Below are 144,179 nucleotides of genomic sequence, written 5' to 3'. Positions count from 1 at the left end.
GACCAAATAAAGGCTAACCTCGATAATCAGCCTAAATAATACAGACTACAGCAAAACGACTGACTTTGAAAAGGGAATGAATGTCCGGAAGGAGTAGTGCAACGAGCTTGAAATGCTTCTCCGGACCTCTAACTAAAAGAAACCGAGAACCAGCAGTGGAATCGACTCCCTTCGAACTGGATCGTATCGCAGCTCATGGTGTCGTAACTCTTCCGTATCCGATATTGAACCAAGCACATCAGGGGAGAGCGCGAACGCAGTCCCCCACTACCAGAAATTATGCAGTCGAGATTCCCACATTTGGGGAATTCGCAGGGGTCAGCACAGCCGGAGTGCAATGGCCGAGCCTCGCCCTGGGTGAACCGATTTCGATTTTTATGAACTTTATTTTCTTTTCACAAAAAAAATACAGGACATCACAAATTAGAAAGCTTTACATTAATATACATACTTAAAACAGTATATATGATCACATCTCATTACATTTTGACACGGTACCAGTTAAATAGCAACAATTTCTTTTTTTCTGGTTCAAATCACATTCTTTACTTAAACATGATAATGTTTTTCACAGTTTCTTGAGATATTGACCTATGCTCTCTATTTCCCACAGATTTTCTGCTTCGTAGCTTCGTAGCAATATCTGGGACAGACTTCCCCCCTGAGGGTAGCGGCCTGTACATTATTTACCTTCGGAGTCTTTCCTGCTTCCCACCCCATAGAAATTGAAACATCAATCTCCTCAGCGCCGCCGCAACACGGTGTTGGATTGGGAAGGTAGAAGCCAGAAAATTCAAGACAGGCAAGAGCTCGGCTTTGATGACCAGCACCTTCCCTGTCATGGTGAGGTCTCGGTCCTTCCATTGCATCAGTTTTTTGTTTAAGATTGGCAATTTGTTCTGCCAATTTACTGTTCCTATCTCTTCTCCAAAATACACCCCCAGGACCTTAATTCTCTTCTCTTGCAGCCTGAGATCATGTCCTTCTTTTGGCTCCCTCCAGTTCTGATAAAAAAAATCTCACTCTTAGATTTGTTAATTTTTGCAGAGGAAGCCAAAGAGAACTGATCACAGCACTGCAGTGCTCTGCTAATTGAGGCATTGTCAGAGAGGAGGAGGGTGACGTCATCCATGTATAGAGACGTCTTTACCTCTGTTTCTTTCACAGCGCCGTGCACCTTTTCATTGCTCTCGCTTTCAGAGCCTCCGCACGGCACACGAAAAAAAATCAATATCAGGACGCGCATTGAAGTGAAAGCAGGAAACATGCACTGTGCAGATCCCTCCACATTAAGAGGTGAGTGGGTCTGTTTGATGCACAAAGAATGCTTTGAAAAGCGTCAAAAGCAAGTCATTCCAAGTTGGTCGTTTGTGTTTTCCATTCACATGCGAAATGCTGAAATGATCTCTCGGCTCCTCGGTTTTCATTTCTGCTCCATAAAGGAATCACAGCACGCGTCGGCTTCCTGCATGGTGGGTCGGGATATGATGCCGGGGGTCGGAGAGAGCGATGTCTTCCTCGTTAGTATAGTGGTGATTATCCCCACCTGCCACGCGGGAGACCGGGGTACATCAGGACGTGCATTGAAGTGAAAGCAGGAAGCGCTGCGACATCCACTGTGCAGATCCCGCCACACTAAGAGGTGAGTGGGTCTGTTCAATCACAGCGCTAGGCGAATCCCCAAACAGTATGCATGGCGACAAAAGAAGCCGGTTTGTTTCTGCTTGGTTTTGAACCAGGGACCTGTCGCGTGTGAGGCAAACGTGATAACCACAACACTACGGAAACGGTGGGAAGCTGTGCCCAGTGGCCCAGTGTTGAGCTTCGCCAATGCGATTCAGCAGCTTCCAGTGCCTTTATTGGAGTGCGCTGATGGACCTTGCTCATTCTCCAGAGACCAGCACGCTTTTCATGGACAGAGCAGGAAAGGCGGTGCCACATTCTACAGCCCTCTCCACGCAATCGACAAAATCGGGCTACTGAAGTGGAGAAAATCTCCTCTCCAGAAAGTGCAAATATCATCTTGGAGAGTATAAATCCTCTTGCCGAAGGTCAGCACTGTCTACGAGAGTACCCCTCCCACCTCCTGCAGGTTTCTGAGCTGCAGCAATGATCAGTTCGTCTCACATGCGAGAAGTCTTCAGGTGGAAACAAGAGCCCCCTCTTCTCGCACATTTTGCACATGTTTGAGTGGTTTTAATGCGGCTCTTTCGTACATGGTGCTGATCTTTTGGAAAGCAGGATCAGGTGACTCCTGTCACACGAGAGAGCACAGCCTTTTCCACCCCCAGCGTGTGTTTTGGTAACTTGCCATGATCGTATAGTGGTCAGTACTTTGCGTTGTGGTCACAACAACCTCGGTTCGAATCTGGGTCACGGCAGAATAGGGGCGTCTGCCTGTACTACTTGCATGAATGAAGGCAAAAAAAAAAGCCAATCGATGTGAACGAACGGCACTTTACAGAGGAGTGCTGCCTGAGTGGATTGTTGATGAGGCCACTCTGACATCTTCTGTTTTCTTCAATGACTTACTCAGTGAAAATATTCAAGGCGATCTTATCACTGTACTCCACGTAGATGATCTAAATGAATTCACAGTAGAGTACAGGACACACCGTGAGGAGCTCACGCAGTCAGTACTCTTGAATACGACAAGAGGAAAGGCACACTGCACATCTGTGGAACAGATTTAGCTTAATTGGCTTAGCTGGCTAAAGCACCTGTCTAGTAAACAGGAGATCCTGGGTCCGATTCCCAGCGGTGCCTTTCTTCATGTCTTACTGTACAGAGTTTATCGTTATAGGCAAATCCCATGCCTTTTAATTTACGTGAATGCAAGTGTTCGTTTCCTTTCTGCAACAACTTGTTAAAGAAATCTATACAGCTTGCGAAAGATGAAAGACAAATGTTGAACCCATGCCCCCAAAGAACCTGGAGCCTTAAGCCAGCACCTTAGACTGCTCAGCCACACTACCCGCTGTGCCTTGTCTCTTTGCCTGGAGGAAGCCGGGTGGCTCTTGCTCTTTTCGTCCAACTTAGTGGCGTTATGACTGTGGAACCGACTGCACCTGCTTTTTCTGAGATGCTTCCCCTCTCATGGCGAGATCTCGACTTCTTTAACATAAAGTTTTTCTGTGGAGCAGGCTTCAGACCTCTGCGTACAGCACCCTTGATCTCATTTTTTTTACAGCAGCTGCATCCGGAAAATTGTGCTTTTTACTTTTTATTTGTACAACAAAAATACATACAATACAAACAAGAGCACATATAACGTATCAAGAAAATCGCCAGGGGTTCATGCTATAATACAATTACATTTTATGAAACACGATTGCACAAGGTAAATAAGAAAAGGTCCGCACACCCAGTGGGCAGTGATTCGTCGAATATACTATATATCACATCTTTGAAAAAATAAAACATTTCCCTGGGTCAGAGATTAAATAAAACTTCACTCGCACCAAACAAATTTATATTTCTAAATATCACAACATGATCGAATTTAAGTCATTTTAATAACAATGAATAGTCACCTATGCATTGCAATATAAACATTTATATTGATTTAAATCGCGTTTAAATCGCCTTTATTTAAAACCCATAAATAAAGCTGATAGTGTTTAGACTTTTAATTATTTAAAACTGTATTATAGCAGCACAATGCACAATGCAACGTAAATCGCTATCTTTGTCTTCTGCGTAATAATGTTCACCTCTCTGTCCAGCAAATTAACAATAGTAATAATAATGAACTTTATTGTATATGGCGCCTTTAAAGGTGGCTCCTCAAAGCGCTTTACAGGATAAAAACAATAACAACATTACTGTTAGGCTGGGCAAACTATTTTTTTTTAAAGAAATACAAAATGAGATATAATGATGTGTTCCGGCTTAGACATTAACGAAGAGCATAACAAAGGTCATAAAGGTCATAAACTATATTAATTTTGGAACATCAACATATTATGTAAACTGTATGTTGCTGTTATTGGTATTTTAAGGAAAAAAATACTGTAAAATCCTGGGTTCGGTACAATGATTCAGGCATTCATGTGAAGGACAACAGAGCTTTCACTGGCTCAAAAAGACAAAAAGAATAACGGACACAGCGCGAGCCTGCATTCTCTCCTCAGCCGTCCACACCACACTTTTCCCTGGGTCAGATTTTAAATAAAACTTCACTTGCACCAAACAAATTACCACACACTGAACACTGAACATGTTAACCCAAATATGTCTCACAATAATTTTATGGTACATTACTTTGCTAAAATGTATTTAAAAATAAAAACGATTACAAACGCCAGCAGAGAGAGAGACACACACACAGTTCTTCATTGTCAAAAAGTAATTGTTTTTTACTTTTTCAGCACCCAGACAAACGCAAACGCGTTATTAATGAAATGTTTTTATTCATTCTTAATCAAACTCACAAGTTGTCATCTGCTGTTGAAGCTCTGTGAGACTAGACTCACACATGGCTAGACTTGACTCGGCTCTGGCTTTCCCATCTATACCGATGCACTGCAAGTACAACCCTCCTCTCTGCGGGAGTGCTGGCTGTGACGAATTAAACCTGTTTCACAGGTATTTTCAAAGTAGAAGGGGGCGAGATTTCCAGCAAAAGACACCTCCCCCCCTTCAAAACCCAGTAAGTACAGTACTTACTAGTTAAGAAAGCTAGGCTCCTCAATGAAATCGCTTTAACATGCTAATGCATTGGTGTATTGGAGTAAGTAAAAAGACAAGGGACATTCTTCCTCCCCCTACATATTCAGAGTAGAATAGAATTTTCCTTTGACAAAACAAGGCTTGCCAGATAATGTGAATCGAAACCTGTTTTTCTAGCTTTTAAAGTCGTGCAATGTGTAAGCAGGAACACATCATTATTTCTTACATATGAAAAATACATAATATAGCTCCCAAACAAACACAAACGTGTTTTTAATAAAATGCTTTTGTTCACTCATAATCTGACAATTTCAGGAAGACTAAGGAAGGACTAAGGAAATTGTCATCTGTTGTTGAAGCTCTGTGAGCTCGGTGACTTTGAGACCACTTGTTATCCCAGGTTGTTTGAATCGCCACAATTCAGATAGAGAAAAAAGAGCTGACTGACAAGATTTAAGATGTGGCTGTCAATGTTGGATTAAAAAAAACACGTTGCCCGATGTTAGTTGCATTGATTGAAAAATAATTTTAGTTCGAGAGACTGGATAAGTAATTCAAGTGTTTTTTTTTTAACTTCCTGAAAAACAAGTAATAAAACTAAATTCAATTTAAAGGTCTTTATTAACATGACAGATGGGTGCAATCAGTGTTGGGTATTTACTTTGTAATCTGTATTGCTTGGTGATGCCACTTTTAAAGGTGATATATAAAATCAAGGCTTTAACTTGCTTTAACTCTGCAAGTCTGAGTTCTTGTGTCCGTCCTATCTGAGACCGAAAGTATTACAATATGTATCTTTATAGCAGGTGGTGTACAGCTTTTTAGTATAGATTACACTTTTCTAAAATGTATTTAAAAAATAAAAACGATTACAATCTAATCTTTCCACGTTTGATCCCAAGATCCCAAGAAAAATAAATCTAAACGGGGAGAAAGCTATGCTGAAAGTTTATTAAGATACTTAGAAGACTACACAGCCCAATTTATGTTGCATTTGTCTGATTGTGAGGCGAAACAGCCCTACACAGCCCTGTCGCAGTACACAAATATAATCATATCGTTATTAATTTCTTTAGATACGCAATTCCATATTATATTAGCAGAAAAGCTTAAAACTGCCACTATTTCACATGTTAGTTAAAGACTTCGATGCTTAAAATGTTTAGGGAGAAATCGAATTTTCTTTAAAGTACTGATTCCTGTACTTTAGCCTTCTGAAGTAGTTCCATAATATCTGGTATACGGAAAAGAAAGTGTTGAGAAAAAAAGCCTGGATTCTCATGTATCTGATACAAGTATCTTTTAATACAGTCTTTGATGTGCTCTTGAGGATCCTTGTGATATTTTGAGCCCTGGTTGAATGATAAGTGTTGCAGTTTAAATAATTTTCGTAGTTAGAAATTATGAAACGCTCTGTTAAAAGCAAGGGAGTTTTTATGTCCGTTGCAGTAAAAGAAAATGCCTGACAAAGTAGGGCTTGGACAGATTCCAAGTGCTTGTACAAATGTGCTTAAGAAATTATCCACGAAATGCTGTGGTGTTTGTCAAAGAAAAAACTAAAAGTATTTTCGTTTAAAATGACGGTTAGAAAGAATGTGGACCAGCGTAATACTTTGAGTTTACAGCTTGTCCAAAGTCATTCATTATTAATACTATTAGTAATATCTTCGGTAAAGGCTTTGATGCATAAATATTTCTGATAAAGGTAGGTTGTGTACTTTTGTCCAACTTTTGTCCAAGCTCAAATGCTGTACATGAGAGGTTCCAGCATGACCTCAAATGACGCGATACACTGCGTGATACTGCATGATACTGCGTTTTAATGTGACACGCCCACCGGGGTATACCACGAAATACCCCACCCATTTTGAATGGCTGCATCTGTGTATACGTCGCTGCGACGTATTATCAACATCTAATTGCAACCGTAAAATCGACAACATTAATAAAGGCATATATAACGTCGAAAACACATCTAACACAGTGCCTGAGGCTTTTTACTGTATATATCGTGGGTGCTGCAACTAGGAGTATACAGCCATCTGCACAGTGTACGAAGTAAATTATTTACGTAGTAATTAATTAATTTACTATATTTATTACTGTATTTTCTATATTTATTACTGTATTTTCTATATTTATTACTATATGTACTATATTTATTTTACACGTGTAAATAAATTAATGTTTGGCCATTGACAAAGTACAACTATTTTTTAATTACAAGTTAAGTAAATCCTTTTGCCCAAAACTGAAGGGGCGACACTCCTCCCTCCCCCCGTGACACCAGGCCTGTCCCCATCCTATTCCATAATGTCATTATATATAATACCTTACAACAGTGACCGTTTCCTTACTAACTGCATGCGTTAAAATTGCACATCAGCTCATAGTAGGGGGCACATAGCTGCGATGTATTATCAATGTTAAATTTCAACCATAATATCGACAACATTAATAAACGCATACGTTGTGGTATATTTTCCGGTTATATACCACAATGCATTGCTAGTATTCGTTGGTCACCATTTTGGACAGGTTTTTCAATCGTAGAAGAAATCCGCAAATATCTCAGCAATCCTCTTTTGACGAGTAAGTATAAATAATTATAATAATACTATCTGAATACATACAGATCTTACTTAATATTATTTTGATTAAAATAGTACGTTAATAAGCAAAAAATGGCACATAAAAATAGTGTGAAGGGGAAGATGACACAAAATCGTTTTGCCGTTTCTCTAATTATTCTTATTCTATGTTGTACTTTCAAACTTTGGGTACTCTTTAATTAGGACAGACTTTATTGCTCAACTGCTATGATGCAAGCCAAATTTTATACGTTTATTATAGCTTTGAGCTTAGTTAACCTTAATGGTTCATTTTTGAGATTATACTAAAGAAGATATTAATCATCATTTATTTGGGTAGTAATATTATATAATTTTCTCCTAGCTGCGGTGCTGAAGTCCCACCCTACCTTTAAAGAAATAAAGGAACACACAATGTGTTACTTGAAGAATGCATATGCAAGGCAGGGGGCCAGGAGATCTGGACACTGAAAATAATAGGTTTCTGGTTCTAACTGTTAGGACAATTAGACAGGGTTTGCAAATGGTGGACAAAAATCGTCTTAACTTTCATTGTAATATTTTTTTTCTTGGAAATATAGAAGTTGTACATTTTAAAATCTGTATTGTAATGTATAATAGGCCTCTACCCATATACGTATAATAGTCCTCTAAAATTATCCGTATAATAGACTTCTAACCATATACGTATAATAGACCTCTAAAGTTATCCGTATAATAGACCTCTAACCATATACGTATAATAGTCCTCTAAAGTTATCCTGAACTCCAATCATATATGTATAATAGTGCTCTAAATTTATCCGTATAATAGAACTCCAACCATTTATGTATAATGAACACCTTATCATAGACGTATAACAATAGACATATATTAGAATTTCATTCTAGACGAATTGCGGACCACATTTAGACGTCTAAGGTATGCGTTTAATAGACGTATATTATACATCTTTTGCCCACTGGGCCGTCGTCCATGTGACTGGATATAAAAATAACTGATTCATTTTTAACCGGTCTCTGGAAGCTTAGATGTGACTATTTTTCCTTCCTTATTTCTTCATTCCCATGAATTTACTCTGTATTAGAGGAAATGCGAAAGTGGGAAACTGCAGACATTCTTCGTGAGTGGTGGATTGTGGTCAGTGAGCATCTGCACATCTCTAAGTCAGTTCCACAAGCTGTTCTGTTGGGGATGTAGCTCAATGGTAGAGTGCATGCTTTGCATGTATGAGGTCCTGCGTTCAATCCCTGGCATCTCCAAGTGTTTCATATTACTGTGCTCACATTGCAATCTTCTGTTGTGTGAGAACTCTTTGTCTGTGTTTATAGACAGCTAGGTTTACACAATTAAATTTAGACACACTCGAAGTGCTACAGTGTTCTCTCCTGTTTTAAATGTAACTCCAAAACATTTCGTTCTGTTCTTCACACTTGTCATGGCTTTTGCAGAAAACACGATTTGAATTTCTTGAGAGATCATTCAGCGAGTGAGTCCTTCCTCTGGACTCCGCACTAAGCTGAAAGCTGCACAAACTCCTCATTGCATGTCCTATACTCTTACAAGCGCTCTCGTGTAGATGTGGAGCACAGTTATAAGGACACTTTGAACTTTTTCCGTTTGAAACGGAAAATGCAAATGATCATGAAAAGTATTGATCGTATAAAATATCCATGGTACAACTCGAGAAAGAACTGAAGGACTACACAACAACTTTTGATGATTACAAGTTACTTTAAGAAATACAACCATCCGCACATGGGCTTGGATCCTGAACGCTTAAGTTGAAAGAGCAAAAGCGAAGGATGACTTGTAAACTCTCTTCATTGTCTTAAAGTTTATAAAATAAAACAATATCTTACTTAATAATTTCTTACTGTTTATAGACGATTTATTGAATTTTTGCAAAATCTCATTTACAAACTTTTTTCTGTTAAATTGTTATTCGCATACTCGAATGTAGATAAACGTTATTGTCTTCCGGGTGTGTGCCCATTTCTCAAAAAAAATATTTGTTAGTCTGTTGGGAGGCTGCACAAGGTGTTTAGAGATAGAACATCTAAAAGACAGGCTTTCTAAGCTTAACATCAAGGCAGTTTTCTCAACAGAAATGCTCTTTGGCACTTTCAGCTTTACTTTGGGAACATTGCCGAGATCACTTCTGAGCCAATGCACGTGATAGTGTGCCGGCAAGTACATTTAATATTGGCTGTGTTAGCGAGCTGCTTTTCCCTTTGAAACTTTTACTTCTTCATGCTGAATCATTGGCAGGGGTAAAGCTAATTAAATCTTTTCGCATAGCGCTCCATCAGAAAATACTTTCTCCTTGGTCAAAACGGGCACAGAAAGTTTTATAAGGGCAGCCTGTTTTGCACCGTCTAAATAACCGACAGTATGCGAATAAGCTTTTTAATAACAGTATTTACAATATAACCCATGTTAAAAAAATGCTTTTAGCTTCTTTTAGTCTAAGAAACAGGGGTGTTTTAGCGGATTGTGGTCTTCAATTAGTAAACGCTGAAGTGTTTCCCCGCTTGTGAACAGATCTGGCTCCATTTAAACAGAATCCTGCTCAGCTCCTGCTTTCACTGCAACTTTTGAATTGAGCCCAAAGCGATAAGCAAGCTGAATTATCAAAGCTCATTAGGTACTAGAGATCATGGTATGTTATCAGGTAAATGCAGTCCCATGTATCCTCCGTAATTTCGAGTAAATACCAAAACACACCATCCGCGACCCACAGCGGGAATAAGCAGGACTTGGTTGTTCAGAGCGTGAGGCAACTATCGCCAAGAGGGGGGTTTGATCCTCGCTCTCGCTACTATTTGAAATGCCAAAGACGCGTAATAGAGATTTTTGCAGATGTTTTTTTATGCTCCACTATACATTACAATAATGAAAACAAATCAATTAGAAATATGCAATACAACGTCGGTTCCCGAAAATAAAATCTGTTTTACACAGACATCATTGCTTTTGAGATAATCCAGATTGTGAAGACAACTGCGCCCTAGCTCTGGAAAATATTACTCAAAGGTTGGAAAGTACAACACGTTTGTACGTTTGACGTTTACAACATGTAACATGGCACTTCTCCAGCAAAGCAACTCAGGTTAGTGAACTACTGGTGTATTCAATACACCTCCATTCATCCATCACTTGTCAGGATGGTTGAGTGTTCTAAAGCACCATTCAAAGTGCTTTACAGGTAATGGGGACTCCCCTCCACCACCACCAAAGCGCCATGATCAAAGACTTGTGTTTTTCTAGCTCTCACGGGTATTCTTGTCTCCAGATCGAGGTGTGGGTTCAAATCCCACTCCTACCAGTTGCTTGTCAGGATGGTTGAGTGTTCTAACGCACCCTGATTAAGGACTTCTGTTTTTCTAGCTCTCATGGGTATTCTTGTCTCTAGATCGAGGTTTTGGTTCAAATCCCACTCCTACCAGCTACTCTTTTTCCCTGTTACATTTTCCCATCTTGATGTGCTTGCTGACAATGACAGGAGGAGGAAAATGGAGAAACTGCTTAGCAGACACATGATGGGCAGGAAGATTCATGAACTATTAGATGTGATTAGCAGAAAGTCAACTATAAATAGACTTTGTGCATTAAGAACTGTTTGTGTTGCCTGTAATCTAGGTAAGATTTTCGGTAAGGTATGCATTCAAATGTGAAAGACTATAATAACATAAAACCAGGAGAAGACTTATTAAAACATACTGTTTTCCTTGCGGTTTCTAATGTATTTTATTATAGGGGGGCTTTGTGAAATCAACTTTTAGCCTCTTGGAATGCAGTCACTCTCCCCGGTCTAAATACCATTATGTAAAATTAGGAAGCAGCAGTATTTTGATAAAGTGCGGTCTTCCTTTATCACAGTAACACAACAGTAAACAGTAAACGCTCAGGTGTTTATAATTACTCGGGAGCAGATCACCCTCAATTTAGAAAAAACCTTTGCTCGTCCCTTGCTTTCACAGCGATATCTGAATCGAGCCCCATAGCGTTAAGAAAGCTAAATTACACAAAGCTCATATGACATTGGGAGTCACTGTACCCTATCACGTCCCGCTTGCACTGTCCTACTAAAAGATTAGAGGGATCACAAACAACCCATGAATCGACGATTTTGAACTAAAAGGTTGCAAGCTCTACCGACTGCGCCTCTTGTTCCTCTATTACAACAGTAAAACTACTAGCGTTGATTCAACATAAAGTAAGCTGACCCTCTCCCCCCGATGGCACGGTGGCCAAGTGGTAAGGCGTCAGTCTCGTAAACTGAAGATCGTGGGTCCGAACCCCGTCCGTGCCTCTTTCATTCACTGCCATGTTCCTTTATCTAAGTCTACAAGTAACATGGAAACGTCTCCTCTTGTTACTCTTTCTGTGGAAGTGCACAGTTTCCTGTTAAAGCCAAAACGTATTGCGGGAATCTAATATATTGTAACGCTTACGGCCGACAAGCACTGTGTTTAAGAGCCGGCGTACCAGAGCAGGTAACGTCACCGCCCTTCCCTGTGATAGCAGGACTACAGCTACTGGGCTGTGGAGAGATCTCTCTTTAGCTCACGGGGCTAGGTCACTGCAGAGAGACGCGGAAGTCCTGGGTTCGAGCCTCCAGTCGGGATGGGGCCGACCAGATACGGCAAGGGTGCCTGCCGGAGCCCCCGTTGCGTTACATTGGTGTCAGAAGCGGGGTGGGATAGCCCTTCGCCGGGGATGGCGATTTAAGCGGGGGAGAGTGTAACGCTTACGGCCGACAGGCACTGTGTAAGAGCCGGCGTACCAGAGCTGGTGATGTCACCGCCCTTCCCTGTGATAGCAGGACTACAGCTACTGGGCTGTAGAGAGATCTCTCTTTAGCTCACGGGTCTAGGTCGCTGCAGAGAGACGCGGAAGTCCCGGGTTCGAGCCCCGGACGGTGCAGGGGCCGACCAGATGCGGCAAGGGCACCTGCCTGAGCCCCCGTAGCGTTACAATATGAAATTTGTTAAGAACTTGATTGTCTATTCAAAGCGGGAAATATTTCTTATTTCTTCTGCAGAACCACCGGCATCGGAATATACTGATCCGCATAAGAAGCGCTTTCGGCTTCTGATGGTTTTTATTGAGCGCTGCTCTTAACTTTACATTTGCTCAGGCTAGTTTTCCCCATGAAAAAAATACATTTCCCAAATTACACGATTTCACTTTTTTTCCTATCAACAAGTAGAAATAAATAAAACATATAATGCAATATAAGAGCCACAGACAGGATGCCTGGTGGTCTAAGGCGTTGCATTGAGGTCGCAGTTTCCCCTGGAGACGTTTGTTCAAATCCTACTTCCGACAAAGAGCCTCTCTCATTAGAGTAGAAACGACAGAATCTCTAAGTAGAAAACATTTCCACAACATCTCGCATTTCACGTGTTTAATGTTATTTGTCTTAGTGGCTGTTTCGGTGAATGATGGCTCTCTTTTCTTGCAGGGTGACGGCAAACTTCTTCAGAGACGGAGTCTCCCACGCACAGCTTTTCTTTATCAGGACCGAAGGTAACAGAGACAGACTTCAAATTCAAATGAATTACTTCTTGAGCATTTATGACCGGTAAAAAGCTGAGAGCAGAAGAAAACGTCATTGGAAATGAAGAAATGTCTGCTGACAGTAATCAGAGCTCGCGCTCAACTGCGGACAACCCCTCCTTGTTAGTACAGTGTTGAGTACCCCTGCTTGTCGCGCGGAAGACCGGGGTAAGTTTCGGTGACAGGGTGCTGGTTTAATTTTTTAACAACCTGACTTCAGTTAAAAACTGTGTACTATTTACTAAGTTTCAGACTAGTTATTGCGGTAGAATATGGAGATCATATCTAGCTCTGAGCTCAACTGCAACAAGAAGTCGTGCTTAACAAAGTCAGAGCCCAGCTGAACGTGTGCTCAGTGTAGTGCCCAGGACTCAGGAGCATTGTTGTGGTTCTAATTAGCACGAACTGCAGGGGCTCTGAATCAGAGCATTTCAATTTATCTGTTCAGTAAATTAAAATGCAAGACACCTTAAAATGGGATTATTACTTTGTCTCTGTCCCGTTTGTATATAATCAAATGTTTAAAAGATACCAGTAAGGACACACAACTACTAATGGGATACTTATTGGAAATAATCCCAAAACAAGCACGTCTGGCAGCTGGTAAACCCCTGTAATAATATTTGCAGTGACAAAACACTTTGAAGATTTGCAATCTGTTTAAATATGGATTTACTAAATTTCAGTTCTCCGGCATAACTGTACTCTCACTGTTGCATACTAAAGGCTTTACATGCATTAGCTGTGATAATGCTTCTAATAAACACAGAATGAAACTTAGTTTTGTTCCTCATGGTGATCCTCTTGTAGATCCAAATGAAATGTTTAATATGATCCCCCAAGAAAAAAAGGAGTCCATTTCCGAATAATTGATACCCCATCAAACATTTTTTAATATCCCTGCAAGTTTATACAGAGAATCCTGGTTCACAGCTTAAATTCAAGTAAATAAAAAGGAAACGAGTTGGAAACGATGTCAATCTGGGATTTAAATCACCTGGAACATTTCACTACATTGGGCAGTATGGGCCAAAGAGCAATTACCAACATCCCTTTGATAGCTCAGTTGGTCGAGTGGAGGACTGTAGTGGGTAATAGCAGGGAATCCTTAGGTTGCTGGTTCAATTCCAGCTCAAAGGAAGGCGCCTTTTGTGTACTTTGTTGGTTCAACTCTGGCTTGAAGGAAGATGCTTCTTGTGTATTTTAATCAAAGAGTTAAAATAGTGAATCTGTTTCATTCAGACGTTGACCAAAAGCTCAATAAATGACGAAGCAGAGGCTCCTGTTCTGAATTCACCTCATGTCTGATTGGAAAATACCCCAGACAGCGTGTAAAGCTCTTGTTGTGGCTGTTGTTTTATTATTAGATTAAAATGACGTATTGTGCACTAAATGTTGCAGAAACACAATCTGATATTTTAATAACTTTTATTTTAATAATTTGATAATTTGAGCATCCTGACTGGTTGCATCACTGCCTGGTATGGGAAGTACTCCGCCCGGGATCGCAAGGTATTGCAGAGGGTGGTGAAGTCAGCGCAGCTTCTCACCAGCTGTGAGCTACCAAGCATCCAGGAGATCTACTCAGCTAGATGTCTGAAGAAGGCCAGGTCCATTCTCAAGGACCCCAGTCATCCCAGTCACAAACTGTTTTCCCTCCTACCGTCCGGTTAACTGTACCAAAGCATTTGTTCCAAGTCCAACAGTCTACGGAACAGCTTCTACCTCCAGGCAATAAGACTGCTAAATAGCCAACCTGTAGCTCCTATGCAAATCACCTGTAATGGCTACATGGACACACAATTCTCACTATATTCAGCATAACTGTATATATTGCACACACCATGGACACATAACAGCTCTACTCATATTGAGTTTTATTCCATTTCAAAAATGTAACCTCAATTTTGTGATTTTTGTGTTCTTGTGAATTTTTGTGATTTTTGTGATTCTTGTAATTTTTTTGAGCTCGCAGAAAAATACATTTCATTGACAGCAACTACTGCTGAACACCATATTGTTGTGCATTTGATAAATACACTTTGATTTGATTTGATTTGATTACCCTTTTGCCCCTCGACCTTACACCTCGCTTTCTGTTTTGGATTGTACGTCTATCTCCGTATCTCCTGGTTTACGAACTACCTTTCGCCTTTTGACCACGATATGCCTGACGTTTCGGATTATACGCCTATTTCAGATATCTACCTGCTCCATCGTCTGCATAGGATCCGCATACCTTTTTCATTGGAGCTTCCTTTAAAAATCTTGTGGCTTCTTCCAAATAACGCAACAGTTTTTCTGTGCCTATTTGCTGTTTTGATTTGTGGAAAAGGTTGTCAATCAGTGAATGTTTGACCACTAGAAATTTAGAGTGGGTCTATAAAGCTGCTCAATAAATTGGGGCGATCTGAAACCAAACCAAAAGGAGCGCATCTTCCCAGATGCACTTCCTCAGAGCGCACCTAATCGCCCTTTTGCGTAAACGGAAGGGTTTATCCCCAAAAATTAAATGGCAAGCAGAGTGCCGAAAAAGCCAAAAGACGGCTGCTCAGGTACTTGAAGAAATATATTCGGGCGATTCATGGGAAGACTAAGATGTGCATCTTCTTTTTCTGAAGACGCCTTTGATGAAGGACTGGACCCACTGCTGGATTGTGAGTATTTTTGTTTTGTTTATACAATCCAGACCATTGCTATTATTAGTTATAAACCTCAATAACACCATTAGATCGAACGTTATCTGTATATATGGGAATGAGAAATTCTTATTGGTTATATGTTGTGAATATGAGTGGTCTTTTTGAGTCTTATTAGAAACAAAGAAATATTAGATTTGCAAATATTGTTTTCTGCAAAGAAAGTCTTTGCATGTTTTTGTTTTACTGCAGATATTGAAAGGTAATCCTTCTGAGTCTCATGGACAATGCAGACAAAACAAACGTTTGGCTATTATAGTTGTAGGGAAAACCGGTTCAGGGACGCCAAATATGTAATCATAGTGGCTCTCTGAAGGCACCAGTTCTGTAGGGTTTGGGCATTTACTGAGACAATTATTAATTGTAGCAGTAAATCACAAAGTTGATTCTTTTGATGGCTTTAGAATCCAACCATGCGACATAACTCAAACAACGCGCACACACAGGTACTAATACACGAGGATACATTTATTAATACATAGAATATGCATGTAAACCTAACAGATCTTATCGAGAGGGTTATCAGAATACAAAAGGTATATATTCAATCAGTTACAAAGAGTTACACATCAAGAGGACATACGTTCAGTATATCATTCATTAAGACCGTTTCGTAAATGAACTTGGTTACAACGTCTACATTAGATACTCAAACAAGTACATAACTCTTAGGAATTAAATTGATATCAACTGGTTTGAATAACAATTGAATTCTCGAGCTGTAATGCATTGAAGTTGAATACTCATCCAATCTTTGGGGATTCAGATCTCCTGCGGGCACAAAGAAACAGTTGCAGGCTGTTGCTGTCCAATCCGCGCTCTCTGGCTCCGTGCCAGGCTGTGCTGTGCGGCTTGCGACGGTGCGCTGCTGATGCTCATTGTTGGCTTTAACTAGCAAAGTTTTTGCACAGGAGAAAAGATGACTGTGGGTCCCAGCAAGTCAGGAAGAGGACCGGTTCATTCCTGATGAAGAGCTAGTTCTGAATAGTGATTCAGCTTTCCACAGTTCCGACCTGTTCACGAGGCCTGCTGCTGGTTACTCTCTGGCAACCTCCACTCTAGACTCTTAGAACAAAGGAAAGTTCTGGCACTCGGACACACTGGCCGTTCCGTGGTTGTCCGGGCTGAGTCTCAGGATGGTCAGGAGGCGCGCTGCGAGAATGTCCTGCCCTTGGGAGCCTTCTGCTCCTGGGCCGTCCTGCCCTGGAATTCTCCTTTGAATTCCCTTTAGAACAGTCCACAGAATCCTCTCCAGAATCTTACTGAATCTTACTGACTCTCCCTGAATCTCTCAGGCTCTCTGTGTTGCCTGTTTTTACCTGGAGGAACTTCAGCTCATTGATTGGCTGAAAGTTCCATGGGCATCAGAGTCCCACGTGGGTTACTCGGCCCTACCAGTCCCTGATTGGTTGATCCAGCAAGGGCTGGAGAACTACTGTTCACCAAGTGGATGGACACACATGGGTGACCATGTGTAGTACCATCCACAAGGCATACAGTGGAGACAGTCCATCACAAGGTGAAAAAACTCGATGGGTCTTGGCAGGTTCAGGATGGTGTTGGGAATAGGAATGGCAAGGACTACAATCAGCACATGGGGGTGGATTTTTTGGATGCTCTTATAAAGGATTACAATTTGGCCCACAAAACTAGAACATGGTACAAAGAACTGTTCTTTCATTTCATTTATATTGTGGTGGTGAAAGACTCAATGTGAGGAGCAACAGGTAGTGGTTAAAGCCCAGGTTAAGGGGTGTTGGGGGTGAAAGCAGTGGATTGGGTCTGACTGAGCTCATTACTGACCTCACTGATGCAAACTCTATATGGGTTTGTGTACATGGGGTTGCCTTGGAGGCTACATGAGCTGAAGGAAAAGAACCCCTTTGTCATGTATCATGAAAACATCACCCACTGCATTTTAAAATAATTTGAACAAGAGCAATAGGGTACCGCTGGAGTTTATAGACTGACATAACTGCATGAGTAACTGGGAGAGGAGAGATGCAGTTCAGGAGGATTAGAGCTCTACAAGAACATATCCCCCACTCTCACAGCAGGGCCTGTTGTACCCAGTACAGTACTGCTGATCTAGAAGGCTGTTGATGAGGTTTTGAGCACCCAACTGAGAAACAGGTTCAGCCCTGGGAATAAGGGACAAAGAGGGAGATTCTTTATCCTGAAGTGGTAACTTGTTTTACAATAGCAGACAATATAAAGAAACACAAACCCCATCTTCTGGTTCTGCTGCTGCTCCACACAGGTTCCACTGGGAACAAGAGGGGCCAGGAGCTCATGAACAGTAATCAGGGTTGTTGCTACAGGGTGGAGCTGGAGAAAGTTAGATGCAAAGTGTTCAAATATAACGCATTCCACATGCACCCTTATTCCCACATGCTCGCATTCCACTCATTCTCACATATCCAGGTGCACACTCTTTCACAAATGCTCACGCCGTAAGTGATTAGCCTATCACTTTTCCCTGCCTTCACTATTTCAGTTCTCCTCTTCCCCCTGTTCCTCACTCACTGTGGTAGTCTCCCTGAGCTCCTGTAGTGCGCATACTTCTCCAACTCCTTTCTTTTTTGGATTATTACTGACATTTACCTGTTTCGTGGTTTTTCACTCTCGCCTCTTGTTTTTGGATTTGTTTGCCTTATTCTACTGCCCTCTACCGTGTTTTGGACTTATTGCTTGTTTATTTGATTAAGAATTTTTGCATTGCGTTTTTGGACTTTACTACTTTTTTTTACTCTTCCATTTCTGATACCAGACTTGTCAAGTACTGAAAGCTTGAACTTCAGAGGAGTGAAACACAGGGGAGAACCCACCTCTCAAGTCCCAAAGGCCTGCCACTATGTTTGCCCTGTGCAGAAGATAAAAAGCACAAGAAACAGAGAGCAGACCAGCTCCAGTGTGGTAAGCTCAGCACCTCAGTCTCAACTTCTAGTGGTCTCATGAATAAGATGCTGGCCTCGTACTGCTGTGTCTGACTGCCTGCTCATCTCTGAACCTGGCTATGTTGTACTCCTGTTTGAACAGGAGGTTACCTAGAGCTTTGAAACCTGTTCTCCCTCAGAAACTGTTCGCTGAGTGAGAGGAGAGGACAGACAGGCTAGATGGGCTAAACTTGCTTCTCTTACCTATCTGTTCAGCAGGTACCTGATACAGCAATCTGCTGTGAGCTGGATTAGCTATTGGATATTATAATGAGACTCACACTGGCACTGACAGAGCAGTCTGCGACTCTCCAGACTGGACTGGTATCTTTAGAACATGTGGTCATACTGGTCATAATGTATTGACGGATTAATCAGAGATATGTATGTGATATAATTCAGGACTACGATGTCACAGGAAGACAAAGGAGAGAATGGAAGTACTGCAGGTTCCAGAAATGTTTGTCAGCTGGAATGAGTACAGAGATTGAGTACCAGAAACCGGGCACTCATTCTCACTACCAAAGAACAGTCAGCTGGCTAACAGTGGACAGCAGGCGCTGACCTGGGAGTAATATCAGTGACCCTGCTTGCCTGAATGTTGTGTGAGGACAGACACTGCAGAGAGAGAGATTAATGAACAGGACTCTCTCCCACTCTTTCCTTTTCCAGGGCTCAAGGTGAAGGACAGCTGGGGGGGGGGGGTCTTACAAGAATGTGCGTGCAGCTGAGACATCTGTGTCAAGGGCATCCCATGAACAATCTGACCCCTGAGACAACACCAGGCAGAGAGAGGAGCAGCTCAAACACTGCAGTGTATCTGATACACCATGAACAGGGGACAGTCTATGGAAAGTCACACAGGGTCCTGGCTCCGGGGTTGTGCTGGGTTGATAAGGGGTGCTGTAGGTCTGAAAACCTATTCAGTACCAGTATGGAGCAGCATACTGCAGCAGTGATGTTAATGATTAGCTCCCAGTAAGAACAGGGATGACTCCAGCCAGTGATGGTAATGTGAGGGTAGTTCATACTGGGACTGGGAGTGTGTGTCTCTCTACTATCTGATCATAAAGTTGGGCAGGTAAGACAAAGAAGTCATTTGGAGGAAGAGGTATCATTCAGTGGGAGAAGACAAAATATCTCCCAAGTGGAGGCACAGAAGTTGCAGTGGGGAGAAAGCCATTATTAACCTCTCTCACTCAGTGCAGTGTTAATGTACTGTAGTGTCCAGTCAGTCAGTGTGTGTATTCACTGTCTCACTGTGTTTTCTCATGAGACTGAGTGAGTGGGTGGGTGGAGCCTTAGAGTGTTTGAATCGTGTGGCAGTGTTTGTTCACTGGTTTGTGTTTTCTTTGTCATTTTTTGGGGGGGAGAAAAAGAAGGGTTTGGTAAAAAATTGGTTTATTTTCATTCCATAGGCAGCTCTGGGGGCTCTGATCCTCCAGACTTCTCATTTGAGAAGCTTGCGTGGCGCCATGGTGTTAAAATTTCCCCTGTGGAGTTCTGTCCACTGGAGAGGTGCATATGTACAGTTGGGGAGGTCGTGGGCTGCAAGATCAAGTCCGCTTCCTGCATGAGTGGAGGGATAGTTGTTTTCCTACAGTCTACTGATCTGGCAAACACCCCGGTGGAGAAGGGGGTTGTCTTGAACGGTACCTTCTCCCTGGTGCTGCCCTCTCCAACGTGCCTCTGTTTATATGGAACGAGCTGCTGGAGAGGAAGCTGTCCCGGTACAGATAGGTGGTCTCTCTGATGAGGAGGGTCCCTCTGGGCTGCAGGGCACCACAGCTAAAGCAAATCATGTCTTTCTGAAGACAAGTGTACGTGATCTTGGTGGAAAAAAACCCTGGAAGTGATCAATGTGGCGCTTAAATTTTGAATTGACAACTGTGATTATGTGGTATTCGCTACTTCGGAATCGATGAAGTGCTTCTGGTGCGGGAGCGAGGGGAACATGGTGAAGAACTGCCTGGAGATGGAGGATGAAACGAGCAGGTACCCTCAGTCCCAGGGTGCACTGGAGGTCAGGCAGGCAGAGGGGAGCGGAGCAGCGCAGGGAGGCAGCGGGGAGACAGCCCACAGGCGGTTTGCAGGAGAAGAGATTGCTGGAGGTGTCCCACACAGGAGAATAGGTAGGAGAGATTGGACTGCCACAGCTTAAATTCAAGGTAAACAAGACTAAGGAAACGAGTTGGAAACTTGATGTCGAAGTGGGATTTAAATCACCCATTTCACATTTTACTTCATTGGGCAGTATGTGCCAGAGAGCAATACCGTGGCATCTCTTCGATAGCTCAGTTGGTGGAGCGGAGGACTGTAGTGGAATCAGCAGGGAATCCTTAGGTCGCTGGTTCGATTCCGGCTCGAAGGAAGGTGCTTTTTGTGTAATTTAATCAAAGAGTTAAAAAAAGCTAATCTGTTTCATTCAGACATTGATCAAAAGCTCAATAAACGACGAAGCAAAGGCTCCTGTTCCGAATTCAGCCCACGTCTGATTGTCTTGTTTTGGCCAAGATCTGATCTTTGAATTAAGGGACTACACTGTCTGCTTTGTAATTCAAAAATACATACAAATGTCAAGTTTTTTGTAGATATAAAGGTGTTCTCTGTTTTCAAAGGATAGTTACTTAATTGGTATAATGATTTGGTATTGATTTGGTATCGTTGTATTATAAAGTTTGTGCTTACTGTGTTTTTATCGTATTGTGAACTTATTTTTTAAACAAATGCTTACAAAGGCAAACACGGCACACATCTGTTTATAGCAGCGGTGAATTGTACATTTTTATTAAGTACAAGCTACTGTGCACTTCTGGGAGTATAACAGGTTTGATATAAAGTGGCAAAAATCTAAAAGGGGAAAATACCCCAGATTGCATGTAAAGCCCTCGTTGTGACTGTTTTAGATAAAAATGGCGTACTATGCACGAAATGTTGCAGAAACACAATCCGATATTTTGATAATTATTATTTTAATAATTTGATCAAATTGAGGCCAAGGATCCAAATCTTCAGTTCTGATTTTTTAAAGTGATATCTTTCCTTTCTGTCGTGGAAGTCACACGATGTGAGCAATTTTTTTTTACGTTGCGATCCAAAGAGGCTCAGACGCACAGTCTAACAGTAACCAAACCAGAATGGATTCTGCTGGGAGCCGGGCTGAGCTCATTCTCACTCCCTGTGCTGAAAACAGAATTATTTCTTCCCCGAACATCGTCTACAGATCACTTGGGCGCTTTTAACCTTCTCGCAGCTACGGGCGAGACTGACGCTCACGATATGAAGGCACCCGGTGGTACACCTTCTCTAACTCTCACAATCGTAACAGACTTCGCTTTTAAAAAAAAAAGTAGATATAGCCCTGAGAAAAGCATTAGCTTTATCAGTTTTTACATTTATCTATTTTGAATCAAAGTTTGACTTTTTTATTGCATTTTACATTATAATAATAATCATCATCATCATGATGATTGCATACACTTATATAGCGCTGTTCTGGATACGCCACTCAATGCGCTTCACAGGTAACGGGGACTCCCCTCCACCGCCACCATTCTCCTGAATGATCACAGAGAGTCAGGACCTCGGTTTTACGTCTCAGCCGAAGGACGGCACCTGTTTACAGTTTAGTGTCCCCGTCATTGTACTGGGGTATCAGGATCCGCATGGACCGCAGGGTGTGCGCCCAGTGACAAAAAACTAGATGTGTGTCGGGCTCGGCTGCATCAGGACAATGACGTCACGGGGACAAAGTAGAGGAAATCAAAACGGTTCTATAAAAGACCTGTGTCAGCTGTTGGTTTGCAGTCTGGGCTCTAAATCCTCCGATCCAATTTTAAATCTCTCTAATACCTGAGATGCGGCTTCTTCTGAGAATTTATTCGCATACTTATTATGTGTAAGTGTATAGATGAAACCTTTCATATATTATTCAGTTTTAATCAAAATGCTTTACTAACGGTTTTTATTTGCATTCGAAATGAAGCGGAATTTTAGCACGACACACAAACCCTTTGTCTTTTTTAGAGAGTGATTTTTAAACAGACAAAAATGTAGAAAACGTGTTTTTTTTAGCACTTCAATAGCAGGGTCAGTGGCGTAATGAATAACGCGCCGGGCCTCGCGTCAGAAGATTATAGGTTGGCCTGCCGTCTGGCTTGTTGCGTTTATACCACTTACATTCTTTTATATAAATGAACTGCACCTGAAAGCTATAGAAAACACTTTGGGTAAGTTGTCTGCAGCCTCATGCGAATTTCGACAACTTACCCAAAACACTGTACTGTCTGGAGATCAGCTCCAGCTCTGAACTCAATTGCAATGAAAAACCATGTGTAACAAAACTGGAGAACAGCTGAACTTGTGCTCAGTTCGGTGATGAGGGTTCAGAACTGTCCTTGTTGTAATTAGCATGAACTGCACAGGCTCTGAATCAGACCATGTCAATTAGTCTGATCAGTGTAGGACACGTTAATGTAGAATTATTAATAGGTTTATTAGTTAGTTAGTTCAAGTTTACCCACCTGAACTAATGTAGAATTATTACTTGGTCTGTCTCTTGTTTGTATAAAAATGAATGTCTCTGACAACTTAATGTTAGTTTTACGATGTAGGTCAGGCATTGACATATGCATGAGTGTACAAAATGACTCCTGATTCAACTCATGTTCTATAGGAGATTGGCGATTCCTCCTGTTTCTCGTACAACCATATCAGAACAGAAGCCCGTGTCACCCAGCTGTGATTCAAGATCGACTCGCATCTTTATCCCTTTTTTGTTCGTGATCATTATTTTCTTTAGTTATGATCAATATTGAACTTTTTCTAAATGAAATGACAATAATCAAACATGCAGGCAGATTTTTGAAAAGTATTCGGAATTGACAGGGTGCTCCTTTGGAACAGTCGTCAGAAAATGTGAGAAACTGAAAGTTATGTAAGCTCTCACACAAAGCATTGAAGATTGGAATCTGAGTGTAAAAAAGCTACCCGTCTTCCAGTGATAGGCAGGGATACACACCATGACTCGAATAGACTCAGTGAACTTTAACACCTATGATATTACGAGTGCTTTGCACATGTCGAACTTCAAGAAGGAACTACTACAACAGTTGTGGACATAATTCAATACCACCGGCAAAGTCCAATGCCGGCAACTTCTGAGAAAATAATGTTCACTCATGGAATTTGGTCTTTGAATGGCTGGCGGGAAAATTCATTTATACTCCTGTTGCACCCTCAGCTGAAACATGCTAAAATAACAACGCAGATTTGTTGGAGAACCTGACAAGAATTATTGGGTTAGCACTGAATATATTCTTGTATATTTACTTTAATTTTAATATAAATATAAACATGCATGCTGTATAATCTATTGTAATTTTAAAATATGTTAGTTGAGGATGCGAGGGGGGCTATTATACCCTGTGAAATACGCAAGGAACTGTAAAAAAGGCTGGTATTTGAATAAAATTGGCGATCACAAGAAAACCACAAGTTATGTGGTATTATCATCAATATCCTTCAAAATCGACGTTCAAATGAAGGATTTGAAGAAACTTTGAAAAAAGCAACAGTAATAGCAGAGGATTTTGATTTTTGCTCTTCAAGTCAGTAGATCGCCATAGAGTTGCACCCCTACAAACAGCACAAAGGATGAATCCCACCTCCTTCGTTATTGCTATATTTGTGCCGGTGAAAGTAGCGTTTGTGCTATAGAAAGCATCTCGGAAGATGAAGGTGCAGTCACTTCCACATGTCATGATATCATTAGATCCGACGACAAGAGCTGAAGCCCCCGCCATTTTCCAAGCCAGCAATGTGAGGAAGATGGATATGGAGGAAGGTAGCGTGGCCGAGCGGTCTAAGGCGCTGGATTTTAGGCTCCAGTCTCTCTGGGGGCGTGGGTTCGAATCCCACCGCTGCCAAATGTTAATGTTTTAAGACCTGCAATACGATCAGTAAAAGCGCTTTTTGTTAGGCTGAGGGAGGTGTTTAGAGATAGACTTTATAAAAGACAGGCTGTCAGCTTAACATCAAGGCAGAAAAAATATTTTGTTTTCTCAACAGAAATTCTCTTTGGCACGTTCAGCTTTATAGGGAACAACGTCTGCCGAGATCACTTTTGAGGCAGTGCACATGATAGTGTACCGGCAAGTACATTTACGGTAATATTGGCTGTGGTGGTGAGCTGCTTTTGTCTGTGAAACTTTTAATTCTTCACGCCGAATCGTTGGCAGGGGTAAAGCTTATTAAATCTTTGAACATAGCGCTCCATCAGAAATACTTTGTTCGTGATCAAAAGAGATCAGAGGATTAAATTCATGAATTCACATAGCATACCTTACAGGAAAGATTTAAAAGGGGAATTGATTGTGCTTCCTGATGTTGTTCCTGTGGTTTCTTTGGATACAAAGGTGAATGTTCTTTGACGTTCTGCTAGAGTATCCACTGGGTGGGCTTTATCAATTAGCTCGGATAGGTCATCTGTGCTCCGTCTCCGGAAAATAATCAGCACTGTCGTTTTTTCCTGTGCTGTCTTTTAAAACATATAAGATCACGAGTTTACAGATTTCTCCAAGTAACAACTATACATTTAACCCAGCGGTTAGCATTCCTTCAATCCAATAGTTTTACTCCGGGTAAAAAACAGCGAAATATGTAGAGAGATGATATTCAAATATTTCAACATTCTTATTGGATTACCTGTATGGATATATCGCTCAGAATTCCTAATATGATTTTGAGTTCAGTTTTGCTTTACTACTTTCAGAGTCTTTTATTGACCTTGCTGAAGCAGAGAAGTGACACAATCACAAATGCGACCTACCTGTGCTGCTGTTTTTGGCTAATAATAGTTAAAAAAAACAGCTCCTTGCATTAAGAGCAAGAGCAACCAACACGCTCGCTGGTTGTGTTTGGTATTTTCCGGGGTGCTCTTCCTCAGCTGCAAAGTTATTTGGCGAGCAAAGACCTCTGAGAAGGAGTCTGAATCCGTCAACAACACAGGAATTCTAAGATCGCACTGCCGTCTTGTGTACAGAGATCTGCCTTTTCCTTATAGAGTGTTTTGGTGTTTAAGAACACGTATCCTACCTTGAATGCTAGTTTCAAAAGATACGTTACCGGATCACAGATTTTCTTGAAAGGATTTGGGAATGCACTTACCGGGATTCAAACCCGGTTCAATTATTTAGAAGGCACCTATACCACCAACGCACTTCTGAGAAACACCGGCACATTTCCGCAATCCTCCCTCTCACCTACAAAGTTATGAAGAGACAGACGTCCAATGAAAACTAATTTGATTCACTCAAGGCTTCGCTCTTTTGTTGTGATGTCATTTTAATTAATGTAGCTGTGATAAGGTGTCGTTTCTGTCTCTTAAAGTTTAAGTCTGCTCCTTTCTTCCTGGTTTAGAAATAATGTTCCATGATTGTTTACAAACACCACTATCAATTATTTGTCCAGCTCTAACGCCTGTGTGCGTTGACAAGGCATCTCAAAAGGACATATTAAATAACATGATCCTTCCTGTTACCATTCCTGTGGTTGGAGTGTTGTTTTGCCCTTTTTCATTCTTCTACAATATTTGCAGACAGGACTTTATCACTCAAGTTGTACAAAACAAGTCGGTCCATGAGAATCATCAGTACTGCTGTTGTTCTATGCGTAGTTTAATCAAGGCAGTCGAGTGAGGAGGTAAAAAAGCACTCCCCGTCGATAAATCAATCATCGTCGCCCGTGTGACTGGATATAAAAATAACGGATTCATTTTAACCAATCTCTGGAAGCTTCAATGCGGTTATTTTTCTTTCATTATTTCTTAATTCCAATGAATTTACTCTGTAGTAGAGGAAACACAAAAGTGGGAAACTGCAGGCATCCTTCGTTAGTGGTGGATTGTGTTCAGAGAGCATCAGCACATCTCAGTTCCGTTAATAAGTCTGTTGGGGATATACCTCAGTGGTAGAGCGCATGCTTTGCATGTATGAGATCCCGGCATCTCCAGGTGCTTTATATTTCTGTGCTCGCATTGCAATCTTCTGTTGAATGTGAACTCGTTGCTCATGTTCATAGAGAGCCAAGTTCACACAATTAAACTCTGGCAAACTCGAAGTGCTACGGTGTTGCTCTGCTGTTTTAAATGTACCTCTAAAGCATTTAGTTCTGTTAACTACCAAATGATTTGAACTAATTTTATGTCATATTCAGGAAATCCAGAGGTCTTCAGACGTGTCGTGGCTGTTGAAGAAAACACCTTTTGAATCTCACCCGGGATTTCTTTAGAGATCATTCAGTAAGCGAGTCCTCCTTCTGCACTCCGCACTGAGCTGAAAGCTGCACGAATTCCATTGTACAACCGAGAAAAAAACAACGACATTTGATGATTACAAGAAATTCAAGAAACACAACAGTCCGAACACAGGTTTGAACCCCGAACGCTTAATTTAAAAGACAAAGCGAAGGATACGACCTGTAAACTCTTTTACAGTTTATGATATAAAAAAATCTTCCTTTCAGAATAATTTCCTGCTGCTGATAGACTATTTATTGAATTTTAACAAAATGTTTTTTTAATTTTTAACAAAAAAGTGTGCACACTTATAGAACCAAGGCATTGAAAGTTTTTTTAATTGTTGTTCCAAAAAATGTTCCATTTGTTTTCATTCTTAATCTTGTTGATTAAAAGATTAAATGCAAAAAAATCTGAATGTGAAAAAAGGTCAAAATGCTATTGAAAAAATCAGTAATGTGAGGAAAGATGAATTGTGGGAGCCCCTTACCTCCCCATGTCATGCTGTATTTCTCACTCATTCTACTGGGAGTGGTGCCGTCGCTTCTGGATAAAGTCTGTCAGTAGACATTCCAGACGGGTCAGGTACTGTATGACTGCGCTTCGGCACAAGAAGAGACATGTGACTTGCGAGGATCACGACAGTGTCATTCACCATCCGGAGCCCGGATAGCTCAGTTGGTAGAGCATCAGGTTTTTAATCTGAGGGTTCAGGGTTCAAGACCCTATTCGGGCATTTGTGTTTTCCTTAAGTGTATTGTGAATTTAATTATAAATCGTATTTTATCTTCCACTCTTCTAGCTGTACTGTCGATATTTTAAAAGTTAATCACTTGTATTTTCTTTAGTGTTTCCTTTCACAAACCGAAAATGTTCAAGACTATTTTGTCACCACACTCCACGTAGATAATCACAGGAAAAGAAAAGGAAACGCAGTGAGGAGCTCACACAGTGAGTACTCTTGAATACAACAAGAGGAAAGGCACACTGTACATCTGTGGAACATCACGTCCGAGTTTACAGTGACGGCTTCTATTTCCACTGATGAATGAGACAGATTCATGAGGAGATCCTACGCACAACTAAGCGAACACATCGCTATTTCGGTCTGATGTAGAGGCTCCATTTGTGTCAGCAGTACTATAAATGTAAGTCTTATACACTTTCAGGGGCTGCATCTGTAGCGCTTCATCTAAGAAGACTGTTTTACTTTACCACACGGTTACATTCACCCACCCAATTTATTCTCAGAATACCCAATGGCTCAATAACCCTGTTTCCCCTGGGAACCACCAGTGTACAGTCCCATTCCATTCAAAAATATAACAAATATATTAAATTAATATAGTCAGTGAACAAATATATTCAATGAACTGTGTAACAGAGGGCTAAAACTGTTTTTTGGGATGGCTGAGTAGTTAAGGTGTTGGACTTAAGCTCAATAAGCAAATGTCTATGAGGGTTCAATCCCTACTCCTGTAATTTGCTTTTGAAGTGACAGAACACTTTGAAGATTTACACTCTATTAAAATATGTATTTACTAAATTTCAGTTCTCTTCACTCCCTGGGATAACTGAACTCTCACTATCACATACTTAAGGCTTTACATGCATTAGCTGTGATACAGCTCCTAATAAAGACAGAATGAAACTGTATCAATAATAAATGACATGTTTTAAACAAACGTGTATTGCTTAACTTCATTATTAATAAATTGGTGTGACAGGAAAGCAAATTAAATATTACAATGATATTCCAAGCAACTGATGTGTGCCGGAACCAAATGTCATCCACTGTGGGCTTTGTAAATTGTTTAAAAATTGTAAGTGAAGTTGAGATAATTAACAATTTGTTGAATCCTGCAGTTACAGATTAAAATGTGAGAAGACTTTCTCTGGGTTTATCTCTGTCCGAGTGCCTGATGTGAATATGCTGAACGCAGTGTCTTTGATTTACAGTATGTACTCAAACAACCAAAGAATCCCATTCTTGTCATCCTATGGTTTGTCAAACGTGATTTTTTCAAAGTGTGTGCAATTTCGTTTAGTCTTTCGCTCCTGTACTAGAGCAGTAATGTTTCTAGACGCGCATGAGCATGGTATAGCAGGCTGACAGCAGGAACACGTGGCCAACAAGCAGTGACAGTATCATAGGTGTCTGCAGTATGTTGGTTTGTGAGCAGCGATAAAATAAAATGCAGTGGAAGCAGGTGTGCCTGCATTAATAAAGCTCCATCGAGCAGAAAAAGTAACAGAAGAACCAACCTAAATCCAGCAGAAAGTTTCTGCAGCTGAAATCACAGGCAAACTGCCACAGGCTTGAACTCACAACCTCAGCATGACTCCATTATGTACTGCTATATAAGGACAATGCACCAACCAACTGTGCCACTGAAGCTGCACAATGGGATTGTTACATGTCTTAGATGTATTTATTGGAAGGTTGCAGATATCATAAATCACTGATTTCATTATCTGCATGTTTAATATCCAGGAGAGAGAACTCCTTCAGGTTCTACAGCTCATAAGTGCACTTTAAGAAGTCTGCTTTTGTGAGATGGATCTCCGAGGTGCAGCTTTTTTCTTATTACTAAAGATACCTCTACATTGTAAACTATTTGAAGACCTAGAAAAAGGAACATGGCGTTAGTTGAAATAAGCACTGAATGGGTTAAAACCCACGCTCTTTGAATTGCTAAAGCGATGCCTTGAGGAGAATAAATCAACATACTGTATTCACACAGGTCACTTGGCCATGGACAAGAACGATCAGCTACCACCACTATTATTATCATTATTATTATTATTCAACCATTTGGGGAACAATACAGTTGAACAATCCCACTGTTCTTATGGCAAGAAAAATAACATGAGACCACTGTAAGAGGACGAGTGCTGTAATTGTTTGAACAATTGATTTCTATTTTTCCCTCTTATGGGCGACCCTGTGGTATTTCTTTTTCTCTTCGTTGTTGTGCCCGGGCTAGTTCTGCAGCGATATTTGCCGCAGAAATTTCTGCGCAGCTCCGTATTAAATCTGTTCTCAACTGCAATGGACAGAAGACGACTCCAGTAGATAGCTGTGTAGTTCTGTAGGACCACACATGACACAGTGATAGTGCGGCTCTTAATGGACTGGTACACAGACCACATGAGAGGCAAGCAAAACGCTTTTAAAATTCCAAAGGCTCACCAAGTCAGAGGAACAGCAATGAACTGAAAAGATCTGTTACAGACATCTATGTCAACCTCTTTAGAGCTATAAATGCCATTTTTTTTAATTTATTTGTAGATTAACACTCCCAAGTAACAGCACTTTACAGTATATTAATGTTAATTCCGCTGGTGGACATTAGCTGGTGTTTTTTGTAACAATTTGTTTGCTCTGCTGTAAGGAATAATAATAATAACATCACTTTATTAACCCTTTACAATTTATTGCATTAGGAATGATCTTTTTGCATACCCCAGCTTGCTCTCCATGAGACACACAGATAAGGAGAGAGCCTGGGGTCAGAGCACAGGATCTGCCATTGTATGGTGCCCTGGAGCAGTTGGGGTTAAGGGCCTTGCTCAGGAGCCCAGTGGAGTAGGATTCCTCTGCTGGCAGAGGGATTTGAACGAGCAACCTTACAACCACAGGCGCAGATCCTTAGCCACAGAGCCACTGCTCCACCCTAAATATGGAAAGTAAAGTATAGTAAAGAATATACAGTATATAAAGCACGCAAACCTAAATGTTCAAAGTTTTCAGGCTCTTTAGCATTTTCCTTCACATATGGAAAAAGTTTGATGTGTTCTTGTCACATTTCTCCAAGTAGATAATCTACACAAGAGCGCATGTAACAGTAAAGGACATACAGTGAGGAATTCGCGCAGCTTTCAGCTCAGTGCAGAGTCCAGAGGGAGGAATCGCTCGCTGAACGATTTCTCAGGAAATTTCGGTTGAGTTTCAACAGGTGCTTCTTCAACAGCTATGACAAGTTGGAAGACTCATTGAAGTCTGAAGAGATCAGCCTCTCTGACAGAGTGTCCAGTGACACTAACTAACTGTCCTACTGTTCTCTGCTAACGTAGAGGGTGAATGTTGATTTAGGTGAATGTAAGGTTTCTTTCTTGTAAAATATTTTCGAGCGTATTTTTGCTGCTGAAAATTAATCTTGTGTATTTGAATGAATTCTGATATTGTCACCTAATTCTATACATTGTTTCATCAGACTAGAACATTTAGAGGAGCTCAATTGCATTAATTAATTGCATAGTGATATTATTTCTTGCCGTTTAAATACTTCAGTCAAAACTGTAGAGAAGTTGCTCCTGTTTTCACCATTATAAGAACTGTGATGCACCAGTATTATTTACTCTCATAAAAGTATTGTAATTGTATTGTTCTGTTCCGTTACAGCCTTGAGTGACACAAATCTTCTCCTTTACTGCACTACACTTCTCCAGAGGCCAGTTCAGCACACAAGGATCCTCATTCAAACAAACACTGCAATCATTTGATAAATGCCATTTCTCATCCTTTCTCTTAGTGTTGGTGCTGCTACTGTATGCAAAGGAGGCGACTTGACAATGAAAGGTGTAATCATCTTAAAGAGAGTCTTCATGAAGGAGTGTGTCGGCAAGCTCTCCTCTGGCAATTGACCGGGCTTGTGAAGAAACCAATCTCATTCAACAACCATACAAATTGCACAGCTTAAGGCACATGAAGCACAATTCGTGGGCTAATTGACACAAAACAATGTCACTTCACCTTATCCACAAAGCTGTTTTGCTTGTCTGACCACCTCTTCCTACATTACAGTGAGCACATACTGTATATTTCAGTATCTTTTATTTACCTTACTATTTTACTGTCCCTTTCACCCATGTGGAGATGTATCCACAGCGAAAACCCCGTGTTTCGCCCTACGTTTGTGCCAGTTTTACAATCGGTGTAGGAGCCTGCCTTACAGAAGTCCAGTAGCACAGTTGGTCAGTGTGTGGTATGCATGTAGCTGTGCACAGTGGAGTTATAATGAGGTTGTGTGTTCAAGCCTTCCCTGGAGCATTAAGTCTTTTGAACGTTTTCCACCCAAAAAACGTTCATTCGCTGTAGTAGTTTCACTGTGACTTTGCAGGTAAAATATTCTTAATGAGAATAATATTTCATATTCGATAAATAACTGAACTAGAAAATATTGGAGAGAAATGGCTAGTCACACTATTTGCAGCAGGCACTCAGACAGAGAAATGTCCTGTCATTAAAGAAAATTCATGAAGAAGAGGAGTGACATCATTGCAAAGGCGATATTTTCTGATGTCTGTCTTGGTTAATATTCATTTGCGTGGGAATTACTTCTGTCATTATTACTAATACTGATAAAAACAGAAAACTCACAGCTCTCTGGAAGTTGGCCTGGACTCTAGAAAGTGTTTTTATTTGCAAGCGGCTCTGGAACTCAACACCTGTTGATGGGTCACTTCTGTCAGACACATCAGTGGAACCCAAGCCCACCTACACACACATTCACACACACTAACAGATATACTGTACACCTACACTCTCACACACATTTACACTCACAGACACATCACACATTTATACACACAATAAGACACTCACACACTCACATATATACACTCACAGACTCACAGATACACAAATAGACACTATATACGCACAAAGACACCTACATACACTCTTAGGTACAGACACACTATAACTAACACTAATGCAGATACTGCTAATATTACAACAGTAACACAATCACCAAAACTTACACTATCATTGTTACTAACACTGACAAAAACTACTACTAGACTAATAATACTTATAATAACAGTAATACTCTCATGAAAACTAACATGATGATGATGAGTGTTAATACTCTGACACTAACACTATAAGTATCACTAATATTACATAAATACTAGCATTAAAACTAAAACTATCAGTAATGCTATCATCATTAATACTCACATAGACACTACACACACTGACAGACATGCCCACACATACACTTACAAATATAAAACTACACACTGACAAACACCACACACTCACGGACACAAACCATACACACACATTCTCAGGCATGCATTCACAGAAACAAATAGACACTATGCATACTCATAGACACACACTTATAGACACCAAACACTCAGAGACCCCACACGCTCACACACTAACAGACACAACAAGCTCACAGACACATACCTACACACTCACAGACACACAGCCCACACACACAGACACCACATACTTCCAGACACGCACCCACACACGCACAGATACTACAAACTCACTTACCTACAGATACACTATAACACAAATATAAATACTACTAATACTACAACAGTAACACTATAATTATAATTAATATTAACATGAATATGAACATTAAAACTAAAACAATCAGTAGTGCCACTGTCATAAATACTCACATGGACACTAGCATTAAAACTACCAGTTGTAATCTCAGTAATATTAACATGAAGACACTGATATTAGTATTAGTTGCTGCTCGTTGCTCGTGACGTCACACCGCTCTCTGTGACAAATGCGAGACACTTAGAAGCGTGCAGTGACGAGGCGCCTGTCGCCGTGGTTACCATTCTTATGATTTATAAACACTGGAAAAATGCATTTAAACTGTTACATACATTTATGAACTTGAAATATCATTTTCTAGCTCTAGGATACAGTTACCTAAATAATAATATGAATAATCATTGTTTAATTTCGGATTGAACATTATTAACCCTAAACGCACTATGGTAATTGGTCGATACAGTCTTTATTAACTGTTCTCTAGATACTTAAACAGGGTCAAGAAAAGAATCAGTACTCACCAATCGGTGAAGTTAATCGATTTTTCTACGGTTCTTCTCCGTGCGCTCCGTGCGCCTCCCACGCTCTTTCTCTCTCTGATCCCGGTGCTCTGGCTGGTGTCTGTGACATCACAGCGCTTATTCTGACAGAACAGAGCGCGTCTCTGCTGCTTTTGTGTGTCTTTTTCATGAATGCCAGAGGTACTCGAAATGTTGCAAAAAGAAAAGCGTTTTTTTTTTGTTTTGTAAAAAAGTGAGTGCTGATTTTTATTTTATACAGGAAACGCATGCATGTTGAAACACTATTTAAATTCTATAAATAACTGAGAAATAATAAAGCAAGGAAAACATGATACAGTATATGTAAAAATACAATTTGATCACATAATTTACTTCATTACCTCTGGTGGTTATATGTTTTTTTTCTGTTGTGTTTTTTTCTCTTGTACATGTTTCTTAATCTTCTGGTTGTAGTTAAATTTGTAAATTCTATACGTTTAATAAAAAAAGTTTTAAAAAGTAGTGCATCTCTGCTGGAGGAGACTCCTGGTTTTCATACAAATATAACATCTCCAAAAAACTAAACCGGGCTGTGAAGAGAGGCGATTTATAACAGTTGGAGAAGGAGAGCGACAAACCGAGGAATGAAAATCATTAAACAGAAAAAAAATAGTTTACTTCACAGATTAATGCGTTACAAAGATTACCCGTGTGGAGCAGTAGAGAACGAGCACGAGTCCCTGAAATAAGCGCTTTTAAGGGTTTTACACGAATCTTCAGAGTAAAAGAGCCAGGAGGATCAGACTCCTGATCCTGGAGGTGTATACTGGTTTTATTTCCACCAAGCTCTCACTTCTATAGGTAGTCTGATGATTTCACTTAACTTTATAATTGTAACTAGACTTCACCTAATTGTACATTTATAAGACTGTCTGTGAGACACTTGTGAGAGCAGCTGAATCCCAGGGCTGGTGTGGAATCACACACAGACAGATCTTCTTCTGTGTGATCTGAGTCCCACTGCTCAGAGCTACAGACTGGTCAACTGGTCACTATTTTAGTCACGACCATCGGCCTTTGGCTACTAATAATCAATATACTGATCAGAGTGTCAATACTGGTGTTTATTACATAAATACAAAAATAATTCCACACTCACTTGTGTTATAAAACACTTAAAAAACATGTTTGGAGGCTGATATACATTAAAGAAAGTAATACTGAAGGGCTGGAAGTCCTGGAAAGGGTTTATTGAAGTTTCTTGCTTCTGCCCTGGAACAGAGCCCACAGCTGCCAGATCAGTGACCCCTGAGCCCAGTTCACAGAGAGGAGAATCAGGAGCTCTTTTATGTCTCTAAGAGGGCTGGGAGAAAGGGGAAAAGGGGGAAATGTGACTTGAGTCCAGGCTGTTCTGTCTGATATTGTTCATGTAGCAGCACTGATTGTCTGAATATCTTCTGGTTCTGGATTGTGAGGATAGAGAGCAGTACAGCATTGAGCTTCTGTCTGAGTGTGAGTCTGAGCTGTGAATCTGACTGAGAAGAGAATAATGATTTTTTATTCTGCCTCTGAGAATTTTTCTTCTTTGCCAAGTGGTGTTGCATCCCCTTCAGATACTCTGCACAGACTGCACAGAGTGAGAGAAGAGGAGAGAGAGATGGACAGATAAGAGCACACACAGCGAGACAGACATACGTCTTGATTTACTTTGAAGCAAGTTTCAAAGGTAAACGCAGACGTCACTTTGAGCACTTGGTCTTTTATAGTACAAATATCACACTGTGCTCTACATGGCCGTGTCTTCAAGATCGTTGTGAACCAACACAGTGGGCAAAAGACGTATAATATACGTCTATTAAACGCATACCTTAGACGTCTAAATGTGGTCTACAATTCGTCTAGAATGAAATTCTAATATACGTCTAAAGTTATACGTCAATTATACGTCTATGTTTAGACGTTCATTATACATAAATGGTTGGAGTTCTATTATACGGATAAATTTAGAGGACTATTATACTGTACATATATGATTGGAGTTCCGGATAACTTTAGAGGACTATTATATGTATATGGTTAGAGGTCTATTATACGTATAACTTTAGAGGTCTATTATACGGATAACTTTAGACGTCTATTATACGTATATGGTTAGAGGTCTATTATATGTATATGGTTAGAGGTCTATTATACGGATAACATTAGAGGTCTATTATACGTATATGGGTAGAGGTCTATTATACATCAAAGATAGGTTTTATAGGTGTAGAAACAAGTAAACCAAGCCAATGATTAGGTTTAGAAATTTATTCTGAAAATACACATTCACACCTGAAACATATGTATTTCAAATTATACATTGTATACAATCAATCAACAATCAACATATGGGCAATAATCATAAAAAACACAACTAGTCTTAAACTTCAGCTACAAATTCTGGCAACATGGCAATATACAGTATAGTAATGACAAACACAAAACTAATTACATTAACACACTAACTCAAAACCACATTTTGATTCAAATATACATTTTAAAATGTACAACTTCTATATTTCCAAGAAAAAAAAATATTACAATGGAAGTTAAGACGATTTTTGTCCACTATTTGCAAACCCTGTCTAATTGTCCTAACAGTTAGAACCAAAAACATATTATTTTCAGTGTCCAGATCTCCTGGCCCCCTGCCTTGCATATACATTCTTCACGTAACACATTGCGTGCTCCTTTATTTCTTTTTCCGTTGATGTAGGGTGGGACTTCAGCACCGCAGCTAGGAGAAAATTATATAATATTACTTCCCAAATAAATGATGATTAATATCTTCTTTAGTATAATCTAAAAAATGAACGGTTTACTTAGCTCAAAGCTGAAATAAATGTATAAAATTTGGCTTGCATCATAGCAGTTGAGCAATAAAGTCTGTCCTAATCAAAGAGTACCCAAAGTTTGAAAGTACAACATAGAATAAGAATAGAGAAATGGCAAAACGATTTTGTGTCATCTTCCCCATTCACACTATTTTTATGTGCCATTTTCTGCTTATTCACGTACTATTTTAATCAAAATAATATTAAGAAAGATCTGTATGTATTCAGATAGTATTATTATTGTTCATACTTACTCGTCAAAAGAGAATTGCTGAGATATTTGCGGATATACTTCTACGTTTGAAAAACGTGTCCAAAATGGTGACCAACGAATACTAGCAATGCATTGTGGTATATAACCGGAAAATATGCTGGGTTCGATATTTTCTCAACGTATGCGTTTATTAATGCTGTCGATATTATGGTTGGAATTTAACATTGATAATACATCGCGGCTATGTGCCCCCTGCTATGAGCTGATGTGCAATTATAACGCATACAGTTAGTAAGGATCGGTCACTGTTGTATGGTATTATATATAATGACATTATGGAATAGGATGGGGACAGGCCTGGCATCACGGGGGGAGGGAGAAATGTCGCCCCTTCAGTTTTGGGCAAAAAGATTTACCTAACTTAATTTGCACCCTAAAAAAATAGTTGTACTTTGTCAATGGTCAGACAACACTAAATGACACGAACAGTCACTCAGTCTGTTTGATGGGCAGGAGGGCTATCCGTCCAGGAACTGCACATATCAGTGTTGTTATTGAGTGTCAACATTACGATCCTGTTTGCTCAGGTGGACCGATTCCTTGCAGTAGTTTATCATTATACTTAAAATCGTTATATAACTAGGACTAGTTATAGCAGTCTGTGCTTTCTGTTGGTTTTACAACATTTTTTTCTTAACGATTCAGAACGTCCATGTAGCTGCAAAAATGAACGCTTGTGGTACTTTTCGCTCCAGGCAATACAAACCGTGAGAGTGACGAAAAATGTGAAACTGAACTTCATCGCAAATACCAGATTGCTAGTCGTAATCTTCTATCATGGCATAGCTGCGAGATTTCATTTGGGTAGCTGCACCATACAGCTCCGTTTCAACCGAAATATCACCCCCCCTCAGAATTTCAGACGCCCCCCTAAAGATTTTTCCCCGGGCACCGCGCACTGATGGGGGACGGGGTGTCCAGGAAATGGTATCAACTTTTGTCAAGAAAATAAAAATAGAAACTCTATAGGCACTCAAACATTTTACTGTTTTTTTTTCAGGCAGGTGGCAAGACCCCCTCAGCAAAACCCTTGTATGCCAAGCTGTGGGCATTGATTCGTCGAATATACGTATATTCACGGCGAAAATACGGCTATACGTATATATACGTCGCCTCGACGTATAATTAACGTCGAATTGCAACCGTAAAATCGACGACATTAATAAACGCATATATAACGTCGAAAACACATCTAACACAGTGCCTGAGGCTTTTTACAGTATGTATCGTGTGTGCCGCAACTAGGAGTATACGGCACTCTGCACAGTGTACGAAGTAAATTATTTTCGCAGTAATTAATTTACACGTGTATAATAAATATAGTAATAAATATAATAAATTAATTACTGCGAAAAAGTAATTAATTTACACGTGTATAATAAATATAGTCATAAATATAATAAATTAACTTCGTACACTGTGCTTTGATATGGATGTTCATTGGAAGGATTTGAGGAAACTATCAAGGATCTCAGAACAACCAAAGATACATTTGGGCATCTGCTATTGGTAAAGATTAACGAATACAGTAAGTGTGAAGTTTGCACACACACGAGAGAAAAAAATCAGTTTTAATTCACTTCATTAAACTGACGGTGTGTATAGCAGAGGATGGTTTCGATCCATCGACCTCTGGGTTATGGGCCCAGCACGCTTCCGCTGCGCCACTCTGCTGACAGCTGCTGAAGCGTGATTCAACACAACTGCTCTATCTTTGCTTTCTAAAAGTGCGCCCGAGATGAAAAGTCTAAACGGTAAACGCAGACGTCACTTTGAGCACTTGGTCTTTTATAGTACAAATATCACACGCTGCACTACATGGGCGTGTCTTCAAGATCGTTGTGAACCAAAACTTCTGCTTTCCAAGGCAACTGATTCTTTCGTCGTTAATTCCCAAATCTTCAATGAGAATCAGTGAAATGAAAACCAAACACATGTACACACTCGCGTCCTAGCGTGAAAGAAAAAAGATGGAAGCATTTGAGAAATAACGAGTAGTCTGAACAGCTCCAGCCTGTCAACTGCTCTTCAAAGTGATCGCTACCTCCACACCCAGTTTATAACACTGAAAATGATTCAGGAAGCATAGCAAAGGTCTAAAACCAGTGGTTGAAAAGCGTCTTGATACATAAAATGACAATTTCTCAAAAGTAATATCTTCATCTTTGAAATATTGTCATCCATATATTTTCGTTTTTCTCTTTTTTACATATCACGCTTTCGAGAAATAAACTGTCTTGTAATGAAGGCTGCATTAGAAAATGTGTATCTAGCTTTGTTCAAATAAAACTGGCACATCCCAGTGGGCAAAAGATGTAGAATATACGACTATTAAACCCATACCTTTTAAATTGTAATCAACAAATGGCTAATCATCATAAAAAAAACACAACTAGTAAACTTTAGTTACAAATTCTAGTAACATGGCAATATATATATAGTAATGACAAACACAAACTAATTACATGAACACGCTAATATTTGACTCAAAACCACATTTCGATTCAAATATAAATTTAAACATTTACAACTTCTATATTTCCACGAAAATATTATTAATGTATCACAAACGCTACTTTCTAAAAAAGACAGAATTAAACTGTTTGTTTTGTGTCTCATGGTGATCCTCCTCTCGATATGAATGAAATGTTTAATATGATCCCTCGAGAAAAAAAAAGAGTCAATTTCCGCCTGGAATGATTGATGCCCCATCAAACATTTTGTAATATCCCCGGAAGTTCATACAGTAGAATCCTGGTTCGTGGGTAAACAAGACTAAGGAAACGAGTTGGAAACTTGATGTCGAACTGGGATTTAGATCACCCGAAACATTACGCTACATTGGGCAGTATGTGCCAGAGAGTGGCTTTTTCACTCAGACGTTGATCAAAAGCTCAGTAAACGGCTCACGTCTGATTTTCTTGTTTTGGCCAAGATCTGAACTTTGAATTCAGCGACTACTTGGTCTGCTTTGTAATTCAAATGTAGATACAAATGTCACGGTTTTTTTGTAGATATAAAGGTGTTCTCTGTTTTCAAAGGATAGGTACTTAATTGGCTTTATGATTTGGTTTTGATTTTGTATCGTTGTGTTATTAAGTTTGTGCTTTTTGTGTTTTTAACGTATCGTGAACTTATTTTTGAAACAAATGCTGACAAAGGCAAACATGGCACACATCTGTTTATACCAGCGCTGGATTGTGCATTTTTTTTAAGTAAAATCTACTGTGCACTTTTGGGAGTATAATACTGTAGGTTCGATATAAAGTGGCAAAAATATAAAGGGGGAAAATACCCCAGACTGTGTGTAAAGGCCTCGTTGAGACTGTTGTTCTCTTGTTAAATATGGCGTACTGTGCACGAAATGTTACAGAAACACAATCTGATATTTTAATAATTTATAATAATAATAATAATAATAATTTCTTACACTTATATAGCGCTTTTCTGGACACTCCACTCAAAGCGCTTTACAGGTAATGGGGTCTCCCCTCTACCACCACCAAGTGCTCTCGGATCCAAATATTAAGTTCTAATTTTTTTAAAGGTGATATCTTCTCTTCCTCTAGTGGAAATCACACGATGTGAGCAATTTTTTTTTGGTTTTTTTTTTTCACGTTGTGATCCAAAGAGCCTGAGACGCACAGTCTGACAGTAACCGAACCAGAATGGATTCTGTTGGGAGTCGGACTGAGCTCATTCTCACTCCCTGTGCTGAAAAGAGAATCGGCTCTTCCCCGAGCACCATCTACAGCTGCTGGATGGTACTCTGCGTCCTGCTGCTCCAGCAAATATTTTGACGAAAGACAGATCACTTGTGCGCTTTTAACTTTCTCGCAGCTACAGACGATACCGAAGCTGGCGATATGAAGGCAACCGCTGGTACACCTTCTCTAACTTTCACAATCGCGATAAACATTTTTTTAAAAAAAAAGACCTTTGAAGAACTAAATATAGAAATATATAACTAGATAAAAACATTAGCTTTATCGGTTTTTACATTAATCGATTTTGAATGTAATTTGATATTTTTACATTGCATTTTACATTGAAAAAAAAAAACGTGCATACCTAATCCACCAACGGACAGAGCAATATTTTATTTTATTTTATTTCAGAGCTTCCAGCGTGTGATGGATTTGGATGGGCGTCTGTATGATACCACTACAGCACTGGCGCAGGTGCAAAATCGACTTTCACAGGACTTTTTCAGTGTCTTCTCCTCTCTCAAATGGACCGAAGCACAGGAGCCAATATTAGAGAAAACGACAGGTGTTTAAACAGAGTATGTCCCAATGTCTGCGACAACGTTTTGTAATTTTGTATAAACGCAAACGGTTCATCATTTAAAAGCCAACATCATTCTTTTTCTCACTGGCGCAAATACGCTACCAGACATGCGAGCTGTTGTGTGAAAGAAAATTCATATGTGCGTAGGAAGGCAGAATAAAATCCAGAACTGTATTGGTGATATCGATAAACAGGGCTCATGTTCACAATAAAACTTTATTGTATAAAACGTAAAAATTCGTAAATATTTGTTTTAATCATGCAAAGTGTCTGTTAAACCATTCATGAAGGATTCTTAGACAAAAAAACACACCGTTATATGAGAAAATATATTTACTATATGTGCATTTAACTTACTTTTTAACAATTTTAGTTTCAAGGTCAATGAAAATTGTTTCCCTGCTTTTTTGTCATAAATACACAAGCTTGTTATGTCTTGTGTCAGAAATAAACTGCATGAAATTTGCTAAAGCAACAAAACGTAAGTGCGACAAAGAAGACAAACATTTGCGTTTATAGTGCAATGTTATCTTGAGCCTTTAAAATTACTTTAAATGCAATTTGTTTTTCTCTGTAGCTCTAAGGCTTTGTCATTTAGGTGTGCTGTTTTTTTTACATGTTGTAAAAAAGTCGCTAAATCATACGAAACATAAAAACTCCAATTGTAAACAATTGACCATTCATATTCCTGAATTTTAAACCTATGGAGTATTTATACCTTGTCTTTGTATTTGTGCATATTACAGAGCTCCTTTTCAAAAGCTGTCAGTATAGATTAGTGCTTAGGTTTCCTGTTTTTTTATCCAGGTGGTCCAGATAAGACTCTTGGTATAGGAGCGCGTCTGTGTTGCCTTCTGGATTTCAAATGAGCAGCTCAGTGCAGAAAAGAACCCTGTAGATTAGCATGTACATTTGCATGGACAGTAGATTTTTCAGAAAGTGTAATTGGATTATAGCACGTGCCCCTGACGATGTTGTTGATACGTCATATGTGCTCTTTTTTGTATTATATGTATTTTTGTTGTTCAAATAAGAAATATTTTAAAAAAACTTTCAGGATGGTTGCTGCTGTAAAAATAAAATGACATCAAGGGCGCTGTATGCAGAGGTCTGAAACCTGCTCCACAGAAGAACTTTATCCAGAGGTGTTAAAGAAAATTGATTTATTTTCCTGACTGCAATGTATGGTGAAGCATAAAATCTAGCTGCATAAATCTCTATTACGTGTCATTTATGAAGGCGTTTCAAATAGCAGCCAGTGAAGGATTAACGCTTTTGGAGCATGTATTATGTTCTAAATACTCTTATTTAAATAAGCTTAAATTCGCATACTGTTATTTAGACATTGCAAACCAGTCTGACCTCATACAACATTCTGTGCCCGCTGAGTAGATCTTAAAGCAGCTTCAGCCAGAGTAGCAGTAATGGCAACACAGTGCTTGGAGTTCAGCTTTTCTTATTTCTTCTGCAGAACCACTGGTATCGGAATATACTGATCCGCATAAGAAGCGCTACCTGTTTCAGATAGTTTTTATTGAGCGCTGCTCTAAACTTTACATTTGCTCAGGCTTGTTTTCCCCATGAAAAAAGACATTTCCTTAATTACATTTAACTTTTTTTTCCCTTATCATCAAGTAGAAATAAATAAAACATATCGTTCCATTTAAGAGCCACATGCAGGATGGCTGGTGGTCCAAGGCGTTGCGTTCAGGTTGTAGTTTCCCCTAGAGATGTTTGTTCAAATCCCACTTCTGACAAAGAAGTTAGAGTAGAAACGATAACATCCCTAAGTAGAAAACATCTCACATTTCATGTGTTTAATGTTAAGTGTCTTAGTGGTTGCCTCGGTGGTTGATGGCTCTTCTCTCTTGCAGGGTGATGGCAAACTTCTTGAGAAAGGGAGTCTCCTACGTAAGGCTGCTCTTCGTCAAGAGCGGAGACAAAAGGAACAGACTTCAAACCGACATTAATTACTGAGAGCAGGCGAAAATGTCTTTGGAAAAGAGGAAATGACTGCTGACCGTAAACAGAGCACCGGACAAGCGCTCCTTGTTAGTGTAGTGCTGAGTACCCCTGCTTGTTGCGCGGGAGACCAGGGTATGTTTCTGTGACAGGGCACAGTGTCCATGTGGGTTCAATCCCCACTCTTGGTAGTGTTGTAATAAGTTTTAAGTGACAGAACACTTTGATGATTTGCACTTTAAATATGAATTTACTAAATTTCAGTTCAGTTCTCTTCACTCCCACTCCCTGGCATAACTGAACTCTCACTATCGCATACTGAAGGCTTTACATGCATTAGCTGTGATACAGCTCCCCAATAAAGACGGAATCAAACAGTTTGTTCTGTTTCTCATGGTGATCCTCTTCTCGATCCAAATGAAATGTTTAATATGATGCCTCAAGAAAAAAAAAGGAGTGAATTTCCACCTGTAATGATTGATGCCCCGTCAAACATTTTGTAACATCCCCGGAAGTTTATAAAGTAGAATCCTGGTTTGTGGCTTAAATTCAAGGTAACCAAGACTAAGGAAACAAGTTGGAAACTTGATGTCGAACTGGAATTTAATCACCCAGAATATTTCACTACTTTGGGTAGTATGTGCCAGAGTGGAATTCTTTAGATCCATTGACAGCTCAGTTGGTAGAGCGGAAAACTGTAGTGGGAACAGTAAGGAATCCTTAAGTCGCTGTTTTGACTCCAGCTGGAAGGAAGGTGCTTTTTGTGAACTTTAATCAAAGAGTTAAAATAGCGAATCTTTTTCACTCAGACGTTGATCAAAAGCTCAATAAACGATGAAGCAGAGGCTCTTGTTCCGAATTCAGCTAACATCTGATTGTCTTGTTTAGGCCAAGATCTGATCTTTGAATTAAGGGACTACTCTGTCTGATTTGTAATTCAAAAGTAGATACAAATGTCACTGTTTTCAAAGGATAGGTACTTAATTGGCTTTATGATTTGGTATTGATTTTGTATCGTTATATTATTAAGTTTGTGCTTTCTGTGTTTTCCATCGTATTGTGAACTACTTTTTTAAACAAATGCTTACAAAGGCAAACACAGCACACATCTGTTTATACCAGCGGTGAATTGTACATTTTTATTAAGTACAATCTACTGTATTTTTAGAAAAAAATGGCGTACTGTGCACGATATGTTGCAGAAACACAACCTGATATTTTCATAATTATTATTTTAATCATTTGACAAGTATGAGGTCCAGGATCCAAATCTTCAGTTCTGATTTTTTTTAAAGTGATATCTTCTCTTCCTCTCTCGGAAATCACAAGATGTGAGCAAATGTTTTTTGTTCTTTTTTTTTCACGTTGCGATCCAAAGAGCCTCAGACACACAGTCTGACAGAAACCAAACCAGAATGGATTCTGCTGGAGGCCGGACTGAGCTCATTCTCACTCCCTGTGCTGAAAACAGAATTATCTCTTCTCCGAACATCGTCTACAGCTGCTAGATATTGCTCTGCGTCCTACTGCTCCAGCAATTCCTTTGACCAAAGACAGATCACTTGTGTGCTTTTAACCTTCTTGTAGCTACAGGCTCTTTGATGGCTCATGCTGATCGTCCTCTGGATCCAAAAGAAAATTTTAAAGCTGATGCATTTTCGATTGTAATTTGCATCTAGCTACAACGTCCCTGGAAAAAATATTTTATTAGTTGTGTGCAATCGGTATCTTTTACTTTACAGATGGTAGTGGAAATAGTTTTTAAAATGTTTTCTAAAGAAGATTGTATTGCCAGGACCTGCCTTTAGCGCTCAGTAGCGATTACACTGTTGATATAGATGGAGAAGAAATGTAAGATGAATTGATGATCTAAGTTAAAATAGCCCTATCACGCCTCCTGTAACAGTGTTTGTATTCATAGCAAGTAATATTCTTTTTCAAACCCGAACGTTGCTTTTGCATTAAGTGTTACATAACAATTACCGGTTTCGGTAGCTTCTGAAGAGCGCACTTTTCCAAACTGAAGCCTATAAGAACATTATTCAAGATGCACCATGGCCCAGAATCGTGCATCGGGACAAGGATTAACATCAATTGAAAGAACTCGCAAATAAAAGATTTGACCGAAAAATTAAATGAGTAGGCAAGTATTAAAACAACACCATAACTTCTTGACTTCCAAACTCTTTCCTGGTTCAGGCCATGTAAAATGACATCATCAGTGGAGTCATGCCGAGGTTGTGAGTTTAAGCCTCACCTGGAGCAGCCTGGTTTTCTGTCTTGACAGGTAAACAGTGTTTTGTGTTATTTGCTAAATGGAGAGAGGATTCTGTGTTAATTGTGCTCCTCCTGGAAGAGGTCAAGATGAGATGTTCACGAGGCTGGTGGTAAATATCCTATCCAGGAATATTTTTTGTTCTTTATCGGGGAATATCGAATATCGGGGCTGTATAAAGGGGCTGTAGGGGGTCAGATCTATAGATGTAGTAAACACATCAGTGGAGACGGTGTGTCTGCTCTCTGTGAGAGAGACGGGCGGAAAGAATAATCTGTGGTCTGGGAAGAAGAGACCCTCTTTTGAAGAGCGGCGCTCCTCACGGAAGAGAATGAAAAAAATATTTTTCAGGGACGCTGATTTTTCTCTTTGGGGGAATTAATGTGTGACCTCGTGGCGCAATGGTAGCATGTCTAACTTCAGATCAGAAAGTTGTGAGTTCAAGTCATGTTGAGGTCAGCTGATGTGCTTGCAGGTGCTGCTGGTCCCGAACCCAGAAATTACACCACGCGGTTGGGTTTTATCTGTACACCACTTAGGTAATCTGAACAAAATAACAGAGCAGTACAGAACACGCAATAAGGAGCTTATGCAGCGAATAATCTTGAACTCGACGAGAGAAAACTGCCCATCTGCGTAACATCATGTCCGACTTTAGAGACAGTAACATCAGAGAATGGAAGTTTCAGACCATGTTTTTGTTACAGGTTCAAGCAAACCTGAAAGTTAGGGAGTGTTTGGTCACTTTTGTATGGAAACGTGTCTGAAGCCTGTAATTATAATTCGCCCCTTTTTTAATTGTGGTTGAAATCCACTCCTATCTACCAAGACCTTACAGTATATTCATGTTTACTTAAATGACTAACGCTATTGGACATTAGTTGGTGTCTTTTTTTGTAATGATTTGCTATTTCATGCAGGAAAGAAAGGAACCCAGACCCAACGTTTGCTTTCAGGTGCAGTTCATTTACATACCGGACATCTATTTCTGAGGAGCCTGATTTAAATCACACAACCCCGGAAGAAGTCGAATCGATAATCTTGTAAACCGAAATAAGACGCGTTATCCATTAAACCACTAGCCCGTCACGTAAATGAATTGCACCATGGTGAGTTCAGTGCCGCTACTAGTAATACCCCACCCCCATCTTAAATTTCTAAGTGAGAAACGTGTTTTCTACATTTTTGTCAGTTTTAAAACTAGGAGTATACGGCACTCTGCACAGTGTACGAAGTAAATTATTTTCGCAGTAATTAATTTATTTACACGTGTATACTAAATATAGTAATAAATATAATAAATTAATTAATTACTGCGAAAATAATTTACTTCGTACACTGTGCAGAGTGCCGTATACTCCTAGTTTCGGCACACACGATACAGTGCCTTGCGAAAGTATTCGGCCCCCTTGAACTTTTCAACCTTTTGCCACATTTCAGGCTTCAAACATAAAGATATAAATTTTTTATTTTATGTGAAGAATCACCAACAAGTGGGACACAATTGTGAAGTGGAATGAAATCTATTGGATTTTTGAAACTTTTTTAACTAATAAAAAAATGAAAAGTGGGGCGTGCAAAATTATTCGGCCCCTTTACTTTCAGTGCAGCAAACTCACTCCAGAAGTTCAGCGAGGATCTCTGAATGATCCAATGTTGTCCTAAATGACTGATGGTGATAAATGGAATCCACCTGTGTGTTATCAAGTCTCTGTATAAATGCACCTGCTCTGTGATAGTCTCAAGGTTCTGTTGAAAGCGCAGAGAGCATCATGAAGACCAAGGAACACACCAGGCAGGTCTGTAATACTGTTGTGGAGAAGTTTAAAGCCGGATTTGGATACAAAAAGATTTCCCAAGCTTCAAACATCCCAAGGAGCACTGTGCAAGCGATCATCTTGAAATGGAAGGAGTATCAGACCACTGCAAATCTACCAAGACCTGGCCGTCCCTCTAAACTTTCAGCTCAGACAAGGAGAAGACTGATCAGAGATGCAGCCAAGAGGCCCATGATCACTCTGGATGAACTGCAGAGAACTACAGCTGAGGTGGGAGAGTCTGTCCATAGGACAACAATCAGTCTTACACTGCACAAATCTGGCCTTTATGGAAGAGTGGCAAGAAGAAAGCCATTTCTCAAAGATATCCATAAAAAGTCTCGTCTAAAGTTTGCCACAAGCCACCTGGGAGACACCCCAAACATGTGGAAGAAGGTGCTCTGGTCAGATGAAACCAAAATCGAACTTTTTGGCCACAATGCAAAACGATATGTTTGGCGTAAAAGCAACACAGCTCATCACCCTCAACACACCATCCCCACTGTCAAACATGGTGGTGGCAGCATCATGGTTTGGGCCTGCTTTTCTTCATCAGGGACAGGGAAGATGGTTAAAATTGAGGGGAAGATGGATGCAGCCAAATACAGGACCATTCTGGATGAAAACCTGTTGGAGTCTGCAAAAGACCTGAAACTGGGACGGAGATTTATCTTCCAACAAGACAATGATCCCAAACATACAGCAAAATCTACAAAGGAATGGTTCACAAATAAACGTATCCAGGTGTTTGAATGGCCAAGTCAAAGTCCAGACCTGAATCCAATCGAGAATCTGTGGAAAGAGCTGAAAACTGCTGTTCACAAACGCTCTCCATCCAACCTCACTGAGCTCGAGCTGTTTTGCAAGGAAGAATGGGCAAGAATTTCAGTCTCTCGATGTGCAAAACTGATAGAGACATACCCCAAGCGACTTGCAGCTGTAATCGCAGCAAAAGGTGGCTCTACAAAGTATTAACGCAAGGGGGCCGAATAATTTTGCACGCCCCACTTTTCATTTTTTTATTAGTTAAAAAAGTTTCAAAAATCCAATAGATTTCGTTCCACTTCACAATTGTGTCCCACTTGTTGGTGATTCTTCACATAAAATAAAAAATTTATATCTTTATGTTTGAAGCCTGAAATGTGGCAAAAGGTTGAAAAGTTCAAGGGGGCCGAATACTTTCGCAAGGCACTGTATATACAGTAAAAAGCCTCAGGCACTGTGTTAGATGTGTTTTCAACATTATATATGCGTTTATTAATGTCGTCGATTTTACAGTTGCAATTCGACGTTGATTATACGTATATTCGTATATTATACGTTGAATATACATATATTCGACGATATATATATATACGTATATTCGACGAATCACTGCCCACTGGGAATAGGTTTATTCCATGCTGAAAAGAGAAGAGAGAAAACATAGCTGTGAAACCTTCTTCAGGTTTGTTTTCTCTCTTCTCTTTTCAGCGTGGAATAAACCTACAGTATTACTTGTTCCTTTGCAGATACGAATGCTGACGTAGCTACCCACCTGAATATATTAAACGCTTCATCTATATGATTAACATAATGTTCTCCTGAATAACTACTCGAAAGAAGCCGTAGCTCAGGTGTTAGAGAGATTTGAAATCGGATCGGTGGATTTAGAGTCCAGACTGCGAACCGACAGCTGACACAGGTCTTTTATAGAACCGTTTTGATTTTCTCTACTTTGTCCCCGTGACGTCATTGTCCTGCTCGCAGCCGAGCCCGACACACGATACTGTCTGGTTTCTGTCACTGGGCGGGTCTGTGTTGGTTCTAATGCCCCAGTATTATGACGGGGACACTAAACTGTAAACAGGTGCCGTCCTTCGGCTGAGACGTAAAGCCGAGATCCGGGACCTCATACTTATCAAATTATTAAAATAATAGTTATTAAAATATAAGATTGTGTTTCTGCAACATTTTGTGCACAGTACGCCATCTTTATCTAAAAATAAAACAACAGTCACAACGAAGCCTTTACACGCAGTCTGGGGTATTTTTCCCTTTTATATTTTTGCCACTTTATATCGAACCTGTTATACTCCCAAAAGTGCACAGTAGATTGTACTTAATAAAAATGTACAATTCACCGCTGGTATAAACAGATGTGTGCCGTGTCTGCCTTTGTAAGCATTTGTTTAAAAAAGTAGTTCACAATACGATAAAAACACAGAAAGCACAAACTTAATAATACAACAATACAAAATCAATACCAAATCATAAAGCCAATTAAGTAGCTATCCTTTGAAAACAGAGAACACCTTTATATCTACAAAAAACTTGACATTTGTATGTATTTTTTAATTAAAAAGCAGACAGTGTAGTCCCTTAATTCAAAGATCAGATCTTGACCAAAACAAGACAATCAGACGTGAGGTGAATTCAGAACAGGAGCCTCTGCTTCGTCGTTTATTGAGCTTTTGTTCAACGCATGAATGAAACAGATTCACTATTTTAACTTTTTGATTAAACAAAGTACACAAAAGGTGCCATCCTTTGAGCCGGAATTGAACCAGCAACCTAAGGATTCCCTGCTATTACCCACTACAGTCCTCCACTTTACTAACTGATCTATCAAAGGGATGTCAGGATGTCAGGAGCTGCTCTCTGTCACATACTGCCCAATGTAGTGAAATGTTCTGGGTGATTTAAATCCCAGATTGACATAGTTTCCAACTCGTTTCCTTTTTTTTAATTTGAATTTAAGCCGCGAACCAGCATTCTCTGTATAAACTTGCAGGGATATTAAAAAATGTTTGATGGGGTATCAATTATTCAGAAATGGACTCCTTTTTTTTCTTGGGGGATCATATTAAACATTTCATTTGGATCTACAAGAGGATCACCATGAGGAACAAAACTAAGTTTCATTCTGTGTTTATTAGAATCTGTATCACAGCTAATGCATGTAAAGCCTTTAGTATGCGACAGTGAGAGTTCAGTTATGCCGGAGAACTGAAATTTAGTAAATCCATATTTAAATAGATTGCATATCTTCAAAGTGTTTTGTCACTGCAAATATTATTACAGGGGTTTACCAGCTGCCGCACGTGCTTGTTTTGGGATTATTTCCAAAAAGTATCCCATTAGTAGTTGTGTGTCCTTACTGGTATCTTTTAAACATTCGATTATATACAAACGGGACAGAGACAAAGTAATAATCCCATTTTAAGGTGTCTTGCATTTTAATTTACTGAACAGATAAATTGAAATGCTCTGATTCAGAGCCCCTGCAGTTCGTGCTAATTAGAACCACAACAATGCTCCTGAGTCCTGGGCACTACACTGAGCACACGTTCAGCTGGGCTCTGACTTTGTTAAGCACGACTTCTTGTTGCAGTTGAGCTCAGAGCTAGATATGATCTCCATATTCTACCGCAATAAGTAGTCTGAAACTTAGTAAATAGTGCACAGTTTTTAACTGAAGTCAGGTTGTTAAAAAATTAAACCAGCACCCTGTCACCGAAACTTACCCCGGTCTTCCGCGCGACAAGCGGGGGTACTCAACACTGTACTAACAAGGAGCGGTTGTCCGCAGTTGAGCGTGAGCTCTGATTACTGTCAGCAGACATTTCTTCATTTCCAATGACGTTTTCTTCTGCTCTCAGCTTTTTACCGGTCATAAATGCTCAAGAAGTAATTCATTTGAGTTTGAAGTCTGTCTCTGTTACCTTCGGTCCTGATAAAGAAAAGCCGTGCGTGGGAGACTCCCTCTCTGAAGAAGTTTGCCGTCACCCTGCAAGAAAAGAGAGCCATCATTCACCGAAACAGCCACTAAGACAAATAACATTAAACACGTGAAATGCGAGATGTTGTGGAAATGTTTTCTACTTAGAGATTCTGTCGTTTCTACTCTAACGAGAGAGGCTCTTTGTCGGAAGTACGATTTGAACAAACGTCTCCAGGGGAAACTGCGACCTCAATGCAACGCCTTAGACCACCAGGCATCCTGTCTGTGGCTCTTATATTGCATTATATGTTTTATTTATTTCTACTTGTTGATAGGAAAAAAAGTGAAATCGTGTGATTTGGGAAATGTATTTTTTTCATGGGGAAAACTAGCCTGAGCAAATGTAAAGTTAAGAGCAGCGCTCAATAAAAACCATCAAAGCCGAAAGCGCTTCTTATGCGGATCAGTATATTCCGATGCCGGTGGTTCTGCAGAAGAAATAAGAAAAGCCGAACTCAAAGCACTGTGTTGCCATTACGGGTACTTTGGCTGCAGCTGCTTTAAGATCTACTCAGCGGGCACAGAAAGTTGTATGAGGTCAGACAGGTTTGCGCTGTGTAAATAACAGTGTGCGAATTTAAACTTATTTAAATAAGATTATTTACAATGTAATACATGCTCCAAAAGCGTTAAAACTGCACTGGCTGCTATTTGAAACGCCTTTAGAAATGACGCGTAATAGAGATTGATGCAGCTGGCTTTTATGCTTCACAATACATTGCAATCAGGAAAATAAACCAATTAGAAATATGCAATACAACGTCTTTGAGTTCGGCTATTTTTATTTCTTCTGCAGAACAACTGGTATGGGAATGTACTGATCTGCATAATTCGCGCTTTCGGTTTCTGATCGTTTTTATTGAGCGCTGCTCTGAACTTTACATTTGCTTGTGCTAGTTTTCCACATGAAAAAAAAGAGATTTCACTTTTTTTCTTATCAACGAGTAGAAATAAATAAATTACATATAATTCAATATAAAAGCCACAGGCGAGTTGGCTGGGGGTCTAAGGCGTTGCGTTCAGGTCACAGTTTCCCCTCGGGTTTTTTGTTCGAATCCCACTTCTGAAAAAAAGGTTTTCTCGTTTTTCTCTGTGAAAAGACAATCAAGTTCTTAACAAATTTCATATATTAGACTTCCGCAATACGTTCTGGCTTTAACAGGAAACTGTGCGCTTCCACAGAAAGAGTAACAAGAGGAGACGTTTCCATGTTACTTGTAGACTTAGATAAAGGAACGTGGCGGTGAATGAAAGAGGCGCAGACGGGATTCGAACCCGCGATCTTAGGTTTACGAGACCGACGCCTTACCACTTGGCCACCGTGCCGTCGCTGGGAGCGGGGTCAGCTTACTATATGTTGAATCAACCCTAGTAATTTTACTGTTGTAATAGAGGAACAAGAGGCGCAGTCGGTAGAGCTTGCGACCCTTAAGTTCAAAATCGTTGATTCATGGGTTGTTTGTGTCCTTTCTGATCCCTCTAATCTTTTAGTAGGACAGTGCAAGCAGGACGTGATAGGGTACAGTGACTCCCAATGTCATATGAGCTTTGTGTAATTTAGCTTTCTTAACGCTATGGGGCTCGATTCAAATATCGCTGTGAAAGGTTTTTTCTAGATTGAGGGTGATCTGCTCCCGAGTAATTATAAACACCTGAGCGTTTACTGTTTACTGTTGTGTTACTGTGATAAAGGAACACCGCACTTTATCAAAATACTGCTGCTTCCTAATTTTACATAATGGTATTTAGACCGGGGAGAGTGACTGCATTCCAAGAGGCTAAAAGTTGATTTCACAAAGCCCCCATTTAATAAAATACATTAGAAACCGCAAGGAAAACAGTATGTTTTAATAAGTCTTCTCCTGGTTTTATATTATTATAGTCTTTCACATTTGAATGCATACCTTACCGAAAATCTTACCTAGATTACAGGCAACACAAACAGTTCTTAATGCACAAAGTCTATTTATAGTTGACTTTCTGCTAATCACATCTAATAGTTCATGAATCTTCCTGCCCATCATGTGTCTGCTAAGCAGTTTCTCCATTTTCCTCCTCCTGTCATTGTCAGCAAGCACATCAAGATGGGAAAATGTAACAGGGAAAAAGAGTAGCTGGTAGGAGTGGGATTTGAACCAAAACCTCGATCTAGAGACAAGAATACCCATGAGAGCTAGAAAAACAGAAGTCCTTAATCAGGGTGCGTTAGAACACTCAACCATCCTGACAAGCAACTGGTAGGAGTGGGATTTGAACCCACACCTCGATCTGGAGACAAGAATACCCGTGAGAGCTAGAAAAACACAAGTCTTTGATCATGGTGCTTTGGTGGTGGTGGAGGGGAGTCCCCATTACCTGTAAAACGCTTTGAATGGTGCTTTAGAACACTCAACCATCCTGACAAGTGATGGATGAATGGAGGTGTATTGAATACACCAGTAGTTCACCAACCTGAGTTGCTTTGCTGGAGAAGTGCCATGTTACATGTTGTAAACGTCAAACGTACAAACGTGTTGTACTTTCCAACCTTTGAGTAATATTTTCCAGAGTTAGGGGGCAGTTGTCTTCACAATCTGGATTATCTCAAAAGCAATGATGTCTGTGTAAAACAGATTTTATTTTCGGGAACCGACGTTGTATTGCATATTTCTAATTGATTTGTTTTCATTATTGTAATGTATAGTGGAGCATAAAAAAACATCTGCAAAAATCTCTATTACGCGTCTTTGGCATTTCAAATAGTAGCGAGAGCGAGGATCAAACCCCCCTCTTGGCGATAGTTGCCTCACGCTCTGAACAACCAAGTCCTGCTTATTCCCGCTGTGGGTCGTGGATGGTGTGTTTTGGTATTTACTCGAAATTACGGAGGATACATGGGACTGCATTTACCTGATAACATACCATGATCTCTAGTACCTAATGAGCTTTGATATTTCAGCTTGCTTATCGATTTGGGCTCAATTCAAAAGTTGCAGTGAAAGGAGGAGCTGAGCAGGATTCTGTTTAAATGGAGCCAGATCTGTTCACAAGCGGGGAAACACTTCAGCGTTTACTAATTGAAGACCACAATCCGCTAAAACACCCCTGTTTCTTAGACTAAAAGAAGCTAAAAGCATTTTTGAACATGGGTTATATTGTAAATACTGTTATTAAAAAGCTTATTCGCATACTGTCGGTTATTTAGACGGTGCAAAACAGGCTGCCCTTATAAAACTTTCTGTGCCCGTTTTGACCAAGGAGAAAGTATTTTCTGATGGAGCGCTATGTGAAAAGATTTAATTAGCTTTACCCCTGCCAATGATTCAGCATGAAGAAGTAAAAGTTTCAAAGGGAAAAGCAGCTCGCTAACACAGCCAATATTAAATGTACTTGCCGGCACACTATCACGTGCATTGGCTCAGAAGTGATCTCGGCAATGTTCCCAAAGTAAAGCTGAAAGTGCCAAAGAGCATTTCTGTTGAGAAAACTGCCTTGATGTTAAGCTTAGAAAGCTTGTCTTTCAGATGTTCTATCTCTAAACACCTTGTGCAGCCTCCCAACAGACTAACAAATATTTTTTTTGAGAAATGGGCACACACCCGGAAGACAATAACGTTTATCTACATTCGAGTATGTGAATAACAATTTAACAGAAAAAAGTTTGTAAATGAGATTTTGCAAAAATTCAATAAATCGTCTATAAACAGTAAGAAATTATTAAGAAAGTAAGATATTGTTTTATTTTATAAACTTTAAGACAATGAAGAGAGTTTACAGGTCATCCTTCGCTTTTGCTCTTTCAACTTAAGCGTTCAGGATCCAAGCCCATGTGCGGATGGTTGTATTTCTTAAAGTAACTTGTAATCATCAAAAGTTGTTGTGTAGTCCTTCAGTTCTTTCTCGAGTTGTACCATGGATATTTTATACGATCAATACTTTTCATGATCATTTGCATTTTCCGTTTCAAACGGAAAAAGTTCAAAGTGTCCTTATAACTGTGCTCCACATCTACACGAGAGCGCTTGTAAGAGTACAGGACATGCAATGAGGAGTTTGTGCAGCTTTCAGCTTAGTGCGGAGTCCAGAGGAAGGACTCACTCGCTGAATGATCTCTCAAGAAATTCAAAGGGTGTTTTCTGCAAAAGCCATGACAAGTGTGAAGAACAGAACAAAATGTTTTGGAGTTACATTTAAAACAGGAGAGAACACTGTAGCACTTCGAGTGTGTCTAAATTTAATTGTGTAAACCTAGCTGTCTATAAACACAGACAAGGAGTTCTCACACAACAGAAGATTGCGATGTGAGCACAGTAATATGAAACACTTGGAGATGCCAGGGATTGAACACAGGACCTCATACATGCAAAGCATGCACTCTACCATTGAGCTACATCCCCGACAGAACAGCTTGTGGAACTGACTTAGAGATGTGCAGATGCTCACTGACCACAATCCACCACTCACGAAGAATGTCTGCAGTTTCCCACTTTCGCGTTTCCTCTAATACAGAGTAAATTCATGGGAATGAAGAAATAAGGAAAGAAAAATAGTCACATCTAAGCTTCCAGAGACCGGTTAAAAATGAATCAGTTATTTTTATATCCAGTCACATGGACGACGGCCCAGTGGCCAAAAGACGTATAATATACGTCTATTAAACGCATACCTTAGACGTCTAAATGTGGTCCGCAATTCGTCTAGAATGAAATTCTAATATATGTCTATTGTTATACGTCTATGATAAGGTGTTCATTATACATAAATGGTTGGAGTTCTATTATACGGATAAATTTAGAGCACTATTATACATATATGATTGGAGTTCAGGATAACTTTAGAGGACTATTATACGTATATGGTTAGAGGTCTATTATACGGATAACTTTAGAGGTCTATTATACGTATATGGTTAGAAGTCTATTATACGGATAATTTTAGAGGACTATTATACGTATATGGGTAGAGGCCTATTATACATTACAATACAGATTTTAAAATGTACAACTTCTATATTTCCAAGAAAAAAAATATTACAATGAAAGTTAAGACGATTTTTGTCCACCATTTGCAAACCCTGTCTAATTGTCCTAACAGTTAGAACCAGAAACCTATTATTTTCAGTGTCCAGATCTCCTGGCCCCCTGCCTTGCATATGCATTCTTCAAGTAACACATTGTGTGTTCCTTTATTTCTTTAAAGGTAGGGTGGGACTTCAGCACCGCAGCTAGGAGAAAATTATATAATATTACTACCCAAATAAATGATGATTAATATCTTCTTTAGTATAATCTCAAAAATGAACCATTAAGGTTAACTAAGCTCAAAGCTATAATAAACGTATAAAATTTGGCTTGCATCATAGCAGTTGAGCAATAAAGTCTGTCCTAATTAAAGAGTACCCAAAGTTTGAAAGTACAACATAGAATAAGAATAATTAGAGAAACGGCAAAACGATTTTGTGTCATCTTCCCCTTCACACTATTTTTATGTGCCATTTTTTGCTTATTAACGTACTATTTTAATCAAAATAATATTAAGTAAGATCTGTATGTATTCAGATAGTATTATTATAATTATTTATACTTACTCGTCAAAAGAGGATTGCTGAGATATTTGCGGATTTCTTCTACGATTGAAAAACGTGTCCAAAATGGTGACCAACGAATACTAGCAATGCATTGTGGTATATAACCGGAAAATATACCACAACGTATGCGTTTATTAATGTTGTCGATATTATGGTTGAAATTTAACATTGATAATACATCGCAGCTATGTGCCCCCTACTATGAGCTGATGTGCAATTTTAACGCACGCAGTTAGTAAGGAAACGGTCACTGTTGTAAGGTATTATATATAATGACATTATGGAATAGGATGGGGACAGGCCTGGTGTCACGGGGGGAGGGAGGAGTGTCGCCCCTTCAGTTTTGGGCAAAAGGATTTACTTAACTTGTAATTAAAAAATACTTGTACTTTGTCAATGGCCAAACATTAATTTATTTACACGTGTAAAATAAATATAGTACATATAGTAATAAATATAGAAAATACAGTAATAAATATAGTAAATTAATTAATTACTACGTAAATAATTTACTTCGTACACTGTGCAGATGGCTGTATACTCCTAGTTGCAGCACCCACGATATATACAGTAAAAAGCCTCAGGCACTGTGTTAGATGTGTTTTCGACGTTATATATGCGTTTATTAATGTTGTCGATTTTACGGTTGCAATTAGATGTTGATAATACGTCGCAGCGACGTATACACAGATGCAGCCAAAATGGGTGGGGTATTTCGTGGTATACCCCGGTGGGCGTGTCACATTAAAACGCAGTATCATGCAGTATCACGCAGTGTATCGCGTCATTTGAGGTCATGCTGGAACCTCTCATGTACAGCATTTGAGCTTGGACAAAAGTTGGACAAAAGTACACAACCTACCTTTATCAGAAATATTTATGCATCAAAGCCTTTACCGAAGATATTACAAATAGTATTAATAATGAATGACTTTGGACAAGCTGTAAACTCAAAGTATTATGCTGGTCCACATTCTTTCTAACCGTCATTTTAAACGAAAATACTTTTAGTTTTTTCTTTGACAAACACCACAGCATTTCGTGGATAATTTCTTAAGCACATTTGTACAAGCACTTGGAATCTGTCCAAGCCCTACTTTGTCAGGCATTTTCTTTTACTGCAACGGACATAAAAACTCCCTTGCTTTTAACAGAGCGTTTCATAATTTCTAACTACGAAAATTATTTAAACTGCAACACTTATCATTCAACCAGGGCTCAAAATATCACAAGGATCCTCAAGAGCACATCAAAGACTGTATTAAAAGATACTTGTATCAGATACATGAGAATCCAGGCTTTTTTTCTCAACACTTTCTTTTCCGTATACCAGATATTATGGAACTACTTCAGAAGGCTGTCAGCCAGTCAGATTCCAGGAATCAGTACTTTAAAGAAAATTCGATTTCTCCCTAAACATTTTAAGCATCGAAGTCTTTAACATGTGAAATAGTGGCAGTTTTAAGCTTTTCTGCTAATATAATATGGAATTGCGTATCTAAAGAAATTAATAACGATATGATTATATTTGTGTACTGCGACAGGGCTGTGTAGGGCTGTTTCGCCTCACAATCAGACAAATGCAACATAAATTGGGCTGTGTAGTCTTCTAAGTATCTTAATAAACTTTCAGCATAGCTTTCTCCCCGTTTAGATTTATTTTTCTTGGGATCTTGGGATCAAACGTGGAAAGATTAGATTGTAATCGTTTTTATTTTTTAAATACATTTTAGAAAAGTGTAATCTATACTAAAAAGCTTTACACCACCTGCTATAAAGATACATATTGTAATACTTTCGGTCTCAGATAGGACGGACACAAGAACTCAGACTTGCAGAGTTAAAGCAAGTTAAAGCCTTGATTTTATATATCATCTTTAAAAGTGGCATCACCAAGCAATACAGATTACAAAGTAAATACCCAACACTGATTGCACCCATCTGTCATGTTAATAAAGACCTTTAAATTGAATTTAGTTTTATTACTTGTTTTTCAGGAAGTTAAAAAAAAAAACACTTGAATTACTTATCCAGTCTCTCGAACTAAGATTATTTTTCAATCAATGCAACTAACATCGGGCAACGTGTTTTTTTTAATCCAACATTGACAGCCACATCTTAAATCTTGTCAGTCAGCTCTTTTTTCTCTATCTGAATTGTGGCGATTCAAACAACCTGGGATAACAAGTGGTCTCAAAGTCACCGAGCTCACAGAGCTTCAACAACAGATGACAATTTCCTTAGTCCTTCCTTAGTCTTCCTGAAATTGTCAGATTATGAGTGAACAAAGCATTTTATTAAAAACACGTTTGTGTTTGTTTGGGAGCTATATTATGTATTTTTCATATGTAAGAAATAATGATGTGTTCCTGCTTATACATTGCACGACTTTAAAAGCTAGAAAAACAGGTTTCGATTCACATTATCTGGCGAGCCTTGTTTTGTCAAAGGAAAATTCTATTCTACTCTGAGAATGTAGGGGGAGGAAGAATGTCCCTTGTCTTTTTACTTACTCCAATACACCAATGCATTAGCATGTTAAAGCGATTTCATTGAGGAGCCTAGCTTTCTTAACTAGTAAGTACTGTACTTACTGGGTTTTGAAGGGGGGGAGGTGTCTTTTGCTGGAAATCTCGCCCCCTTCTACTTTGAAAATACCTGTGAAACAGGTTTAATTCGTCACAGCCAGCACTCCCGCAGAGAGGAGGGTTGTACTTGCAGTGCATCGGTATAGATGGGAAAGCCAGAGCCGAGTCAAGTCTAGCCATGTGTGAGTCTAGTCTCACAGAGCTTCAACAGCAGATGACAACTTGTGAGTTTGATTAAGAATGAATAAAAACATTTCATTAATAACGCGTTTGCGTTTGTCTGTGTGCTGAAAAAGTAAAAAACAATTACTTTTTGACAATGAAGAACTGTGTGTGTGTCTCTCTCTCTGCTGGTGTTTGTAATCATTTTTATTTTTAAATACATTTTAGCAAAGTAATGTACCATAAAAGTATTGTGAGACATATTTGGGTTAACATGTTCAGTGTTCAGTGTGTGGTAATTTGTTTGGTGCAAGTGAAGTTTTATTTAAAATCTGACCCAGGGAAAAGTGTGGTGTGGACGGCTGAGGAGAGAATGCAGGCTCGCGCTGTGTCCGTTATTCTTTTTGTCTTTTTGAGCCAGTGAAAGCTCTGTTGTCCTTCACATGAATGCCTGAATCATTGTACCGAACCCAGGATTTTACAGTATTTTTTTCCTTAAAATACCAATAACAGCAACATACAGTTTACATAATATGTTGATGTTCCAAAATTAATATAGTTTATGACCTTTATGACCTTTGTTATGCTCTTCGTTAATGTCTAAGCCGGAACACATCATTATATCTCATTTTGTATTTCTTTAAAAAAAAATCGTTTGCCCAGCCTAACAGTAATGTTGTTATTGTTTTTATCCTGTAAAGCGCTTTGAGGAGCCACCTTTAAAGGCGCCATATACAATAAAGTTCATTATTATTACTATTGTTAATTTGCTGGACAGAGAGGTGAACATTATTACGCAGAAGACAAAGATAGCGATTTACGTTGCATTGTGCATTGTGCTGCTATAATACAGTTTTAAATAATTAAAAGTCTAAACACTATCAGCTTTATTTATGGGTTTTAAATAAAGGCGATTTAAACGCGATTTAAATCAATATAAATGTTTATATTGCAATGCATAGGTGACTATTCATTGTTATTAAAATGACTTAAATTCGATCATGTTGTGATATTTAGAAATATAAATTTGTTTGGTGCGAGTGAAGTTTTATTTAATCTCTGACCCAGGGAAATGTTTTATTTTTTCAAAGATGTGATATATAGTATATTCGACGAATCACTGCCCACTGGGTGTGCGGACCTTTTCTTATTTACCTTGTGCAATCGTGTTTCATAAAATGTAATTGTATTATAGCATGAACCCCTGGCGATTTTCTTGATACGTTATATGTGCTCTTGTTTGTATTGTATGTATTTTTGTTGTACAAATAAAAAGTAAAAAGCACAATTTTCCGGAAGCAGCTGCTGTAAAAAAAATTACTCCAATACTCCAATGAACAGACCCACTCACCTCTTAGTGTGCACAGTGCATGTCGCAGCGCTTCCTGCTTTCACTTCAATGCGCGTCCTGATGTACCCCGGTCTCCCGCGTGACAGGTGGGGATAATCACCACTATACTAACGAGGAAGACATCGCTCTCTCCGACCCCTGGCATCATATCCCGACCCACCATGCTGGAAGCCGACGCGTGCTGTGATTCCTTTATGGAGCAGAAATGAAAACCGAGGAGCCGAGAGATCATTTCAGCATTTCGCATGTGAATGGAAAACACAAATGACCAACTTGGAATGACTTGCTTTTGACGCTTTTCAAAGCATTCTTTGTGCATCAAACAGACCCACTCACCTCTTAATGTGGAGGGATCTGCACAGTGCATGTTTCCTGCTTTCACTTCAATGCGCGTCCTGATATTGATTTTTTTTCGTGTGCCGTGCGGAGGCTCTGAAAGCGAGAGCAATGAAAAGGTGCACGGCGCTGTGAAAGAAACGGAGGTAAAGACGTCTCTATACATGGATGACGTCACCCTCCTCCTCTCTGACAATGCCTCAATTAGCAGAGCACTGCAGTGTTGTGATCAGTTCTCTTTGGCTTCCTCTGCAAAAATTAACAAATCTAAGAGTGAGATTTTTTATCAGAACTGGAGGGAGCCAAAAGAAGGACATGATCTCAGGCTGCAAGAGAAGAGAATTAAGGTCCTGGGGGTGTATTTTGGAGAAGAGATAGGAACAGTAAATTGGCAGAACAATTTGCCAATCTTAAACAAAAAACTGATGCAATGGAAGGACCGAGACCTCACCATGACAGGGAAGGTGCTGGTCATCAAAGCCGAGCTCTTGCCTGTCTTGAATTTTCTGGCTTCTACCTTCCCAATCCAACACCGTGTTGCGGCGGCGCTGAGGAGATTGATGTTTCAATTTCTATGGGGTGGGAAGCAGGAAAGACTCAGAAGGGAAATAATGTACAGGCCGCTACCCTCAGGGGGGAAGTCTGTCTCAGATATTGCTACGAAGCTACGAAGCAGAAAATCTGTGGGAAATAGAGAGCATAGGTCAATATCTCAAGAAACTGTGAAAAACATTATCATGTTTAAGTAAAGAATGTGATTTGAACCAGAAAAAAAGAAATTGTTGCTATTTAACTGGTACCGTGTCAAAATGTAATGAGATGTGATCATATATACTGTTTTAAGTATGTATATTAATGTAAAGCTTTCTAATTTGTGATGTCCTGTATTTTTTTGTGAAAAGAAAATAAAGTTCATAAAAATCGAAATCGGTTCACCCAGGGCGAGGCTCGGCCATTGCACTCTGGCTGTGCTGACCCCTGCGAATTCCCCAAATGTGGGAATCTCGACTGCATAATTTCTGGTAGTGGGGGACTACGTTCGCGCTCTCCCCTGATGTGCTTGGTCCAATATCGGATACGGAAGAGTTACGACACCATGAGCTGCGATACGATCCCAGTTCGAAGGGAGTCGATTCCACTGCTGGTTCTCGGTTTCTTTTAGTTAGAGGTCCGGAGAAGCATTTCAAGCTCGTTGCACTACTCCTTCCGGACATTCATTCCTTTTTCAAAGTCAGTCGTTTTGCTGTAGTCTGCATTATTTAGGCTGATTATCGAGGTTAGCCTTTATTTGGTCATGGGGGCCTCGGTACTGTATGCTAATTCTCAAGACAGTTTCACCCGTTTTCTGATTGCTAGGTTCTGTACCAGAGCAGACATGTCAAACAGTGAATGGCTGTACCTCTATTGTATCCCTGCTCAATTAATGAAATCAGTAATAAATGAATATATGTATAGTTATACGAAAAACAAGTGGTTTATCGACTCATCTTCATTTGCAGATTTAGAGGCAGATTCGATATTCGTTTTACAAATGGGTTTTTTTTTTATATGGGTCACACTCATGCCATAGCAACAAAACATCTCTAGAAATGAGGCTATAGATCACCTTTCCATCCTCCAGGTTTTCTTCCCAAAGCCTAAGGCACCAACGGTGACCCCTGCTGGCCGAGAGAGCAAAAGCTTGCAGCACCTGGTATTCCCAGGCAGTCTCCCATGCAAACACTAACCAGGCCTGACCCTACTTAGCTTCAGAGATCAGACACGTTCAGGGTGGTGTGGCCGCAGGCGAAAGTAATAGCACCTGACTCGCTACTTGAAGCTGTGTGTGGCTAGGGTTCCGTGCCCCCCGAGCTTGACTGAAGTATCGTTCGTGTGCAACTCTTTGGAAAGGAGCTGCTTTCCAAATTGCATTGCGTACCTGGATGTTGGCGAATGTGCTCCCTTGTGTTGGCTTGTCCCGCACTGGAGGAGAACAAACAAACTGCTCGGAGGAGCACAAGGCAAGTCTTCACAAGACAAAAACCTCCAGTGCACACGTCAAACAGTGAATGGCTGTACCTCTATTGTATCCGTGCTCAATTTGGGTGGGCAAAACGAGAAAACGAGCGCACCGTTTCCTACACATCTGCAGTCACCAATGCACATTCGCAGCATTTCCCGGGACGCAATTTGGCCTCATTTGCATAACACCAGACCGGCAGATCGCTACGCAAGCTCGCTTCGTGCACCTGCCATACACCGAACAAACACCGGAGCCTTTTCAGCAATTTCCAAAAAACGGGCCTGCTCGCCTGCCCACAAGGCTCCATCTCTTACCCGCTCTCCAGAGCCTGCTGTCTTCTGTGCTGTTCTCTCGGCACCGCTGCAGCGCACACAACTCCTGTAGCGCGGGGAGAAAGTTTCCACGCTCCGCCGCAGGGAAGGCTCGCTCCGTGCGCACACGTCCTTTCAATGCCAGTTCAACAAGTGCTCCGCATTAGCAGCGTCGGGGCTCCGGCGTGTCGCACCACACCTCGCACAGCCCCCTCCTTGAATGTCTCGCGCCGGGCATGCCCCGCTCTTCTCCACCTCATCTTATCGCGTGTGACCACCGACAATGGCCACAATGCCGGGGAATGGCACCTGTAAAGTGTTAATTGGGGCACAGGAACAGCCCATCTCGTCTCGGGGGCCGGCTTCAAAGACAATACAGCAAACACAGCGGGGCGGGGGAAGTAGACGACACGACACATGCCGGTACATTCAGCTCCGGTGGGAACGAGTCATTTGTCGGTCTTTTAGTGTTCCCCTTTACCAATCAGTCGGGGTCTCCTCCTAATCCCCGTCTCATATGTAACAATCAATGACGAGGCCCCCCTGTCCCGCGATATTGTATTTGTCTCCTGGCCGCTGGCTGGCGCCGTGAGATTTAGTACTCGCGCAAGAGACCGGGGGCAGAGCGCCCCCCACAAAGTGTGCGCTCCAGGTTCCCTCTCGGGGCTCTGCAACACAGCGGAAAGGCAGCGAGAAGGAGCCTCTTGCTCTGACGCCGCAAGCCACAAGAGGGCGGAGTCGCCGCGCACCCGGCCGACGTGTTGGACTGGTGTGCTTTATGTGCTGAAATAAACACGCGACAGCCCAGAAATGTTTTCAGAGTGCTGTGCACTGGAGGTTTTTGTCTTGTGAAGACTTGCCTTGTGCTCCTCCGTGCAGTTTGTTTGTTCTCCTCCAGTGCAGGACAAGCCAACACAAGGGAACACATTCGCCAACATCCAGGTACGCAATGCAATTTGGAAAGAGGCTCCTTTCCAAAGAGTTGCACACGAACGATCCTTCAGTCCAACTCGGGGGGCACAGAGCCCCAGCCACACACAGCTTCAAGTAGCGAGTTAGGCGCCATGGCTTTCGCTTGCGGCCACACCACCCTGAATGTGCCCAATCTCGTCTGATCTTGGAAGCTAAGCAGGGTTGGGCCTGGTTAATACTGGGATGGGAGACTTCCTGGGAATACCAGGTGCTGCAAGCTTTTGCTCTCGCGGCCAGCAGGGGTCGCCGTTGGTGCCGTAGGCTTTGGGAGGAAAACCTGGAGGATGGAAAGGTGATCTATAGCCTCATCTCTAGAGATGTTTTGTTGCTATGGCATGTGTGTGACCCATATAAAAAAAAAAAAAGTTTGTAAAACGAATATCGAAGCTGCCTCTAAATCTGCAAATGAAGATGAGTCGATAAACCACTTGTTTATCGTATAACTATACATATATTCATTTATTACTGATTTAATTCATTGAACACGGATACAATAGAGGTACAGCCATTCACTGTTTGACATGTCTGCACTGGTACAGAACCTAGCAATCAGAAAACGGGTGAAACTGTCTTGAGAATTAGCATACAGTACCGAGGCCCCCATGACCAAATAAAGGCTAACCTCGATAATCAGCCTAAATAATGCAGACAACAGCAAAACGACTGACTTTGAAAAGGGAATGAATGTCTGGAAGGAGTAGTGTAACCAGCTTGAAATGCTTCTCCGGACCTCTAACTAAAAGAAACCGAGAACCAGCAGTGGCATCGACTCCTTTCGAACTGGGATCCTATCGCAGCACGTGGTGTCGTAACTCTTCCGTATCCGATATTGGACCAAGCACATCAGGGGAGAGCGCGAACGCAGTCCCCCACTACCAGAAATAATGCAGTCGAGATTCCCACATTTGGGGAATTCGCAGGGGTCAGCACAGCCGGAGTGCAATGGCCGAGCCTCGCCCTGGGTGAATCGATTTTTTAAGAACTTTATTTTCTTTTCACAAAAAAATACAGGACATCACAAATTAGAAAGCTTTACATTAATATACATACTTAAAACAGTATATATGATCACATCTCATTACATTTTGACACGGTACCAGTTACATAGCAACAATTTCTTTTTTTCTGGTGTAAATCACATTCTTTACTTAAACATGATAATGTTTTTCACAGTTTCTTGAGATATTGACCTATGCTCTCTATTTCCCACAGATTTTCTGCTTCCTCCCTCCTTTCTCTCCACAGATCTCTGAGGTAATAGTTCTCTCGGGTGATGAACAGGGCCAGGCTACCTGCTGCCTTGACTGGGACCTTGATGCCTTGGAACAGCCCCATGTTCCTCACTCTCCACAGGGCGTCTTTCCCACTGTTCACCACGGCCCAGATCCTGTCAAACAAGTCAGGAGGAAGTTTGACAGGAGAGATGCCGTTGTAGTGGCAATGCTTGTTAATAAGACAGAATTAAGCGGTGGTATGCCTAAATGAGGCCCCATCTCACCTTCCATCTCTGTGGTGCAGCCACAGAGAAAGTATTCATGCAGGCTGATTTAAGATGTTTTCTTTTGATAAGGGAGAGCTCCCAGATGGGGATGCACTTAGCTAAGCCTGGCTATCATGATCAATGGTCATCCATTGGCGCCTATCTGTCTAGGGAGTGCCAAATGGACATCTGGACTGCATTCCTAAGTGTCAAGAGTAAGTGACTCATATCTCACCTTGATCAACCAATCAGGGACTGGCAGGGCGTGGTAATACCACGTGGGTCTCCAATGCCCGCCAAACTCTCAACCAATCAGCACACATCTGTGTCTTGGTCAAAAAGTGAGCGCAAGCTCAGATCGGGGCTCTCCTTGGCCATTGTCGCACATCCTCAGAGACAATCATGTGACAACTCCTGTTGTCTGCAAAGGGACTTGGACTTTGTTATAAGCGCAAGGCCGAGGATCCTGTACGTACTCAGAATTCAGAAAGCTTTTAAGCGCAGGAGGCGCCCTATCCCCGCTCGCTCGCTCATTCCCCTGTTCACACGTGCAGTGCAGCTTGTCCTTCTGTTTATTTGTCAGCTTTGGCGAGACACGGGTGCTTGTGTATTAGCGTGAGCGTTTTTTATTCTGATCATGAACAGTTTAACAAGTCCGCAAAGGATCGAGGAAAGGTTTATCGCCAGCTGAAAAGAGACACAGCGCTTCGGCTGTGGAGACTTGTTCGGCTGGCGTTCGGAGAGTCGCGTTTTTCAGAATTGTATTGAGATCGTTTTCCACAGAGCTCAGATGTCAAAGCACAGCAGCAGCTCTCCACAGCGATCCTCTATAGCGCCCTTTCTCCCGCAGCTCCGTCCTCATTGGAAGGAAGCAAGAGTGAAAGGCTGAAGTGAAATAGAGCGGGGACAAAGGCAGTGAAGAGAGAGAACGTGGGAAGAAGAGAAAAACGCAAGGGAAAAAAAGCAGCGTCGTAAAAGAGGTGACGGAGCTGTCCTCTCAATAAGAAGGGTGCCAGCGAGCCTTGCTCTCGCTTACGGCCACACCCCCTTGAGCACGCCTGATCTCGTCTGATCTCGGAAGCTAAACAGGGATGGGCCTGGTTAGTACTTGGATGGGAGACCGCCTGGGAATACCAGGTGCTGTAAGCTTTTAAGCGCAGGAGGCGCCCTATCCCCGCTCGCTCGCTCATTCCCCTGTTCACACGTGCAGTGCGGCTTGTCCGTCTGTTTATTTGTCAGCTTTGGCGAGACACGGGTGCTTGTGTATTAGCGTGAGCGTTTTTTATTCTGATCATGAACAGTTTAACAAGTCCGCAAAGGATCGAGGAAAGGTTTATCGCCAGCTGAAAAGAGACACAGCGCTTCGGCTGTGGAGACTTGTTCGGCTGGCGTTCGGAGAGTCGCGTTTTTCAGAATTGTATTGAGATCGTTTTCCACAGAGCTCAGATGTCAAAGCACAGCAGCAGCTCTCCACAGCGATCCTCTATAGCGCCCTTTCTCCTGCAGCTCCGTCCTCATTGGAAGGAAGCAAGAGTGAAAGGCTGAAGTGAAATAGAGCGGGGACGAAGGCAGTGAAGAGAGAGAACGTGGGAAGAAGAGAAAAACGCAAGGGAAAAAAAGCAGCGTCGTAAAAGAGGTGACGGAGCTGTCCTCTCAATAAGAAGGGTGCCAGCGAGCCTTGCTCTCGCTTACGGCCACACCCCCTTGAGCACGCATGATCTTGTCTGATCTCGGAAGCTAAACAGGGATGGGCCTGGTTAGTACTTGGATGGGAGACCGCCTGGGAATACCAGGTGCTGTAAGCTTTTAAGCGCAGGAGGCGCCCTATCCCCGCTCGCTCGCTCATTCCCCTGTTCACACGTGCAGTGCGGCTTGTCCGTCTGTTTATTTGTCAGCTTTGGCGAGACACGGGTGCTTGTGTATTAGCGTGAGCGTTTTTTATTCTGATCAGGAACAGTTTTACAAGTCCGCAAAGGATCGAGGAAAGGTTTATCGCCAGCTGAAAAGAGACACAGCGCTTCGGCTGTGGAGACTTGTTCGGCTGGCGTTCGGAGAGTCGCGTTTTTCAGAATTGTATTGAGATCGTTTTCCACAGGGCTCAGATGTCAAAGCACAGCAGCAGCTCTCCACAGCGATCCTCTATAGCGCCCTTTCTCCCGCAGCTCCGTCCTCATTGGAAGGAAGCAAGAGTGAAAGGCTGAAGTGAAATAGAGCGGGGACGAAGGCAGTGAAGAGAGAGAACGTGGGAAGAAGAGAAAAACGCAAGGGAAAAAAAGCAGCGTCGTAAAAGAGGTGACGGAGCTGTCCTCTCAATAAGAAGGGTGCCAGCGAGCCTTGCTCTCGCTTACGGCCACACCCCCTTGAGCACGCCTGATCTCGTCTGATCTCGGAAGCTAAACAGGGATGGGCCTGGTTAGTACTTGGATGGGAGACCGCCTGGGAATACCAGGTGCTGTAAGCTTTTAAGCGCAGGAGGCGCCCTATCCCCGCTCGCTCGCTCATTCCCCTGTTCACACGTGCAGTGCGGTTTGTCCGTCTGTTTATTTGTCAGCTTTGGCGAGACACGGGTGCTTGTGTATTAGCGTGAGCGTTTTTTATTCTGATCAGGAACAGTTTTACAAGTCCGCAAAGGATCGAGGAAAGGTTTATCGCCAGCTGAAAAGAGACACAGCGCTTCGGCTGTGGAGACTTGTTCGGCTGGCGTTCGGAGAGTCGCGTTTTTCAGAATTGTACTGAGATCGTTTTCCACAGAGCCCAGATGTCAAAGCACAGCAGCAGCTCTCCACAGCGATCCTCTATAGCGCCCTTTCTCCCGCAGCTCCGTCCTCATTGGAAGGAAGCAAGAGTGAAAGGCTGAAGTGAAATAGAGCGGGGACGAAGGCAGTGAAGAGAGAGAACGTGGGAAGAAGAGAAAAACGCAAGGGAAAAAAAGCAGCGTCGTAAAAGAGGTGACGGAGCTGTCCTCTCAATAAGAAGGGTGCCAGCGAGCCTTGCTCTCGCTTACGGCCACACCCCCTTGAGCACGCCTGATCTCGTCTGATCTCGGAAGCTAAACAGGGATGGGCCTGGTTAGTACTTGGATGGGAGACCGCCTGGGAATACCAGGTGCTGTAAGCTTTTAAGCGCAGGAGGCGCCCTATCCCCGCTCGCTCGCTCATTCCCCTGTTCACACGTGCAGTGCGGCTTGTCCGTCTGTTTATTTGTCAGCTTTGGCGAGACACGGGTGCTTGTGTATTAGCGTGAGCATTTTTTATTCTGATCAGGAACAGTTTTACAAGTCCGCAAAGGATCGAGGAAAGGTTTATCGCCAGCTGAAAAGAGACACAGCGCTTCGGCTGTGGAGACTTGTTCGGCTGGCGTTCGGAGAGTCGCGTTTTTCAGAATTGTATTGAGATCGTTTTCCACAGGGCTCAGATGTCAAAGCACAGCAGCAGCTCTCCACAGCGATCCTCTATAGCGCCCTTTCTCCCGCAGCTCCAACCTCATTGGAAGGAAGCAAGAGTGAAAGGCTGAAGTGAAATAGAGCGGGGACGAAGGCAGTGAAGAGAGAGAACGTGGGAAGAAGAGAAAAACGCAAGGGAAAAAAAGCAGCGTCGTAAAAGAGGTGACGGAGCTGTCCTCTCAATAAGAAGGGTGCCAGCGAGCCTTGCTCTCGCTTACGGCCACACCCCCTTGAGCACGCCTGATCTCGGAAGCTAAACAGGGATGGGCCTGGTTAGTACTTGGATGGGAGACCGTCTGGGAATACCAGGTGCTGTAAGCTTTTAAGCGCAGGAGGCGCCCTATCCCCGCTCGCTCGCTCATTCCCCTGTTCACACGTGCAGTGCGGCTTGTCCGTCTGTTTATTTGTCAGCTTTGGCGAGACACGGGTGCTTGTGTATTAGCGTAAGCTTTTTTTATTCTGATCAGGAACAGTTTTACAAGTCCGCAAAGGATCGAGGAAAGGTTTATCGCCAGCTGAAAAGAGACACAGCGCTTCGGCTGTGGAGACTTGTTCGGCTGGCGTTCGGAGAGTCGAGTTTTTCAGAATTGTATTGAGATCGTTTTCCACAGAGCTCAGATGTCAAAGCACAGCAGCAGCTCTCCACAGCGATCCTCTATAGTGCCCTTTCTCCCGCAGCTCCGTCCTCATTGGAAGGAAGCAAGAGTGAAAGGCTGAAGTGAAATAGAGCGGGGACGAAGGCAGTGAAGAGAGAGAACGTGGGAAGAAGAGAAAAACGCAAGGGAAAAAAAGCAGCGTCGTAAAAGAGGTGACGGAGCTGTCCTCTCAATAAGAAGGGTGCCAGCGAGCCTTGCTCTCGCTTACGGCCACACCCCCTTGAGCACGCCTGATCTTGGAAGCTAAACAGGGATGGGCCTGGTTAGTACTTGGATGGGAGACCGCCTGGGAATACCAGGTGCTGTAAGCTTTTAAGCGCAGGAGGCGCCCTATCCCCGCTCGCTCGCTCATTCCCCTGTTCACACGTGCAGTGCGGCTTGTCCGTCTGTTTATTTGTCAGCTTTGGCGAGACACGGGTGCTTGTGTATTAGCGTGAGCATTTTTTATTCTGATCAGGAACAGTTTTACAAGTCCGCAAAGGATCGAGGAAAGGTTTATCGCCAGCTGAAAATAGACAGCGCTTCGGCTGTGGAGACTTGTTCGGCTGGCGTTCGGAGAGTCGCGTTTTTCAGAATTGTATTGAGATCATTTTCCACAGAGCTCAGATGTCAAAGCACAGCAGCAGCTCTCCACAGCGATCCTCTATAGCGCCCTTTCTCCCGCAGCTCCGTCCTCATTGGAAGGAAGCAAGAGTGAAAGGCTGAAGTGAAATACAGATGCAGCCATTCAAAATGAGCGTTAAAAACCCGCGGTTCAGTAACCGTAGGGCACCGCGGTAAGTGATTGGCTGGCCAAAATGACCGACAGGGGCACTCGTGGTGCATTGGTTGGTAGTGAAAAGATTTAATCATTTAATGTCTTTACTGTGCACGTTTCAATCCACTTAGTTTTGAATATTTATATGGAATTTTACCACTAAAGGGAAATTTTAGTAGCTGAGCATATAAAGAAGAGGAGCATAACGCATCTGAAGGTCATAAACGATATTAATTTAGGAACATAAACATTACTGTATGTACATAAACTGTACTGTGTATGGCTGGTCTTGATAGTTTAAAGAAAAAATACACACCAGTCTTCCATTTCTCCCTAAACATTTTAAGTATGAAAGTTTTATGAAACGATACCCAAATAAGTGATTGCTGTATAGAATGAATTTTAATTTTTAAAAATTATTTAACACAAAAATTAAGCTGTTTACATCTTCCGCCTGAGAACAGTCACCCGTTGCTACCCAACGCAGAAACACAGCCACTAACTAGCAAAGAGAGGACATTAGCTAGCCAATATGATAAAGAAATAAATGATTATTTTGTTTATTTCTTTTGCACATTTATTTGAAGATTTCCATCGATTGTACAAGCACTTGGAAACTGTCCAATCCCTAGTTCATCAAGCATTTACCGGTCTGGCGCCGGTCTATGTCTTCTAGGATATAATGCCAGCGAACTCTTGTTTTTATGTCCACTATAACTACGCTGGGCAAACGTTCCAAGGTCAAATTCTTCCAGCACGGGGGTACCTTTAAAGCGGAGACGACGGCACCGAAATTTTTTGGCGTGCCTTCTCTTTAAAGCCCTGGCCAAATATGAAGACAGTACGTACAGTTATAATTCAAACGGAATTAAAAACTACACATCCCAGTTACCATGGTGGTGCTTGTGATCATTGCGTTTAACCAACGAAACAGGGCGAAAAATCAGTCACATGACTTTGGGGCAGAGTTTCAAAAGCTTAACCTATCAGCAACAAAGCGAAATTTACACGATAGGCTACCTCAAACTGTCAGTTACACGACTGTGTATGTCGCTTAAGCCACTCCTATTTGGCATTTTAGTTATGGAGGCGAGAAGACGCCCCCCCCCTCTCTGGGTGTCTGATTTGCCGCCATCTTTAACTGTTCGGTGTCTGAATCGGAGTAGCTATGCGTACGAAATAAAGTTAATCCCAACTACAAAACATATATTTTTGTGGTAGGAGGGCGCAAAACATCAGTATTTACTGCTATTAATTACTGTACGTTTTATAGTTGAAATCTGAGCCTAGATATAAAGTTAGATATAAAGTTAAAATCTCGACAAAGCAATGTAGGAAATACAGAGAAAATAAATCCTTTCTGACATCTAAAATCAATTTCGATCAAGGTCTCTAAAACGAACAAGAAAAAGAGGATTTTCGGAGGGCAATTACGCTGTGTTTATATAGAATAACTGATTTATGAGCAATCTAATTTCTTGTTCGTTTAAAACAGTGAAATGTCAGCTGCAAAAGATCGCACCAGAAACAGCACTCTCTCTGCCTGTCATAGACGTTCAAGAAAGGCTGAATGAAGTCATGTCAAGTACAATAATTCGGTGATCAATAATAACAGTTGTAGGACAGTATATAAGGAGGATAAGGATTTTGAAGTTGACTCGAAATCTGATAGGTAACCATTGCAAGGACTTGAAAACAGGTATAATGCATCCCTGATAGGATTCTTGCTGTCATATTCTGAACATATTGAAGATTGCTCAGTGTGGATTTAATTTCCCCAGTGAACAGGATGTGCATTTATTAATTCTAGAAAAAAAGCCTTTCTTGATTTCTCTAGTTCTTAGTTTCTCTAGTTCCCTTTAAAATAAACTATTATTCCACAATGCAGAGAATTACATGGCCAGTATTTACACATGATATTTGTGATTTAAAGAAATTAACACAAGCAGCTTTTGGAGATTTAAGTGTTGGCTGAGTTATTGCAGGATAAAAGACTAGAGATGTTGGCAAGAAGAAGATAATTTGGGGAAAGCTGAGGAATACACTTATAACAAGAACACTTCCTAATGGGGTTAGGCATACTTTTGATGAAGATGATGAAGTTAACAGACTATATGTTTACATAGATACTGAAATAAGGATTGTATTTTAGATAATGTGTAGTTGCTGGCATTGAACTGTGTGTTGGATGCACATGAATTGAAGGAATGGGCAAACATAGCTGATGCGGATCCACAGAGCCAGCATATTAAGATGTTTATAATTAGAGGCAATTTGTTTAAATAACTAGGTATGGATACTGATGTGCAAGAGAAGTGGAAAGGCTGTTTCCTTAAGCCAGCACTATGAGATATTTTATTCTCAGTGAGATGCTGCCATTTCATAGTGGGTTTCTAACACTGTGTATAGTTCCATCCACACAGTGCCTTTACTTCCATCCATTTCTAATCTCTTTATCCAGTACAGAGGATTTGGAGCCTATCCCGGTAAGCAACGGACACAAGGCAGAATACACCCTGGACATAGCGCCAGTCCATCACAGGACAGACAGACACAAACACACACACACCAGGGCCAATTTTCCCATAAACCAATTAACTTACCAGTATGTTTTGGAGTGCAAGAGGGAGTCATATCACACATATGGAGAAAAACCATGTGACCCAGAGAGAACATGTAAACCCCACACACACAGGATGGCAGGAATTGAACCTAGGACCCCAGTGCTGCAAGATAGCAATGCTAACCACTTTGCCACCATTATAAATGGATGGATATCTTAGTTATCTTTTTAGTTCACAGGTTTGCATGCATAATTTAATTTTGAAAGCCACTGAGACATCAGGTACAACTGTTGTATTTATGAAAAAGAAACAAAACAAAAAACATACTAACAACTGTGCCATCCTACTCCTTAGTTAATACATTTTATTATTCATAAACAGTTAACATTGTTAGCAAAATATTTTGAATTATATTTAACCCTATTTTTTCTTTAATTTTGTATTTAACTTATTATATGATAGTCAGACTTAATGTATATTTGAACAATGAAAATATATTTTTACAAGATGCGGGGGAAAGTGCAACAGCTTATTACAGTGCTAAATTCTTATATTATTGATTGCTAATAGTTTATGCTAACACCTAACTTTCTTAATTAGATGTTTTTAAAACAGTGAACTAAGTGTAACATAATATTCAGAAATACAATCGAAAATAGTTTTGTGGTGTTTGTATGGATGAAACGTTTCTAAAATGTATAACGTAACAAAATTAATGTAATGTCATTAGACAGAACAACACGTTTCTGGTTTGTTTTAATTAGCTAGTATTAGTTAGTAGTTAGTAGTTTTAATTTAATTAGTATTGCAATTCGCACTGATTCCCTTGTGAAGATATGGACTTAAGAATATTCGTGCATGGTCAAAAAAATGGCATTAAGCACTTAAAATTAATATGGTTAATAATAGTAAACTGTAACGTGCTGTAACAAGATCGGTTAAACTGCGAAGAAAATGCTTTCAGAGAAAATGTTTCAGGTGTGAAGAACATAGATCTCAAATGCAATTTCAACAAAAACCTGTTCCCACACACCCTGCCCCCACTACCATTAGAATATACACAAAGCACTGAAATCTTTCGAGCTAATGATCAGGTGACCCGAGAGAGAGAGAGAGAAACACCAAGGGGTGCGGAACCAGGGAACTATTTACGTGGAAAACGGGCGATCTCCCCAGACTGTCCGCCCGTTTCATTGTTACCTAGCTACCTCTTTATTTAGAACTCACTAACACTGATTTTTAGTTTAGAAGGATTCAAGTAGGGTTTTAGATGAAAGGCAGCGACCTTAATCAAGCCCAAATCATAATTGAACCCATTCAGAGCCTACATTACATTTTAGCATTTCATTCTGAGCAGAAGACCCTCACACCTGAAGAAGGCTTGCATTTTCTCTCTTCTCTTTTAAGCATGTGTACAATGTGTAATACAATTACAATGTGTAATTACAATGCTGTAATACAATTTGAATCGTATGAGGGTGGGGGGGGGAGGGGGAGGTGTCTTTCGCTGGAAATCTCGCCTGCTTCTACTTTACGAGTCCCTCTCTGCCGGAGTGCTGGCTGTGACGAATTAAACCGGTTTCACAGGTTTCAATCACAGACCATGTGACATGGGAGTCAGGAAACTAACACACAGCGTCACCGGATTTGATAACGCTATAAAAACGCTATAAAATAATGTGACTAGGCACAGAACAAGTTTACAGCACAGTACAATAATAAATGCTGACCATGACTTTAGAAGCATAAATTGCCTTACACTCAATTTAAACACAAGCTGTCTTTAGCCCTCTAAGCTGGTTCATACAGAAATGTAGAGATCCAGGCTCAGAACACACAGCTTCATTAGCGAATACATATGCAGGACAACTAGAGAAGACGTTTTACAGAGGATGGATTTTTAGAAACATCCCATCAGTGACATCACTGAAGTCAACTCCTAGGTACTGTAACTGTCGTGTGGATAGTTTCACAAGAATCAGACAAAGGTTTAAGCATCGCTTGTTCTAGATAAAACTGCGAAAAAAAAACCAACAACCCATAATGTACTTCTTTGCGGGTCTGTTTGCCCAAATCATATATTCACAACGTGAAATCTAGAAAATAATATTACGTAACCAAAATCCGGAATATGGAAACAGAACCTGTGTAATTGTTGATAGATGATGTACTCGTAACATTTTTACAAGACAAACTACAACATTTAAAAAATGACTTGTATGTACTTGATATCTCTAATCAATCCACGGCGACATTGTTAAAGCAGAGTCCCAGTAAAATGAAACTAAAACGCCCTGGGCATACCGTTTCGCGCTTCATATTAGTTGCTCAAAAGTAATTTGACCGTATGAAATGCATAATATAAACCTAGAAACATATACGTGAGCAGTATTTACGTACTGTAGTATCGGTGTTAAGACATACCTCTCAAATACTGTAAATCAATTTAAAAATATCTCAAGAACGATTCTGGTCATAATGAAACCATGTTTCGTGTATGTTTTCTTTAAAGTACCGAGACCAGCCATATAATGTATGTTTATGTTCCAAAATTAATATCGTTTATGGCCTTCACACGCGTTGCAGTATGCTCCTATTCTTTTTATGCTCAGCTACTAAGATTTCCCTTCAGTGGTAAAATTAGATATGAATATTCAATACTTAAACGGGCACAGTTAAGACATTAAATATACATATACATACTGTATACAGTACAGTTTTCATACAGTAATATGTTTATGTTCCTAAATCAATCTCTTTTATGAGCATGTGAAAGGCATGGTGAATCGATTCTCAAAAATGACTGTACTTTGCATGATTGGAAACAAATGCGTGATTGCAAAATGCTGTGGTGTTACTTTTACAAAGACGGTCAATGAAAAAAAGAATGTTAACCAGGGCAATACTTTGAGTTTACACTTACAGCTTGTCCAAGGTCATTCATTATTAATACTATTAGTAATATCTTCGTTAAAGACTTTGATGGCCACAGCTCAAACATGAGAGGTTGAGCTTTATTAGCTCCACCTTGCCAAAATTCCGGATACTATTATTTTGCTTGTCATATTATAGGAGAATTTACGGTAACTAGCGGTATTTACCGGTAACTTGCGGTAGACTGCGTACAGCGTACCGGAAAATAATGCGGTATCGCCCACGCATTTTGAATGGCTGCATCTGTATGTCCCCCAGCTCGGAGCCCATTGGGCCTGCTGGTGTGACCAGAGCTGCAGCGTCGCCATGCTGGTGGGGGTCAGTTCGGCTTTTCTGTTGGAATGAACAGGGGGGTTACATGATGGTGCTGTCTGTGGTCTGGCTGTCCTGCTGCTCTGGATGAGGGGTGCGTAGTGTGGTGCAGGTTCTTGTCCCATCCTGCTCTTGGTCCAGGTTGGAGGGTTGCACCGATTCTGAGTCTTGTTAGCTGGTATGGATGGGTTTGGGGGTGTTGATACCAGAGTGGTCCGGGGGGGGTGCAGGTGTCTCGGGGGCATTCTTGTTTTTCTGTGAGTTCAGGTTGATTCTGTTGGTTTTGCCACGAATCTCCCTCACGCAGGCAAGTGCTCCCGCATTCCTACGAGCTCTCCCCGTACCAAACGTGCACGTGTCAATCATTCCTCTGCTTAAACCCTCATCTGCCCCCCGGTCATTGCTCACGATTGAGATTCTCTCCAGGAGCTTACGTACTAACTACACCTTTGCCTTACTACGACTTCTCCCCTGGACCTCGACCCCGCTTTCCGACTACAGCTTTAGCCACTCGATTTTGTACCTTCGCCTGTTTTACGCTTTCTCGGATCCTGACCCCAGCCTGTCTCTTCGTTTACGCCTCTGCCTTCTGAATCCACACCGACGCAACTTCTACGCCTTCCCGGACTCCGACCCCTGCCAGTCCCTCGACTACACTTTCGCCTGTCGATTCTGTGCCTACGCCTGTGCTACATGTGGAAGACCGAGTCAAAAGGTCAGGACAGTGACTATGCATGGGAAAGGTTTTCTGTTCGCACCTAAGATCCCTGTCTTAGGTGCAAACTAAAGCCTGTGATTCCTCACACCCATTCAACCAGAGAAAATTGAAACAGATTGTAGGATGCCAAATGGCACCCCCCTGTCCTGTTTGTTTGACTTCTGACACTGCACCTTTCCCTGTATGTTCCTTTGATATGATAAAGTATTGCCTACTTTTAATGTTTAAAAAAGGAAAGTATAACTTCAGTCCAGTGAGCATGTCTTGAGTGCTAGGGGAAACCCTTTCTCTGTGATATGCTCCCCTTCAGCTGATTGTATTAAAGATCTCTGTTGACAATCTCCCAACCTGAGTGAAGACTGAGTTTTCTTCGACATCCGCCTTCCCGGACTCGGACCCCTGCCTGTTTACTCCGACTAGGCCTGCGTCTCGCGCCAACCCTACCAAGGGCACCGCATTGGATCCCTATCCTCAGCAGTCAGCCCCTGCGTGACAGGTTCTGAGTGTCTTGGTTACATCCGTTTGTGTGTATAGATGAAAAAGCTATTGAAGAGCACCCCGACACCCCCCACCCATCTCGGTGGAAGTTGCCATGTTCAAAAAATCCTAAAAAGATAATTAAAGTTTCACACAACAAAGCATGACTGTGAAAGGTCAGGAGGCCTGCCTAATGGTGGTGCTGGCCCCACTAGCACCTCTTCCAGCAGCAACCTTAGTTTTTCCCAGGAGGTCTCCCATCCAGGTACTGACCAGGCTCACACCTGCTTCAGTACTGAAGGCTGCTGATTATGGCCAGCAGCCATATCACCCTGCAACTCACAACTGGCAACCCACTGAAGCTAAGCAGGTGGGAGCCTGGTCAGTACCTGGATGGTAGACCTCCTGGGAAAAACTAAGGTTCCTGCGGGAAGAGGTGCTAGTGGGGCCAGCAGGGGGCGCTCACCCTGCGGTCCATGTGGGTCCTAATGCCCCAGTATAGTGACGGGGACACTATACTGTAAACAGGCACCTTCCTTCGAATGAGATGTAAAACTGAGGTCCTGACTCTCTGTGGTCATTACAAATCCCATGGCGTTTCTTGTAAAGAGTAGGGGTGTAACCCCGGCGTCCTGGCCAAATTTCCCCATTGGCCCTTACTAATCATGGCCTCCTAATAATCCCCCTCTTTGAATTGGCTACATTTCTCTTCCCTCCTCCTCACTGATAGTGGTGAGTGTTCTGGCGCACTATGGCTTCTGTTGGATCATCCAGGTGGATGCTGCACATTGGTGGTGGTGGAGGGGAGTCCCCATTACCTGTAAAGTGCTTTGAGTGGACTGTCCAGAAAAGCGCTATATAAGTGTAAGCAGTTATTATTATTATTATTAATGAGCACAACACTTGATTACAGTAAAAAAATCATTAAAAAATAAAGAAATGTTCCACAACTCAAAGCAAGGTTGTATAAGGTTAGGGGAGCTGTCTGGTGTGTAAAACACCTGGTTGCAGCACTGTGGCTGTTGTGCTTGAAGAGCTATTGACTCGTGAATACCACCCCCCTATCCCCATGTACCGGCTGTCTAATGGTGCCATATTGAAAAAATCATTACAAAATAAATAAAGGGGCCACAGCCACAGCAAGGTTGTATAAGGTTAGGGGGCCTGTCTGGTGTGTAAAACATATGGTTTCAGCAGTGTGGCTGTTGTATTTGAATTGCTATTGAGCCATGAAGAAGACCCACCTATCCCACTGTATTACCTGTAGTGTTACCTTCAGAAAATCATAAAAAAATAAAGAAAGGGGTCACAGCCAAAGCAAGGTTGTATAAGATTAGGGGGCGTGTCTGGTGTGTAAAACATATGGTTTCAGCAGTGTGGCTGTTGTATTTGAATTGCTATTGTAGCGGCAATGCTTGTTAATAAGACAGAATTAAGCGTTGGTATGCTGTCCTAAATGAGGCCCCATCTCACTCTCCATCTCTGTGGTGCAGCTGCAGAGAAAGTATTCATGCAGGCTGATTTAAGATGTTTTCTTTTGATAAGGAACAAGCTCCCAGACGGGGATGCACTTAGCTAAGCCTGGCTATCATGATCAATGGTCATCCATTGGCGCCTATCAGTCTAGGGAGTGCCGAATGGACATCTGGACTGCATTCCTAAGTGTCAAGAGTAAGTGACTTATAGCTCATCTTGACCAACCAATCAGGGACTGGTAGGGCGTGGTAATACCACGTGGGTCTCCAATGCCCGCCAAACTCTCAACCAATCAGCACACATCTGGGTCTTGGTCAAAAAGGGAGCGCAAGCTCAGATCGGGGCTCTCCTTGGCCATTTTCGCTCATCCTCAGAGACAATCACGTGACAACTGCTGTTGTCTGCAAAAGGACTTGGACTTTGTTCTAAGCGCGAGGCCGAGGATCCCGTACGTACTCAGAATTCTACCAACGTGAATGCTCCGCTTGATCAACGGCAGCCTACAGTTGGACCCTCGTCGACAAGCTGAATAGCTTATTCAGAAGCAGCGCTGGACCGGGAACGAACCAGCTTCTTCCCAGGCAAAAGAGTGACTTGTGAGGACTCGCGGTCACACTCTGTGCATAGAGACTTTCTACTAGCCAGCCGGACTGCTGGTAGATCCCCTCGGAGCAACGACTGCCCTGCGCGCCGCAGTCAGATTTCTCCGCCCGTCCTACTCCGAGCTGCACCTTGACTGGTTGGCCGGTAGCCAGAGAACGCCGACACAACGCCCATTGGACAACCGCTGCAACAGAGGCTGCAACAGAGCCTGTCAGCTGGTTTGGTGTTCGTGCCGGGAGATTCCAAATCCATACACAGTGGATAAGTAAACCCCATGTTCTACATTGCGTCATTCAATTATACCTCAACACAAGTTGTTATCAATTTAATTCATGAGTAATGTATTTACTTCCGAGTTTAGAGTTTAGAGTAACAGTGGGTAATAACACTGATTAGCGATTTGATAACTGAACGATATATATTGACATATATTCTCTGTTGTGTATCTCTTTGTGTTTGCATCTCTTCGAGATTATATACCTTGTATATTGATAACCCTCACAGTAAGGTCTGCCGCTCGTATCCAGGCAGACTAGTATATCTTTGGTGCACAATTTATATTAATAAATGTATCTCGTGTATTGAACCCGTGTGTGTGCGTTGCTAGTTGTTCTGACGGTTGATTTTCTAAAAGCTACAACGAACAACCTCCTGATTACTGTTACAATTAATAATTGTCTCAGTAAACCCATCAAACCACTACACTATTGAGCCATGAAGAAGACCTACCTGTCCCATTGTATTACCTGTAGTGTTACTTTCAGAAAATCATAAAAAAAATAAAGAAAGAGGCCACAGCCACAGCAAGGTTGTATGAGGTTAGGGGCCCTGTCTGGTGCGTAAAATATATGGTTTCAGCAGTGTGGCTGTTGTATTTTAATTACTATTGAGCCATGAAAAAGACCCACCTATCCCAGTGTATACCTGTAGTGTTATCTTCAGAAAATCATAAAAAATAAAGGTTCCACAACCCAAAACAAAGCTGGGAAATGTCAGAAGACCTGCTTAGTGTGCAAAACACTTACTTGCAGCATTGTGGGTACTGTGATTTAAATGCTATTGGTTTGTGAACAGAATACCCCTATCCCAGTGCATTGTGCCATATTAAATAAAAGCACGAGAAAAAGAGATTCAGAACGCAAAGCTGTGTCAGTGTTCTGTGTAAAAAATCGGTTTGAACATCATGGGAGCTGTTTTTAATGAGCTGCTGAGTAAAGAATATTTTAATCTTCCTGCTGTCAGTAGTATTGTCAATATAGTTGACCCTTACCTGAATGAAAACAGGGCGTAATTGAAGGGTTTCAGAAATCAAACATAGCTTTATTCCTGTGCTTACAGTCTGGGTAATTGGAGACTGCACTGTTCTGCTTCCTAAGGTCATATATGGGTTTTTCGCACGAAGCCGTATCGAACAGTATTTTTCGTGTTGTGAACGTGTGCACACAGCGGTCCTCCGGGTTCCAGTAAGTGCGTAATTACGTATCGATGAAAAACCGGAGGTTTAAAAAAAGATAATTAGCCCACTGATAGTTTGATGTAGAGGCTGTGGAAATATCCACAAGTCTTGGTCTTTAAAATGCATTTGGTTTGACGGCGTTCTGTGCTTCCATTGGGAAGATATGGACAAAAGAATATTCGTGCTTGGTAAAAAAAATGTCATAAAAACGAAAAAGTAAAGGCTGAGAAAGCATTCACAATGTATTTTATACACAAAGGAAGTATTCTCGCAACTCTAAGAGGTTTCGTGGTTTAATTTTTTTTAATTGTTGAATCATATTTAAATGTTAAACAACTGAAGAGTATATTGCTGTAGACCAGGATGGCCGAGTGGTTAAGGCGTTGGACTTAAGATCCAATGGACAAATGTCCACGTGGGTTCAATCTCCACTCCTGGTAGTGTTGTAATAAGTTTTAAGTGACAGAACACTTTGATGTTTTACACTCTATTTAAATATGAATTTACTAAATTTCAGTTCAGTTCTCTTCACTCCCACTCCCTGGCATAACTGAGCTCTCACTATCGCATACTGAAGGCTTTACATGCATTAGCTGTATGCGATAGTGAGAGCTCAGTTATGAGTTCCCAATAAAGATGGAATCAAACAGTTTGTTCTGTCTCTCATGGTGATCCTCTTCTCGATCCAAATGAAATGTTTAATATGATGCCTCGAGAAAAAAAAAGGAGTGAATTTCCGCCTGTAATGATTGACGCCCCATCAAACATTTTGTAACATCCCCGGAAGATTATACAGTAGAATCCTGGTTTGTGGCTCAAATTCAAGGTAAACAAGACTAAGGAAACGAGTTGGAAACTTGATGTCGAACTGGAATTTAAGTACCCGGAACATTTCACTACATTGGGCAATATGTGCCAGAGAGGAGCGTTTTAAATCCTTTCGATAGCTCAGTTGGTAGCGCGGTTGACTGTATTAGAAACAGTTAGGAATCCTTAAGTCGCAGTTTTGACTCCAGCTCGAAGAAAGGTGCTTTTGTGAACTTTAATCAAATAGTTAAAATAGCGAATCTTTTTCACTCAGACGTTGATCAAAAGCTCAATAAACGATGAAGCAGAGGCTCTTGTTCCGAATTCAGCTAACATCTGGTTGTCTTGTTTTGGCAAATATCTTATCTTTGAATTAAGGGACTACGCTGTCTGATTTGTAATTCAAAAGTAGATACAAATGTCACTGTTTTCAAAGGATAGGTACTTAATTGGCTTTATGATTTGGTATTGATTTTGTATCATTATATTATTACGTTTGTGCTTTCTGTGTTTTTCTATCGTATTGTGAACTTATTTTTTAAACAAATCCTTACAAAGGCAAACACAGCACACATCTGTTTATACCAGCGGTGAATTGTACATTTTTATTAAGTACAATCTACTGTATTTTTAGAAAAAAATGGCATACTGTGCACGATATGTTGCAGAAACACAGCCTGATATTTTCATAATTATTATTTTAATCATTTGACAAGTATGAGGTCCCGGATCCAAATCTTCAGTTCTGATTTTTTTAAAGTGATATCTTCTCTTCCTCTCGTGGAAATCACAAGATGTGAGCAAATGTTTTTTATTCTTTTTTTTTCACGTTGCGATCCAAAGAGCCTCAGACGCACAGTCTGACAGTAACCAAACCAGAATGGATTCTGCTGGGAGCCGGACTGAGCTCATTCTCACTCCCTGTGCTGAAAACAGAATTATCTCTTCCCCGAACATCGTCTACAGCTGCTAGATATTGCTCTGTGTCCTACTGCTCCAGCAATTCCTTTGACCAAAGACAGATCACTTGTGCGCTTTTAAACTTCTTGCCGCTACAGGCTCTTTGATGGCTCATGCTGATTGTCCTGTGGATCCAAAAGAAAATATTAAAGCTGATACTGATATTTTCGATTGTAATTTGCATCTAGCTACAACGTCCCTGGAAAAGATAATTTATTAGTTGCGTGCAATCGGAATCTTTTACTTTACGTATGGTAGTGGAAATAGTTTTAAAAATGTTTTCTAAAGAAGATTGTATTGCCAGGACCTGGCTCAGCGCTCAGTAGCGATGACGCTGTTGATATAGATGGAGTAGAAATGTAAGATGAATTGATGATCTAAGCTAAAATAGCCCTAACACGCCTCCTGTAACAGTGTTTGTATTCATAGCAAGTAATATTCTTTTTCAAACCTGAACGCTGCTTTTGCATTAAGTGTTATGTAACCATTAGCGGTTTCTGTAGCTTCTGAAGAGCGCACTTTTCCAAACTGAAGCCTACAGATGCAGCCATTCAAAATGCGCGGTAAAAACCTGCGGTACGGTAACCTACCCACAAGCCACCGCGGGGCACCAGAGGGTACTGCAGGGCAAGTGATTGGCTGGCCAAAATGACCGACAGGGGCACTCGTGGTGCATTGGTTGGTAGTGCAAAGATTTAATCATTTAATGTCTTTACTGTGCACATTTTAATCCGCTTAGTTTTGAATATTTATATGGATTTTACCACTAAAGGGAAATTTTAGTAGCTGAGCATAAAAAGAAGAGGAGCATAATGCATCTGAAGGTCATAAACGATATTAATTTAGGAACATAAACATTACTGTATGTATGTAAACTGTACTGTGTATGGCTGGTCTTGGTAGTTTAAAGAAAAAATACACACCAGTCTTCCATTTCTCCCTAAACATCTTAAGCATGAAAGTTTTATGAAATGGTACCCAAATATGTGATTGCTGTATAGAATGAATTTTAATTTTTAAAAATTATTTAACACGAACATTAAGCTGTTTACATCTTCCGCCTGAGAACAGTCACCCGTTGCTACCCAACGCAGAAACACAGCCACTAACTAGCAAAGAGAGGACATTAGCTAGCCAATATGATAAAGAAATAAATGATTATTTTGTTTATTTCTTTTGCACATTTATTTGAATATTTCCATCGATTGTACAAGCACTTGGAAACTGTCCAATCCCTAGTTCATCAGGCATTTTACCGGTCTGGCGCCGGTCTGTGTCTTCCAGGATATAATGCCAGCGAACTCTTGTTTTTATGTCCACTATAACAGACAATCTCCTTTGCTTTTAACCGAGCGTTTAATAATTTCCTAAAATGAAAATGATTTACTTTATTTCACTCACAGGATCAATAAAAGTATCTATCATCTGTCTAAACTATGGGACAGAATTCTGGGGTCTCCCCATACCAGAGATTATAGTAGGGCTTCAGAATGGTGATTGGCTGACACCATCTGACACCCCTCTGATTGGAGAAAAAAAGACGTGCTGGTTTGCTATACATACTGTACCAGGAAGAGGATTTCTTTCTATTCAAAACATGTATTTTAAAAGTTTAAGAAGTAAAAACCTTACAGCGTTCACAGATTTCTAAACTGATCAGGATCGTTATCTTTGTCTTATGCATAATAATGTTCAGCAAATTAATAATAAACTTTATTTTATATAGCTTTTTAAACGAATAAGTAATTAGATTGCTCATAAACCTAATCACTTGCTTTTTCTTTTTATTTAGGCTCAGATTTCAACTATAGACCGTATTATTAATAACCATAATAACAACCAACCAACAAAAACAACCATATAAACATAATACCAACCAAAAACATAGATAACAACCACAATACAAAATCAAATAATCAAACCATTTTACTCTCGCAAAGTCCTCCAATTATCATAATCCCGCCCCTTATGCAAAACCAAACCTTCCTCCCATCCCAGTTTATCCTGTTTATCATAAACAAAATCCACCTCAATTTTCAACATGAAGCATTACACAAAATCAATACCTCAACACTCTATACTCAACAACGATAATTCACAAACAGCCAGAACATGTAACTACACATTCCCAAACAGACCTAATTTCCATAGCCCCGCCATTTATGCAAAACCAACATCCCTCCCCTGTTCTCTCACTCCCCTGGTGGTTGTAATTGTTTTTATTTTCAAATAAATTTTAGCAAAGTCATGTATTTTAAAAATCTTAAGATTTTTATATTTATGTCTTTATTTAGTGGTTTCATTAGTGACAAAGGCTAAACTTTCTTGGAAAAATGTATTTTATGTAAACCATGTTTGCTATTAATTCATTCAGGGCTAAAATATGTTCATTGTCTTCTAATGAAAAAGGGTTCCTTTCGCCGTAGTCGGGAGCCTAGCCTTTAACTAGTAAGTACTGTATTTACTGGGTTTTTGAGGGGGGGGGGGGGTGTCTTTCGCTGGAAATCTCGCCTCCTACTTTGAAAATACCCGTGAAACCGGTTCAATTCGTCACAGCCAGCACTCCTGCAGAGAGTTGGGTTGTACTTGCAGTGTATACAGTACACGCGTTATGCTCTTCGTTAATGTCTGTGAAGTTTTATTTAATCTCTGAGCCATACTGATTCTTCTGGAAGCCAGTTTCCGCCAGGGAGTAAAAAAAAAAACACACTATGGTATTCTCTCCAATGCAGTGCAGTTAAAAACATACCTCTGATGCTGCTCCTAAATGAATATCGTTTATGACCATCAGAAGCTTTATGCTCCTTTTCTTTTTTCCAGTGGATTGAACAGGGAGAGGCATTTCATGATGTACTTTTCACTGATGAAACAACAGTGGCTCTGGAACAGTTTTCAACCAAGTCGTTTTATAAAAAGGGGAGATATGTACACGTTACTGAAGCTAAAAGTTTAGCCTTTGTCACTAATGTAACCACTAAATAAAGACATATAGAAATCCCTACGTTACAGACTGTGTATGGCTGGTATTGGTAGTTTAAAGAAAAAATACACACCAGTATTCCACTTTCTCCCTAAACATTTTAAGCATCAGAGTCTTACATGTGGTTATTTCGAAAACGTTTGTACGTGCTCCTTCTTACCATGTTACTGTTTACTGTTACTGACCATATTAAGTTTAAGTGCCTGTGGGCACTTTTCCTGTCCGTGGGGGGTGGACCGTCTTTCATTAGAAGGTTAGTCTGTTCTACTCTGAGAATGTAGAGGGGGTGGAAAGTGCCCGCTGTCATTTAATTAGTATTAAAATCTTAGTTATCTTTCTAGTTCACAGGTTTGCATGCATAATTTAATTTTGAAAGCCACTGAGACATCAGGTACTACTGTTGTATTTATGAAAAAGAAACAAAACAAAAAACATACTAACAACTGTGCCATCCTACTCCTTAGTTAATACATTTTATTATTCATAAACAGTTAACATTGTTAGCAAAATATTTTGAATTATATTTAACCCCATTTTTTCTTTAGTTTTGTATTTAACTTATTATATGATAGTCAGACTTAATGTATATTAATGTATATTTGAACAATGAAAATATATTTTTACAAGATTTTACATTAAGCACTTAAAATTAATATGGTTAATAATAGTAAACTGTAACATGCTGTAACAAGATCGGTTAAACTGCGAAGAAAATCCTTTCAGAGAAAATGTTTCAGGTGTGAAGAACATAGATCTCCAATGCAATTTCAACCAAACCTGTTCCCACACACCCTGCCCCCACTACCATTAGAATATACACAAACATTTTAGCGTTTCATTCTGAGCAGAAGACCCTCACACCTGAAGAGTGCTGGCTGTGACGAATTAAACCGGTTTTACAGGTTTCAATCACAGACCATGTGACATGGGACTCAGTAAAGTAACACACAGCGCCACTGGATTTGATAATACTGTACCTAACCAAAATCCGCAATATGGAAACAGAACCTGTGTAATTGTTGATAGATGATGTACTCGTTGAAATAACTCATTTCTAAATACCTTTTTCACTGTTAACATCTTGTAGCAACTTTGCGACAAAATATACACTCTGACAGTTCATCCTGCTACCAACATTAAATAAAACAAATCTTAAGATTTCTATATTTATGTCTTTATTTAGTGGTTTCATTCGAAGCTTACAATGTTTAGGGAGAAATGGAATACTGGTGTGTATTTTTTTCTTTAAAGTACCGAGACCAGCTATATACTGTATGTTTATGTTAAGATTTCCCTTCAGTGGTAAAATTAGATATGAATATTCAATACTTAAACGGGCACAGTTAAGACATTAAATATACATATACATATTGTATACAGTACAGTTTGCATACGGTAATATGTTTATGTTACGCGATTAAAAAATAAATAAATAAAACTGAAAGGTCCAGCACCAGCTGGATTTGAACACACAACCTACCAGTTGGTAGTCACACACCTAGACCAGTAGGCTACAAGACAGCTCACATAAGCAGCCAGGCGAAACAGCCCTACACAGCCCTGCCGCAGTACACGGATATAATCATACCGTTATTAAATTCTTGAGATACGCGATTCCATATTATATTCCCTTTTAATCAAATTCTAAAAGTATGCTTGTTGACTCCGGTATCACGTTAGTTAAAGACTTCGAAGCTTACAATGTTTAGGGAGAAATGGAATACTGGTGTGTATTTTTTTCTTTTCATGATAGGTGTCGCATTTTAAATCATTTTCGTAGTTAGAAATTATGAAACGCCCTGTTAAAAGCAAGGAAGTTTTTATGCCCGTTGAAGTAAAACAAAATGCCTGACAAAGTATGGCTTGGACAGATTCCAAGTGCTTGTACAAATGTGCTAAAGAAATTATACTTTGAGTATACAGCTTGTCCAAAGTCATCCATTATTAATACTATTAGTAATATCTTCAGTAAAGGCTTTGATGCATAAATATTTCTGATAAAGGTAGGTTGTGTACTTTTGTCCAACTGAGCAATCTTGCTTTCATAAAATATACCAACATTTTAATGACTGATGATTAACATGCTGTAATACACAGTTCAAAATTAAAGGCTCAAATGCTGTACATGAGAGGTTAAGCTCCCCCTGGCGGTTTTACAAGGCGACGCCGGATAGTTATGCGTGATGCCCCGGTGGGTGTGTCGCGGTATGCCGCAAAATACCTCACCCATTTTGAATAGCTGCATCTGTATAGATCACCTTTCCATCCTCCAGGTTTTCCTCCCAAAGCCTACGGTACCAACGTCAACCCCTGCTGGCTGAGAGAGCAGAAGCTTGCAGCACCTGGTAATCCCAGAAAGTCTCCCATCCAAGTACTAACCAGGCCCAACCCTGCTTAGCTTCCAAGATCAGACAAGATCAGGCACGTTCAGGGTGGTGTAGCCGCAAGCGAAAGCCATGGCGCCTGACTCGCTACTTGAAGCTGTGTGTGGCTGGGGCTCCGTGCCCCCCGAGCGGGACTGAAGGATCGTTCGTGTGCAACTCTTTGGAAAGGAGCTTCTTTCCAAATCGCATTGCGTACCTGGATGTTGGCGAATGTGCTCCCTTGTGTTGGCTTGTCCCGCACTGGAGGAGAACAAACAAACTGCTCGGAGGAGCACAAGGCAAGTCTTCACAAGACAAAAACCTCCAGTGCACAGCACTCTGAAAACATTTCTGGGCTGTCGCGTGTTTATTTCAGCACATAAAGCGCACCAGTCCAACACGTCGGACGGGCGCGCGGCGCCTCCGCCCTCTTGTGGCCTTGCACCATCAGAGCAAGAGACTCCTTCTCGCTGCCTTTCCGCTGTATGCAGAGCCCCAAGAGGGAACCTGGAGCGCACACTTTGTGGGGGGCGGGGGACCGCGTTCGCGCTCTGCCCCCGGTCTCTTGCGTGAGAACTATATCTCACGGCGCCAACCAGCGGCCAGGAGACAAGTACAATATCGCGGGACAGGGGGGCCTCGTCATTGATTGTTACATATGAGACGGGGATTAGGAGGAGACCCCGACTGATTGGTAAAGGGGAACACTAACACCAGAGTGACACCCCCGGCGTCTCTTTTTGAGAGACGCCCTGGGATTTCTTAATGGCCAAGGAGGGTCGGGACCTCGGTATTACGCCTCCCCCGAAGGACGGCGCCTGTTTGTGCAGCAGAGTGTCGCCATCAGGATGCTGGGGCATAAGAAAGCCAATCAGACCGCAGGGTGAGCGCTCCCTACTGGTCCCAGTCACACCTCTTGCAGGAGCAGCAGCAACCTGAGCTTTTCCGGGGGGAATCTCCCATCCGGGTGCCGGCTAGGCTCACACCTGCTGGGCTGCCGTGGGTGAGCCCAGTCGAGAGTCGCAGGGTGAGATCTAGTCACCGGGGAGAAACGATACAAGCAAAGGATTACTCGGCTCCCTGCACTTGAAAAGAAAATATGACTCGTTCCCGCGGGAGCTGAATGTACCTGCATGTTGTAGTGGTTTGATGGGTTTACTGAGACAATTATTAATTGTAGCAGTAATCACGAGGTTGTTCGTTGGGGCTTTTAGAAAATCAATCGTCAGAACAACTAACAACGCACACACACGGGTTCAATACACGGGATACATTTATTAATATAAACTGTGCACCAAACATATATTAGTCTGCCTGGATACGAGCGGCAGACCTTACTGTGAGGGTTATCAATATACAAGGTATATAATCTCGAAGAGATTCAAACACAAAGAGATACACAACAGAGAATATATGTCAATATATATCGTTCGGTTACCAAATCGCTAATCAGTGTTATTACCCACTGTTACTCTAAACTCGGAAGTAAATACATTACTCATGGATTAAATTGATAACAACTTGTGTTGAGGTACAATTGAATTCTCAAGACGCAATGTAGAACATGGGGTTTACTTATCCACTGTGTTTGGATTTGGAATTTCCCGGCACGAACACCAAACCAGCTGACAGGCTGATCATGATAGCCAGGCTTAGCCAATTGCATCCCCGTCTGGGAGCTTGTTTCTTATCAAAAGAAAACATCTTAAATCAGCCTGCATGAATTCTTTCTCTGTGGCTGCACCACAGAGATGGAGGGTGAGATGGGGCCTCCTTTAGGAGCATACCAACGCTTAATTATGTCTTATTAACAAGCATTGACGCTACAACGTCTATGACAGGCAGAGACAGTGCTGTTTCTGGTGCGATCTTTTGCAGCTGACATTTCACTGTTTTAAACGAACAAGAAATTAGATTGCTCATAAATCACTTATCCTATATAAATACAGCGTAATTGCCCTCCGAAAATCCTCTTTTTCTTGTTCGTTTTAGAGACCTTGATCGAAACTGATTTTAGATGTCAGAAAGGATTTCTTTTCTCTGTATTTCCTACATTGCTTTGTCGAGATTTTAACTTTACATTTAGGCTCAGATTTCAACTATAAATCGTACACTAATTAATAGCAGTAATTACTGATGTTTTGCTCCCTCTTACCACAAAAATATATGTAGCTGGGATGAACTTTATTTCGTATGCATAGCTACTACCATTCGGACACGAAGCGGTTAAAGATGGCGGCAAATCAGACACCCAGAGAGGGGGGGGGGGGGCGTCTTCTCGCCTCCATAACTAAAATGCCAAATAGGAGTGGCTTAAGCAACATACACAGTCGTGTAAATGACAGTTTGAGGTAGCCTAGCGTGTAAATTTCGCTTTGTTGCTGATATGTTAAGCTTTCGAAACTCTGCCCCAAAGTCATGTGACTGATTTTTCGCCCTGTTTCGTTGGTTAAACGCAATGATCACAAGCACCACCATGGTAACTGGGATGTGTAGTTTTTAATTCCGTTTGAATTATAACTTTACGTACTGTCTTCATATTTGGCCATAAATTAATATCGTTTATGGCCTTCACACACGTTGCAGTATGCTCCTATTCTTTTTATGCTCAGCTACTAAGATTTCCCTTCAGTGGTAAAATTAGATATGAATATTCAATACTTAAACGGGCAAAGTTAAGACATTAAATATACATATACATACTGTATACAGTACAGTTTGCATACGGTAATATGTTTATGTTCCTAAATCAATCTCTTTTATGAGCATGTGAAAGGCATGGTGAATTACTGTACTTTGCATGATTGGAAACAAATGAGTGATTGCAAAATGCTGTGGTGTTACTTTTACAAAGACGGTCAATGAAAAAAAGAATGTTGACCAGGGCAATACTTTGAGTTTACACTTACAGCTTGTCCAAGGTCATTCATTATTAATACTATTAGTAATATCTTTGTTAAAGACTGATGGCCACAGCTCAAACATGAGAGGTTGAGCTTTATTAGCTCCACCTTGCGGAAATTCCGGATACTATTATTTTGCTTGTCGTATTATAGGAGAATTTACGGTAACTAGCGGTATTTAGCGGTAACTCGCGGTACGCAGTCTAGCTTGCTGTAGACTGCGTACAGCGTACCGGAAAATAATGCGGTATCGCCCGCGCATTTTGAATGGCTGGATCTGTATATGTATAATAGTCTTCTAAATGTATCCGTATAATAGAACTCCAACCATTTATGTATGGTCTATGATCTATAATCATAGATGTCTAATTGACGTATAACGATATTCGTATATTAGAATTTCATTCTAGACCAGTTACGGAGCACATTTACACGTCTAAGGTATGCATTTAATAGTCGTATATTCTACATCTTTTGCCTACTGGGATGTGCCGATTTTAACTTAGCAAACCAAGATACACATTTTCTAATGAAGCCTTAATTAAAAGACAGTTTGTTTCTCGAAAGTGTGTTATGTAAAAAAAGAGAAAAACGAAAATATATGGATGGCAATCTTTCAAAGCTGAAGATTTTACTTTTGAAAAAATGACATTTTATTTATGCAGATGCATTCGCTGGTTTTAGAACTTTGCTGTACTTCCTGAATCATTTTCAGTATTATAAAGTGGGTGTAGATTTTTCTTTCAGGTTAGGACGCGAGTGTGTACATGTGTTTGATTTTCGTTTCACTGATTCTCATTGAAGATTTGGGAATTAACGAGGAAAGAATCAGTTGCCTCGGAAAGCAGAAGGTTTGGTTCTCAACGATATTGAAGACACGCCCATGTAGAGCAGCGGGTGATGATTTGTACTATAAAAGACCAAGTGCTCAAAGTGACGTCTGCTTTTGCCGTTTAGACTTTTCATCTCTGGCGCACTTTTAGAAAGCAAAGATAGAGCAGTTGTGTTGAATCGCTACATGGCAGCTATCAGCAGAGTGGCGCAGTGGAAGCATGCTGGGCCCATAACCCAGAGGTTGATGGATCGAAACCATCCTCTGCTATGTACACTTTATGCACGATTGATTTAGCACACCATCAATTTAATGAAGTGAATTTAAACTGATTTTGTCTCTCGTGTGTATGCAAGCTTCACACTTAAGGTACTCTTTCCTCTTTACCAATAGCAGATGCCCAAATGTATCTTCATAGTTTCCTCAATTCCTTCAAATTAACATCCATATCAAAGCAATTATGTGTATATATATATATTACAATTAAGGTACATATTAAAAATATCAACGCACATTTGTATAATGCTCATTTAATAATGATTGTCAAGGATTGTCAAGTTCTCCAACAAATCTGTGTTCTAATTTTAAAATATTTTTGCTAAGGATACAACGGGTGTATAAATGAATTCTCCCAACAGCCAGTTAAAGAAAAATTCCACACGTGAAGATGGTTTTCTTGGACATTGACTTAGGTACTTATTTGTTTACCTGTTGTAGTTGCACACAAGTAAAACACGAAGATTTCCTGCAACATTCAAGAGGGTTTGCGAAGAAATCCCTTCAATTTTTAGCGGAGATTATGTTTACATCATCACAATCTGAAGCCCGTCCCTGAGTGTGTTTGACCCATCAGCCCTTTGTTTAACAGCTGCACAGGGACACATTCCCATTGCTTTTCACAAATCACTGGCATTTGTTTGCAGCATTTCTTCTGTCCTGAGAAGCAAGATTTGTATTTTATCTTTCAGAAGTTGTATGAATTTCTTGAAGTTCAGAAACAACTTGTTCCAGAAAAGAAATGAACACTTGCTTCAAAGTAAATCAAGACGTATGTGTCTCTTGCTGTGTGTGCTCTTATCTGTCCATCTCTCTCTCCTCTTCTCTCTGGCAGTCATTGCAGAGTATCTGAAGAGGATGTAACACCACTTGGAAAAGAAGAAAAATTCTCAGGAAAAATTCTCAGGAAAATTCTCAGGCAGAATAAAAAATCATTATTCTTTTCTCAGTCAGATTCACAGCTCTCACAGACCGTCTTATAAATTTACAATTAGATAAAGTCATGTAACAGTTTTACAGATAATTTAAATAATCAGACAGCAGTTTTGGCAGTGGATACATCTCCACATGGGGGAAAGAAACTGAAATATATGTGCTCACTGTAAAGTAGGAAGAGGTGGTCAGACAAGCAAAACAACTTTGCAGATAATGTGAAGTGACATTGTTTTGTGTCAATCAGCTCACGGATTTCGCTTCATGTACCTTAAGTTGTGCAATTTGTATGGTTGTTGAATGAGATTGGTTTCTTCACAAGCCCAGTCAATTGCCAGTGGAGAGCTTGCCGACACACACCTTCATGAAGACTCTCTTTAAGATTTAATTGTCAAGTCGCCTCCTTTGCATACAATAGTAGCACCGACACTAAGAGAAAGGATGAGAAATGGCGTTTATCAAGCGATTGCAGTGTTTGTTTGACTGAGGATCCTTGTGTGCTGAACTGGCCTCTGGAGAAGTGTAGTGCAGTAAAACAGAAGGTTTGTGTCACTCAAGATTGTAACAGAACAGAACAATACAATTACAATACTTTTATGAGAGTAAATATTACTGGTGCATCACAGTTCTTATAATGGTGAAAACAGGAGCACCTTCTCTACATTTTTGACTGAAGTATTTCAACGGAAAGAAATACTATCACAATGCAATTCATAAATGCAATTGAGCTTCTCTAAATGTTCTAATCTGATGAAACAATGTATAGAATAAGGTGACAAGGTGAATTCATTCAAATGCACAAGATTAATTTTCAGCAACAAAAAAAGTGCTCGGAAATATTTTACAAGAATGAAACCTTACATTCACCTAAATAAACATTCACCCTCTACATTAGCAGAGAACAGTAGGACAGAAGGTTAGTGTCACTGGACACTGCGTCAGAAAGGCCGATCTCTTCTCCCTCATTATGCAGGCTTGCCCACTCATGATGAACTGTCCTCCAGCGATACTCAGCTGCCATCATCGACTCAGACATGACGTTCATGTACATATTATACCTTAATATGGCACTGCATTACAATAATTTGATCAAAACAACTGGTGAAAAAATAATAATCAAATATTTCTTTCCTTCTTTTAGTAGATAAAGACTTTGTCCAAAAAAGAAGCATTTATTCCTTTCCTCTCCTACCACCCTTACAAGTCACCCAGTTTTTAATTCAGAGGTGGATTAAAGCTCTAGTCTCTTTGGGGGTGTTAGTTGGAATCCCACTGCTGCCAAATATCTCCAACTATCTCAGTGTTAAGAAGCAAAAAACACACATTTGCTGCAGAAGGAACAGGAGAATTTGAGCCATTCAGCCTTATAGTGTGATGTCATTTTCTCATGCTCATTTTTAGATGCTTGTGATCGAATCTATGATTCTTATGAGTGTGGTCACCCTCCATAAAGGTTGCACAGATACAGATGCAGCCATTCAAAATTATTTTGCGGTGCGCTTTATGCATTCTACCGTGAGTTTCCGTAAATTCTCCTATAATACCACAAGCAAAATAATGGTATCCGGAATTTCCGCAAGGTGAGCTAATAAAGCTCAACCTCTCATGTTTGAGCTGTCGCCATCAAAGTCTTTAACGAAAATATTACTAATAGTATTAATAATGAATGACCTTGGACAAGCTGTAAACTCAAAGTATTGCCATGGTCCACATTATTTTTTTCATTGACGGTCTTTGTTAAAGTAACACCACAGCATTTCGCAATCACGCATTGGTTTCCAATCATGCAAAGTACAGTAATTTTTGAGAATCGATTCACCATGCCTTTCACATGCTCAAGAGATTGATTTAGGAACATAAACATATTAACGTATGCAAACTGTACTGTATACAGTATGTATATATATTTAATGTTTTGAAGGAACCCTTCTTTCGTTGGAAGACAATGAACATATTCTAGCCCTAAATGAATTAATAGCAAACATGGTTTACATAAAAGACATTTTTCCAAGAAAGTTTGGCCTTTGTCACTAATGAAACCACTAAAGACATAAATAAAGAAATCTTAAGATTTTTAAAATACATGACTTTGCTAAAATGTATTTAAAAATAAAAATGATTACAAACGCCAGCAGAGAGAGAGAACAGGGGAGGGATGTTGGGTGTGCATAAGGGGTGGGGCTATGGAAATGAGGTCTATTTGGGAATGTGGAGTTACATGTTCTGGCTGTTTGTGAATTATCGTTGTTGAGTATGGAGTGTTGAGGCAAAATGCAATTTAGCACTTTCTAGCAAGAGGAGACCCCCAAATTAATAATGTAACATACTATTGTTGGTGCATGAACATAGTTCATAGTAACTGTATTCTGTTATTTCTTTAGATACACGATTCCATGTTATTTTTTAACCCCTGGCGGGACTGGGAGTCCATAAGAATCAAGTAATAGGTTTCCTTGCGCTTTGACAGATTGTCTTTAAATCAATTGTTGATTTAAAGGTTGACAGTAAATGTTTATATTGTAATGCATACTGTACAGCCTCAAAAGATATTAGATATGAGATATTAAGAGAGAGCATCTGCATTTATAACTTAGTTTTTAAAATTAGTCAAGCAATATGAAGCATCTCTTTTTACTTTAAAGTCCCTTAATTATAATTGAGCACAGCTTTCTCACCACTTAGATTAGAGAGAGAGAGCGTAGAGAGAGCGTAAAACCTGGGTGTAACAGCTGTTCCTTTTTCTGATCACTCGCATTCTGGATACACGTCTCACCTGTCCTGTTCTTTGTTTTCCTAATTTGTTGATTATGCCTGTTGCGATCCACTCCTGCCCTCACACCTAAAGAAGACTATTTTAAATTTCTTTGCGCGGTCCATTGTGCAATTAACCCTTGTATGTGCTGTCCTTAAGGTGATATCACATAAAGGTGATATGTAAAATAATGTTTTTTATTATTGTTATAGAGAAACATGATCAGATTTTCCCCCGTTCAGAAAAAAATATCTAAAGTATACTAGTTTGTCACTAGCATACTTTTAATACAGTCTGTGCTCTTGAGGATACTTGTGATATTTCGAGCTCTGTTGAATGATAAGTTTAAATAATTTTCGTAGTTTCGTATGAAAATCTGTTAAAAGCAAGGGAGGTTTTATGTCCGTTACAATAAAAGAAAATGCCTGACAAAGTAGGGCTTGGACAGATTCCAAGTGCATTTATGCAATTTACGTTGTATTGTGCATTGTGCTCCTGTAATACAGTTTAAAATAATTAGAAGTCTAAACAGTATCAGTTTTATTTATGGGTTGCAATTTAAAAAAAGTCAAAAACCGCACTCAAAATGCAATTTATAGCTTTCTGGCAAGAGGAGACACCCAAATTAATAATGTAACATGCCACTGTTTGTGCATGAACAAGGTTAAACTGCTATTTCCTTAAATATGCGATGCTTGTCTGTCCTGGCTGTGCTCTCTCGCTCTTTCTCTCGCTCGCCCTTCCCCCCCTCTCTCAATTCAATTCAATTCAAGGTGCTTTATTAGCATGACAGATGGGTACAATCAGTGTTGGGTATTTGCTTTGAGATGCCACTTTTAAAGGTGATATATAAAATCAAAGCTTTAACAGACTTTGATTTTAGTCTGAGTTCTTGTGTCTGTCCTATCTGAACCCAAAAGTATTACAATATGTATCTTTATAGCAGGTGGTGTACAGCTTTTTAGTATAGATTACACTTTTCTAAAATGTATTTAAAAAATAAAAACGATTACAATCTAATCTTTCCACGTTTGATCCCAAGATCCCAAGAAAAATACATCTAAACGGGGAGAAAGCTATGCTGAAAATTTATTAAGATACTTAGAAGACAAAAATATCAATTTATGTTGCATTTGTCTGATTGTGAATCAAAAAAACACATATATTTAAACACGTGTTTGCAATTTAAATCAAAATGCGATTTAAATCAATATAAATGTTTATATTGTAACGCCTAGGTGACTATTCATTGTTATTAAAATGACTTAAATTCGATCATGTTGTGATATTTAGAAATATAAATTTGTTTGGTGCGAGTGAGGTTTTATTTAATCTCTGACTCAGGGAAACATTTCATTTTTTCAAAGAAATGTTTGTTAAAAAACAAGTCATGGCTCCAGCACGATTTGATCACAGACAAGGTGACATAGGAGTCAAGAACCTAACCCACTGCGCCACCAGCAAGGTCACATGGAGAGTGCTGAAAAAGCACTACAGAAACATTATCAACAGACAATGTACAGCGTGTACTATTCTTGTGTTGCGGTACATGAATATATCGTTATTAATTTCTTTAGATACGCGATTCCATATTATATTCCCTTTTAATCAAATTCTAAAAGTATGCTTGTTGACTCCGGTATGACGTTAGTTAAAGACTTCGATGCTTAAAATGTTTAGGGAGAAATGGAATACTGGTGTGTATGTTTTCTTTAAAGTACCGAGACCAGCCATATACTGTATGTTTAAGTTCCAAAATTAATATCGTTTATGGCCTTCGCACGCATTACAGTATGCTCCTATTCTTTTTATGCTCAGGTACTAAGATTTCCCTTCAGTGGTAAAATTCCATATAAATATTCAATACTTAAACAGGCACAGTTAAGACATTTACTGTAAATCTTTCTACAACCGACCAACGGACCACGAGTGCCCCTGTCAGTCAACCAATCATGTACCGCAGTATTTTGCTTCATCGCGCGTCACGATGTGCGACGCCATAGCCAATTAACTCCAGTATGTGTCTGTACACCGCACTTTGAATGGCTGCATCTGTATAACGTGCCACGTTTTCAGAGAATTGCATTAAATACAGGTCAGAAGAAGGCGACAAAGTGTCCACTAGGCAGTTCAGCGATTTCAACGGTGTTCTCTGTTGTTTAGGTCCAGAATGACACCCGTTACAACCAGGAAACCCACAGTGTCAGGCATCAAAAAGACTTCCCAAAACCCTGATCCTCTCCTTGATCGGGTGATGGCATCCAGACATTTCCTGCAACAAAGCCAGGATACGGTCTTCAACAACACGTGTGAAAAGCTAATTCCCAACCTTTGCAATCCTTTGCAAAGAAGGACCGCATGTGCTCAGTGTTAAATGCACTGTTCATTATTAATAATAATAATAATCTTTACATTATATAGCGCCTTTAAAGGTGGCTTTTCAAAGAGCTTTACAGAATGACAACAATAAAGTTAAAAAAATACACAAGATAAGCAGCATGAGAATACACAGTTAGAGGAGACAATAGATGGTGGTATTAAATACAGTAGGAACAGAGGGGTAAAGAATAGTTCATTAAAGGCTCTTCTAAAGAAGAGGGTTTTGAGTCTGGATTTGAAGGAGTTTAGAGAAGGTGACTCTCTGATATTCTTGGGGATAAAGATCCAGAGCTTTGGGGCAAAACAGGAGAAGGCCCTGTCACCCATAGAGTGTAGATGGACTGGGGGACAGATAGGAAATCACAATTAGAAGAGCGAAGGTTATGAGGTGGGGAGTAGGGCGATAACCCAGACAGGTATTCAGGTGCCAAGCCATCGAGAGCCTAATAGGTGAGAATGAGGATTTTGAAGTTGACAGTGTAAGAAAACCGGCTCAGGGACGCCAAATATGTAACTGTAGTGGCTCTCTAAAGGCACCAGTTCTGTAGGGTTTGGGCATTTACTGGAACAATTATTAATTGTAGCAGTAAATCACAAAGTTGATTCTTTTGATGGCTTTAGAATCCAACCATGCGATATAACTCAAACAACGCACACACACAGGTACTAATACACGAGGATACATTTATTAATACATAGAATATGCATATAAAACTAACAGATCTTATCGAGAGGGTTATCAGAATACAAAAGATATATATTCATTCAGTTACAAAGAGTTACATATATCAAGAGGACTTACGTTCAGTATATCATTCATTAAGACCGTTTCGTAAATGAACTTGGTTATAACTTCTACATTAAATACTCAAAACAAGTACATAACCCTAGGAATTAAATTGATATCAACTGGTTGGGATAACAATTGAATTCTCGAGCTGTAATGCATTGAAGTTGAATACTCATCCAATTTCTGGGGATTCAGATCTCCTGCGGGCACAAAGAAACAGTTGCAGGCTTGTTGCTGTCCAATCCGCGCTCTCTGGCTCGGTGCCAGGCTGTGCTGTGCGGCTTGCGACGGTGCGCTGCTGATGCTCACTGTTGGCTTTAACTAGCAAAGTTTGTGCACAGGAGAAAAGATGACTGTGGGTCCCAGCAAGTCAGGAAGAGGACTGGTTCGTTCCTGATGAAGAGTTAGTTCTGAATAGTGATTCAGCTGTCCACAGTTCTGACTTAATCACGAGGCTTGCTGCTGGTGCTAACCTCGAGTGGATCCTCTGGTTACTCTCTGGCAACCTCCGCTCTAGACTCCGCTATAAGTTCTGGCACTCGGACACACTGGCCGTTCCGTGGTTGTCCGGGCTGAGTCGCAGGATGGTCAGGAGGCGCGCTGCGAGAATGTCCTGCCCTTGAGAGCCTTCTGCTCCTGGGCCGTCCTGCCCTGGAATTCTCCTTTGAATTCCCTTTAGAACAGTCCACAGAATCCTCCTGAATCCCTTCTGAATCTTACTGAATCTCTGTGTTGCCTGTTTTTACCTGGAGGAACTTCAGCTCATTGATTGGCTGAAAGTTCCATGGGCATCAGAGTCCCACGTGGGTTACTCGGCCTTACCAGTCCCTGATTGGTTGATCAAGGTGAGATATGAGTCACTTAATCCTGACACTTAGAAATGCAGTCCAGATGTCCATCTGGCACTCCCTAGACAGATAGGCGCCAATGGATGATCATTGATCATGATAGCCAGGCTTAGCTAAGTGCATTCCCCTTTGGGAGCTGTCCCTTATCAAAGGAAACCTTAAATCAGCCTGCATGAATAGTTTCTCTGTGGCTGCACCACAGAGATGAACAGAGATGGGGCCTCATTTGGGAAAGCTCGCAACACTTAATTCTGTCTTATTAATAAGTCTCGCCGCTACATATGTATAGTTATATGAAAAACAAGTGGTTTATCGACTCATCTTCATTTGCAGATTTAGAGGCAGCTTCGATATTCGTTTTACAAACGGACTTTTTTTTATATGGGTCACACACATGCCATAGCAACAAAACATCTCTAGAGATGAGGCTATAGATCACCTTTCCATCCTCCAGGTTTTCCTCCCAAAGCCTACGGTACCAACGGCGACCCCTGCTGGCCGAGAGAGTAAAAGCTTGCAGCACCTGGTATTCCCAGGCAGTCTCCCATCCAAGTACTAACCAGGCCCAACCCTGCTTAGCTTCCAAAATCAGATGAGATCAGGCACATTCAGGGTGGTGTGGCCGCAAGTGAAAGCTGTGGCGCCTGACTCGCTACTTGAAGCTGTGTGTGGCTGGGGCTCCGTGCCCCCCGAGCGGGACTGAAGGATCGTTCGTGTGCAACTCTTTGGAAAGGAGCTTCTTTCCAAATCGCATTGCGTACCTGGATGTTGGCGAATGTGCTCCCTTGTGTTGGCTTGTCCCGCACTGGAGGAGAACAAACAAACTGCTCGGAGGAGCACAAGGCAAGTCTTCACAAGACAAAAACCTACAGTGCACAGCACTCAAAACATTTCTGGCCTGTCGCGTGTTTATTTCAGCACATAAAGCGCAGCAGTCCAACACGTTGGCCGGGCGCGCGGCGTCTCCGCCCTCTTGTGGCATTGCGGCGTCAGAGCAAGAGGCTCCTTCTCGCTGCCTTTCCGCTGTGTTGCAGAGTCCCGAGAGGGAACCTGGAGCACACACTTTGTGGGGGGCGGGGGACCGCGTTCGCGCTCTGCCCCCGGTCTCTTGCGCGAGTACTAAATCTCACGGCGCCAGCCAGTGGCCAGGAGACAAGTACAATATCGCGGGACAGGGGGGCCTCGTCATTGATTGTTACATATGAGACGGGGATTAGGAGGAGAACCCGACTGATTGGTAAAGGGGAACACAAACACCAGAGTGACACCCCCGGCGTCTCTTTTTGAGAGACGCCCTGGGATTTCATAATTGCCAAGGAGGGTTGGGATCTCGGTTTTATGCCTCCCCCGAAGGACGGCGCCTGTTTGTGCAGCAGAGTGTCGCCATCAGGATGCTGGGGCATAAGAAAGCCACACAGACCGCAGGGTGAGCGCTCCCTTCTGGTCCCAGTCACACCTCTTGCAGGAGCAGCAGCAACCTGAGCTTTTCCGGGGGGAATCGCCCATCCAGGTGCCGGCTAGGCTCACACCTGCTGGGCTGCCGTGGGTGAGCCCAGTCGAGAGTCGCAGGGTGAGATCTAGTCATCGGAGAGAAACGATACAAGCGACGGATTACTCGGCTCCCAGCACTTGAAAAGACCGACAAATGACTCGTTCCCGCCGGAGCTGAATGTACCTGCATGTGTCGTGTCGTCTACTTCCCCCGCCCCGCTGTGTTTGCTGTATTGTCTTTGAAGCCGGCCCCCGAGACGAGACGGGCTGTTCCTGTGCCCCAATTAACACTTTACAGGTGCCATTCCCCGGCATTGTGGCCATTGTCGGTGGTCACACACGACAAGATAAGGTGGAGGAGAGCGGGGCATGCCCAGCGCCAGACATTCAAGGAGGGGGCTATGCGAGGTGAGGTGAGGTGCGACACGCCGGAGCCCCGGTGCTGCTAATGCGGAGCACTTGTTGAACTGGCATTGAAAGGACGTGTGCGCACGGAGCGAGCCTTCCCTGCGGCGGAGCGTGGAAACTTTCTCCCCGCGCTCCAGGAGTTGTGTGCGCTGCAGCGGTGCCGAGAGAACAGCACAGAAGAGAGCGGGTAAGAGACGGAGCCTTGTGGGCAGGCGAGCAGGCCCGTTTTTTGGAAATTGCTGAAAAGGCTCCGGTGTTTGTTCGGTGTGTGGCAGGCGCACGACGTGAGCTTGCGTAGCGATCTGCTGGGCTGGTGTTATGAAAATGAGGCCGAATTGCGTCCCGGGACATGCTGCGAATGTGTCCCGGGACATGCTGCGAATGTGTAGGAAACGGCGCGCTCGTTTTCTCGTTTTGCCCACCCTTTTGAGTGTTAGTGTGGCTTGTGAGTGTGCGAAAGAGTGGGCCCAGCAGGAGGCGGTGGTGTGCGGGGCGAGGAGCTGGCCTAGGCTGCGCACTTTGTGCTGTGGGTGCGAGCCGCTTGCAGGGGTTTGTACAGCTCATACTTACCTGGCAGGGGAGATACCTTGATCAGCCTGTAGGTGGAGTAGTTGGATTGTTTTCTTGTTTTGTGGAAGCAGTGTTTGTTTTGCAGTTCACGAAATGGCAACTTTTGGATCCCGCAAGAATGCTGTGAGTTTTGAGCTTTTGGATGACGTCTTCATGGATTGTGTGCAGTTCAGCAGAAAAGTGTTGCAGAAGGAACTTGGCTTTGAACCTCGGCACTTGGATTTCATCTTCGCTCTCCCAGGTCAGAAAGCTTTTGAGGTTGTTTTTGCTACCTATTCTCTGTTTGAACAATGTGTGGATGTGTTTGAGGCAAAAAGAGGGAAAGTTCCTGCCCTTGAGAAGATCGACTTGCAGCCTCTGACACAGAGAGAGAGGAAAACGGTGCATGTTGTTATGTTCTCGGAACTGGCAAAGACAGAGGACATTCACACCTGGCTTAACCAGTACTGCACCGTCCACCATGGAACTGAGGTTAGAGATGTTGACGGTATAAAAACAGGAGCAAGGAAATTCGAGGTTCGCTTGCTACTGGACAATGTAAATGGAGGCTTAAGGCACCTGCCCTCTACAATCCGGCTGGGCGCCTGCAATGGCTATGTTTTTTATGTGGGACAACCAAAGGTGTGTTGGCGCTGTGGTGCTGTGGGACACCTGGCATCGTCCTGCACTGTGAAATGCTGCAAGACCTGTGGCAAACATTGATATTTAGCCTCTGACTGTTCAATGCTGCCAAAGTGCAATTTATGTGACTCGGAAGGACACGTTTTTAAGAACTGCCCTCACACCTACGCCAATAAACTCAAAATGAGAAAGGATGAGGCAGTGCTTGTTTCAGCCAAACCGGCCCGAAAAGCCAAAGCAAACAACAAGTTAAACAAAGAACCCTTGTTGGATAAAGACTCTCAGCCTCCAGCCAGGATCAGTTCTGCTGTGGCTCCAGGGCCGGTGGAAGAGAAATCCACTACGCCCCCACAACCGCAGACTGCACCAGACAAGCACGAGGGTTTGAAAACCCCCGAGAACAGCGAGGACCCCTCCCCCACTCCTGCTCCTCAGAACTAGGGCCAGTGTGGGGCCCCCCGGTGGAGCGGGTCCAGCGAGGATACCCAGGATTCATCGGAGCTGCTTTTCTCATACTCTGCAAGGGCTACAGATGTCCTCCTCTCCTCCATCCAGTCCATCACGGAGGATCTGCAGCAGCTGGTGGGTGAGGGGGAAGAGGAGACTGGTGCATCGGCTGCACATCTTTCCCCTCAGTGCTCCCAGGAGCTGGACTTGAGGAAAAGGAAAAATGACTCTGTTTTCTCCCCGAGCGAGGAGGAAGGAGAGCATGGCGATGGGGACAGCTGGAACCCCTCCACCCCTCCCTCTACCCCCTTCCTTGAAATGGACTCCGTGAACGCTTTTACTGCTGCCACCCTGATGAAGGCTCATTCAGAGGATGGCTGGCAGGAAATTGGTAATAAGAAAAAGAAGAAGGTAACAGGTGAGACCGAAGAGAAATGTGTTTTGTAAAGACTGGTTCCACTTTCTTATGTAATATGGCTCTAAACATAATTTCTCTTAACACCAGAGGTATCAATGACAGAATTAAATGCCAGTCTGTCTTTGATTACCTCCAGCAGAGAGAGGGAGATGTGTTGATGTTGCAGGAGTGTGCTTTAGCCTATCAAGAGAGGTATAAAAGCTTTGAAGATAGGTGGGATAAAGGGCCATCTGTTTGGTCAGGGGACAATAACAACAGAGCCTCTGGCGTGGCCATTCTTTTCAAAGGATGGGCTTTCAAATTGAAAAGTATTCAGAGGGTCATAGATGGCAGGTTGCTGTGTGTGGATGTGGAATATGGGACCGTTAACCTGCAGCTAATCAATGTGTATTGCCCTACTGACGTGGGAGGAAGGGTGGAGCTACTCAAGGCACCCTCTTCCCTATTGTTATGTAGCACAGACGTGATAGTGGGAGGGGATTTTAATTGTATCTTAGAGCACACAGACAGGCAGTCTAGCTCTCCGATAAAATTGGATTCCAGCTCACTGGCCCTGCAAAACTTAGTTCAAGACTTTAAACTCTCAGACACATTTAGATGTATATATCCCACAACAGCAGGATATACATGGTCAGGGAGGAATAGCAGCTCCAGAATTGACTATTGCTTTGTCTCAGCGAGAGTGAAAGTTGTTGGGGTCACTCTTCAGCCTGTCTTCTTCTCAGATCATCAGGCTTTAGGGTGTAGAGTGGAACTCCAGGGCGGGACTGTCTTTGGCCCAGGCCTCTGGAAACTCAACACAAAGCTGCTAGAGAACGAGGGGGTAGTATCCCGCTACAAGGAGAAACTATCAAAGTGGCTATCCTTGTAGTGTGTGTACAGGTCAGTAGGAGAGTGGTGGGAGGAGGTGAAGGTGAGGACAAAGGCCTTTTTCATGGCTGAGGGAAGGAAGGCTGCTGCCAGACGGAGAGGAGTGCTAGTCAGGAAACAGAGGCAGCTGCACACGATGCTGCACAGTGGCTTCGATGTGCTCGAGGATATCACCCTTTTAAAAAAGGACATCCGGAGCATAGCCGAAGAAAGTAGTCGAGGAGTGCTGTTAAGAAGCAGAGTGCAGTTCTTGGAAGAAAATGAGAAGTGTACTCGCTTCTTTTTCAGGAAAGTGAAAGTTGATGAGGAGGGACGAGAGAGAACAGAGCCGAGTGCTATCCTCTCCTGCACCGAGGCCTTCTACTCAAGACTGTACAGCTCTACAGAGGTAAAGGATGAAGAAATTCATTTTTTTACCTCAAAGCTAGAAAACTTTTTGAGTGAAGAAGATAGGGAAGTACTTGAGAGGGATTTGACAGCAGAAGAGCTGAGACAGGCTATGGAGAGCTTACAGAAGGGGAAAACTCCGGGTGCTGACGGGCTCCCTAAGGAATTTTATTGCACCTTTTGGGATCTGCTTCAGGATCCGCTACTGCTCCTATTCGAGGAAAGCTATAAGACAGAATTGCTGCCTGACTCCTTAAGAGAAGGCACTATCTCTCTCTTGTTTAAGAAAGGAGCAAAGAATGACATAAAGAACTGGAGACCCCTCAGTCTGTTAGGTGTGGACACTAAGATCCTGTCCAAAGCCCTTTTCCTGCGCCTACAAAATGTAGTGGCCTAACTGGTAGGAAAAGAACAGACTTGTGGGATAGCAGGACGCCTGATGAGCGACAACCTGGCCTTGTTGAGGGATGTCTGTCTGTACTCGGAGGATCGCTCCCTCCCTCTGTGCATTTTAGGTGTAGACCTAGAAAAGGCCTTTGACCGCATAAACCGGCAGTACTTAACATCGGTACTTGAGCACATGAAGTTTGGCCCCATCATGAGAAAGTGGATTAACCTGCTGTACACAGGTAGCAACAGCAGAGTAATGGTGAATGGCAATAGATCACGCCCCTTTGAAGTCTGTTCAGGGGTGAGGCAGGGCTGCCCATTATCCCCCTTGTTATTCGTTTTGGCTATGGAGCCCTTAGCTTGTGCCTTGCACCAGGATCAGGCCATTAATGGGATACCAGTGCCTGGAAGTGGGAGAGGAGAGGTAAAGACATCTCTATACATGGATGACGTCACCCTGCTCCTCTCTGACAATGCCTCAATTAGCAGAGCTCTGCAGTGCTGTGATCGTTTCTCTTTGGCTTCCTCTGCAAAAATTAACAAATCTAAGAGTGAGATTTTTTATCAGAACTGGTGGGAGCCAAAAGAAGGAAATGATCTCAGGCTGCAAGAGAAGAGAATTAAGGTCCTGGGGGTGTATTTTGGAGAAGAGATGGGAACAGTAAATTGGCAGAACAAATTTCCAATCTTAAACAAAAAACTGATGCAATGGAAGGACCGAGACCTCACCATGACAGGGAAGGTGCTGGTCATCAAAGCCAAGCTCTTGCCTGTCTTGAATTTTCTGGCTTCTACCTTCCCAATCCCACACCGTGTTGCGGCGGTGCTGAGAAGATTGATGTTTCAATTTCTATGGGGTGGGAAGCAGGAAAGACTCAGAAGGGAAATAATGTACAGGTCGCTACCCTCAGGGGGGAAGTCTGTCCCAGATATTGCTACGAAGCTGCTGTGCATTTTTCTGGCCTCTGTGCTGAGAGGCTTTGCAACAGCACCTGCAGCGCGTACCTGGACTTATTTTTCCAGGCTCTGGGTAGGTAGGGAGGTGTTCAGAGTGTGGGGTGTCAGACCCAAGCTGGATGTCCCACTCTCTGACACATGCCCTGCAATTTATGGGACAGTTAAAAGTTTTCTAAGATCTCACCCAATTGGCCATATTCCCCTCCGAGATGTCAGCCTCCAAAAACTGGAAGATTTCATTGCACCCCAGAAGAATAGGCAGACCCATGTGATCATTTTAACAATCAGCCCAAACAAGGAAGGTGTGGAAACACACATCCTCTAAGTTTCTGTGCAACATTCACAGAGACGTAGCCTGAAATGTCATCCACCAGTGCTTACCGGTGCGAACTTTCTTGTACCGTAGGGCCTCACCCCCAGCCCTCGCTGCGTTAGGGTGGGCTGCGGTGAGGAGGAGACTGTGACCCATCTCCTGTGGTCCTGCTTTTTTGCTAAGACCTTCTGGGCCCAGTTTGAACACTGGTTGCAAGCTCTCTCGCCCCAATTTTCCCTGACCGCTGCTTTCGTTATATACGGCATCTCTCCTGACAAACTTCCTCCTGACATGTTTGACAGGATCTGGGCCGTGGTGAACAGTGGGAAAGACGCTCTGTGGAGAGTGAGGAACATGGGGCTGTTCAAAGGCATCGAGGTCCCTGTCAAGGCAGCAGGTAGCCTGGCCCTGTTCATCACCCGAGAGAACTATTACCTCAGAGATCTGTGGAAAGAAGGGAGGGAGGAAGCAGAAAATCTGTGGGAAATAGAGGGCATAGGACAGTATCTCAAGATGCTTGTGGTAGTGGGGGACTGCGTTCGCGCTCTCCCCCGATGTGCTTGGTCCAATATCAGATACAGAAGATTTCCGACACCACGAATCATGTGCTTGCTATAGGGTCCCAGTTTGAAAGGAATCGATGACGCTACTAGTTCTATATAGTTCTATTCTATTATTTACTTATAGGTCCAGAGAACCAATTCAAGCTGGTTACACTACTCCTTCCGGACATTCATTCCCTTTTCAAAGTGAGTCTTTTTGCTGTAGTTTGCATTACTTAGGATGATTATCGAGGTTAGCCTTTATTTGGTCATGGGGGGCCTCGGTACTGTATGCTTATTCTAAAGACAGTTTCACCCATTTTCTGATTGCTAGGATCTGTACCAGTGCAGACATGTCAAACAGTGAATGGCTGTACCTCTATTGCATCCGTGCTCAATGAATGAAATCAGTACTAAGTGAATATATGTATAGTTATGTAGCGCCGAGGCTTATTAATAAGGCAGAATTAAGTGTTTCTGAGCTTTCCCAAATGAGGCCCCATTTCTCTGTTCATCTCTGTGGTGCAGCCACAGAGAAACTATTCATGCAGGCTGATTTAAGGTTCCTTTGATAAGGACAGCTCCCAAAGGGGGATGCACTTAGCTAAGCCTGGCTATCATAATCAATGGTCATCCATTGGCGCCTATCTGTCTAGGGAGTGCCAGATGGACATCTGGACTGCATTCCTAAGTGTCAGGATTAAGTGACTCATATTTCACCTTGATCAACCAATCAGGGACTGGTAGGGCCGAGTAACCCACGTGGGACTCTGATGCCCATGGAACTTTCAGCCAATCAACAAGCTGAAGTTCCTCCAGGTAAAAACAGGCAACACAGAGAGCCTGCGAGATTCAGTAAGATTCAGAGAGATTCAATGGAGAATTCTGTGGACTTTCCTAAAGGGAATTCAAAGGAGAATTCCAGGGCAGGACGGCCCAGGAGCAGAAGGCTCCCAAGGGCAGGACATTCTCGCAGCGCGCCTCCTGACCATCCTGAGACTCAGCCCGGACAACCATGGAACGGCCAGTGTGTCCGAGTGCCAGAACTTTCCCTTGTTCTAAGAGTCTAGAGCGGAGGTTGCCAGAGAGTAACCAGAGGATCCAACCGAGGTTAGCACCAGCAGCAGGCCTCGTGAACACGTCGGAACTGTGGACAGCTGAATCACTATTCAGAACTAGCTCTTCATCTGGAACGAACCGTTCCTCTTCCTGACTTGCTGGGACCCACAGTCATCTTTTCTCCTGTGCACAAACTTTGCTAGTTAAAGCCAACACTAACAAGCCGGTCAGTGAGCAACAGCAGTGCACCGTCGCAAGCCGCACAGCAACAAGCCTGCAACTGTTTCTTTGTGCCCGCAGGAGATCTGAATCCCCAGAGATTGGATGAGTATTCAACTTCAATGCATTACAGCTCGAGAACTCAATTGTTATCCCAACCAGTTGATATCAATTTAATTCCTAAGAGTTATGTACTTGTTTTGAGTATCTAATGTAGAAGTTATAATCAAGTTCATTTACGAAACGGTCTAAATGAATGATATACTGAACGTATGTCCTCTTGATATGTGTAACACTTTGTAACTGATTGAATATATATCTTTTGTATTCTGATAACCCTCTCGATAAGATATGTTAGGTTTATATGCATATTTTATGTATTAATAAATGTATCCTCGTGTATTAGTACCTGTGTGTGTGCGTTGTTTGAGTTATGTCGCATGGTTGGATTCTAAAGCCATCAAAAGAATCAACTTTGTGATTTACTGCTACAATTGATAATTGTTCCAGTAAATGCCCAAACCCTACAGAACTGGTGCCTTCAGAGAGCCACTACATTTAATTTTGCTATGGCAACGTTACATATTTGGCGTCCCTGAACGGCTATGAATGATTACAGTTATATGAAAAACAAGTGGTTTATTGATTGATCTTCATTTGCAGATTTAGAGGCAGCTTCGATATTCGTTTTACAAACAGGTTTTTTTATATGTATGAGTCGCACACATGCCATAGCAACAAAACATCTCTAGAAATGAGGCTATAGATCACTTTTCTTAGAAATGTCCCTACTTCCGGCTTTCCTCCCAAAGCCTACGGCACCAGTGGCGACCTCCGCTGGCTGAGAGAGCAAGAGCTTACAGCACCTAGTATTCCCAAGCGGTCTCCCATCCAAGTACTAACCAGACCTGACCCTGCTTAGCTTCCAAGATCGAATATGTTCAGGGCGGTATGGCCATAAGCTAAAGCGATGACACCTGACACGCTACTTGAAGCTGTTTGGCGGGGTTTCTGTGTCCCCTGAGCGGGACTAAAGGATCGTTCATTTGCAATTCTTTGGAAAGGAGCTTCTTTCGAAATCAATGCGTGGCTGGATGTTCGCAAATGTGCTCCCTTGTGTTGGCTTGTCCTGCACTCGATAAGGACAAACAGGTATCAGCTTGTTCCCTCCTCCCATCCCTCTCTGCGTACAGTAGAGCCTCCTTTCCTGACTGGAGGAGCTCACCCAGCTGTGTCTAAAGAAAAGCCAGGGTATCGGCTTCAACAACCGGGCTGGGCAGCTTGTTCCCTTCTCCCACCCCCCTCTGTGTATAGTTGAGCCTCCTGTCTTTACTGGAGGACCTCATCCAGCTGTGTCGGGAGAGATGCCAGGGTATCGGCTTGTTCCACACCACCACCCCTCTCTGTGTACAGTAGAGCCTCCTGTCCTGACTGGAGGAGCCCACCCAGCTGTGCCTGGAGAGACAGCAGGGTATCAGCTTGTTCCCCTCTCCCACCCCCCTCTGTGTACAGTAGCGCCTCCTGTCCTGACTGGAGAAGCTGATCCAGCTGTGTCTGGAGAGGAGCCAGAGTATCAGCTTGTTCCACACCCCCACAGCTCTCTGTGTACAGTAGAGCCTTCTGTCCTGACTGGAGGAGCTCATCCAGCTCTGTCTGTAGAGAAGCCAGAGTATCAGCTTGTTCCATACCCCCATCTCTCTCTATGTACAGTAGTGCCTCCTGTCCTGACTGGAGGAGCTCATCCAGCTGTGTTTGGTGAGAAGCCAGGGTATCAAATTGTTCCCCCCTCCCATCCCTCTCTGTGTACAGAATAGGTTCCTGTCCTTACTGGAGGAGCTCACCCAGCTGTGTCTGGAGAGAAGCCAGGGTATCGGCTTAATCCACACCCCCACCCCTCTCTGTGTACAGTAGAGCCTACTGTACTGACTGGAGGAGCTTGAAGGCATCCTCTCACGAGGCACCAATAAATATAGGTGTCTTGTGCATTTAACAGGACAATTATTAATTGTAGCAGTAAGTCACAAAATGATTCTTTGATGGTTATTAGAAGACCGACCCAGCAGGATAACTCAGCAACGCACACACACATGGATACTAATACACGAGAATACATTTATTATTACATAAAATGTGCATATCAACATAACAGATCTTATAGTGAGGGTTAGCAGAATACAAAAGGTATATATTCAATCACAAAGAATTACAAACCAAGAGGGACATACATTCTGTATATCATTCATTTATACCGTTTTGTAAATGAACTTTGTTAAAACTTGTACATTAGATACTCAAAAGCAAGTACGAGACTCATAGGAATTAAATTGATATCAACTCAGGTTGATGTAACAATTGAATTCTCAAGCTGTAATGCAGAATGTTGAATACTCATCCGCTCTGTGGGGATCCAGATCTCCCACAGACGCAAAGAAGCAGTGGCAGGCTGTTGCTGCATGCAATCGGTGCTCTCTGGCCCTCTCTGGCTCTGCTGGTGCCAGGCAGTGCTGGTTCGACGTGAGAGAAGAAGAAGAAGAGAGATTTCTGCTGCGGTGCGCTGCTGATGCTCTCTGAAGACCGGCTAATCAGTGTTGGCTTAAACTAATGAGAGATTGCACACAGAAAAATGACTACAGATCCGAGCAAGTCACACTCTTTAGACAGGTTCTTGATGTAGTGCGAGTCCTGAATACTGATATTCAGCTGTCCACAGCTCCGACCGTAGTTCACTCGTTGATCAGGTGAGCGTTCGCGGTGGGTTCATGAGGCTTGCTGCTGGGCTAACCTCGGGTGGAGCCTTTGGTTACGCTGGCAACCTCCGTTCTCGACTCTTAGAACAAGGAAAAGTCCTGGCACTCAGACACATTGGCCGTTACATGACTGTCTGAGCTGAGACTGAGGATGTCCAGGAGGAGCTGGAGTTTTACCTGGAGGAACTACGGTCGCTCATTGGTTGAAAGTTCCATGAACATTCGAGAATCATTTTGTGACTTACTGCTACAATTAACAATTGGCCCAGTAAATGCACAAGTCCCTACTGTTATTGGTGCCTCGTGAGAGGATAATTAACCATGAACTCTGACCTTGGGGTTGTAAACCACTTGGGATGAGACTCTCCCTTGGAATCTCCCAGACAGTGAGGCACCAGAGATGACCATTAATTAGGGTGGCTGATGTGTCTCAGCTTTGGGAGTTGTTCCTTATCAGAACACTCTTTCAGCTAGAAAAACACCTTAAATGTGAACCACACGGAATGGCCTCTCTGTATCAAGCACCACTTGAGATGAGGGAGAGAGACTGGCAAGGGAGCAGCAAACTTAATTCCTGTATTTTAATAAACCCTGCCGCTACAATGGTCTCTCTCCTGTGTGAATGCGCTGGTGGGTTTTTAAGTCACTGGACCGAATAAAACTCTTCCCACACTGACTGCAGCTGAACGGTCTCTCTCCTGTGTGAATGCGCTGGTGGGTTTTTAAGTCACTTGACCGAATAAAACTCTTCCCACACTGACTGCAGCTGAACGGTCTCTCTCCTGTGTGAATGCGCTGGTGAGTTACTAAGTTACTTGACCGACTAAAACTCTTTCCACACTGACTGCAGCTGAATGGTCTCTCTCCTGTGTGAATGTGCTGGTGCCTTTTTAAGTGACTTGACTTACTAAAACTCTTCCCACACTGACTGCAGCTGAATGGTCTCTCTCCTGTGTGAATGTGCTGGTGGGCTATTAAGCTACTCGACCGACTAAAACTCTTCCCACACTGACTACAGCTGAACGGTCTCTCTCCTGTGTGAATGCGCTGGTGAGTTACTAAGTTACTCGACCGACTAAAACTCTTCCCACACTGACTACAGCTGAATGGTCTCTCTCCTGTGTGAATGTGCTGGTGGGCTATTAAGCTACTCGACCGACTAAAACTCTTCCCACACTGACTACAGCTGAACAGTCTCTCTCCTGTGTGAAAGTGCTGGTAGGGTTTTGAAGTGCTAGAATTACAGAAACGCTGCTTCTCCCTTTGCCATAATGGCAGTTTGTCCACACCATCTGAGCAAGGCCTTGAGTGATTCTTCCTCATCCTCTGATCGTGCTGGGGTCTCTTATTCTGCAAATGCTCCATGGAATGGTCTTGCTCTGTGTGCTGAAACTGAGATTTGTTTTCTCCATTGTGTCCTTCAGTGTGCTGCTCAAAAGTGTGAATCATCTGGGACTCCATCCCCAGCTCTCTAAGACTAAAACCACCCAGTTCATTCAGCTGTTCCTCTCTTTGCCCAAGAACAGACATACTCTCCAGTTCATTAAAACCTTCAACAATTTTCTCAGTAACCAGATTATTAAACCTGTGTGTAAAGTCATCAGATACTAAGGGATCATATGATTATTTTAGACTGCAGTGACAGTCTCTCCACTTGAACAGAACAAGGCCTAATTATTATCGAGCACTGTAGGAGCTGCTGCTGCTCCTCCCGGTACTGACTCTCCTCTCGGCGCTGTAACTCAGTACTGTTCTCTTCACCAGGGACATCAGTCTGCTGCTCTGCAGGGTCAATCAACTTGGGATCCATATCCTGCTCTGTAAGATTTAAAACATCCAGTTCTTCACTGTGCTCTTGTACAGAGACACAGCCCAGTTCATTACAACTTTGTGTAATATTGATTGTGTCCAGATTATTCATCTTCTCTGTAAAATCATCACATACTAAGAGCCCAGGTGTCTCACTCTCAGACTCCGTCTTCATCATGGGCACAGAGTCCAGATCCTTCACACTCTGTCTGCTGTCTGTGTGCTGCTCACTAAGTGCCTCTTTCCCTGCTGCGGCAGTGAGCTCTGTCTCCTGAATCAGACTGGAGCCCCACTCCTCCTGCTGTTCAAGTAGAGCCCTTTCCCCAGTGTCGGCGAGAACACTGGTCTCTGAGCCTGTAAACACAGGACAAGAAGACACGACCTTTATAAGAATAAACTATTTTATAGTTTTATACCTTTAGAGGTGGCTTCTCAAAGCATTTTACAGAATGCCAATTACAAAAAATACAATAAATTAGCACGATGAGAATACACAGTTAGAAGAGACAGTAGACAGTGGTACTAAGTACAGTAGGAACAGAGGGGTACAGAACAGTTAAATAAAGTCTCTTCTGAAGAAAAAGTTTTTGAGTCTGGATTTGGAGTTTAGAGAAGGTGACTCTCTGATATCCTTGGGGAGAGAGTTCCAGAGCTTGGGGCAAAACAGGAGAAGGCCATGTAACCCATAGAGTGTAGACAGACTGGGGGACAAATAGATGAACGCAAATAGAAGAGCGAAGATTGCAAGGTAGGGAGTAGGGTGATAATATCAGACCAGTATGGAGGTGCCAAGCCAAGACATGGAGAGTCTTATAGGTGAGCAGGAGGATTTTTAAGTCGATATGAAACTTGACAGGAAGCCAGTGCTAGGACTCCAGGATAGGAGTAATGTGATAATTTGTACTAGACGTGGTCAGGGTTCTGGCTACTGAATTTTGGACATACGTGAGTTTGTTCAATGTGGATTTAGAAACCCCAGAGAGTAGAGCATTACAGTAGTCGATTCAAGATTAGACAACAATTTTCAGCCACAGTTAGTGATAACATAGGGCGTAGTTGAGCAATATTTATGAGTTGAATGAAAGATGTTCTGACAACATGCTGCACATGTGGTTCGAACATCAAATATCATCCCCAAGTTTTTCAATTTAGACTGAAGCTCAAGTACAAGACCATCTACAGATAGGGTTACACATTGGTTGTACAAAGTTGATGGGTGGTGCCAATAAGCATGACTTCAGTCTTGTCAAAGATAAATGAAGGAAATTTTGAGTCACCCAAGTTTTTATATCGGGGATGCAAATAAATAGAATAGAGACAGCCACATCAGCGTCAGGTTTGGTATGGATGTATATCTGAGTATCATCAGCATAGTAGTGATAGCTGAGGCCATGTGATCTTAAAAGCTTTAAACTACACACACGCATACAAGTACACTCACAATCAATTTGGGTTGTTTAAACATAGCGGAATATGTGGGTATAAGGGCATGTTCTGATTTAGCTTCGTCAGAAACCTAACTACCGTCTAAAAAGTAAGACTACTGTAATAATATCACTATTACATTACATTTACATTGACACTGCACTGAGAGACAGAGGGGTTAATGCAGACACACTGACTGACTGGACATTCCAGTACATTAACACTGCAATCAGAGAAAGGGTTAATACACACACACACACACTGACTGGACACTCCAGTGCATTAACACTGCACTGAAAGAGGGATTAATACAGACACACTGACTGGACATAACAGTAAATTAACAGTGCACTGAGAGAGGGGTTAATAGATACATACAGACTAGACACTACAGCACATTAACACTGCACTGAAAGAGAGAGGGGTTAATACAGACACACTGACTGGACACCACAGTACATTAACACTGCACTGAAAGAGAGAGGGGTTAATACAGACATGGACAAACTGGAACTTAGTGCATATTACCACTGCACTGAGAGAGGGGTTAATACAGACACATTGACTGCACAACACAGTACATTAACACTGCATTGAGAGAAAGGGGTTAATAGACACACACTGACTGCACATTACATTACTTTAAAACTACACAGAGAGAGGCAGGTTAATACAGACACTGACTGGACACTGCAGGACATAAAGACTGCACTGAGAGAGGGGTTAATACAGACACATTGAATGGACATAAAGGCACATAAACACTGCACTGAGAGAGAGGGGTTAATAGATACATACAGACTGGACACTACAGTTCATTAACACTGCACTGAGAGAGGGGTTAACACAGACTGACTGGACACTATAGGACATTAACACTGCAATCAAAGAAAGGGGTTAATACAGACACACTGACTGCACACTACAGGTCATTAACACTGCACTGAGTGAGAGGTTAATACAGACACTTTCTGGACACTACACTAACACTGCATTGAGAAAGAGAGGGGTTAATATAGACACACTGGATTAATATTCAAGGACTCAATACAGATACAGACCCTGGACGACAGTAATACTTAAACCAATTAAATAATGTTTATATACACAATCATTAGTATACTTAGTAAAAATTTAGACCAATACAACGTAAATACAATATTTATAAATGTTCATGTGGATAGCTGCGTCAGCATGCGTAAGCTGCAAAGGAACAAGTAATAGGTTTATTCCATGCTGGAAAAAAAGAAGAGAGAAAAAACAAAACGTTTCGGCCGTGGAGCCGTGTTTTTTTCTCTCTTCTTTTTTTCAGCATGGAATAAACCTATTACTTGTTCATTTATAAATGTTGTTTCCTAATGACGTTGGAGTACAAATTAATTCAGTGAAACAATTGTTGAATGTGAACTAGGTGTTTTCAGCACCGTAACCGGACAAAACAGTTCAGTTTCCAATAAAGAATCCCGTTGCTACATCACACAAGTCTTTCCCATGTCACTCTGCATCTCTCCACTATATTCTCACCACTGAGGAAAGTTTTTTTATGACACTTTGATAGTTTGTTAGATAACTAGAATGTTTACTCTTGCGAGATGTTTTCTTTAAAATAAAATTTGTTATTTAAAAAAATCTCACCAGTGAGAAAGTTATAGACACTGGTTTTAAACACACTGACACCACACTGACCTGAGAGCTGCAGTTCCGTGTCCATTTCTTCTTTTATTTCTGCAGTGACTTCACAGGGAAGCGTGTGTCCAACACGATCTGTCTGTTCCTGATCTCCTCCTGCTACCGACTCCTTCTCCATCAGCTGCAATCTCCACTTCAGGCTCTCGTTTTCCTTCTCCAGCTGCGCCATTTCACTCCCGACACTGTCCTCCACACACTGCGTGATTATAAACACGGCCCGTCTCACCAGGATCTGGGAGACGCTGCGGAGTTTGTCTTGAAACTCGTCCTCAGAGTCAGACATCCAGTTTCGGAAAACTTCTGACACTTCATACACGACCGATTTGAGCAAAACCTGCATGAAAGAGTCAAGCTGGGTTTGCAGATTTAACAAGCACTCCGCCATCCTTCTTCAGAGTCGGTCAGAAACAAAGGCTGACTTGCGATTTAAACAGAACAACTTCTTTATTTTTATTATAATAATAATAATTAATAATTGCTTACACTTATATAGCGCTTTTTCTGGACACTCCACTCAAAGCGCTTTACAGGTAATGGGGACTCCCCTCCGCCACCACCACCAATCTATTCTTCACAGATTCTGTTGTCAGGTCTGTGCTCTGTTCAAGCATAAACAACCAACAAGATGCTACGTTTTCAGAAACTGAAGTTATTAAAAAAAACAACTTCCTTCTTTATCTAAAGAAAATGATTAAATCACCTACACGTGGGTGAAATATATGCAGTGTAGCGCAGTTTGAAGACGTCATTCGTTAGTGTGGCGGCGATTTCAAGACAATCGAGAAGCGGAGCTGAGAAAGAGGAGTCTCTGCAGCCGGATATAAACTTCACTGCACCTCCTATCGCCACCTAGTGAAGAGGAGTGAATCACCTGCGACTTGCGCCGTTCGTAACTGAATTTTGTGAAACGCAACAGATTCTTTTTGCCCTTCCGCAACCCTCCTCCCCAACGAAAACTTCTCAAGCGGATTTTTGTTCTACATCTCCCTGTGCAGGTTTTTGGTTAAAGAAAAAAAAATCCATCATTTTCTTGCCAGCTGGCAGTATTTCTTCTGCACCAATAAGCAAGATTTGTATTTCATATTTCGCAAATTGTATGAATGTTGTTGAAAAACAAGTTATTCCAAGAAAGGAAGTAAATACTTGCATGAAACTAAATCAAGCCCTATGTGATTGTCCTTAATTATACTGTAACGCTAACAGCCACCATTGAGTGTGAAAGCCGGCTTACCAGAGTGGTGATGTCACCGCCCTCCCCTGTGATAGCAGGGGCTGCAGCCACTGGGCTGAAGGGAGATCTCTCTTTAGCTCAACTGGCTGGGTCCCTGTTGAGTGACGCCAGAGTCCCGGGTTCAAGTCCCCAACGGTTGGGGGCCGACCTAATGTGGTGGCAGCATAGGAGCCCACATGAACCCTGTAGTGTTACAATACATTCTGTATGACAAGACAGGAAGAAAGGCACCTCGTTCCATTATTGGTAAATATTCATTTAACCCTATTTTCTTTATTTTAGCTCTTCCCCACAGCTCTGCCAGGGAACAAAGTGCATTTAATTATATCAGCTTAATCCCTTCTCTGTAATTGTTTTAGAAGTGGGATTCTCTTGTCTAAACTGTCTTTGTGTGAAGTGTAATTATAGAGGTGGATCTTAGTTTAGTTCAGTGCAACAGTAGTTTTTTACCTTATACATGCGTATAGCAAAGGAGATGACCTAGAACTGCTAGAAGTGTTAGATATGTTCTTTAATGAGTGACTTTAGGCAGTTGCATAGTAGCTTGAAAAGGCAAAAAATAAAATAAAATGGATAATAAAAGCTAAAAACTGAAATGAAGCACATTTGTCAGGAGCTAGAATGGACAGCTGGTATTTTAATTCTGGGAAGACGTAAAGACTGGAAGGCCAGAGGAGAGTCTGCGAGCCTGAGTGCAGGTAGAGGAGTCACTGGCCTCTGAACCTGCAGTACAAGAAGTTAGTAAATGGATAGAGGTGTGTGAGCCTCGGCTCCAGTATTCCTCCACATTCAAGGACACTGGCTCCAGTATTTCCCTGAATCCTTGGACATTGGCTCCAGTATTCCTCAGAATTCCCAGACATCAGCTCCTTTATTCCTTCAAATTGCCAGACATCGGCTCTAATATTCCTTGGAATCCGGCCAGGAAGTTGTGAATTCAGCAGCTCCAGTCTGAGCTCTTCTGTGTTTGTACTGCAGTGCCAACATAAGACGATTGACTCTGATTAAGGTCGTACCAGCATCACTCCTAGTAGCCCAGCATTGCTGGAGAAACCAAATCCTGCTCTGGTGCTGGACAGACCTGACCCTCCTGCCTGGTGTTGACCTTCTTGAGGGAGCAGTTGATGCACTCTTAATACTCTGATGGCACCTTGGCTGATTTGGTTAATGTGCTTGCCTATTAAACAGGAAATCCGGACTTCAAATCCTAGTGGTGCCTTTCTTCCTGTCTTTTCTTATAGAATATATCACTATGGATGAGCACGTGCGACTTAATTCATTTCCTTTCTGTAACAACTTGCTTTTCAAGAAATTCATACAGAAATATTCAGAAATACAAATCTTGCTTATCAGTGTAAAAGAAATATCGTAGGCTGGAATTTTTTTTCTTTTTTTTTAACCAAAAGCCCGCAAATGGAGAAAAAGAACACACGTTAGTCTCTTGGTGCTGTTAATTGAAATGTTAGTGAATTGAACCCACCCAGGGATGTAAACCTCATCTCTACTTAATTGATTTTCTTAGCAAAACCTTAACCCACTTAATATTTGCAGGAAATGCAGTTGTTTTGTGTGTCCAACTACAACAAGTATGCAATTGAGCACATAAGTCAATATCACTGGGAATAGCCAATTATGACAAACATTCAAGGAAATTGTATTCAGCCATGGACTTTGATCTTTGAATGGCTGGCCGGAGAATTCATTTATACTCCGTTAAGTAAAATATTTAGTATTACAACACAGATTTGTTGGAGAATGTGACAAGCAAAAAAGACAAATGGACAGCATGAGTATGTCAGGACTGTATATTTGTATTTTAATACTTTTGTATATCTACCTTAATTTTAATATACATGTAACAATAAATGCTGTTCAATATATTTATATAAATTTTGTTGTATTTTTGAAGATTTTAGCTGAGGGTGCAAAGGGAACTATTATACCTTGAGAAACATACAAGACAACTGTAATAGAGGCTCATATTTTAATAAAATTTGCTTTAAAAAGAAAACCACTATTCGTACGATATCATCCCTCAATATCGGCGTTCAGTTGAAGGATTTGAAGAAGCAACAGCGATAAGAGAGTACATTAATTTTGGACCGATGTTTGTCTCTGAATAATCCTTCCACCTGGAAAGAAGAAAAAAAAACAGGTATGTTTTGAGTCTCATGATGATGATCTTCTGGATCCGAAAAAAAAAATGTGCAAATTTGTTTCGGATGTACTTTTCAGTTTTATCGAATTTTATCAGTTGAATGCAGTTGAAACTTTCGACTTTTTGTATATGACAGGACCTACATTTAGCACTCAGTACCAATAACACTGACGCTATTGATGGAGTAGAAATAACTGATGTATTGGCAGTTTTATCTGAGGCGAGAAGTCCTAGAATACCTCCTATAAAAATGTTAGGATTCAGAGCAAGAAATATTTTTCCACTTCACCTCACCTAATGAGCTCCTTGGACATGAAAACTGCCAGATGGTTAAAACTTCTCTCAGTAAACAGGAAATCCTGTGTCCAAAATCCCAAGGTCCCTTTCTTCCTGTCTTGTCATACAGAATGTATTGTAACACTACAGGATTCATGTAGGTGCCCTCGCCGCCACCGCATCAGCTCGGCCCCCAACTGTTGGGGACTCAAACCCAGGACTCTGGCGTCCCTCAACAGGGACCCAGCCAGTTGAGCTAAAGAGAGATCTCCCTTCAGCCCAGTGGCTGCAGCCCCTGCTATCACAGGGGAGGGCGGTGACATCACCACTCTGGTAAGCCGGCTTTCACACTCAATGGTGGCTGTTAGCGTTACAGTATAATTAAGGACAATCACATAGGGCTTGATTTAGTTTCATGCAAGTATTTACTTCCTTTCTTGGAATAACTTGTTTTTCAACAACATTCATACAATTTGCGAAATATGAAATACAAATCTTGCTTATTGGTGCAGAAGAAATTCTGCCAGATGGCAAGAAAATGATGGATTTTTTTTTCTTTAACCAAAAACCTGCACAGGGAGATGTGGAACAAAAATCCGCTTGAGACGTTTTCGTTGGGGAAGAGAGTTGTGGAAGGGCAAAAAAATGAATCTGTTCCGTTTCACAAAATTCACAGTTACGAACGGCGCAAGTCGCAGGTGATTCACTCCTCTTCACTAGGTGGCGATAGGAGGTGCAGTGACGTTTATATCCGGCTGAAGAAATTCCTCTTTCTCAGCTCCGCTTCTCGATTGTCTTGAAATCGCCGCCACGCTAACGAATGACGTCTTCAAACTGCGCGACACTGCATATATTTCACCCACGTGGGGGTGAGTGAATCATTTTCTTTAGATAAAGAAGGAAGTTGTTTTTTTTAATAACTTCAGTTCCTGAAAACGTAGCGTCTTGTCGATTGTGTTTATGCTTGAACAGAGCACAGACCTGACAACAGAATCTGTGAAGAATAAAAATAAAGAAGTTGTTCTGTTTAAATCGCAAGTCAGCCTTTGTTTCTGACCGACTCTTGAAGAAGGATGGCGGAGTGCTTGTTAAATCTGCAAACCCAGCTTGACTCGTTCATGCACGTTTTGCTCAAATCGATCGTGTATGAAGTGTCAGAAGTTTTTGGAAACAGAATTTCGGACTCTGAGGACGAGTTTCAAGACAAACTCCGCAGCGTCTCCCAGATCCTGGTGAGACGGGCCGTGTTTAAAATCACGCAGTGTGTGGAGGACAGTGTCGGGAGTGAAATGGCGCAGCTGAAGAAGGAAAACGAGAGCCTGAAGTGGAGATTGCAGCTGAGGGAGAAGGAGTCGGGAGCAGGAGGAGATCAGGAACAGACAGATCGTGTTGGACACACGCTTCCCTGTGAAGTCCCTGCAGAAATAAAAGAAGAAATGGACACGGAACTGCAGCTCTCAGGTCAGTGTGGTGACTTGCATGAAGTCAGAGTGTGTGTGTTAAAAAACAATGTCTATAATTAACTCAATGGTGAGATTGTTTTAAACAACAAACTTTATTTTTGTCATTATCAGTACGTGTTCTAACAAAGTATCAAACCGTCATCAAACTTTCCGAAAGAGGTGAGAGTATAGTGGAGAGATGCAGAGTGATGTGGGACAGACATGTGTGATGTAGCAACGGGATTCTTTATTGGAAACTGAATTGTTTTGTCCGGTTACGGTGCTGAAAACACCTCGTTCACATTCAACAATTGTTTCACTGAATCAATTTGTACTCCAACGTCATTAGGAAACAACATTTATAAATATTGTATTTACGTTGTATTGGTCTAGATTTTATAAGTATACTAATGATTGTGTATATAAACATTTAATTGGTTTAAGTATTACTGTCGTCCAGGGTCTGTGTCTGTATTGACTCCTCTGGAATATTAATCCAGTGTCTGTATTAACCCCTCTCTCTCTAAGTGCATTGTTTATGTACTGTACTGTGCAGTAAGTGTGTCTGTATTCACCCTTCTCTCTCAGTTCAGACTTTATGTCCTGTAGTGTCCAATCAGTGTCTGTTTTAACCCCTCTCTCAGTGCAGTGGTAAGATGCTCTAAGTTCCAGTTTGTCAATGTCTGTATGAGCCCCCTGTCTCAGTCTAGTGTTAATGTACTGTAGTGTCCAGTCAGTCATAGTGTCTGTATTAACCCCTCTCTCTCAGTGCAGTGTTAAAGTATTGTAGTGTCCAGTCAGTGTGTCTGTATGAACCCCTCTCTCTCAGTGCAGTGTTAATGTAATGTTATGTCCAGCCAGTGTGTCTGTATTAACCCCTCTCTCTCAGTACAGTGTTAATGTACTGTTATGTCCAGTCAGTGTGTCTGTATTAACCCCTCTCTCTCAGTACAGTGTTAATGCACTGTAGCATCCAGTCAGTCATAGTGTCTGTATTAACCCCTCTTTCAGTGCAGTGTTAATGCACTGAAGTGTCCAGTCAGTCAGTGTGTGTGTATTAACCCCTTTCTCTGATTGCAGTGTTAATGTACTTAGTGTCCAGAAAGTGTCTGTATTAACCTCTGTTTCGGTTCAGTGTTAATGTCCTGTAGTGTGAAGTCAATGTGTCTGTATTAACCCCTTTCTCTCTCAGTGCACATTAATGTAAATGTAATGTAATTGTGATATTATTAAAGTAGACTTATTTTTTACATGGTAGTTAGGTTTCTGACTAAGCTAAATCAGAACACGCCCTTATACCCACTTATTCCACTATGTTTAAACAACCCAAATTGATTGTGAGTGTACTAGTATACGTGTGTGTAGTTTAAGGCTTTTAAGATCACATGGCCTCAGCTATCACTACTATGCTGGTAATACTCAAATATACATCCATACCAAACCTGACGCTGATGTGGCTGTCTCTATTCTATTTATTTGCATCCCCGATATAAAAACTTGGGTGACTCAAAAATTCTTTAACTGTGACAAGACTGAAGTCATGCTTATTGGCACCACCCATCAACTTTGTACAACCAATGTGTAACCCTATCTGTAGATGGTCTTGTACTTGAGTTTCAGTGTAAATTGAAAAACATGGGGATGATATTTGACTTTCGACCCATATGTGCAGCATTTTGTCAGAACATCTTTCATTCACCTCATAAATATTGCTCGACTACGCCCTATGTTATCACTAACTGTGACTGAAAAATGTTGTCTTCTCCCAAATCGACTACTGTAATGCTCTACTCTGTGGGGTTTCTAAATCCACATTGAACAAACACCAGTATGTCCAAAATTCAGCAGCCAGAACCCTGACCAGGTCTAGTACAAATGATCACATTACTCCTATCCTGGAGTCCTTGCACTGGCTTCCTGTCAAGTTTCATATCGACTTAAAAATCCTCCTAGCTCACCTGTAAGACTCTCCATGTCTTGGCTTGGCACCTCCATACTGGTCTGATATTATCACCCAACTCCCTACCTTGCAGTTTTCGCTCTTCTAATTGTGTTCAACTATTTGTCCCCCAGTCTGTCTACACTCTATGGGTGACATGGCCTTCTCCTGTTTTGCCCCAAGCTCTGTAACTCACTCCCCAAGGATATCAGAGAGTCCCCTTCTCTAAACTCCTTCAAATCCAGACTTCAAACTTTCTTCTTCAGAAGAGCCTTTATTTAACTGTTCTGTACCCCTCTGCTCCTACTGTACTTAGTACCACTGTCTCCTCTAACTGTGTATTCTCATCATGCTTATATTGTGTATTTTTTGTTGTTTGCCTTCTGTAAAGTGCTTAGAGAAGCCACCTCTAAAGGTATAAAACTATAAAATAAAGTCTATTCTTATAAAGGTGGTGTCTTCTTGTCCTGTGTTTACAGGCTCAAAGGCCAGTGTTCTCTCTGACGCTGGGGAAAGGGCTCCTCTTGAACAGCAGCACAGTGAGGAGGAGTGGGGCTCCAGTCTGATGCAGGAGACAGAGCTCACTGCCGCAGAAGGGAAAGAGGCACTTAGTGAGCAGCACACAGACAGCAGACAGAGTGTCAAGGATCTGGATTCTGTGCCCATGATGAAGACAGAGCCTGAGAGTGAGACACCTGGGCTCTTAGTATGTGATGATTTTACAGAGAAGATGAATAATCTGGACATAATCAATATTACACAAGGTTGTAATGAACTGGGCTGCATCTCTGTACAAGAGCACAGTGAAAAACTGGATGTTTTAAATCTTACAGAGCAGGATATGGATCCCAAGTCAATTGACCCTGCAGAGCAGCAGAGTGATGTACCTGGTGAAGAGAACAGTACTGAGTCACAGTACTCAGAGAAGAGTCAGTACAGGGAGGAGCAACAACAGCTCCTGCAGGGCTTGATAATAATTAGGCCTTGTTCTGTTCAAGTAGAGAGACTGTCATTGCAGAGTCTAAAACAATCATATGATCCCTTAGATTCTGTTGACTTTACACACAGGTTTAATAATCTGGTTACTGAGAAAAATTTTGAAAGTTTTAATGAACTGGAGAGTATGTCTGTTCTTGGGCAAAGAGAGGAACAACTGAATGAACTGGACAGTTTAAGTCTCAGAGAGCCCCAGATGATTCACTCTGCTGAGCAGCACACTGGGGGACATAATGAAGAAAACAAATCTCAGTTTCATCACATAGAGCAAGGCCATTCCATGGAGCATTTGCAGAATAAGAGACCCCAGCACGAGCAGAGGATGAGGAAGAATCACTCAAGGCCTTGCTCAGATGGAGTGGACAAACTGCAATTATGGCACGGGGAGAAGCAGCGTTTCTGTCAGTCTAGCATTTCAAAGCCCTACCAGCACCTTCACACAGGAGAGAGACCTTTCAGCTGCAGTCAGTGTGGGAAGAGTTTTAGTCGGTCAAGTAGCTTAATAGCCCACCAGCGCATTCACACAGGAGAGAGACCATTCAGCTGCAGTCAGTGTGGGAAGAGTTTTAGTCGGTCAGGTGACTTAAAAACCCACCAGCGCATTCACAGAGGAGAGAGACCGTTCAGCTGCAGTCAGTGTGGGAAGAGTTTTAGTAAGTCAAGTAACTTAACCCACCAGCGCATTCACACAGGAGAGAGACCATTCAGCTGCAGTCAGTGTGGGAAGAGTTTTAGTCAGTCAGGTGACTTAAAAACCCACCAGCGCATTCACACAGGAGAGAGACCGTTCAGCTGCAGTCAGTGTGGGAAGAGTTTTGGTAAGTCAAGTCACTTAAAAATCCACCAGCGCATTCACGCAGGAGAGAGACCGTTCAGCTGCAGTCAGTGTAGGAAGAGTTTCAGTCGCTTGGACCATCTAAAAACCCACCAGTTCATTCACACAGGAGAGAAACCTTTCAGCTGCAGTCAGTGTGGGAAGAGTTTTAGTCAGTCAAGTAGCTTAATTATCCACCAGTGCAGTCACACAGGAGAGAGACCGTTCAGCTGCAGTCAGTGTGGGAAGCGTTTTAGTCAGTCAAGTAGCTTAATTATCCACCAGCGCATTCACACAGGAGAGAGACTGTTCAGCTGCAGTCAGTGTGGGAAGAGTTATAGTCAATCACGTGACTTAATAACCCACCAGCGCATTCACACAGGAGAGAAACCGTTGAAGCGGCAAAGTTTATTAAAATACAGGAATTAAGCTTGCTGCTCCTTTGCCAGTCTCTCTCTCCCTCATCTCAAGTGGTGCTTGATACAGAGAGGTCATTCCATTTGGTTCACATTTAAGGTGTTTTTCTAGCTGATAGAGTGTTCTGATAAGGAACAACTCCCAATGCTGAGACACATCAACCACCCTAACAAATGGTCATCTCTGGTGCCTCACTGTCTGGGAGATTCCAAGGGAGAGTCTCATCCCAAATGGTTTACAACCCCTAGGTCAGAGTTCATGGTTAATCATCCTCACACGGGGCACCAATAAATGTAGGCATCCTCTCACAAGGCATCAATAAATGTAGTGGTTTGTGCATTTAATGGGACAATTGTTAATTGTTGCAGTAAGTCACAAAATGATTCTCGATTGCCCATGGATCTTTCAACCAATAAGCGACCGTAGTTCCTCCAGTCTTTTTCCTGTCTAAAGATTGTGACTTTTCTGTGTGCAAACTCTGTTAGTTTCAGCCAACGCTAACTTGCCGGTCTTCAGAGAGCATCAGCAGCGCACCGCAGCAGAAATCTCTCTACTCCTTCTCCTTCTCCTTCTCTCACGTCGAACCAGCACTGCCTTGCACCGGGCCAGAGAGCGCCGATTGGACACAGCAACAGCCTGCCACTGTTTCTTTGCATCCACGGGAGATCTGAATCTCCACAGAGGGGATGAGTATTCAATTGTTACCTCAACGCCAGTTGATATAAATTTAATTCCTATGAGTCATGTACTTGCTTTTGAGTATCACATGTACAAGTTGTGACAAAGTTCATTTACAAAACGGTCTAAATGAATAATATACAGAATGTATGTCCCTCTTGGTTTGTAACTCTTCGTGATTGAATATATACCTTTTGTATTCTGCTAACCCTCACTATAAGATCTGTTATGTTGATATGCACATTTTATGTAATAATAAATGTATTCTCATGTATTAGTATCCATGTGTGTGTGCGTTGCTGAGTTATCCCGCTGGGTCGGTCTTTTAATAACCATCAAAGAATCATTTTGTGACTGACTGCTCGTGAGAGGATGTCTACAAGCTCCTCCAATTAGGACAGGTTGCTCTACTGTACACAGAGAGGGGTTGGAGAGGGAAACAAGCTGATACCCTGGCTTCTCTCCAGACACAGTTGGATGAGCTCCTCCAGTCAGAACAGGTGTCTCTACTGTACACAGAGAGGGGTGGGAGAAGGGAACAAGCTGATACCTGTTTGTCCTTATCCAGCTCGGGACAAGCGAACAGAATGGAGCACATTCGCGAAAAATCCAGGCACGCATTGATTTCGAAAGAAGCTCCTTTCCAAAGAATTGCAAATGAACGATCCTTCAGTCCCGCTCGGGGGGCACGGAGCCCCAGCCACACACAGCTTCAAGTAGCGAGTCAGGCGCCATGGCTTTCGCTTGTGGCCACACCACCCTGAATGTGCATGATCTCATCTGATCTTGGAAGCTAAGCAGGGTTGGGCCTGGTTAGTACTTGGATGGGAGACCGCCTGGGAATACCAGGCGCTGCAAGCTTTTGCTCTCTTGGCCAGCAGAGGTCGCCGTTGGTGCCGTAGGCTTTGGGAGGAAAACCTGGAGGATGGAAAGGTGATCTATAGCCTCATCTCTAGAGACGTTTTGTTGCTATGGCATGTGTGTGACTCATATAAAAAATCCTGTTTGTAAAACGAATATCGAAGCTGCCTCTAAATCTGCAAATGAAGATCAGTCAATAAACCACTTGTTTTTCGTATAACTAGACATATATTCACTTATTCAAGACAGGCAAGAGCTCGGCTTTGATGACCAGCACCTTCCCTGTCATGGTGAGGTCTCGGTCCTTCCATTGCATCAGTTTTTTGTTTAAGATTGGCAATTTGTTCTGCTAATTTACTGTTCCCATCTCTTCTCCAAAATACACCCCCAGGACCTTGATTCTCTTCTCTTGCAGCCTGAGGTCATGTCCTTCTTTTGGCTCCCTCCAGTTCTGACAAAAAATCTCACTCTTTGATTTGTTAATTTTTGCAGAGGAAGCCAAAGAGAAACGATCACAGTACTGCAGAGCTCTGCTAATTGAGGCATTGTCAGAGAGGAGCAGGGTGACATCATCCATGTATAGAGATCTTTACCTCTCCTCCCCTACTTCCAGGCACTGGTATCCCATTAATGGCCTGATCCTGGCGCAAGGCACAGGCTAAGGGCTCCATAGCCAAAACGAATAACAAGGGGGATAATGGACAGCCCTGCCTCACCCCTGAACAGACTTCAAAGGGGCGTGATCTATTGCCATTAACCATTACTCTGCTGTTGCTACCTGTGTACAGCAGGTTAATCACTTTCTCATGATGGGGCCAAACTTCATGTGCTCAAGTACCGATGTTAAGTACTGCCGGTTTAGGCGGTCAAAGGCCTTTTCTAGGTCTACACCTAAAATGCACAGAGGGAGGGAGCGATCCTCTGAGTACAGACAGACATCCCTCAACAAGGCCAGGTTGTCACTCATCAGGCGTCCTGCTATCCCACAAGTCTGTTCTTTCCCTACCAGTGAGGCCACTACATTTTGTAGGCGCAGGAAAAGGGCTTTGGACAGGATCTTAGTGTCCACGCCTAACAGAATGAGGGCTCTCCAGTTCTTTATGTCATTCTTTGCTCCTTTCTTAAACAAGAGAGAGATAGTGCCTTCTCTTAAGGAGTCAGGCAGCAATTCTGTCTTATAGCTTTCCTCGAATAGGAGCAGTAGCGGATCCTGAAGCAGATCCCAAAAGGTGCAATAAAATTCTTTAGGGAGCCCGTCAGCACCCGGAGTTTTCCCCTTCTGTAAGCTCTCCATAGCCTGTCTCAGCTCTTCTACTGTCAAATCTCTCTCAAGTACTTCCCTATCTTCTTCACTCAAAACGTTTTCTTTGAGGTAAAAAAATGAATTTCTTCATCCTTTACCTCTGTAGAGCTGTACAGTCTTGAGTAGAAGGCCTCGGTGCAGGAGAGGATAGCACTCGGCTCTGTTCTCTCTCGTCCCTCCTCATCAACTACACTTTCCATGACAGACTTGGAGCCTACCACTTTCCTGAAAAAGAAGCGAGTACACTTCTCATTTTCTTCCAAGAAATGCACTCAGCTTCTTAACAGCACTCCTCGACTACTTTTTTCGGCTATGCTCCGGATGTCCTTTTTTAAAAGGTTGATATCCTCAAGCACATCGAAGCCACTGTGCAGCATCGTGTAGTGACGCTGCAGCTGCCTCTGTTTCCTGGCTAGCACTCCTCTCCGTCTGGCAGCAGCCTTCCTTCCCTCAGCCATGAAAAAGGCCTTTGTCCTCCCCTTCACCTCCTCCCACCACTCTCCTACTGACCCGTACAGACACTGCAAGGACAGCCACTGTGATAGTTTCTCCTTGTAGCGGGATACTACCCCCTCGTTCTCTAGCAGCTTTGTGTTGAGTTTCCAGAGGCCTGGGCCAAAGACAGTCCCGCCCTGGAGTTCCACTCTACACCCTAAAGCCTGATGATCTGAGAAGAAGACAGGCTGAAGAGTGACCCCAACAACTTTCACTCTCGCTGAGACAAAGCAATAGTCAATTCTGGAGCTGCTATTCCTCCCTGACCATGTATATCCTGCTGTTGTGGGATATATACATCTAAATGTGTCTGAGAGTTTAAAGTCTTGAACTAAGTTTTGCAGGGCCAGTGAGCTGGAATCCAATTTTATCGGCGAGCTAGACTGCCTGTCTGTGTGCTCTAAGATACAATTAAAATCCCCTCCCACTATCACGTCTGTGCTACATAACAATAGGGGGGAGAGTGCCTTGAGTAGCTCCACCCTTCCTCCCACGTCAGTAGGGCAATACACATTGATTAGCCGCAGGTTAACGGTCCCCCATTCCACATCCACACACAGCAACCTGCCATCTATGACCCTCTGAATACTTTTCAATTTGAATGCCCGTCCTTTGAAAAGAATGGCCACGCCAGAGGCTCTGTTGTTATTGTCCCCTGACCAAACAGAAGGCCCTTTATCCCACCTATCTTCAAAGCTTTTATACCTCTCTTGATAGGCTAAAGCACACTCCTGCAACATCAACACATCTCCCTCTCTCTGCTGGAGGTAATCAAAGACAGACTGGCATTTAACTCTGTCATTGATACCTCTGGTGTTAAGAGAAATTATGTTCAGAGCCATATTACATAAGAAAGTGGAACCAGTCTTTACAAAACACATTTCTCTTCTGTCTCACCTGTTACCTTCTTCTTTTTCTTCTTACCAATTTCCTACCAGCCATCCTCTGAATGAGCCTTCATCAGGGTGGCAGCAGTAAAAGCGTTCACGGAGTCCATTTCAAGGAAGGGGGTAGAGGGAGGGGTGGAGGGGTTCCAGCTGTCCCCATCACCATGCTCTCCTTCCTCCTCGCTCGGGGAGAAAACAGAGTCATTTTTCCTTTTCCTCAAGTCCAGCTCCTGGGAGCACTGAGGGGAAAGGGGTGCAGCTGATGCACCAGTCTCCTCTTCCCCCTCACCCACCAGCTGCTGCAGATCCTCCGTGATGGACTGGATGGAAGAGAGGAGGGCATCTGTAGCACTTGCAGAGTCTGAGAAAAGCAGCTCCGCTGAATCCTGGGTATCCTCGCTGGACCCGCTCCACCGGGGGGCCCCACACTGGCCCTCGTTCTGAGGAGCAGAAGTGGGGGAGGGGTCCTCGCTGTTCTCGGGGGTTTTCAAACCCTCGTGCTTGTCTGGTGCAGACTGCGGTTGTGGGGGCGTAGTGGATTTCTCTTCCACCGGCCCCGGAGCCACAGCAGGACTGATCCTGGCTGGAGGCAAGGAGTCTTTGTCCAACAAGGGTTCTTTGTTTGACTTGTTGTTTGCTTTGGATTTTCGGGCCGGTTTGGCTGAAACAAGCACTGCCTCATCCTTTCTCATTTTGAGTCTATTGGCGTAGGTGTGAGGGCAGTTCTTAAAAACATGTCCTTCCGAGCCACATAAATTGCACTTTGGCTGCATTGAACAGTCAGAGGCTAAATGTCCCTGTTTGCCACAGGTCTTGCAGCATTTCACAGTGCAGGACGATGCCAGGTGTCCCACAGCACCACAGCGCCGACACACCTTTGGTTGTCCCACATAAAAAACATAGCCATTGCAGGCGCCCAGCCGGATTGTAGAGGGCAGGTGCCTTAAGCCTCCATTTACATTGTCCAGTAGCAAGCGAACCTCGAATTTCCTTGCTCCTGTTTTTATACCGTCAACATCTCTAACCTCAGTTCCATGGTGGACAGTGCAGTACTGGTTAAGCCAGGTGTGAATGTCCTCCGTCTTTGCCAGTTCCAAGAACATAACAACATGCACCGTTTTCCTCTCTCTCTGTGTCAGAGGCTGCAAGTCGATCTTCTCAAGGGCAGGAACTTTCCCTCTTTTTGCCTCAAACACATCCACACATTGTTCAAACAGAGGATAGGTAGCAAAAACAACCTCAAATGCTTTCTGACCTGGGAGAGCGAAGATGAAATCCAAGTGCCGAGGTTCAAAGCCAAGTTCCTTCTGCAACACTTTTCTGCTGAACTGCATACGATCCATGAAGAGGTCATCCAAAAGCTCAAAACGCACAGCATTCTTGCGGGATCCAAAAGTTGCCATTTCGTGAACTGCTAAACAAACACTGCTTCCACAAAACAAGGAAAACAATCCAACTACTCCACCTACAGGCTGATCAAGGTATCTCCCCTGCCAAGTAAGTATGAGCTGTACAAGCCCCTGCAAGCGGCCCGCACCCACAGCACAAAGCGCGCAGCCTAGGCCAGCTCAACGCCTCCTGCTGGGCCCACTCTTTCGCACACTCTCACGCCACACTAACACTCAAAAGGGTGGGCAAAACGAGAAAACGAGCGCGCCGTTTCCTACACAACTACAGTCGCCATTGCGCATTCGCAGCATGTCCCGGGATGCAATTCGGCCTCATTTGCATAACACCAGACCGGCAGATCGCTACGCAAGCTCGCGTCGTGCGCCTGCCACACACCGAACAAACACCGGAGCCTTTTCAGCAATTTCCAAAAAACGGGCCTGCTCGCCTGCCCACAAGGCTCGGTCTCTTACCCGCTCTCCAGAGCCTGCTGCCTTCTGTGCTGTTCTCTCGGCACCGCTGCAGCGCACACAACTCCTGCAGCGCGGGGAGAAAGTTTCCACGCTCCGCCGCAGGGAAGGCTCGCTCCGTGCGCACACGTCCTTTCAATGCCAGTTCAACAAGTGCTCCGCATTAGCAGCGTCGGGACTCCGGTGTGTCGCACCTCACCTCACCTCGACATACGACATACGACACTGCTTTACACAGAGAGTGGCGGGATTGGGATGTCAGGGCCTGACAATACTACTTTACGCAGTTAGTGGTGGGGGTGGGATGTCAGGACCATACGACAGTTTTTTACGTAGAGAGTGGCGGGGGTGGGATGTCAGGGCGATACAACAGTGCTTTACATAGAGAGTGTTGGGGGTGGGATGTTAGGGCCATATGACACTGCTTTACACAGAGAGTGGTGGGGGTAGGATGTCAGGGCCATAAGACACTGCTTTATGCAGAGAGCGGAGGGATTGGTGTCAGGGCCATATGACACTGCTTTACACAGAGAGTGGCGGGGGTGGGATGTCAGGGCTTGACGACACTGCTTTCTGCAGATAGTAGAGGGGTGGGTGTCAGGGCTATACGACAGTGCTTTCCGCAGAGAGTGGTGGGGGTGTGATGTCAGAGCCATACGACACTTCTTTACGCAGGGAGTGGCAGGGGTGGGATGTCAGGGCCTGACGATACTGCTTTACGAAGATAGTGGCGGGGGTGGGATGTCAGGGCCATACGACAGTGCTTTACGCAGTGAGTGGAGGGGGTGGAATGTCAGGGCTTGACGTCACTTTTTTAAGCACAGGGTGGACGGGTGGGTGTCAGGGCCATACGACACTTCTTTACGTAGAGAGTGGCGGGAGTTGGATGTCAGGGCCTGACGATACTACTTTACGCAGTTAGTGGTGGAGGTGGGATGTCAGGGCCATACGACACTTCTTTACGTAGAGAGTGGCGGGGGTGGGATGTCAGGGCTTGATGACACTGCTTTATGCAAAGAATGGAGGGGTGGTGTCAGGGCTATATGACTGTGCTTTCCGCAGAGAGTGGTGGGGGTGTGATGTCAGGGCCATACAACAGTGCTTTACACAGAGAGTGGAGGGGTGGGTGTCAGGGCCATACGACACTTCTTCAGAGGAGATGGGGGCAGCTTAGCTCCTGTGCAGAGACCTGAGCTGTTGTTGCTGTGGATGCTGTCTTTTCTGTTCTCGGGGTAGGACATCAGGAAGCACATTGAAGCGCTGCGACATGCACTGTACAGATCCCGCCACTACTGGGCCCGATTTCCCCGGAACGAAACCGGGCGGAAACAGGCCCGTTTCGTTTGTTGTCACGCACACTGTTTGGGGATTCGCCTAGCGCTGTGATCGAACAGACCCACTCACCTCTTAGTGTGGCGGGATCTGCACAGTGGATGTCGCAGCATATCCTGCTTTCACTTCAATGCATGTCCTGATGTACCCTGGTCTCCCGCGTGACAGGTGGGGATACTTGCCACTATACTAACGAGGAAGACATCGCTCTCTGCTTAGTGTGTAAAACACTTACTTGCAGCATTGTGGGTGCTGTGGTTTAAATGCTATTGGTTTGTGAACAGAATACCCCTATCCCAGTACATTGTGCCACATTAAATAAACACACGAGAAAAAGAGATTCAGAACGCAAAGCTGTGTCAGTGTTCTGTGTAAAAAATCGGTTTGAACATCATGGGAGCTGTTTTTAATAAGCTGCTGAGTAAAGAATATTTTAATCTTCCTGCTGTCAGTAGTATTGTGCATATAGTTGACTCTTACCTGAATGAAAACAGGACGCAAAGGAAGGGTTTCAGAATTCAGACAAAGCTTTATTCCCGTGCTTACAGTCTGGGTAATTGGAGACTGCGCTGTAATGCTTCCTATGGTCATATACGGGTTTTTCGCATGAAACCGTATTGAACAGTATTTCTCGCGTTGTGAACTTGTGTATCCATCAGTCCCCCGGGTTCCAGTTAGTGCGTAATTACGCATCGATGAAAAACCGGAGGTTTAAAAAAAGATAATTAGCTCACTGATACTTTGATGTAGAGGCTGTGGAAATATCCACGTCGTGGTCTTTAAAATGCATTTGGTTTGAAGGCGTTCTGTGGTTCCGTTGCGAAGATATGGACAAAAGAATATTCGTGCTTGGTCCAAAAAATGTAATATAAACGAAAAAGTAAAGGCTGAGAAAGCATTCACAATGTATTTTATGCACAAAGCAAGTATTCTCGCGATTCTAAGAGGTTTCGTGTAAACGCTACAGGCGTGTCAAAATCGTTTTCGAACTTCAAGCTAACTTTACCCCGGTAAAAAAGCAGCGTCGTAAAAGAGGTGACGGAGCTGTCCTCTCAATAAGAAGGGTGCCAGCGAGCCTTGCTATTGCTTACGGCCACACCCCCTTGAGCACGCCTGATCTCGTCTGATCTCGGAAGCTAAACAGGGATGGGCCTGGTTAGTACTTGGATGGGAGACCGCCTGGGAATACCAGGTGCTGTAAGCTTTTAAGCGCAGGAGGCGCCCTATCCCCGCTCGCTCACTCATTCCCCTGTTCACACGTGCAGTGCGGCTTGTCCGTCTGTTTATTTGTCAGCTTTGGCGAGACACGGGTGCTTGTGTATTAGCGTAAGCGTTTTTTATTCTGATCAGGAGAAGTTTTACAGGTCCGCAAAGGATCGAGGAAAGGTTTATCGCCAGCTGAAAAGAGACACAGCGCTTCGGCTGTGGAGACTTGTTCGGCTGGCGTTCGGGGAGTTGCGTTTTTCAGAATTGTATTGAGATCGTTTTCCACAGAGCTCAGATGTCAAAGCACAGCAGCAGCTCTCCACAGCGATCCTCTATAGCGCCCTTTCTCCCGCAGCTCCGTCCTCATTGGAAGGTAGCAAGAGTGAAAGGCTGAAGTGAAATAGAGCGGGGACGAAGGCAGTGAAGAGAGAGAACGTGGGAAGAAGAGAAAAACGCAAGGGAAAAAAAGCAGCGTCGTAAAAGAGGTGACAGAGCTGTCATCTCAATAAGAAGGGTGCCAGCGAGCCTTGCTCTCGCTTACGGCCACACCCCCTTGAGCACGCCTGATCTTGTCTGATCTCGGAAACTTAACAGGGATGGGCCTGGTTAGTACTTGGATGGGAGACCGCCTGGGAATACCAGGTGCTGTAAGCTTTTAAGCGCAGGAGGCGCCCTATCCCCGCTCGCTCGCTCATTCCCCTGTTCACACGTGCAGTGCGGCTTGTCCGTCTGTTTATTTGTCAGCTTTGGCGAGACACGGGTGCTTGTGTATTAGCGTGAGCGTTTTTTATTCTGATCAGGAACAGTTTTACAAGTCCGCAAAGGATCGAAGAAAGGTTTATCGCCAGCTGAAAAGAGACATAGCGCTTCGACTGTGGAGACTTTATTAATAAGGCCCCTCAGTAGTTGAGATCTCTGTTATACCCATCTAGAAACATGCAATCAGCATGTTATTGCTGAAGCAATAGTCACAACATTATTCCACACCTGGGTGAGAGGCGGGTTATGATGACAGTCATGCTTTCTACACCTTATACTGAGCTCAGAAATGGACCAAGCGGACATCTCACGAGCAGATCCCTCCGCGTATAAGAAAGGCAACTTGTCTCAGCAAAAATACCACGGATTCACATCCCAAATATGATAAAAAGGCAAAAACTTCACACTTGGAATGCAAACGTACCCTAAAAAGGAAACACGGTTTTAAAACCAACTTGATTTTCCCCTGGAGAAACCTTTTTATGGACACACATCGCATCTATTACACATGTAGAACTAAATATAAAGATAAAACTTAATATAAGAAGTCATGACATATCACACATGACGAAGTCTGGTCCAGAATAAACAGTTTACACTGACCCACCTTTATTTACCCTGGTCACTCACTTCTATTAACTGTTTAACTAGGTAACAAATTAAAATTTGTTTCAATTTGGGATCTACACCTGGGAGCCCTGAAATGTTGGCCAGAGGGGAGAAGCTGATATTCACCCCTACTCTTCTCCAGAAACACCCCGGGATTGTTAATGAGCACAGAGAGTCAGGACCTCGGTTTTACGTCTCATCCGAAGGACGGCGCCTGTTTACAGTCCAGTGTCCCCCGTCACTATACTGGGGCATCAGGACCCACACAGACTGCAGGGTGAGAGCGCCCCCTGCTGGCCCCACTCACACCTCTCCCAGCAGCAACCTTAGGGGGGGGGGGGAGGGAAAAAACCAAAAGCTAAACAGATTTTTTTTTAAAAAAATTTATTGATGCTTAACAAAAGGTCATCAGTCCAGTCTGGGGCCCCTCAGCTTCAGTCCAGACCAGTCTGGGGCCCCTCAGCTTCAGTCCAGTCTGGGGCCCCTCAGCTTCAGTCCAGTGCAGTCTGGGGTCCCTCAGCTTCAGTCCAGACTGGGGTCCCTCAGCATCGGTCCAGCACAGTCTGGGGTCCCTCAGCTTCGGTCCAGCACAGACTGGGGTCCCTCAGCTTCGGTCCAGTCTGAGGTCCCTCAGCTTCGGTCCAGCACAGACTGGGGTCCCTCAGCTTCGGTTCAGTCTGGGGTCCCTCAGCTTCGGTCCAGCACAGACTGGGGTCCCTCAGCTTCGGTCCAGACTGGGGTCCCTAAGCTTCAGTCCAGCACAGTCTGGGGTCCCTCAGCTTCGGTACAGCACAGCCTGAGGTCCCTCAGCTTTGGTCCAGTCCAGTCTGGGGCCTCTCAGCTCCAGTCTAGTCCAGTCTGGGGCCCCTCAGCTCCAGTCCAGTCCAGTCTGGTGTCCCTCAGCTCCAGTGCTGTCCAGTCTGGGGTCCCTCAGCTTCAGACCAGCACAGTCTGGGGTCCCTCAGCTTCGGTCCAGCACAGTCTGGTGTCCCTCAGCTTCGGCCCAGCACAGACTGGGGTCCCTCAGCTTCGGTCCAGCACAATCTGGTGTCCCTCAGCTCCTGTCCAGTCCAGTCTGGGGTCCCTCAGCTTCGGTCCAGTCTGGTGTCTCTCAGCTCCGGTCCAGTCCAGTCTGGTGTCCCTAGGCTGCAGTCCAGTCGTCTGGTGTCCCTCAGCTCCGGTCCAGTCCAATTCAGTCCAGTCCAGTCCAGTCCAGATCTTAGCAGGCACAGAACCAGGAAAGGAACCTGGAAAGAATATTGTTATTGCAGGTGTGAGGGACACAGACACAGACGTCACCATGACATCAAACAGCAAGAGGAGACTCTTCCTTGAATCACAGACACGACCGGGCGGCGCCCCCGTCTGCTCACCTGCACCTCCTCTTCCTCTTCTTGTCCTTCCCGGCAGCCTGCTCCTCCTCTCCTGAGCTACGGTCTCCGCCGCCTCCATCGGCTCGTCCTGATCTTCTGTCTCCACTGACACGCAGCTCAGGGACTTCAAAAAGACGCATCAGCGCTTCTGAAGCAGAGACAGGAGAGTCACGTTAAGAGTCGGACTGGACACTCCAGTACATGAACACTGCACTGAGAGAGAGAGGGGTTGATACAGACACACTGACTAGACACTCCAGGACATGAACACTGCACTGAGAGAGAGAGGGGTTCATACAGACACACTGACTGGACACTGACTGGACACTGGACAGGAGTAAAGAGAGGATCAGAGCATTACCCAACTTCTTTTTCTTCTGTCTCACAGGAGGTGATGATTGGACCTCCTCCAGCTGGAGTCCGTGGAGGGAGAGAGGGGGCAGGAGAGGGACAGCACATGGAGAGAAAGAGAGAGACAGGTGAGTCAAGTGTCCCAAGAGCACAGAGACTCTGCTGAGATCACACTCGCAGTGAGTGAGCCTGGGTGTAGCCCACTAATACTGACCCACTGGACACCACAGGACAGAGAGGAGGAGGAGAGAGACACTGACAGACAGGGCTGAAAGAGAGAGAGACAGAGAGGCAGGGACAGGCAGACAGCAGGCCGAGAGAGACACTGACAGACAGGGCTGAAAGAGAGAGAGACACTGAGACCCAGGGACAGACAAGACGGCAAAACTCCACCACAGACAGGACAGGGGGCAGGGTGGGACCAGCACTGACCTCCTTCCTCTCTCCTGCCGGAAGAGCTGTCTCCACCTCCTCTTCCTCCTGCAAGTCAAGAGACAGGCTGAGAGAGTGACGGGCTGGCGGGACATCGGCGAACAGAGCTGAAGGCAAAGAGCAGAGGAGACAGACCCAGCTGGGACAACGCAGGACAGACAGAGAGACAGACAGGGAGACACACGGAGAGACACAGGGAGAGAGACCCAGCTGGGACAACGCAGGACAGACAGAGAGCAGGGAGACACACGGAGAGACACAGGGAGACAGGCCCAGCTGGGACATCGCAGGACAGACAGAGAGCAGGGAGACACAAGGAGAGACACAGGAAGAGAGACCCATTTGGGATAACGCAGGACAGACAGAGAGCAGGGAGACACACGGAGAGAGAGAGGAGGGAGGGAGACACAGCTGGGACAACGCAGGACAGACAGAGAGACAGGCAGGCAGACACACGGAGAGACACAGGGAGAGAGACCCAGCTGGGACAACGCAGGACAGACAGAGAGCAGGGAGACACACGGAGAGACACAGGGAGACAGGCCCAGCTTGGACAACGCAGGACAGACAGAGAGCAGGGAGACATGGAGAGACTCAGACAGAAGGACAGAAAGACAGAAAGAGAGAAGTACAGACGGACAAAAAGACAGAGAAAAGGACAGATGGACTGATGGACAGAAAGGCAGAGAAAAGGACAGAAAGACAGATGGACAGAGAAAAGAACAGAAGGACAGAGGGACAGATGAACAGAGGGACAGATGGACTGAAGGATAGACGGACAGAAGGACAGATGGACAGACAGACGGACAGACTCTGCCCCACTTGCCTCGTCAGACATCTCAGCCTCTCTCCTTGCCCTCCGCACTGGGGAGCCCCAGGCGGGGCCTGGCGGGGCCGGGCGGGCGATGGGGGGCAGGACGGGCGGGGGCAGGGGCAGGGGCACCGCCCCGGGCATCAGGGGGGCTCGAGGGGCATGGCGGGGATGAAGGGGGGGCAGCGGGGCGGGGCGGGCAGGGGCCTGAGGGGGCCGGAGGGGGGGGCCGGGGGCGGGGAGCGGAGGGGGCTCTCGGGCGAGGAGGGGGGGGACACCGAGCGGAACGAGCTGGGCGAGCCCGAGCGGGACGAGCCGGGCGACCCCGGGAGCTCCAGCTGCAGCTCGGCCGCCCTCTCCAGCTTCTGGACGAGCTCGGGGAAACACGAAGACACCACGGGATTCTGTCCAGCGGGGAGAGAGGGAGACACAACGCAGGGGGGATGAGGAGCAGAGACTACGCCTGGACAGGTGAGTGTGTACAGTGTGTCCAGTAAGAGTATGGACAGGTGAGTGTGGACAGTGTGTCCAGTAAGAGTCTGGACAGGTGAGTGTGTCCAGTGTGTCCAGTGAGAGTGTGGACAGGTGAGTGTGTACAGTGTGTCCAGTAAGAGTCTGGACAGGTGAGTGTGGACAGTGTGTCCAATAAGAGTCCAGACAGGTGAGTGTGGACAGTGTGTCCAGTGAGAGTCTGGACAGGTGGGTGTGTACAGTGTGTCCAGTAAGAGTCTGGACAGGTGGGTGTGTACAGTGTGTCCAGTAAGAGTCCGGACAGGCGAGTGTGTCCAGTGTGTCCAGTAAGAGTCCGGACAGGCGAGTGTGTCCAGTGTGTCCAGAAAGAGTGTGGACAGGTGTGTCCAACAGTAAGAAGCTGTCTTACCCTGTAACCTAGCTCAGGGGTGTTAGGGGGTGCTCTGTCTCCTCCCCAGATCTCACCTTCAGCTCTGGTGAAATGACGGACCACTAGGAGACGCTGAAAACGAGGACACAAGACAGAGGTTAGGTCCACAGAGCTCACTCAATCACTACAGCAAGCAGAGACCTCTCGGCCATCAGGACTGTGGGGGTCAGAGTGTGGAGCTGTAGGGTATCGGGAGTTTAGGGGTCAGAGTGTGGAGCTGTAGGGTATCGGGAGTTTAGGGGTCAGAGTGTGGAGCTGTAGGGTATCGGGAGTTTAGGGGTCAGTGTGGGGAGCTGTAGGGTATCGGGAGTTTAGGGGTCAGAGTGGGGAGCTGTAGGGTATCGGGAGTTTAGGGGTCAGAGTGTGGAGCTGTAGGGTATCGGGAGTTTAGGGGTCAGTGGGGGGAGCTGTAGGGTATCGGGAGTTTAGGGGTCAGTGGGGGAGCTGTAGGGTATCGGGAGTTTAGGGGTCAGTGGGGGAGCTGTAGGGTAGATGTGGGGCACCGGGCCCACCACAGGGCGGCCGGTCCAGTCTCGCGGAAGGCGACCGGGTCAGACTTACGGAAAAGCACCGGGACTTGGGCCGGGACCTCTCCCGCTGCCAGTCCGGGTTCGGCCTGACCGGTGTGACCTGTGAAGACGCCAAACAGCCCATCTCCGAGACAGCTCTGACCAAATAGCCCAGCCCAGTCGTGTCGAGACTAGGGGCCTTGGGCAGTCTCTACAGTGTGTCCAGTGAGAGTGTGGACAGGTGAGTCTCTACAGTGTGTCCAGTGAGAGTGTGGACAGGTGAGTCTTACCAGTGTGTCCAGTAAGAGTCTGGACAGGTGAGTCTGACCAGTGTGTCCAGTAAGAGTCTGGACAGGTGAGTCTCTACAATGTGTCCAGTGAGAGTCTGGACAAGTGAGTCTGACCAGTGTGTCCAGTAAGAGTCTGGAAAGGTGAGTGTGTACAGTGTGTCCAGTAAGAGTCTGGACAGGTGAGTGTGTACAGTGTGTCCAGTAAAAGTCTGGACAGGTGAGTCTCTACAGTGTGTCCAGTGAGAGTCTGGACAGGTGAGTGTGTACAGTGTGTCCAGGAAGAGTCTGGGACGTCCAGAGGCAATCTGTGCTCTCAGAAGGCCATACTGGACAAGTGACCCTGTCTCTTGAGCCGAGGGCGTGTCCTCAGTCAAGATCACCACTGGAAGTGTCTCTCCTCGTCTAGAGGTGTTACCGTGAGACCTGGTCTGTCAAGCGCTTTGCGCTGCTATGTGTGTGAAAGGTGCTCTATCAGTGAAGTTTATTATTATTATTGTTATTATAATACAGCGAGCGCTACTGGGGGCGGAGAGGTCAGTCGGAGGAGGGCTGGATGCTGGACGCTGGACGGCGGGCGGGAGGGGTGGACTTACGACGCCTCGCCAGGCCCTCGTCCTGCTGCGACCGCGCACGGCCATGCGGCATCTCTGTCGGTGCATCGTCCTGCCGAGACAAGCAGAGTCACAGTGGGGAGGGGAGGGGGCGGAGCCACACAGCTGGGCGGCTTGTTCCCCACCCCCGCCCCCCTCTGTGTACAGAAGAGCCTCCTGTCCTGACTGGAGGAGCTCACCCAGCTGTGTCTGGAGAGAAGCCAGGGTATCGGCTTTGTTCCACATCCCCGCCACTCTCTGTGTATAGTAGAGCCTCCTGTCCTGACTGGAGGAGCTCACCCAGCTGTGTCTGGAGAGAAGCCAGGGTATCGGCTTTGTTCCACACCCCCGCCACTCTCTTTGTACAGTAGAGCCTCCTGTCCTGACTGGAGGAGCTCACCCAGCTGTGTCTGGAGAGAAGCCAGGGTATCGGCTTCAACTACAGGGCTGGGCAGCTTGTTCCCCACCCCCGTCACCCTCTGTGTAGAGGTGCACCTCCTCTCAATATCTTTTTACAGCACGATCACACCCATAAGAGTGGAGTAACGGTAAAAAAACCAACTTATTTCTCAACTTATTTTGTTATTTCTCGCCAGCGGCGCTTTTGAGCGACTTACCGATTTCACGGTAACCCGGTAAGTCGAAGTAACCCGCGAATCTTTCTTGGAAGAAACACGTGTTTAGAAAGCGCTATATAGTCCTTTCCTCCTCCTCGCTCTTCACTCCTCTGAGCTCACGGGGCTCCGGCGCTGCCCCCGCTAGATTCCGCCGCTCTGTGACGTCAGGCGGCTCATTGTGACGCCCCCGTGACGTCGCCCCCGACGCGCTCACGGCTCGGCCGCGAAACAAAAATGGCCGATATTTTTCGCGGTTGTTTTTTTTTGGGGTGGACATTTTATTTTTCCAACTCTCAGCGGCCAGCCGGGTGTCCCTGTACGACCCCGGTAGTCGCCACCTCGGACAGGCAGGGGAAACGGGTCCAGCTGTTTCCGGCCCAAGGGTTACAAAAGCTGCACTTGAATTTAAAGACAAAATCACGTCGAGGGCGCATTCAGCACCCCCACGTCCAACACGGGTTTCCGTGGGGTGGGGTTCAGTGAAATTAGTACCCCCCCGACCCCCAAATAAAAGAAAGACCAACCTCCACCCCCCTCTAGCGGCCAAGGGCGGAAATTTCGGGCCACGCCACGTCCAAAAACCACGGGTTCCCCCGTCCTGCGGGGAAAAGAGATGCCAAACGGGCTTCGCAGACGTGGAAAACCAGGCACGTCAACCTCTCTACAACACCACCCGGCCGTTTCTGTTTCAGACCGTGGGAAAAAAAAAATAATTAAAATTTCGCCCCTCACCGACCGGCGCGCAAAAAAACACAACTTCACGCTACAGAAACGGCCTGTGTGGGGGGGGGGGGGGAGACACGGAAAAAAATAAAACCTGCGTGTTTTCGGCAGAGTAAGCTCAGCGGGGAAACTTCCTGAATCTCGGGGTTCAAGAAGCAACCCCGAGATTCAGGAAGTTTCCCCGCTGAGCTTACAAAACGACCTTTTTTCTCTCTCTCTCGTTTTCTTGGTGTCTGGGACGTTCACGAACCCCGCCGCGTCGGTGCGATTCCCAGCGGGACGTGAACATAACCCCCCCCCCGTGGGGCCGAGAGGACCACCACCCGCAGGGCTGAGCTTTTACTGCCGTGTCCCGCTTTCACTCTGGCGATGAAGGAGGGAATCAAGGAGGAGAATCAATATTGTGATCCACCAGTCCATCACAGGACACACACACACCCTGGACAGGACACCAGTCCATCACAGGACACACACAGACTCATACACCCTGGACAGGACAGCAGTCCATCACAGGACACACACACACTCACACACCCTGGACAGGACACCAGTCCATCACAGGACACACACACACTCACACAACCTGGACAGGACACCTGTCCATCACAGGATGTTCAGTGCCTCTCTCTAATAAAGTAGAAACGCGACATTAAACTCCGTTCGAAACGGGAGAAATCACCAGGACACGGTACACCCTGCTCCGGACGATGGGAGAAGACCTGTACCTTCACGAGTCCGGGTTGTGAAAACTTCTTCTGGCAGTTCAAAACGTTTCGAAGAGATTACAGCGCTACCCTGTTTTCCATTCCTATCGTGTATTATTATACAGTCATAAGTATCTGTACTGATCACAGAGTCCCCCTCTCACTGCCAGGACTGAAGCCCAGTGCAGCACGAATAATAATAATAATTAATAAGTCTGGACCCTCCCCTCAGAGCTCTTCCCAGGTCAGGGGGATCCCCTCCAGTCCCCCCAGTGTGCAGCCCCACCTGGATGATGCTCCAGTCCGCTCAGCACACAGCAGCTCTCAGTGGGGAGGAGAGCAGAGGGATGGAGCCAGTTCAGAGAGGGGGGTGATTAGGAGGCCATGATGGGTCAAGACCGGGGGGGAATCAGGCCAGGATACTGGGGTAACACCCCTATTCTTCTCCAGAGACACCCCGGGATTGTTAATGAGCACAGAGAGTCAGGACCTCGTTTTGACTTCTCATCCAAAGGACGGCGCCTGTGTCCCCCGTCACTATACTGGGGCATCAGGACCCACACAGACCACAGGGTGAGAGCGCCCCCTGCTGGCCCCACTAACACCTCTCCCAGCAGCAACCTTAGTTTTTCCCAGGAGTCTCCCCTCCAGGTACTGGCTGGGCTCCCACCTGCTGGGCTCCAGTGGGGAGGGGGCTGCCAGCTGGGAGCTGCAGGGTGAGATGGCTGCTGGGCAAACGATGGCTAAAGAGCTTCCTAGGACACCCTGGACTTCGTGGTCGACTTCCTTCTCTTCAGACGGAGGTGGCTTGAAATCTGTCTCGTTTCAAGGAGTATTGGACACGATGCCCCCCCTGCTATATCCCCGCCAACTGGTGGCACGCCGACGACGAGGGCTCTCGGCCTCAATCCGTCAACCACAAACTCTCCGGGATGAAAGAGAAGGACAGACTCTGTTCGTTCGTTTCAGTGGGGGGGGGGAACCAAAAGCTAAACAGATTTTTTTTTAAATTTTTTATTGATGCTTAACAAAAGAACAAAAATTACAATACAGATTAATGTCAAGGGTTTATTTAGTGACCCCCCCTCCCCCCCCCATCTTACGATCATCACAGGACCTTAAAATAATACTTAATAATACAAGGTCATGCAGACGATCTGAGGACTCAGGTGGAGATAATGTGAAAGTTTTCCACAGTCCAGTCTGGGGTCCCTCAGCTTCAGTCCAGACTGGGGTCTGGGGTCCCTCAGCTTCAGTCCAGTCTGGGGTCCCTCAGCTTCAGTCCAGACTGGGGTCTGGGGTCCCTCAGCTTCAGTCCAGACCAGTCTGGGGCCCCTCAGCTTCAGTCCAGTCCAGTCTGGTGTCCCTCAGCTCCAGTCCAGCCCAGTCTGGGGCCCCTCAGCTCCAGTCCAGTCTGGTGTCCCTCAGCTCCAGTGCAG

At 43.0% G+C, this 144,179-nt stretch overlaps 1 protein-coding gene, 17 non-coding genes and 6 pseudogenes across 18 annotated transcripts in view; 17 read left to right on the top strand and 7 right to left on the bottom strand.

The window, feature by feature from the left end:
• Positions 1-239: 239 nt before the first annotated feature.
• On the bottom strand, positions 240-410 carry LOC138243556 (U1 spliceosomal RNA). The gene has a single exon (XR_011192211.1). It is a non-coding gene; the product is annotated as a U1 spliceosomal RNA (small nuclear RNA).
• An 11,096-nt stretch (positions 411-11,506) lies between these two features.
• Positions 11,507-11,578, top strand: trnat-cgu (transfer RNA threonine (anticodon CGU)). Its single transcript has one exon. It is a non-coding gene; the product is annotated as a tRNA-Thr (tRNA).
• Positions 11,579-13,879: 2,301 nt separating this feature from the next.
• On the top strand, positions 13,880-13,968 carry trnay-gua (transfer RNA tyrosine (anticodon GUA)). Its single transcript is given in 2 exon segments — positions 13,880-13,916; positions 13,933-13,968. It is a non-coding gene; the product is annotated as a tRNA-Tyr (tRNA).
• A 6,778-nt stretch (positions 13,969-20,746) lies between these two features.
• trnay-gua (transfer RNA tyrosine (anticodon GUA)) lies at positions 20,747-20,835 on the top strand. The gene is given in 2 exon segments: positions 20,747-20,783; positions 20,799-20,835. It is a non-coding gene; the product is annotated as a tRNA-Tyr (tRNA).
• A 6,587-nt stretch (positions 20,836-27,422) lies between these two features.
• trnak-uuu (transfer RNA lysine (anticodon UUU)) lies at positions 27,423-27,495 on the top strand. Its single transcript has one exon. It is a non-coding gene; the product is annotated as a tRNA-Lys (tRNA).
• Positions 27,496-52,083: 24,588 nt separating this feature from the next.
• Positions 52,084-52,155, bottom strand: trnat-cgu (transfer RNA threonine (anticodon CGU)). Its single transcript has one exon. It is a non-coding gene; the product is annotated as a tRNA-Thr (tRNA).
• Positions 52,156-55,133: 2,978 nt separating this feature from the next.
• On the bottom strand, positions 55,134-55,205 carry trnaa-ugc (transfer RNA alanine (anticodon UGC)). The gene has a single exon. It is a non-coding gene; the product is annotated as a tRNA-Ala (tRNA).
• A 6,511-nt stretch (positions 55,206-61,716) lies between these two features.
• Positions 61,717-61,886, top strand: LOC138243660 (U1 spliceosomal RNA). The gene has a single exon (XR_011192308.1). It is a non-coding gene; the product is annotated as a U1 spliceosomal RNA (small nuclear RNA).
• A 2,332-nt stretch (positions 61,887-64,218) lies between these two features.
• On the top strand, positions 64,219-64,337 carry LOC138216346 (5S ribosomal RNA). The gene has a single exon (XR_011180057.1). It is a non-coding gene; the product is annotated as a 5S ribosomal RNA (ribosomal RNA).
• Positions 64,338-64,961: 624 nt separating this feature from the next.
• Positions 64,962-65,126, bottom strand: LOC138243589 (U1 spliceosomal RNA). The gene has a single exon (XR_011192244.1). It is a non-coding gene; the product is annotated as a U1 spliceosomal RNA (small nuclear RNA).
• Positions 65,127-66,627: 1,501 nt separating this feature from the next.
• LOC138244101 (5S ribosomal RNA) lies at positions 66,628-66,746 on the top strand. The gene has a single exon (XR_011192715.1). It is a non-coding gene; the product is annotated as a 5S ribosomal RNA (ribosomal RNA).
• A 537-nt stretch (positions 66,747-67,283) lies between these two features.
• Positions 67,284-67,402, top strand: LOC138218107 (5S ribosomal RNA; annotated as a pseudogene).
• A 537-nt stretch (positions 67,403-67,939) lies between these two features.
• Positions 67,940-68,058, top strand: LOC138244100 (5S ribosomal RNA). The gene has a single exon (XR_011192714.1). It is a non-coding gene; the product is annotated as a 5S ribosomal RNA (ribosomal RNA).
• A 537-nt stretch (positions 68,059-68,595) lies between these two features.
• On the top strand, positions 68,596-68,714 carry LOC138244099 (5S ribosomal RNA). The gene has a single exon (XR_011192713.1). It is a non-coding gene; the product is annotated as a 5S ribosomal RNA (ribosomal RNA).
• A 537-nt stretch (positions 68,715-69,251) lies between these two features.
• LOC138218938 (5S ribosomal RNA) lies at positions 69,252-69,360 on the top strand (annotated as a pseudogene).
• Positions 69,361-69,897: 537 nt separating this feature from the next.
• LOC138219043 (5S ribosomal RNA) lies at positions 69,898-70,006 on the top strand (annotated as a pseudogene).
• Positions 70,007-81,349: 11,343 nt separating this feature from the next.
• trnal-uaa (transfer RNA leucine (anticodon UAA)) lies at positions 81,350-81,432 on the top strand. The gene has a single exon. It is a non-coding gene; the product is annotated as a tRNA-Leu (tRNA).
• A 6,637-nt stretch (positions 81,433-88,069) lies between these two features.
• On the bottom strand, positions 88,070-88,188 carry LOC138218294 (5S ribosomal RNA; annotated as a pseudogene).
• Positions 88,189-100,326: 12,138 nt separating this feature from the next.
• On the bottom strand, positions 100,327-100,445 carry LOC138216139 (5S ribosomal RNA). The gene has a single exon (XR_011179851.1). It is a non-coding gene; the product is annotated as a 5S ribosomal RNA (ribosomal RNA).
• Positions 100,446-109,361: 8,916 nt separating this feature from the next.
• On the bottom strand, positions 109,362-109,470 carry LOC138219226 (5S ribosomal RNA; annotated as a pseudogene).
• A 14,261-nt stretch (positions 109,471-123,731) lies between these two features.
• The window catches only part of LOC138242777 (zinc finger protein 271-like), a 362,720-nt gene continuing 342,272 nt past the window's right edge, over positions 123,732-144,179 (top strand). Inside the window, exon 1 of the mRNA XM_069198329.1 lies at positions 123,732-125,425. Within this exon, the coding sequence (XP_069054430.1) occupies positions 123,789-125,425 (1,637 nt within the window). The 5' untranslated portion in view covers positions 123,732-123,788. The remainder of the gene's footprint in view (positions 125,426-144,179) is intronic.
• On the top strand, positions 126,871-126,989 carry LOC138244881 (5S ribosomal RNA). The gene has a single exon (XR_011193496.1). It is a non-coding gene; the product is annotated as a 5S ribosomal RNA (ribosomal RNA).
• On the top strand, positions 133,951-134,069 carry LOC138244098 (5S ribosomal RNA). Its single transcript, XR_011192712.1, has one exon. It is a non-coding gene; the product is annotated as a 5S ribosomal RNA (ribosomal RNA).
• LOC138218720 (5S ribosomal RNA) lies at positions 134,607-134,725 on the top strand (annotated as a pseudogene).

Source organism: Lepisosteus oculatus, chromosome 14, assembly GCF_040954835.1.
Source record: "Lepisosteus oculatus isolate fLepOcu1 chromosome 14, fLepOcu1.hap2, whole genome shotgun sequence".
In the NCBI taxonomy this organism is placed as follows: domain Eukaryota; kingdom Metazoa; phylum Chordata; class Actinopteri; order Semionotiformes; family Lepisosteidae; genus Lepisosteus; species Lepisosteus oculatus.
The sequence above is the reverse complement of the archived record's forward strand: the minus strand, read 5'-3'. Positions and strand labels throughout refer to the sequence as shown.